Below are 144,179 nucleotides of genomic sequence, written 5' to 3' on the forward strand. Positions count from 1 at the left end.
GAATTAATGGTAGTAAACACCACATAAAATTTAAAAATGAAGAAAAGAAGGTGATTATTAATTCTAGGGAAAACAAAAAGGTATAAAAATGCTGTGAATGATAGTTATAAGAGAATAATAGTGTCATTGATGAATACTAATCTATAAAAATCATGTTGAGAAAATGTGAGAGTTAAATTATCTTTCATAGTAGGAAGCTGGTAGATAATATCTAAAGCTGAAAATCAAGTAATAAAACTAGAAGCATATTATTGAGAAATATGAAATTAAATATAAGAAGAAAACTAAAAGATGAGAGAGACTGCTTCTTGAGATGGGATTGAAATGGGGTAGAAAGAGGCAGAATAAGAGACCACTGTTATTCACTGAAAGCCTCATAGAGCTATTTGACTATTTAAACTATGTACATAAGTAATTTTGATTAAAAGTAAAATTAAATATAAAAATTAGAAATTTTTAAAGAAAGAAGAGCTTAATTAGAACTGATTCAAAAATGTATATGATAAGACAAAATATCGAGAATAGCCAGGACACGATATAAATACTTTTTATAAAGTTTCATAATTAAGGTCATGTACTACTGGCATAAAGATAGACAAAGCAATGAAACAAAGTAGAATAAATAAAAAAGTCCATACACTTGCAATCATCTGATTTACATCAGAAGTGCTACTATAATTTAGGGGGCAAAGGATTGGAATTTTTAATAAATATTTCTGAATTAACTGAATATCTTTCTGCAGAAAGGGGATGAATAGAATATACAAAAGTTAATTACATATGGATTATAAGAGCTAAAAATAAAAAAAAAATAAAGCTTTTCAGAAGAGAACAGAATAACAGATTTATGAACTTAGGGCTATATTAAAGCAGTGCAAGAAAAACACGAATTATAAAACAAAAGATTGATAGATTAAATTTTATCACAATTAAGAACTTCTAATAATCAAAAGATACCAAGAAAGAATTAAAAGGCAAGTCATAAACTGAGAGAAGATGTTTATAACACAAGTATCTGACAAAGGGATCAAATTTAGAATATATAAGTAACTACAAATCAATGGTATAATGGTAGACAAACCAACTACATGGACAAAAGACTTGATAAGAACTTTATAAATGTGGATATCCAAACAGGCAATAATGATTTGGGGGAAAATGCTCATTTTCACTATTCATTAGGCAAATATAAATTTAAACCAAATGAATACCACTCTACACTCATCAGAACGTCTAACATTTAAAAGACAGGTAATAGCAAAAGTTGGTGAAGAAGGGGGGCAACTGGAATCTTCATATGTCACCAGTAAAAATTTAAATTGTATAACCACTTTGGAAAATTGTTTCCGTATCTTTGACACAGTAATTCCACTCCTAGGTGTACATACACTCAAGAGGAATGGATGCATACATCCACCAGGAGATGTGTACAAGAATATTCATAGCAAATTCATTCATTAAAGAAAAACACTGGAAACAATCCAAATCTTCATCAAAGATAGAAGGAATAGGGTATTTTCCTACAATGGGATACTAAGTAGCAATTAAAAAGAACAAACCACTATTATATGCAACAATGTGGATGAAGCTCACAGACATAATGCCTGGTGAAGGAAGCTAGACACAAATAACTACATATTGAATGATTCCATTTATGCGAGGTGTGCAAGCAAAATAAATTTTTAGTAATACAAATCAGAGTAATTAGTCCGAGGACAGAGATATTGACTAGAAGGAAGCAAAAGGAAGCCTTCTGAGATACTGGAAGTATTCTGTATTTTGATTTGGTTTGGAGATCCTTAGGTATGCTCATAAATGAAAATTCAACAAACTACACACCTAAGATTAATTGGATACATGTGTGTGTGTGTGTGTGTGTGTGTGTGTGTTATAGCTCAATAGAAAAAAATACATATCTTTGCTCAGAGAACATCTTTTTAAGCTCCTTCACCTCATTCAGTGTCTCCCTGTCACCATTATCCCTGGTTTCCAGTAACTTCAGTATACCCTATTTACTCCCAATTATTCAGCCCATGAGTTTTCCGGTATCACAACACTCAATACCTTCTTCCCCCAACAACTCAGAAGTTAGAGTTTAAACATTTCAAGCTTAGTGGTCTCATAAATATATATATAGTGTTCTAGACATCCTGGCCTATCAACTGCCCTAAGTCAAATGCCTACTTTTGGGGAAAGTGCATAGATTTTTAAGATTCCATGCTGTCATATTACCCCACATTCTAAGCCTGATGAAATCGTTTTCCCCCCACTCAATGCCCCCCCACCCCATCACCAAGAAGGAGAAGGAGAAGGGGGAGGAGGAGAAGGAAGAGAAGGAGGAGGAGGAGGAGGAGGAGGAGGAGGAGGAGGAGGAGGAGGAGGAGGAGAAGGGGAAGGGAAAGGGGAAAGAGAGGAACATGGAGGGGGGGTGATGGCTCCGTAAATTTTTTAACTTTTTTTCCTGGAGGCATAAATTTCATTTTCTGCATCTTTTTGTAATTCTCATATTTATCTGCCTTTTTCCTTCCTTCACACTACTTACCTCTTCTTTTCTCTCTACCTATATCTGTTATACTTTAATAAGATATGAAGAATGTAGTAGTTCTAGAATAACTTTTTTATTTTATTTTATTTTATTTTTTTAATATATGAAATGTATTGTCAAATTGGTTTTCATACAACATCCAGTGCTCATCCCAAAAGGTGCCCTCCTCAATACCCATCACCCACCCTCTCCTCCCTCCCACCCCCCCATCAACCCTCAGTTTGTTCTCAGTTTTTAAGAGTCTCTTATGCTTTGGCTCTCTCCCACTCTAACCTCTTTTTTTTTTTTCCTTCCCTCCCCCATGGGTTTCTGTTAAGTTTCTCAGGATCCACATAAGAATGAAAACATAGGGTATCTGTCTTTCTCTGTATGGCTTATTTCAGATATCACCTCACGCCAGTCAGAGTGGCCCAAATGAACAAATCAGGAGACTATAGATGCTGGAGAGGATGTGGAGAAACGGGAACCCTCTTGCACTGTTGGTGGGAATGCAAACTGGTGCAGCCACTCTGGAAAACAGTGTGGAGGTTCCTCAAAAAATTAAAAATAGATCTACCCTATGACCCAGCAGTAGCACTGCTAGGAATTTACCCAAGGAATACAGGAGTACTGATGCATAGGGGCACTTGTACCCCAATGTTTATAGCAGCACTCTCAACAATAGCCAAATTGTGGAAAGAGCCTAAATGTCCATCAACTGATGAATGGATAAAGAAATTGTGGTTTATATACACAATGGAGTACTACGTGGCAATGAGAAAGAATGAAATATGGCCCTTTGTAGCAACGTGGATAGAACTGGAGAGTGTGATGCTAAGAGAATAACTTTTTTAAATAAACAGGCTTTTTAGAGCAGTTTTAGGTTTAGAGAAAAATTGATCAGAAAGTACTAGAGAGTCCCATACACCCCCTTTCCAAGTCACCCACCCTTCCACCCCGTGTGCCCAATATTACTATCTTGCATTGGTGTAGTACAATTGATGAAGCAATATTGATACAATATTATTAACTAAAGCCCATAGTTTACATTAGGCTTCACCCTGGCGTACAGTTTTATGGGTTTTGACATATGCATAATGTCATGTATCCTTCATTACGATATCACAAAGAATAGTTTCCCTACCCTAAAAATGCCCTGTGTGCCACCTGTTCACCTCTTTCCTCCTCCACTGTCCCCCACCTCGAACTTCTGGCAGCCTCTGATATTTTTACTCTCTCTATAGTTTTGCCTTTTTCAGGATGCCATATAATTGGAATTATATAGTATATAGCCTTTCAAACTGGCTTCTTTCACTTGCAATATGCACTAAGTTCCTTCCGTGTATTTTCACGGCTTGAGAGCACTTAAAAAAATGATTGTTGACAAATATTGTTTGGATATTCTACAATTTGTTTACCCATTCACCTACTCCATGATAACTTGGTTGCTTCCAATTTAGGCACTTATGAATAAGGCTTCTATAAACATTTGTGTGCATGTTTTTATGGGGATGTAAGTTTTCAATTCATTTGGGTAAATACCTGGGAGTGCATATCATATGGTAAGATTATGTTCAACTTTGTCACAGATAATTTTTTAACATTCTAAAAATAGAGAAACGAGGCACTTCTTCCGAATAGAACATTGGAAATAAGTCTTTCTTCCATCACTACTTCAGTCCTACTTGGTAATAGGTCTCATGATCGTTTTCACATTTCAGCCTCTAAATCTCTTCTCTTGAAGGAACTTCCTAACTCATCTGTAAAACAAGTCAAAATCAAGTAGACCTGGGTGGCGAGGAAGAGAACCAACATGCTATGGAACAAATTCCATGGATAAGATTCCTCTTTTTCTTCAGTTAATGAGCTTTGTAATGAGATAGGTCAAGCTAAACTCCAAGATCTTCTACTACTGATTAGCTCCTCATTACAGTTACTTAACCTCCCATAGCCTCATTTTTCCCATCCATAAAATGGTGATTAAAGGCATAATGGCACTAGAGAAAGATTTGATGAAATGGCATATTCAAAGCACATAGAACAGAGCCAGGTATATGAGGGACACTCAACAAAAGTTTATTTCCCTCCTTCGATTAGACTACTTGAGGGGCGTCTTGGTGGCTCAGTTGGTTAAGCGTCTGGCTTAACCTGAGACTTCGGCTCAGGTCATGATCTTGTGGTCTGTGGGTTCGAGTGCCGTGTCGGGCTCTGTGCTGACAGCTCAGAGCCTGGAGCCTGATTCTGTGTCTCTATCTCTCTCTGTTCCTCCCCTGCTCATGGTCTTTCTCTCTCTCTCAAAAATAAATAAACATTAAAAACAAAACTCCTTGAATACCACACTATACTTTCCTTCCCTACCTCACTGGGGCAATAACAATAGGACTTCCTCTCAGGAGACCAGGAAATCTCCACTGATAAGAATTCCCAGTGAATTCTTAAAAAGTCTTGAAAAGATTTCTAAAAATGAGCGACATTCTGTTCGAGTCATTAGTCATAGGATGGTAATAGACCTTGGCATCTCTCTTGATAGCTTTATTCCTTAATGTTCTTTAATGTATTACTCTCCCTGGAGTATTTGCATTTTAAATTAGGATTTCAGAAGATAATATGAAGAAATTAGTGCCCAGCTGAATTCTAATCAATCTTGTGGTCGACTCCGCTTAACCTGCCCCAGGAAATACCAGTCTTTTTGTAACACAGCCTAACTGTCCACAGAATTCAACTCAGACTCTTCAAACAACAATGGAATGTGGGATCATTGTTCCTACAAAGATTACAAAGTTAAAATGAAAGGAACACAGGGTTGAGATTGCTCGGAGCCTTATGAAAATGAGACTGATATTTTCTATGGATGTGAGTGTAAAAATCACTTTTTTTGGAAATGTATCTATCTTTAGATGTGTTAGTCCTACCCACCACAGGGAGTATCCAATCAAAGTTAAGTTACTTCACAGAGATCAAAAGTGCTTAAGTTTGTTGATCACATCTGGGATATGTCAGACTTCTTAGTGCTAGTTCTGTGCTTTTAGTATCATAACAAATGATATAGCCCTTTTTTCTTCCTAGATGATTGCCAGGGGATTGACAAGAAACTATGTAAATGCACCAATATTATGGCTTTCTGCCAGTCATAGATCCCAATATTCTTTCCCCACGATAATTTACCCTTCCAATTCTCAGGGTTATATTTACATCATGGAACCAATATTTCCCTTTCTCAAAAGAGGGCAGGACTCATGTCCAATTTGCCTGTGTACTTGGTAGTGTGAACCCCTGGTGTACATGATGTTGACTATCTATAGGCAAATGCCTTAGCCTTATGGTAAAATAGGAAATTAAAGATGCAAATTCTCTCTTTACAATGTGATTTGATTACCAACCTGGTAGTTAATAATTTGCATTTTGCAATTTACAGGAACTGTGTGGTAAAAATAATCATAGCAGACCCTGACATTCTTAATATATATGTCCTGAGACACTTACAAATTCCCCAAATCACAGATACCATTTATAGTGTAGAATTTTTCCTGTAAAATTCAGTCAAGTATCACTAAAAACTTTTAATTGATCCCTTAAGACCTTTATAATTCTATAAATAGAAGACTAGACTCATTTATAAAGCTAACTGTATGAATTCTGTCTGGAAAATTTATTGAAATAGTTTGTGAATTGCCTTTCCTTATTTCCTCATGGAGCACATGGTAAAAATATTCATAGCATGGATCCAAGCCACTGCCAATGTAGCTTCCCCATAATTTATCCCAAATATCTATTTCTCATACGGTGTAAGTATCATCTATTTCTTAGGTTTTTTTTAACTTTCTCTTCACTTCTATGTCAACACTGTTCACTAGTTGGTTTTGTTTTCTGTTTTCTTTTTCCCCGTTTGTTCCTTTGTTTAGCAGGGGCAATTCCATAGAATACAGAGACTTTCTTGCTTCACTGAAGGTGTGTGCACAGGAAGATGAGCCAAGAACCATAAAGGCAAGCTGAGATGAGGATGTCTGGCATTGGATAGGCTCCACCAGAAGAAAGTGACTCACTCTTGTCAACTAGTCTCCTCTCAGTGTGCAGGATTCAAATGTGTACCTCCGCAAAGCCGGAACGATTACATTATGTGGACCAGTGGAGTACTTAGCAATAGTCAAAGCTGCACATGTTAATTCTCTGAATGCCAAAGGTCTTATAATGATTTGTTTAAATTCTAATATAATTTGTGAGTATACAGCTGTTTTTTTTTGGGGGGGGGGGTGGGAGACTAAATTAGTGAGTTCTATTGTGAGTAAGGAACTAGGTTACTTGCTTTAAGCTCAAGAGACATGACATCATTTAATTCTCCCCGAAACTTTATGAGGTAGGTATACTATTCCTGTTTTTACAAGAAACTAGAGCTCTGAGAGAATTTAAACTTGCCCAATATTCTACAAGTAATAATTGGCTGGGAAATAATTCAAAACTGGGTCTGTCTGACCCAACGGTGTTATTTTTACTGGAACCTTGCTGTTCAAAACACCCACACCATTAGTGTCACTCGGGAGGTTGCTGAAAATGCAGAACTCTGAGAAATATGAACCAGTTTACAGATAAATACAGATTGAGGTCTGCCAAATCTCATAGGTGCTTAGGAAAGAGTGGAAAACTAAGAGGCTGAGGCACCCAGGGACTGAAAAGGTTAACAGAGTAGAATTCACTACTTAATTCAGTAATCTACTCTTTGAATCTGTTTCTTTTCTCCAGGAACTTTGTACCCATCCTTAGGTGTTTTGTTTCAGGGGCAAATTAATGCTCAGAGACTGGGTTTGTCCTCACCGGCAATTTATTTAACACAGGTTCACTGAGGGAGTTCCATGAGCCAATAGCATACAGGATAATATGCCTTAATAAGCCAATAAGGAAATAACATGCTCCAAGCCAATGATGGATTAATCACAATATTGTTTCAGGCAAGGGAAGATGAAAGGAATAAAGACCAAGTTTAGTTGAGGTGTACCCTTCACAGGAGAGCTGATGTCCAGCTGCCAGCACTAAAGTCCCCTGTTTCTAAAGTACGTGCTATGGAATGTGGGCCACGGGGGTTGGTGTTGTGCAGCAAGAAGATCTCTGAGGGCCACTCCATGGTTGTCACCATTGCAACGAAGAGTTGTCTTTACTGGCAGGAGTTAATGAACACCTCTCAGATCGTTCTCACAAACCCTCAGTATTTATAGTCCAAATGTCCCCTTGCCGTAGTTGCTTCTTCATGGTTTTACCGATAAGCCCCCTGGAGCACCCCCCAGCTGCTGAGCCACCGACTGATTGCTTATCACCAACAACAGATGGGATGATGACACTCTGGCACAATGGACTTCACTCTTACAGCAAAACAACTTTACTCTTAATTCTTCATTTTTGTCATTAACAAGTAGATTTGCAATTATATCAAACCAATATACAACCTTGGGTTACTTTCAGTTCCCTCTTCCAAACATACTCCTCTACTAGTCTTTTCTGGTAGTGACCTAGCCCCAGTTGCTCAGGCCAGTCCTAAGGGTAATCTTTATTCTCTTTTCGTTGTCCTGCATACAATCCATCACAACTTCTTTTGGATTCCCTTTCAAAATATATACTAAAAGTCAACCATACTTCACTGTCACTACACCCTCCAAAATACCCTATCTCTTTCCTGGGTAAGTATTAGTCTCATAATTCACTATTCTGTCTTATTCTACTCTTCACCTCCTATAAGTCATTCACTACACAGAAGTCAAAGTGACATTTTTAAATTACTTCTAATAATTCCTCATCGAATGCAGAATACAATTTAAATTCCATGACCCAGCCACTCTTTCTACCAGCGTCTTTCTCATTAACCATGCTTGCATTAACACTGGCCTTCCTTCTTTTTCTGGAACATGTCAAACTGATTCTCACCTCAAGGTCTTCATGGTCCCCATCTGGAATGCTACTCCTTTGATTCTTTCTGTGTCTTTTCTCACATTCACACATCAGCTCAAATATCAGCTGGGTGGAGGAGCCTTATCTGGCCATCTTAATTAGAGCACCCCCTCCTAATACTGAAATTTATCCCATTACACATAGCACAGTTGTAGGTTGGGGTCCCCAGGAACCAGAGACTGGGGAGTGGTTTTGCTTGTAGGAAGCTTATTAGAGGTTCTTTTGACCAACATCCAAAGTAGGGAAGGAAAATAAGAGGCTTGGACAAAGGGAAAAGTTGGGCTACAAGTCCAGTGTCAGCAAAGGTCTCAACCAACCCCACAGGGAGCTCTGGGAGCTCTGAAGCTTCAATAGCCCTTTAGAGATAGATCAAGTTTCAGCAAGAGGGGACACATTTTTCTATCCCCACATCAACCAGTTACTGGCTGCCAGGAGCACCAAGGAGACACATGGCTCTCCTCAGTTGAGACAGTTTCCAGAGAAAGCTGAAAAAGTGTAATATTTCAAAGAGCTTAGGAAGTATTTTTGTTTTTGTTTTTCTTGTACTAAATGAGGATCTGGGTAGCACCTCACAGAATTCACTAGAGTCTCCCTCTAAATCCACTGTTTCATATACAATCTGGAAATAGCTTTGTTAGGATGCTGGTGTATCTCTTATTCAGGTAAAACTTATAGAGGTTTAGTGGGATGAAATACAGCCCTAGCTACAGCAGCCTATCTTAGGTTCACACATGAAACTCGTTGTCTTATTTACTATCCATTACTATATAAAATATGTTACTATATTTTCCCCAGTATCACCTAGCACCTCCACCATGTCTTACCTGGTGGCATGACAAGTCCTTTATCCCTGAGGGGTATGAGCTCCCAGTAACTATGTTTTTCTCTGACTGTGGCTTCTGAAATTACCTAATACTGTCAAAATTGGGCAAAGGACTACCAAGAGGTCCCTAAATAAATCACCTGGGTGCCAATATATTCTTTCCTACCTCCTCTGTATAACAGTCATCCAATCTCCTGATACCAGAGGAGATCACCCCCTTCCCTGAATGTTGGTCCTTTGGCACAAGGAACCCCAAATGCCCAGCAACCAGCTATAGCATATACTTTAATACTACTCATCCTGTGTATTGTGATAAAGGCATTCCCTCTTTAAAAATCAGAACTACTAAAGCTATAGAACCCGGAGATGCAAGGAGACAGAGGAAGACAAATTCCCCAAGCAGGTGACGGGACATGATGGTAAGCAGGTCACTCCTGCTTCCAACCCTTAATTCCTGGACCCATGTATTCTACTGACTAGGAATGCAGCACCATATGAAATTCATTTCAAAGTACACACTACCCCCCACCTCATCATAAAGTATAATCTCAAAGCTGTTGCCTCCGCTGTGCCTTGAATGCACCATTCCACTGCTCTGCCAAGCCAGTAGCCTCTGGTGGTTCAGGATGTGATAGGACCAGTGGATCTTATAGTCACGTACCCACACCTGCATCCCCTTTTCTTTCAAGTGTGTCTCTAATTCTGCTGCAGTGTATAAAGTATCCCATACCGATGAATTAAATATTCTGGAGGCCTTCAAATAGTAGTGGTAGCTGAAGCTCCATGGGAAGGAGAGGCAAACCCAAACCCAGAATATATTTCCATCCCCGTCAAAAATGACACGCTGTCCCTTCCAGGCCAGAAGAGGTCTAATGTGGTGAACTTGCTACCAAGTGGCTGGCTGGTATCTTGAAGGGTTGGTGCTTTACTGGGGACTCATCATTGGTTTTTCCTGCTGGCTGGTTAGACCTCCACTAGGCCAATGCATAGCATTCATTTCTGCTACCGGTGAGTCTTTATTCCTAGCTAGACAGTAGCTGATGCAGACCCCAAATTTTAATTTAGTGTCTATTTCCCTGGTCCCATGATGGTATGAACTATTGCAGGTCAGGGCTCTCAAGAAGCAGACTGAGGCAGAGATTAGTGAGCAGGGAGTTTATTAGGAAGTGCTGTTGGGTTCTTGCCTATGGAAGGGAAGGAAATAGGATAGGGCAGAGGAAGAAGTTGGGACATGATGCATTAACAAAAGACGCAGCTGACCCTACAGAAAGCTGGTGTCGATCTTTAGAGTTGCTCTGAGGTAACATGAGGGTGTCCAACCATCATACCTCTATGTTGATGAGTTATTGGATATGGACTACCCCAGAAAAGGAACATAACCTTGAGTAAGGTAACTCTCTTTAGGTAAGGTAATTCTCAAAGGGGGCTGAGAAATGAGGGCTGTCTGCTGTCAGCAGTCCCAATGGGACTGTCAAAGAACATTAGACCTAAAGGGTATCTGGAAAGTTCACCATAGAATTCGCTATAAGCATGTGTCATCATCTGAAATTATTGCTTTTTAAAAATAGTCTGTCATTTATTAAACATCTCCCTCAATTAAAACTAAATACCATGAAGACAGATACCTTACCTATCTGGCATGTAGTAGGTAGGTTCTCAACAAATAGTTGCTGGATTTTGAATGAATGAGTTTAAGACTTGAGTATAACACCTGTCAAAATAACCAAAGATAATCTATACAGTGTTATTTGAGGGAGAAATTTTGCTGTTAGACTGGGAGTTCTTTTCTGTGTTTTTTTTTTGTTTGTTTGTTTTTTCTTTTTCTTTTCTTTTTTTCTTTCTTTTCTTGTAACTCAAAGACAGAATATAAAGGTCTAGAGAAGTCACAACCAGACACTTCAAGGTCTTTCTTTCTTTGTATGTCATCTGGAGAATAACAGATATTTGGGGAAAGAAAGAAAGAAAGAGAAAGAAAGAAAGAGAAGAAGGGAGGGAAGGAAGGAAAGAAGGAAGGAAGGATGGACTTCCATTGATATATACTCCATTTACTCCAATCTCAAATTATAATTTAAAGAAAACAAAAGGACAGATTATATTCTTTAAACTTATTTATAATGCGCATTTACCAAATAGATGAAAAACTAGATGCTAACTTACTGCCCAAGCCAAGTAGAACTAAGGTTAGATGTTACATATAGTTACCTAAAGAAAAACACATATGAATATTCTTAATATTTTATGTGTAGAACTATCTACATATCTATGTATACTGACATTAATAGATATATAAGGATATATCAGAGGTCAACTGATTTCCAGATAGTGAAGTTTTTAAGATCCTATTGAAAATAATACTCTTCAGAGCCATAATTTTTTACTCAATTGGTAGGACTAGTCTATCCTTTTCAAATGGATTGAGATGTGTGGAAAATACAAGGAAGCAAAATCTGTGTAAACGGCAAATGCCAAAATCAAACTGAAAACTCAAGGCATGCCAAACTCTAAAAGCGCATCATACGTGTGTGCAAGCAAGCTAAATTGGTCAGCTAGGCTCTATGAAATACCTCTCAGCTCAGTTGTAAGGTCCAGGATAGGATTTTCTCATCTACCCTGTCCTTCCTTCTTTGGTTTCTGCATGAACCTACATATAAATACATTCTTTATCTGGACGGGTGTGTGTTCCTTCTGGCGTGGGTCTAGTTACTGGTTTTGGAGAGGAAGTGAGTATTGAAATTGGCTATGGAAATCTTGGTTTACATTGCCTTTGAGCCGCAGTCCTGTTTGCTTAGGGAGAGGAGCTGGCTGCACAGAGGAGGCACCTTCCTCTGTTGCTGAATTTCAATGAACAGAATCAATCAACAAAGTCAGGACACTATAAGCCCCGACAGGCTCTGGGCCTCCTCTGGGATGAGGCCAGGCTGGGGATTTAAACCTGACACAGAACTTGTTACATTTAATATTAAAGAAACATGAAGCAATGGCACGTCCCCAGGGGGCTCTTTCTCCTTGACACTGAGAAGTGGAAGTCTTAGCCAGGGGGCGTTCTCTTTCCTGCCTTGTTGTCTAAGGCTACTCAGAAATAAAACACATCTTTTGAAGAGAGGTATGGAAACAATGTATAATCGTTGCTAGCAACACATTTTACCAACATAATTAACAAACTAATGCCACAGGTCATAAATGGGGCGGGTGTGAATTTAGAATTTCATTTTGTCCGTAGCTTTCCCTTCCTTAAAACTTGAAAGCCAGTACATTCAGCTGCCAGAATAAATCATCTCCACATTTTGGAGGCTTAACTTCATGGCAGTCACCAGGCAAGTGAGATTCAAGAGTTTGCCACAGATACTGGTGTGCCTGCTTTCCTACTTGTGCATTGCTGGGGTCATGTTTAGCAGTGCTAACTCCTTTAGTGTTGTTCTTCCCAGGGTGTCTCTGATTTCTCTTGATTTATTTCACTGAAAAAAAAAATCATGTTTTTAATCTGTCTGCTTCTCTGAGCCAACTGAGAAAACAAGGAGCTCAGAATGGGCCCCATTTCTTGTGAATTATTGAAACACACTGTCAGCAACTCTAAATCCTGCTGACGGATAATAGCCTCAGAAGCAGAGGAGACAGCCCAGTCTGTGGAGCCTGGTGGAAAAAAAGAAAAAAAAAAAATCATGTCTTGAATGGAAAACTGAAGAAACTCCTATGTTGATTTAGAAGGTGGATTTGGGGGAGATATTCATAACCCAAATCAAAATTAACCAAGAAATCCTTTTTTAAATGGTTGGGTAAAGTTTCATACTATTTCTGTTTTTTCTTGTTCTTTCCTTAACATCTTACCTGGTTGGGATCAGAGTCAATTAAAGTGATTTAAATAATGCTTCAGAGGAAAATCTTGTGGGCCCTCAATGCAGATACCTCTTACACCTTCTAGAAAAAGGTGAAAAAAATAGTGTATAAAAAAATAAGCTTGTTATTTGAACAACCAGATGGAACTAAAATAAAGGATACTGAGTGTTTTCATGGAGTTCATGTAAGTCTCATGCTCCCTGTCCTCAGTTCCAATTCATCATCTATACATCCAACAAGCATTTGCTGGGGCCTCTCAGGAACTTCCTCTCTGTTCTTTTTGAAGCAATTACTCTTTGGAAGGTACTTAGAACTTTCTGGTCAGCAAAAGGATAAGAGAAAAATGTGTTTAATATGATGCTAATATTTTTCTGTTGTATTAACTTAGGAGTTTATTTTCATCCATCCTACATTGTTAAATACCAGGGAGTAGCTAAATATTAATCAAGTATTTTGCTTCAAGAAACTTCATGAGCTCCACAGACTGATTCAGAATGGACTCGTGGCCCAAAGGGAAGCAGACTGTCAGGTATCAGGTCCAGTGCTGCTAGGCCTTGGGTGGGAGAGGCCCTTCCCCTCTCTGAGCCTCAGTGACCTGCATTTGTATGACCCTAAGAGTGAATGCTTCCTTAAGGCTGACACCCTAGGCAGCTCACTCACCCCACCCCCCTAGACCCTAGACGAGGCCCTGCTTCAGTGATACTACTTGGATGAGCTTTGTGACTCCAGAGACATCCTGGGTAGAAAGAGCTTGTCTTTATTCTATCTCCTCACAATGAAAGACTGGGAGAATCTAAACAGCTCACCTTGATTCCAAGATTCATCACATCCCCAAAGCCCAACCCTAGAAGATGCTTTCCAAGGGAGCTGCCCCAAGTTGAGGGTAAGGAAACGCTACCAACAGTGGTCATGAGAAGAGCTTCTGAATGCTGATCTCATGACATTCCTCTCAAGATTGATTTCTCTTTTGGCTCCTTCTTGTGCTTTGGCCCTGGGCTTTGCTAAGTGTGACTTTTGGTCTGCTTCCTTTTGGGCTTCTGCCTCCTAGCTTCTACCTTGTCTCCGTGGCAGATCTTCTGGTTCTGACCATCAGCCATGTCCTTGATCTGGTTTGTTGCATGTCCTTAAGGTCTCCTGTTCTCTTTTCCCCACAGACCTAGGCTGCGGTACTAAGGCCATTTCAAAATTCATGGCTTGGTTCTGACAGCATGTCCTGGAAAGGAGAAAAGGGACCAGAAAGCCTGGTCTTCTACTATTCTTTCCCTACCCTGGAAAACAGACTAAAAACTGTATTTTGACTTTCTGGACTACATAGGTGCATTATAAAGATTAATATCCGTGAAGCCTGTGTGGGTTAATGTGAAAAGCAGCCATGTAGAAGATTGCCAAGCTATTGCCTTGGCAACATCTCCACATTAGGAAGAAACCTTTAACGCAAGCTGTAATTATAAATGAAGGAGACTGTTTTTGTTTTTATCAACTATACCAAACTCTGTATTTCCAGGTGCCTCTTGTCTCCTTCAAATTAGCCATTGTGCAAAACTGTCAACTTATTTCACCGATTTAAGCAATTAATCCCTGCTCAAAAAAATTGTTTGGAATGACCTTTTTGTATTTCCTTTAGGACTCGTGGCACATTTTTTCCCAAATATCCTTAATGGTAAAAAGCCTTTGTTCTATTAGGGTGGCCCTGAAAATGCCAAATGGGCGTGGAAAGTTAGCCATTAATCTAGGAAATATTAGAATAAGAGAGAGAAAGAGAGAGAGAGATGGAGAGAGAAAATAGATTAATTCCACCATAACTATATATAGAGAGAGACCTGATTCTAAAGTAATAAGGTGGATGTGTGCGTATGCACGCATGGACATGGGAGGTGGGGGGCGAGAGCACACAGGAAAGGGAGAAACAGAGAATATCTTAGGTATTCCAGTTTGTTGGTAGAGTAGTGACTTTATGTTTCACTGAACAAAGAAATCAAATCTAATAGACCATGCATGCTACAACTTTCACCCTGTCAGGAAAATTCCTCAGCTTCAGTTTTGATTGGAAGTACGCATGCACATACCCACACCCACACTATATATATATATATATATATATATATATATATATATATATATATTTTTTTTTTTTTTTTTTTTTTTTTTTTAAACAGGCAATGCCATCACCGAGAAGGCAGAAGCTCCCATGGGACATACCATGGGAACAACTTTCCTCCACCCAGGATTCATACAGCCTTGTCATCATCTCCCATCTCTGCTGCTGCAGAACACCAGGCAACAGGACTGGATGTGCAAAATTGTGAATGCTTTCAGTTGGATTTTTGAAGAAAATGTTACTTTGCAAACTGTCAATCTGCCTCTAAAATGCAAGCTCTTCCCCTCCCCAACCACTGCTCTCCCCTTTTTCTGCTGCTACTAGTCTCTATTCCCATTATCCCTTGCCTCAGGCCTCTCTCTGCCTTTTCAAAGATGAGCAATTATTTTCAGCTTCAAGAAGGATGCTGCCCCTTAGGGTCTTTCCAAATGTAATAAATCTGGGAAAGGAGGATGATTTACAGATCAACAGCTACCTGGCAGACACTGTGCGATATTTTGCTGTCAACACCAAGGGACTGGTAAGAATAGTTTTGCTAGCCACAGAAAATCTGTAAGAAAAAAAGAGGAATCAGAGCCTTCCCCTCCCCTCTTAAAATATTTGCTTATTTCTTTCTTTCCCATTGGCAGTTAATTCCGTTTTTAAAGGCCTACAAAAGAGACAGAAACATACTTGCTTTGTGAACTCTGGTACTTCCTAACTCATTCTGTATGTGATTCCTGATCAACATTAACAGACTGAATTCCTGGGTTTACGATATTTCCTGGATCCCCAGGTTGAGTGTGTATGTGTGTGTGGGGGGGAGGTGATGTGGTTCCACCTGTCAGAATCTACTGAGGACCACCTGAGGTTAAGTCAGTACATGGGAGCTCAGCCTATGTTGTTGCTCCTAAGTCTCAGGGTAGTACTCACCTCTCACCCTGTAATCGACATACCTACCTTCTCACTTTGCCAGTACTGATAGTCTGCCACATTTCAGGAAATGCTTTCTTATGCCAGAGCATCCTGAGGTCCCATGCTCATAGCATCTTTTTTTTTCTATTTTAATCCCTCTGATAGATTATTGCAATATTTAGAGTGGATTAGTTGGGTCTGTTTTGCCCCGTTGCCTAGATTCAATTCAACTTAATAAGCATTTATGGAATCCTTTCTAAGGACAGGTATAAATGCTGAAGAAGATAAATAAAAAGTTAAGACATAATTCAAAATCAGGGGCCCCTGGGTGGCTCAGTCCATTAAGCCTCTGACTCTTGATCTCCGCTCAGGTCATGATCTTATGGGTTGTGAGTTCAAACCCTGCATCAGGCTCTGTGTTAACAGTGTGGAGCCTGCTTGGGATTCTCTCTGTCTCCCTCTCTCTCTGCACGACTCACTCCAGCATGCATGCTCTCCCTCCCCCCCCCCAAAATAAATAAATAAGCGTTAAAAAAAGTTAAGATACAATTCACAACTGGGTAGATGATTCAAGCACAAAAAGGAATGTAACACAAGGAAGAGTAAGACAAATGTCTTAGGATACATATATGACATCACTCCTTTACTATTATGCTGTTAGATGTTGGCCATCAGGAACAGGGTGATAATGAGGAAAATAATGAACAACAGAAAGCAGGAAAGGAGGCTCTAGAAAACACTTCTCCAAAAAATAAGTTCAAATCTCAATTCTAAAAGGGGCCTGTGTTCCTCTGGCAAAACTGAATCCCTCTGAATAGTGAGCGCTATGGTAGTCAATCAGAGTATTCAGTGTAGAGAAGCCATTATTTATTTTTTAACACTTTTTAATTTTAATTTTATTTTTTAAATGTTTGTTTATTTTTGAGAGAGAGAGAGTGTGTGTGAACACTTGTGAATGGGGGAGGGGCAGAGAAAGAGGAGACAGAGATCCAAAGCAGTTTCTGTGCTGACAGCAGGCAGCCAGATGTGGGGCTTGAACTCATGAACTGTGAGATCATGGCCTGATCCGAAGTCAGAGCCACCCAGTGTTCCAAGACTTTTTAAAGAGCAGTTTTAGGTTTACAACAAAACTGAGAGGAAGGTACAGAGATTTCCCATATGTCTCCTGCACTCACACATATATAACCTCCTCCATTATCACTCACCAGAGTAGCACATTTTTTTTCACCAGGGACGAACCTACACTGACCCATCATAATCCCCCAAAGTCCATAGTTTACCTTATGGTTCACTCTTGGTGTTGTACATTTGATAGATTTGGACAAATGTATAATGACATGTATCCATCACTATAATATCACACATAGTATTTTTATTGCCCGAAAAGCTGTGCTCTATTCATTCCCTAATGCTGGCAACTGATCTTTTTTGTTTGTTTGTTTGTTTTTGTTTAGCTTATTTATTTTGAGAGAGAGAGCACAAACAAGGGATGGGCAGAGAGAGAGGGACAGAGAGAATCCCAAGCAGACTCCATACTGTCAGCACAGAGCCCCATCTGGGGCTTGAACTCATGAACCATGAGATCATGACCTGAGCTGAAACCAAGAGCTGCAAACACATGTTTTACAAATGTACATGGAACATTTACCAGATGTATTAGTTTCCTAGGGTTACCATAATAAAATACCATTTTATTTATACAAACTAGGTAACTTAAAAATGACAGAAATTTATTCTCTCACAGATAGTGAAAGATAGGCACCCTAATCCAGTATGACCTTTTTAGATCTGCAAAGACCCTCTTTACAAATAAGGTTGCATTCACAGGTACCAGGGTTAGGACCTGAACTATCTTTTGGGGGGACACAAGTCAACCCATAACACCAGATTAGACCACACTATGGACAATAAAAAAGTCTTAATAAATTTAAAAAGAATGAAATAATGTAATATATGTACTCTAACTTCAATGGAATTAAATTAAAAATCAACAACAAAAATGTATTCAGAAAATCTCCAAGTGTTTGGCAGCTAAACAACACACTTTTAAATAACCCATAGGCCAAAGAAGAAATCATAATTGAAATCAGAAATTAAGCTGAGTGAAAATGAAAACAAGATATTTAAAAATCTGTTGGATCCAGCTGAAGAGTGCTTAAGGAGTATCATATATTTGTATTAAGTGCTTATAGTATAGTATATTAGTCAAGTAGAAAGACTCAAAATTCATGACTAAAGTCTGTACCTCAAGAAAGTAGAAACAGTATATTAAGACCAAAATAGGGATAAAAAAGGATTTAAAATGGATACAAACAGAAATTAATGAAATAGAAAGCAGAAAAGCAATAGAGAAAAATCAATGAGACAACAACCAAAAAACCATGACTTCTTTAAACAAAATTTAATACAATTAATAAATTCTAGCTGGACTGATCAGGTAAAGAAAATACATAAATTACCAATATCAAGAGTGAAAGATCCTTGCTAAAGATCGTATAGTCATTAAAAGAAAAATTGGGAACAAGTTTATGCCTATAAATTCTACAACTTGGATGAAACCAAAAAATTCCTTGAAATACACAAATAACCAAAGCTCACCTAAGAATAGCTAGCCTAGATTACCCTTATATATTTTAAAGAAATTGAATTCATAGTTAAAATTCCAAACACATACAGCATTTTAAGAGTTACCTTTTATAACTGATTTATATATTTTAATTTTTTCCCCCAGTTGCTTTTAACAATCTATTTTTGGTGTTCTGTAGTCTCACTATAATGTTGTCTCCTATGTTTTTTGGCATGGGACTCATTATGTTTCCTAAATTTGAGGATTTATAGCCTTCCTGAATTCTGGAAAATTCTCAGCCATCCTGCAGGAAGTGGAACCTCCACCATTCACTCCTTACTTAAGTAGAGTTAGGCTATTTTTGGCCTATTAACTGCAGACCATATTAAGGCATAGGGCTCTTAACTTGCTCAAATTCCAGTTCTCCTAGGTATTCAATTATTGCGACTCTTTTAAATTTAGACAGACTCTCTCATAAACCACCAATGCTTTGTCTCTAATTAGTGGATTATTGAAAACCCGCAATCCTGAAGTAGACACATTCAGGGAACCTGCTGAGTCCCCGCCTCTTCTTTGTGACTGGCCTTTCACCTTCAACCCCTGCTGTTATATTTGTACTGCATTACCTCTTCTCCATTAATTAAGCAAATTGAAACAAAGATGGGCACCTCACCCAAAATGAGTTCCTTTCTTAGAATTTAGAATGAGTCATTTAATGGAAGGCAAAGAAAAAGAAACCAAAACAAATGAAGCAGAGGCTTTTTGAAGGAAGGGCACTATAGCAAGGACCAGAAACTCCAACTAGTAGCATCTCTAGAACTGACACTCTTCCTAAAAGGATTACATTCCAATAGATTTGAATCCTAAAATCAAACAAACAAAAAAACCCACCCAATTTACTTAGATAGGTGGGGTGGAGATATTCTGACTAAATCAGAAAGTCAGTATTCTCACAGCAATCCATTTTCCAGTCATAGGCCCTCAATCTTTGAGCCTGACCATGGGAAAGAAATAAAATAAATATATTTCTCACACGATGTTAACAATTTGAGTATTATTAGTGGCTGGTATATTTTTGTCAATTCTACTCTTTATTGATGTATTGTAGAAAGTGGAAATGGTTCCATGGGAGATTACTATCTTGACATCCTCTTTCCATAACACCAATATTCACTTTTATCAAATAAAACTGTTAATAATGCTGATTATCTGGACTCTGACTTTTCCACTGCCATAAATAAACTCTTTCAAAATAAATTTATTTTTAACAAAAAATATCTAGCTGCATAGGTTTCAAGAACACAAACCACACACACTTTTATCTCTTTTAAGTCACTCACTAATTATTAGTTATTTCCAATTAGTTTTACTATCTATACTTTTCATTATATATATGTGTGTATATATATATACATATATACATATATATGTATATATGTGTGTATATATATATACATATATACATATATATGTATATATATGTGTGTGTGTGTATATATATATATATATATATTTTTTTTTTTTTTAAGAGAGTGCAAGCAGGGGAGAGAGGCAAAGAGAGAGGGAGAGAAAGAATCTTAGGCAGGTTCCACACCAGTGGAGCTGACATGGGGCTCAATCTTCCAATCATGAGATCATGACCTGAGCTGAAATCAAGATTCAGATGCTTAACCAACTAGGCCACTCAGGGACCCCATCATTATATTTTTATAATAAGATTTGATCCCTTCTCTGGCAGAAATGCCCCTGGAAAAGTATCAAATAAAAACTAGTACTTGTAGTTGTAAAAGTGTGATTAGCATGGTCATAAGATATTAGAGAATTTCATTCAGAGAATTCACTGGAAGGATAATAATTATACATGCTCCTTTTGCCTCCTTTAGATACTAAATGGTCAAGTGCCCTATAGCACTACTGAGACCCATTCCTGGCTCCCAGGTTGATTTGCTCAGTGATCACAATAATGATTTCATTTCCTGTTCTTCAGTCTCAATAAGTAGAAATAATAATTTCACTTCCTATATGGGCAAGAGTTTTAATAAGAATGTGTTGGTGAGGCAATTTGAGGTCTCAAATAATTAAGAAGCAATTGCTAGGAGTCCTAGAAGAAAAAGGAAGGGTATTCTTACTATGAGACATTGAGGAATCTCTGCTTCCACTTCTCTTCAGTGTTGTTGAAATATCAGAAAGGGATGCCCAAACACTGCTGTCAATTTCTAATTATTTCTCGAATGCAGGAGCAGTTAGGCAAAGATGTGCACACTGATGTTGGAATTAGGGAAAATGAACTAGTTTATATGTGCAAACACAACTCATACTAAATTCATATAATCTAACTGCGGATGAGCACTACATGCTAGGACCACAGTAGGGAGGAGGGAGAAGGCAAAGAAAACACCTTGGTATGGGTGCTTAGAGCCCCAAAGAATTCTCTCAGCTAAAGAAAATTACAGTGAGTGCATGCTGGTATTATTCCTGCACACACCTGATTCCATCACCCCTTATACTGAAGTCCAACATTCTCATAAATGGTTATACATAAAAGAAAACTAAGTAATTGCTTTGCTTTCTTAGGAAGAAAAAACATAAAAAGTTGAATTCATCACATTTTAAGAGAGTAATAATATCAAATCATACTCAATACACAAAATATGTTCTAAATTATCTTTATAAATTACCATTTAGTCCCAAATATGGTCCAGTAAGGGGGAAAGGGGAAAAAGGGAGTGAGGAAGAGGCAAAAAGGGAGAGAGAGAGAGAGAGAGAGACGAGAAGGAAAAGGAGAAAGGCAGATAGAAAATGAAGGAGGTAAAGAGTAACAAAAAGACAGATATACCAATAAAAATAAAAGAGAAACAAGTGAAATGAGTATGGATAACAAACTTAATTTTGGGGGGTAAACACTGAAGTAATTATAAAATACCTCTTCCTTCCATTCCTTTTACCCACTTATTTACTGAATTTGTGATGACCTTTTAATTTAAATGTTGACGATAGGGAACATATAAACATTTGAATTTTTTAATGTTTTAATTTTTAAGTTATAAAGGATAATAAAAACATAGTTACCTAGAAATTTTCAAATTTTAACAAGGTCTTTTTTGACAAAATATACTAACTTTGCTTCTTGCATTATTTTGAAAGGCATCATGACACAACAGTTCAGAGCTGAAACATAGAAGGAGATGGGGGAAAACTTAGTATATTTTTTTTTAACTTTCAAAGTGCCTATATCTTTTTGACCAGAAAATGGACCCTGAGTTTATATTCAAAGTCATATCAATTGTAGTCTCTCTGAAACAAAGAAAGGAAAAAAGATTACTACTTCCCAATGCCTGTGATTTAAAATACCGTGAAATTCTTCTTCTTCCTTTTTTTCCTTCCTTCCTTCCTTCCTTCCTTCCTTCCTTCCTTTTCCTTCCACTTTCTTTCTTTTCTTTCTTTCTTTCTTTCTTTCTTTCTTTCTTTCTTTCTTTCTTTCAAGGGTTAAATTATCAATCTTTTTTTTTTGCCAAATCAGTCTGTTAGAATGTTAAATCAAACGAGTAGACAAGGGGTAAAAGTTGCTGGATATTTAGCCATTCATTTCCTATGTTACTCATAGCAGTGATTAGAGCAATACTATTTCTAAAGAAAGTTTGAAGTCATCAAATAAAATCTATATCAAAGGTTCCATCATACATTAAGATCATGCCTAGTAACTACTCAAAATGGTTCAACTATCTAAATTTTCGTTTCTTAACATGTCAGATTTTCCTGATTTTGTGTTTGTATTAACAAACTATGATATTCTTATTTTGTTACTGTATAAAAATTCTACTATAATGTAGTGGTACTGAGATTTAGGTACAGATTCTCAGCTCTGCAGAACAGGACACTCAGAGGAGTCTTCCCTTGTAGAGAATGGGGCTCCCCAGGTCAAGTTTGGAAGAGGCACTGATAAATATTCTATCTCCTGCACTAATATTTCTCACTTATTTAAATTATGAACTCCCTTTACATTGAAATTTTTAAAATAATCCATATTATTTTTTTAATAAAAGCATACAACTAGATATAAATTCTTTTCTTTTTTTAAATTTTTTTTCAACGTTTATTTATTTTTGGGACAGAGAGAGACAGAGCATGAACGGGGGAGGGGCAGAGAGAGAGGGAGACACAGAATCTGAAACAGGCTCCAGGCTCTGAGCCATCAGCCCAGAGCCCGACGCGGGGCTCGAACTCACGGACCGCGAGATCGTGACCTGGCTGAAGTCGGACGCTTAACCGACTGCGCCACCCAGGCGCCCCTAGATATAAATTCTTTATACTTTAAACACTTATACAAATATGAAACCTAAAGAAGTGTATTCTTATATACTATACATATTAAAACAAAATCAGGAAAAATCAAGTTAGCAACATTAATTTAAGTTAATGTATGGTGTTTCTTTCCTGAAAGTAGAATTCTGACGTAGAAAAATCTCAACTCAGATCCAATTTTAAAATATACTCTCTCTAGATCGGTGGGTTACCAGGAGTTTGGAGGTAGAGGAGATGGGGAGATACCAATCAAAGAGTATAAGCCTTCCGGTATTAGATGAGTAAGTCTGGGTATCTAAGTCCAGCACTGTGCCTATAGTTAATAATACTGCATTATGCACTTGAAATTTGCTAAAGAATAGATCTTAAGCATTCTTATCACACTCAAATAAAAAATAGTAACCATGTGAGGTGATGGATATGTGGTAATCACTTCACATAGTATACGAATGTCAAATCATCACTTCGTATACTATAAATATATGCAATGTTGTCAATTATATCCCAATAAACTGAAAAATTTTTTTAAAGTAAAATATACTCTCTCCCACCATGAAAAAGATCAGAGTGTACAGGATAAAGCCTAACTTCTTGGCATAGCATTCAAGACCCTCCACATAGACCCCTTTCCAATCTCATTTCTTTCTGTGTCCCCCCACTCACTGTTCACACACTTCCAACTGGATGATTTCCCATGATCTGCCACCCAGAACCCTGTCCTTGCACCTACCTGTGACTTTGCCCATGCTGTCTTCTCAGCCTCTACCCTCAGTTGCCCACTACCATTCTAATTTTGCTCTCAGATTCAGCTCCAATGCACCTACTTCATAAAGCCATCTTCCAGCTCCCTGGACGTAACAACTACACCTTCCCCTGAGTTTCCAGAGTGCATTGTTCATACTGTTTCCTATTGCCTGGTATCCTGTTAGCTGTTTATAAATCTGTCTTCTATACTATATTGTTAACCTTATAAAAAATAACAGCTTTATTGAGATTAGTTCACAGATCATATAATTCACCCATTTGAAGTGTGCAATTGAAGGATTCTTAGTATAGTCACAGAGTTGTGCAACCATTACCACAAACAATTTTAGAACATTTTCATTACTGCAAAAAGAAACCCTATACCATTAGCAGTCACTCTGCACTCTGCACTCCCTTACCCTCAGCAAACCTTAATTTTCCTTCTTGTCTCTATAGATTTACCTATTCTGCACGTTTCATATAAATGGAACCATCTGATATATGATCTTTTACATACTTGTAAGTCTTTTAAAGGCAGAGACAAAGTCTTATTCTTGGAAGAAAGAGTTAATGAGCAGAATATGTGATATAATAGAAAGAGAATGAGTGTGGAGTTAGACAGACTGGAGTTAAAATCTCAGTTCAGCCATTTACTTGTGTAACTTTGGACAAGTCACTTCATCTCTCTGGGTCTCAGTTTACACATCTGCAAAAGGAGGACAACTCCTCTCTTGAAAGATAGTTGTGAGGATTAGAAAGAGGATATGCAAAGTTCCCTGGAAAGAATTCGCTCAATAAATGGAAGCTGTTATCTGTAATTATCTCTGCATATCTACAGTAACTGGCATAGTAAACAGTAACGCAAATTAATGTGTTAATTAATGGATGAGTGATGAAAAATTCTGATGTCTTTCCTTCAGAGTGTCAATGAACATTCAACAGCTTAGGGGAAGGACATAGAGTTCCCAGGGCCAAATCTGTCCTGGAAGATCTAAACTAGCCTCCTGTTATTTCTCAGTCATTGTTTTGCCTCGCAGACTGGTCAATGAAGAGAGACAACAGAGCCAATAAACAAATCTAGGATCTGAAATCAGACAGGAAGAAGTTGGGTTCTGGCCCTGATACTGGCGTTCTGAAGGCGCTTTGAAAAACAGCTTATCCATTTCAACCTCTAGTTTTCATTTGTTATACACTTCTTCATTAAATAATCATTTCTGCTTTCCCTATTACAGGACAAAAGAAATGTGCGTCACACCTGATTACTTAACTCCTCCTAAAGGTAGACCAGGGGTACCATCTGAATCATGAGTAGAAAAAAGTACAGAAAGGGAAAGGCACAGAACAGGTATCAATCCAAAGGAAAGATAAGTCCCGTTACCATAAAATCTAGACATATCCAAATAAATTAAATTGAATTAAATCTAGAGATATCCAAACAAAATAGGAACCTACATAACAGCAATAAGGCTCCCTCACAAGAAAGAAAGACACTAACATATCTATCCAATTCTCAAAATAAAAGAAAGATATTTTTATCAAAAAGTTATAATAATTTTAGTTGAACCAGAGTTATATAGAGGATAATGACTGAATCAATGGACTGAAAGAAATTGAATAGTGTGCCTTAAAACAAAAAGGATATGCAAGTTATTCAATCTTTACGAGAGAGAAAAATGGTAGGTTTTTTTTTTAAGACAGGATCTAATTTCTAAAAGATGCTAGGGTGAGTTACATGATTTTTCTGTAGGACGTAATTTTTAAAACCATAATCCTGAAAGTCATGGGGATAATTAAGGACATAATCACTTCATTGGGCAAATGACTATTGAAGCAATGTAGTTTTACCAAAAAAAGACCAAAAAAAAAAAAAAGTAGAAATGCCCTTGGAAACTTTTGCCATTTAAAAATTTTTTAAATATATATAAAGAGCCAGAAAAATTACCTTCAGCTAGATGCAACTATGTGAAATTCAGATAGAGATATCCAATTTTTGTCATGGAAATGCTTGAATTGATAAATTCCAGCCCTTACAAGCAGGCTGAGGAAAATTTGAAGTGTTGCCATGAGGTAATATCTATTACTGACATAAAGACAGGCTAAAGCATTCTCATTTCAAATTGCTCTCTTTAATTTACCCTTTCTCAATAATTTATCCCATGCTGAGAGAATGTTTAACTTCTGATCCAAATAAAGAGGGCCAACAAGCCTTTTTATCCACTTATTTTTTAAGAATAAGACAAAAAGAAAGATAACGAAAAGAAAATACATTGATTCTTAATAGGTCTAGTTCTTTATACCAGCGGCCTGCTCACGTATGTTCATAAACAAGTCATTATAAAACCTCAGGCCATCACCTCACCTCCTTTTTGTGTAATCAAATATTCTCTTAGGAGATAGAGGCAACCTGAACCCTCGTTTCTATATCAAATGTACACAGACAGGAATAGCTCCTAAAACTCTCTAAGGATATTTTCCCACTGTAAATAAGAAATTCTTTTGAGTATCTAGAGCTGAAGTTAAGAGTGATGTATATTTTTTTTTCTCACTATTTTCCAGATTCTATTAGAGGTCTACTGAAGTGTTTTCTAACAGATTTAATAGTGGGAACTCCCTGAAGAACAGGTTCAACTCAGCTCTAAAGCTCATTCATCAAGAAGGGGAAACAATGTCTGCAGCTTTCACTGGACTTCTGTTTGTGTAAGAAACTCTCAATACTGAGACGGACTTTCAGAACGAAGCATCCATGGAAGGGATCCCTCTGGTGCTGACAAGCTTGGGAATTGGGAAAGAAGAGGGTAAATTGAAGCAATAAAATGTTGGCATTTATTATTACATTAACTATAACTGAAGTGAACCAACATCCAGACCCCAAAGAACCAACATGAAACTCACTGCAAGAAACAAACACAACACAAACATCCTCCAGTATAAAATGATGGCACAGAAAAATTGTTCTGATTCAAGCTTCCTTATCCTTTCTAACATTCGTAATTATCCTGGTTCTTGCCTAAGCATTAAATGTGCTAGTTTCTGACAGGTCACATAAAAATTAAGACTTAGTGGCTGGGTTTGTGTTTGTGCCCTTAACATTCCCCAAAAGTTTTCAAGAGCCAAAAGTCTACTATCCAAGCTAGTAGTTGCTAGACTCAAGCCCTGGATTCTTTCAGTGACTTGTTACTTTACCCAAGTGAAGAGCTGGTTTCCATCTCTCTTTTTTTTTTAAGTTTCTTTTTTGTTTGACTTTTGAGAGAGAGAGAGAGAGAGAGAGAGAGAGCGCACATGAGTAGAGGAGGGTCGAAGAGAGAAGGAGAGAGAGAATCCCAAGCAGGCTCTCTACTGTCAGCACAGAGCCCAACAAGGAGCTGGAACCCACAAACCGGGAGATCATAACCTGAGTTGAAACCAAGAATCGGATGCTTAACTGACTGAGCCACACCGGTGTCCTAGTTTCTCTCTCTCTCTCTCTCTCTCTCTCTCTCTCTCTCTCTCTTTTAACATGGTAACAAAACATGGTACCTATAATTTGCCTTAACAGGGTTATGGTGAATGTTCTGCAAACAATTAGCTCATGGATATTCTTCTGCACAAATATGAAGAGCCATTTCATACTAAAACAGTTATTACATACTAGTATTGATATTGAACATTATAGCAATAGCTTATGGTGGCTAACAGAGCTGAAAGTCATAATTATACATACCCTCTAGCCCTCAGGATACTTTATTGATGCCCATAATCCTTTTTACTTCTCAGGAATAGAAGCCCCAGTAGTCCATTTAGTTTTTCCCTTTATCATCACAATAGTTTATATTTACAAAAACTCCATCCACTAAAAGCCTATGGCCTGTGACTCAGATATTTTTAAAACTGACCAAAGTATCCTCAAGCATCTCAGATCTCTATTATCTCAGAAAGGTTAGTTTGATGGGGAATCTAAGACAAATAGTAGAAATGGCAGATTTACAAAGCAGGGGAAAGCATATGTAATCCACTCTACCCTTTATCATGGGATTCAATTCACTGAGATGTTGGCTTTTTGCTGTCTTAAGGAGACAAAGATTCCGGCATCACATGAGGTATTACACGAATCACTTTTGTGCTCATTTTCTGAGGAAGGTTGTATGGAATGACAGGTAGAGTTTAGGGTTTTAACCCTCTGCCCTAAAAAAAGGTGGGATTTCAGTTTTTCGGGTTTTTTAAAAAAAGTATATTTATTTTGAGAGAAAGAGCATGAGCAGGGAAGGGGAAGAGATGGAGAGAGAGAGAATCAGCACAGAGCCTGACAAGGATCTCGATATCATGAACTGTGAGATCATGACCTGAGCCAAAATCAAGAGTCAGACACTTAACTGACTGAGCCACTCAGGCACCTTGGGATTTCAGTTTTGATTGTTATATGATATTGGACATTTATCATTTAATCCTTCTTAGACTCAGTTTCTTATGTATAAAATGAAAATAATAACACTAACCCTAGAGAGTTGTAAATGCTTTTGCTGCATTCATCACATTAATTTTTTTAATGTTTATTTATTTTGAGAGAGAGAAAGAGATAACGGTCATGAGCAGAGGGGGGGCGGTGGGGGGAGGGGAGAGAATTCCAAGTAGGTTCCATGCCCAGTGTGGATCCCAACTCAGGCTCAATCTCATGCTTGTGAGATCGTGACCTGAGACCGGAGACGAAATCAAAAGTCAGACAGTTAACCAACTGAGCCACCCAGACGCCCTCATCACACTAAATTCTGATTTGCTTATAAATCTGTCTCTGAGCTTCTTGAGGGCAGAGACTGTCTCACCCATCTCTGTATCTTGAACGCCTAACACACACCAACAAATAAAAGTCACTCATTATACTGTACCGAGTCAGCTATTTGCACTGCTTTTGCTAACAACATACTGAGTATTGTTTTTGTAAACAAGAAAATACCAGTTTTAAATTCGGATGGTAGATTAGATCACTGCTTAAGAAATATTCACCCTCATCCCTCTCCTTAAGGAGAAGAGTATATTTTCTCATCCCTTAAACTTAGGCTTGACCATTTGTTTTGCTTTGGCTAACAAGATGTTAGTGGACGTGACATAAACAGAAGTTTGAACTGTGCTTGCACAATTGGTCTTGCTCTCTTAACTCCCGCCTTTTACCATAAGACAAGCATGTCTTGAGTAGCCGCTAGTCCAAAGAAGATGAGAGACACTTGCTATCAAGCCTTGGAGTCTGGGTATGTTTTTTTAAACAAGTCCCCAGGTGATACTGACACCAATGTAGATTATGCCTACCGATAGATTACAGATTAGATAAGTAGAAAGAAATTTTTGAAAGAAACTTACCAGCCTCAAGTATTCATCATGGCACCTGCATCAATCAGTTATTTAAAGAGAAGGTAATGGAGATAAGTAGTGAATTTGGTAAGTCAATTAAGTAGCAGTTAAGAAATCTCCTACTTTCCACCTCGTATAGTTCTGTATAACCGTTGCTGTAAATTTTAATTGAGGTTATGACTGTAAAGTAGTTAGCACGGTGCCTGGTATACTAAAGCACTCAATAAATGTTATCATCATTATTATATTTTAGTTTTCTTTGTGTTAATTCTAAAACTCACCCAACACAGCCACTAATCACCTCTGCATCTTCGTATTAAGTAATTTAATCACTCGGTCACTGAGTTTATTCATCTGTAAAATAAAGTGGTTGGAATAGATGATCTTTATTGTCTTTCTCTAAATCTAAAAGTCTCTAATTTTACACTGACAGGAATCCATCACATCGGTCTTAAGGTTTTATATTCACTGAGAGTGCTCCCTTTCTGATCACAACTGTGATGTCCGAAAATCTTGTTTCTTATTTATCTCTTCGAAATTCCTCATCCTGTAGAATTTGTTTTTTTAAGTACATTGGACTTTAGGTCAGTTTCTACCCCTATTTATGCCTGGGAACTAAGAACTGAAGTACTATAAAGAGAAAAATCCAAACAGGAAAGGTTGTATTTTCTGTTGGTAGGGTCATACTTTTCCCATTTGGGTTTTCTCTGAGGCTTTCCTCAAGAAAACTAAAGCTCCGTTAGCAGACATGCTACAAAAAGGAAGCTGCTATTACTTTAATGATATGGGTCTAATTGCAAGGATGTGATAGTTTATTTACCATACACTGAAGAGTGTACATTTCAAGTTGTTCTAGGATTCGAAACCACCAACAATTCATTCAGATACCATTAATTTCAATGAAGGGTCACTGTCTAAAATTCTGTATATCAACATTCTTACTATCAGTATAACTTCACTTATATTATGCATAGTAACTTAATGATGAGAGAGCAAAATGGAGCAGAAATGAAATACACACTTGCCAAAATGGTTAATTTATCATTGCCCGTTTGCCTTCTTTTGCAATGCCTTAACTCTTTGGCTGAAAGTTAGGCTTTTACTGGAGGAAATGTGGTCTGCACGCACACTGAATCTCACCGCAACTTGCCTATACGATAACCCCTCTCTCTTGCATCATCAGCTTTCTTTCTGCTGTATCTTTGTTCTCTGCACACAAAAGTGATGTTCTTTCTCCCATTTTAGAAAAAATCAAAGCTTCTCTTAGTCACAGCCCTCTCTAGGTACTGCCTATCTTCTGCTTCCTTTCGTAGCAATGTAGTGCAAAGGTAGTGTGCACATTCACTCTCCCTTTCTTCTCCTCTCATTCTCTCTAGAACTTACTCCTATCAGGGTCTCACTATTTCAACAAAACTGTTGTGTCCTTGATCACCAATTAACTTCTAATTGTCAAATTCTAAAGTTGATTTCTGGTCTAAGTTGATTGTCCTCCTTTTTGAAGTACGTTCTCAATTTGACTTCCAAGAACACTACACTCTCCTGCCTATCCTTCTACCTCAGTGGCTGTTCCTTCTTGACCTTCTTTCCTGAGTCCTCTTCAATTCCCTACGTCTCATGCTGGAATGCCTCAGGGTTGAGCCCTCAGACATCTCCTCACTAAGTACATTTCTTCCTTACATGATCTCACTTGTCCGATGACTTTCAATACCATCTGTGCAGATGATTCCAAAATGTCTCTAGTCTAGGCCTTCCCTGATCATTCTTTCTAAAACAGCACTCCCTCCTGTCATTTTTTTCTATTTTTTTTATCACTTTAAAAATCTACTCTCTCAGCAACTTTCAAATATACATTATAGTGTTACTAATGATAGTCACCATTATTACATTAAATCCTCAGGACTTCTTTACTTTATAACAGGAAGTTTAAACCTTTTGACTTTCTTCACTCATTTGCCCACCCCACCCCCACCTCTGGCAACCACCAATCTATTCTCTGTATCTATGAGCTTGATTTTTTTTTGGGGGGGGGGAGTTTATTTATATATATATATATATATATATATATATATATACATATATATATATATATATATATATTTTAGATTCCACATATAAGTGAGATCATATGGTATTCGTCTTTCTGTATCTGACTTATTTCACTTAGCATAATGCTTTTGAAGTCCATCCATGTCATTGTAAATGGTAGGATTTCCTTCTTTTTATGGCTGAGTAATATTCCATTGTGTATGTGGATCTTCTTTATCCAGTCATACATTGATAGACACTTAGGTTGTTTCTGCATCTTGGCTATCATAAATAATGCTGCAATGAATATAGGGGTACATTTATCTTTTCAAATCAGTGGTTTTGTTGTCTTCAGATAAATATCCAGAGGTAGAATTTGTGGATCATATGGTGGCTCTTATTTAACTACTCAAAACCTCTTATTATAGTAATAGCTGGGACTGATGGGAAAGAGTAGCTGTAATGGGCAACCACTGCCCTGATTAGCATTGGATGCCCATCCCGATGGCCATGAATGTGCCAAAGGTGCTGCCACCCTGCATCATGGTTTTCCTGATCTCACCATCAACTCCTGGCCCCACACTTTAATCCTTTTCCTGAGGAAAAGGTGCCAGAAAGTGCCTCAGCCACCACGCCCACTGCACAGCCCATCACAAAAGCCCATCTTCATGGGGTCGAAGCAGTTCATCTGCGGCTGTCTATAGGGCCCCGTGACCACCAGCATCTCATTCATGTCTTCAGTTACCCAGTTTTGGTTGCTCTATTTTTAATTTTTTACGGACTCTCCATACCGTTTTCCACAGTGGCTGCACCAATTCCCACCAAGTGTGCACAAGGCTCTCTTTCTTCACATTCTTGCCAGTACTTGTTATCTCTTGTCTTTTTGATAATAGCCATGCAAACAGGTATGAGGTGATGTCTCATTGTGGTTTTGATTTGCATTTCCTTCACGTTAGTGATTTTGATTAGTGATGTCACCTTCTATTCCTTTTCCCTGCTTTATGTTCCTTCACAGCACTTACTTTTTAGCAATAATTTTATATTATATATCTCTTCGTTTGTTTGTTTTTCATGTTTCTTCTGGGATGTCAACTCCATGAGGGCAGGGATTTGGTCTTGTTCCCTGTTGTATCTCTAGCACATGCAACATCATGCAGTATTCGTATATATTAGGTACTCAATAAATACTAGTCAAGTGAATAATTAATGACAAAATATTTTCTTTCAAATTGTTCAACACCAATTTCATTTGTGTAATAGTGACAGGTAAGCAATAGTTTAAGCTCTCAAAGAGTGGGATTACAGCAGGCTGCCTGTGTTATACTCAGCATATCAGGAAGGAGGATGAGCTGAGGGGCACAAGGAAGGGGGCCCGATACAGTGGTAACAATTCTAATTTGTATCCAAACTGGGGAATGGTAAATTCAGTCCAGTCCAAATCAGGTGTTGGTTTTGGAGTGGGGAAACAATGGGATGGGAGGGCCCGAACGCAGAGACGCAACTTTATAATATCAGGTGAAGACTGTCAACTTAGGTTTCTTTTTTTCTTTTCCTTTTTTTAACTTATTTTCTTTCTTTTTTTTTTTTTTTTATTTACATCCAAATTGATTAGCATATAGTGCAACAATGATTTCAGGAGTAGATTCCTTAGTGCCCTTTACCCATTTAGCCCATCCCCCCTGCCACAACCCCTCCAGTAACCCTCAGTTTGTTCTCCATACTTACGAGTCTCTTCTGTTTTGTCCCCCTCCCAGTTTTTATATTATTATTATTTTTTAATATGAAATCTATTGTAAAATTGGTTAGGTTTCTATCAGCAAACAAGGTCTAGGGAAACTATCAGATGTTCTGAAGCAAAAGAAAATGTGCAAAACTCACAAGAGACCTCCACCTTAAGGCCTGTTTCCTTAATTTCAGGGTAGGATCATGGCTGCCTACAGATGGCTTAACGTTCAGTCCAGTATCAGATGTGGGATGAAGCAGGTATTGTGTAAAATGCAAAATAAATACAACAAAATCTCTACTTTCAAAGTGCCTGTAGACTTACAGATGATGATAAGACACAGCTAATAAAAATAAGAGCATTATGTAACATGTAACCTGCTCCAGAGTCATGGAATCGTAGCAAATTATGTCTTTAAAGAGGCTATTTCTGGATTGTGTTTAAATATAGAACTAGTCTCTTGAGTACAAGAAAAAAGAATAATTTACCAGTCACAAATCTCTTCATCGGTAAAATGTAAGCTTTAAACAGAACTCTTCTGTATGTTTCCTCCCAGTTCTAAATTGCTATCATTCTTAATTCATACACATGTAACCCTATATACATATACATACATACATAATAAAAATCTCATTAATTTGGACTTTGCTAAAATGAAATTTGTGATTAACCATCAAAGTGAGCCTAGATGAATTTTAATTTTGCTCTAACAGAGACATTAGTAGCTTATTCAACAAAGAGTATAAACAAATTATAAAAGGAATGCTCACAAAGTTTAAAGAACAAACTGTTTCCAAAGCATTCAGAACTCCTATTTGTGAACAAATAGCTAAAGTGGACATTAGCCATTTGGACGAGTGTTTTGATATACTTCATACAGATCTCTGGGCTAGGGCCCGCTGGACAGAAGGGGGTTGGCATACCAGTTCCCTGACCCTCACCTCCACTCAGAGCATAGGAGTCAGCTTGACTTGACTGAAGGAGATGCCAGAGGAAATTGTACCCAGAAGAACCATGGCCTAACTGCTTATCCCTTGAGCCTCCTACTGTATTTCTTGTTCTGATAGTAAAAAGTGCTATGCAAAGCATACGCCAGAAAAGATGCATTCTTTTCCTTATGAACAGGTTATTATATAAAACCAATTCATTTGAAAAGATTTATCAAATGCCTACCATGCAGGAGGCACTGATACATATCTTTGTCACATTACGGATGTTTCACTTCCACATTTATTTGTCCATAGCTCTTGAAAATATGTTGGAAGAAGATCTCATTATTACACAGTTAGTTCTAATGGGAATTTCAGTTACATTGCCTCAAAAGGCTGCATGTGGACCTCACAGGCAAATGGGAATGTTACCAAACATAGAAACTAAGGTGATTGATTAGGGAATATAAAATTTAGCAAACTTTTATGATGTAGGTCAGAAAAGTGGAAATTCACAATGAGATGAAAATTTTAAAAAGACAGCAAGGGAATGGAAAAAGAGATCATGGAAACTGCATTGCTAGAAATCTTCATTATACCTTAGAAAAATAATCACAAAGTGAACACTAAAGAGGAGGTAGGTGTGGGAAAGCAGGAATAGGAGTCGAACAACCTATCAGCCACTCTCTGTGGCTGAATCAAAAGACTAATCAAGATAGGCAGGCCATGGTCCTCAGTCTCCATTGAACACACTGAGGCCATGTCCAACTTAGTGTTTTTCCTAATGCTGCTTTCCTCACCCATTGTCTGCTTTTTCAGATACTTTTTCAGATTCCTTATTAGAGCACTGCTGCAATTCCAGCTTCACCTTAGCCCTGATTCCTCCTTCCAAAAATGACAGCCACTTTCTGGATGCCCCACAATATCAAAATTTAGCACTAAATGGTTCTTTAATAGATGTTGAGTTCTTCCAGATTAGACTACAGATTTCTTATTGGTAGGACTCAGGCCTTATTAATCTTTTTAAAACTTATGCTTTTGAACTTACTTATGAGCAAAGTCTTACAAGACATAAAAATTAAATCACATTAATTATACATTTAATGAATTGCCTCTATTGAAAAGAATAATATGAAAGTGAAACTACTGTGGAAAACTTGGGATGTGTGGTCCACATACCCAGTGCACTTGACTCCTTATAAGACATAAAAGAAGCACTAAAATATTTTTGACAGACATGTTAATTGATGAATGTTTATAAGGGAGTTTTTCTTTACTGAGATCTTTCATTCTAACCTATATGTTCATAATGTATGAAGTTGATTAGTGAAAATAATCAGACAATATGTCCTAAAGTAAACTCAAGACATTCACCACCATCCTCTAAAGACTGTCTGGCCTCCTGCATCCTCTATCATATTTGATGACATCACCATTCACCCAGTGACCTAAGCCAGGAACCTGGTGGCCACCTAGCATTTTGTCCTTACTCTCATATTTTATTCCTCATCTGAATGTTCTGTAACCAATTCCAATTTGTGGGGAGAAATTTTCCCACACATCACCAAGCAATTCTCCGACACCAGATGGTGTCCTACAATTCAACTCAGTGAAGACAGTACCTGGAGATAGCATCCAATTCCACAGCCTAAAGGCTCAGTCTCACAGGATTGTCTTCATCCCCCACACCCATTCTTACCCTCACCCTCTCCACTTTATTTGCCAATCCCAAATCCAGGTTGTCACAATCAGCTATAGATTGGAGGGTCCCAAGACTCCCTCCTCAAGTTTGAAAATTTGCTAGAATGGCTCAGAAAACTCAGAGAAACATTTTACTCAGTGGATTACTGGTTTATTATAAAAGGATATGACTCAAGAACAGCCAGATGGAAGAGATGCATAGGGCAAGGTATGGGGAAAGGGCAGGGAGCTTCCATACTATCTCTGAGTGATCCACTGCTTCCAAATCCCTGTGTGTTCACCAACCTGGAAGCTCTCAGAAACCCATCATTTGGGGTTCATTACATAGACACAATGGATTAAACCACTGGTCACTGACCGTTGGTGATTGATTCAACCTCTAGTCCTGGCTCTTTCTCCCTTTCCTTCAGGGAACTTTCGGTCTCAAACCTTTCAGTATTACCTCAGTTCTCCTGGCAACCAGACCCCATCCTTTGGTTACAAAGGAGTTTTCCAAAAGTCATCTCATTAACGTAAAAAAAGACACCTTTATGGTTCTCTGCTGTTAGGAAATTCCTTGAGTTTTAGCAGTTCTCTGCCAGGAAAGGGGACAAAGACCAAATACATATTTCTTACTAGAAATCACAATATCATATTGTCAAATTCTGTTGATGCTCTCAGATCCATCCCTGACTCTCTTTCAGCACAGTTTTTACCTTGGTTCAGGCCTTAATACCCCCCACCAGGTTCTATGGTCATTTCCTAACTGCTGGCCTTGTATCTGGTCTCACCTCTTTCCAATCCATGCCACATACACCTAGGGATGATCTTTCTAAAATACAAATCTGTTTGTGTCACCCTCCTTCCTAAATATTGTAATGACTTTTAATGCCTAAAGGACAAAGTCCTAACTTCTTTGCATGTCATTCAAGGACCCTCATAATCTGTCCCTTTCTTTTTAATTTCAACGTTGGCCATTTACCTATACACATCATACCTTCTACCCATGCTAAAATTGTCAAACTTTGAAATACCATGCCATTTCATCTCACTATTCTAAAACCACCTTTGACTCTACCCATTTATATTATTTGAGTTACCTTCAAGCCTAACTCAAGGACCAATTTCTTTCTCGACCACCACTGCAAGACTGATACTATGGTCTGGTAATTGCCTTCAATCTATTTTCATATACCCATTTTACCAACTAGATCTTCTTTATTCTCAAAAGGGTAGAGAGGGACATCGCAAATTCTGGTATGGAAACAGAGTACATGGTTTGGCATTTCATATATTACCATCACCATAATTACCATTCAAATATTTGTTGGATACTGGTGAGTCAAGGATGAGTTTAAAAGAGAAGAAATTTTAGGGAAGGGAACAGCAGGAACAAAGGCTCAGAAGTAGCAGTGAACTTGCAGTAGGCTGAGACTAGCCCAAGGTATTTTTTTTTTTCCTGACATTTCCTGACATTGCTAAATTGAAGGTTTTTATAAAGAAGCTAAAGGTGAGGGAAGGAACAGTGACTCAATCAGCAAAACATGAAACAGAAAAATAACTCAAAGACTTGTACCTGGGAGGCTGGCAGACTGGCAGCACCTTAACAGAAAAGAAGTCTGGATTACACATTCAGACTAGTTCTCACCATCTCAGTTTGGAAAAAAAAAAAAAAATGTCTAAGAAGGAAAACTGAATGGTTACCTATAAACTGCCTAATAAATGTCCTTGCCATTTTGAGGACTTATGCCACCTGGTGGCAGTTTACCCATTTTTAGATTCAATTTTTTAAAGTGGTGTAAACTAACCAAATTTGTACCTACAAACCTTAGCACAGTGCCAGGAACAGAGCCGCTACTTAAACAATTTTTGTTGAATGGGTGAATTAGTTAAGTGTATAAATCAATGATTAAACAAGGCAAAGCTCTGTGGTGAAAAGAGCTCTGGACTGAAGGTCAAGAGAGTAAATGTGTGGTTCCACATCACTACTTGTGGGCTGACCCTAAGAAAGTCACTAGATCTCTGGGTCTCAACACTGGTATATGTAGAATCTCTAAGTAGATGATTTCTAATCTCCCGTCCAGCACTAACATTATTGACTTTATATTGGGACTTCAGTTGGCTCATCTGGAAAAAAAATTAGGTAGTCAAAGTTAATGATATGTAAAAATCTCTTAACATTATATTATTTGATTTTTTGAATAAATGTGTATGGAAAAAGGGAAGGGTCCATTGTCAGGCAAGAGCCACAGAAGTAAGAAGATAATAAGAGTACTGGAGTTAGAAAAATAGGTTAGGGGAATTTAAAAAGGGCATGTGTATGTTTTGAGGAGTGACATATGAATCCATAAAATGCTGAGAGATGGGAAGAGCATAAAGAATCACTTATTTTGCAAATGTGTGTTTGTGGACATATTGGGAGGAGAGCCAATGTGGTTGTCAGTAAGTGGCAGGAAGTATTCACATTATTAAAATGTCTGTAGTCACTTCTAGTTAGGGGCTTGAATTCTGACAATACTCTTTCTTATTATTTGATACAATGGCTATTTTCCACATAAAAATGTTTGACATCTTAAATTCAGTTAGATGGGGGGGGTGGGGGTGGGTAACGACAAGAAACAGTATGCATTCTTGAGTACATATTGCCACCCAGTGGATGCATGTGCATGATACACAAAACATTTGCAAAGGGAAAGACAAAGGAAGATGACAGTAAGAGGTTAATTATGACCATGTTAGTGTTAAAGCTATGTTTATGCTCAGTGAAGGTCAGATATCATAAGTGACCCAAACCTGCATTACCACTCATTTAGAATGCCAGACTAGACCTTAATATACATTTTCGAAGTATTCTGATAAACATTATCAGAGGCTTTCAGCAATGAGAGAAAAATATTGAGCGTTCTTACCTCTGTTTTAGATACTAAAGTCTCATTAATGCCAATGAAACTTAATGTCCATGGATTTCCAATAAAACAAGTCAGGCGTATTTAACTTACAATAAGGCAGAAAGGGTTCTCAAGGCAGAGACTAGACATTTAAACCTTGACTCCCAGGGTGCTAACAGTTTTGATCAATTACATTTTTGGCATAATAATCTTGAGTTTCCCTTCATCTGAAAGCAAATAAAGATTTATTAGAGTAGGGATATATAGAGACAATGGATGGAAGCTGGGTCATTTATGTATTGACGTCATGTTTATGGAGAGATTTCCTAGTGGTTCAACCTGAAGGGGCACAACAAATATACTTCTCATGGAATAACTCCATAAGATTCTTCTGGTATTCTGTAGATAGGTGTAAACCTATGTACTATGTTTTCTAAAAAGAATACTAAAATTCACGCAATTGGAAGGACATTGAAAGTCCAAGGAAAACTAGTTTGGGGTTTTATATCTTGCTATGTTTATGCAGTATCCTCATGAAGAGATTTATCCATCCACTTTTGAGCAACTCTAGATAGGGAGTCAAGTAACTAGGGTGCTTGTTCTTTGCTGGGTCTGGGATTTATTCATCTAATCCTACTTATAAGCTAGTAAGTTAGCCTATCACTGTTTCATGAATGTTGACAGAAGGCATGAGATGCCTGAGTCAGGCACAAATGACTTCATTATTCACAATTAGCAAGTAGGATGAAATTACATTTGAGTGAGTTTCCCTCACTGCCAACTCCCATAGGCACACTGGAGAGGGACCCAGGTGCATTCTTTGTACATCTATTTGTGTCCTATGTTAAAAATCCATAACTTGGGGAATCCACCACTTTTATAATAAGTGGTAAGTAAGTGTGCCTTTTGCCAATGGGATCAAACAATGCCTGTCTGGTCCAAGTTGGGAAGAGAAGAAATTTTAAATTTAGATCAGATTGGACTCAATATTCTCAAATTTACTACAAGTTGGAAACAAGCAAGTCTAATGATGGGTAAAACAAAACAAAACAAAACAAAAAACATGGCTGAAATCCCTAAAATAGATCTCTATTGCAAAAGTTCTTTCTTTATAGTGACTTTAATATATCATTATTTAAATAAGTTCAGCTAAACATTGAAGATATAAAAGCACCCAGTGAGCAGTGGTCCTCAACATTGGCTACACATTAAAATCATCAAGAAAGCTTTCAAGTCCACTGATGTTACTGTGTAACACTCGTACCCGCCATTCTAACTGAATTGATTTGGGGTGATTTTTTTTTTTTTTTTTTTAAATATTTTTTTTCAACGTTTATTTATTTTTGGGACAGAGAGAGACAGAGCATGAACGGGGGAGGGGCAGAGAGAGAGGGAGACACAGAATCGGAAACAGGCTCCAGGCTCCGAGCCATCAGCCCAGAGCCCGACGCGGGGCTCGAACTCACGGACCGCGAGATCGTGACCTGGCTGAAGTCGGACGCTTAACCGACTGCGCCACCCAGGCGCCCAGATTTGGGGTGATTTTTAAAGCTTAACAGGTAAGTCTATTAATGCAGCCAATGTTGAGAACTATTGCTCTAGAAATAGAGTCTACCAAAACAAAACAAAATACTTTTACTACTTTACTTTCAAATATCAACAGAACTATTGACAAGCTATTGAATTTTCATGGAAGAGACCTACCTATTTGATCTTCACTCTCTGGATCCCTGTCATAGTGATTTGATTAAATGAATGTATTCCTTTCATTAATGGGATGTAAGTAAGTTCATTCCATGGGGTCAGGGACCAAGGCTCTTGTGTAATATAAGATAAATGCTGGAATATATTATTACAGGAGTGGAAAGAAATCAACAGTTTTGAAAACACATATTGATCTCTAACATACATCATTCCCATAGAAGACATGTTTTTTAAAGCAATAATTTAAAGTTTATATTGTTACATGAATTGGAAACTGGAAATTCTAATGTTTTAAAGAAACATGGATGAACACTTTAAAACAGATCTCCATCTTAGATATTCTTTCCTTAAAATGACATTAATGTATTGTTATAATTTATATTTAAATAAATTCAACTAAATATTGAAGATAGAAAACTACTTGGCAGAAAATGACAATACACATACACAACAATGCCCCAAATGGTTTATTATCTTTATCCTTTCAGACTTTGTGCTGATCAATAAAGGATTCCTCCCCTTTTCCCTCCCTTTTTTCTTTCTATAGATATAGGTGATTACAATGTGTTAATCTTCACTAGATATTTAAAAAATGAAGATGAGTAAGACCTGGTCTTTACTCTGATAGAGCTGACATATACCAGTAGACAAGTAAACAGACCAACATTTAAAAATCAATACACTGAGGACTATAAAAAAAAATGATACACAAGATAGTACTCAAGAAAATGACCAACAAAAATGTTCTGGAAAAGATGACCCCTGGTCTGAGTCTTAAAGAATGGCTATGAGTTGGAGGAGTCAACATGGCAGAGAAGTAGGGGGCCCAAAGTTCCTTCATCTCTCAAACACAGCAGTATTGAGGCCAGAAGACGGGCTACAGAGTGACAGAAATATCTCCAGGGGCCCACGGGGACATCTTGGTGGGCCATAGTCATGTGATCGTGAATTGGGAGAGATAAAATGGGCCGCGTAGGCAAGGAGGGGAGGGATCCCCCTCTGTGGAGAGACAAAAGAAAGAGAAAGAGAGGCTGTGGAAGTGTAGGATTATATTTGGACAAGAGAAAAACCTCTCTGGACCACATACCGGGGAATGGAAAAAATGGAGAAAGAACCAATTTCTAACTTGCAAACAGCCTTAGGAGTGACGAACCAGGGTTGTGGGACTTCCTCTGGACTGGGGCCAGCCGCCCTGTGTGTGTGCCTGAGGAGGAGGGGATCGAACCCTGGCTTGGTAGCGAGCTCAGAGGCGCAGTCAGAGAGAGCAGTCCCCTCCCTTGAGTGCTGTGGGAAGAAGGCATACAGCCTCTCCAAGGACAAAAGACCCTGCAGGTGCCGGCCAGCCTGAGGCTCTTTGTCCCCTGGCTGGGTGGAGTGGCACTACCCTGGAACAGGGGCAGGTGAAGAGGAATTTAAGACATCAGGGTTTGAATCCCAGACAAGCACATGGGAGGCACGAATGACTGTAGAGCAAGAGAAGCCAGCCCACTCACGACCACCCAGCGCTGTGACAAACGCCTGAACACAGTGATTTGGGGCACCCAGTCCAGGGAAAAGAGACTGGGTGTGCCATTTTTCTCTCCATCACCAACAAGGTGGGGCTTCAGGGAATAGGACAGAGGGCCACAGTGGAGGCGGGACCCACCTACACCAAACCACGCCCCTCCGTGCCTGGTAACTGCTATCTGTCAACCAAGATTGACACTGACTGAACCAGAGGGCCCCTTCTCCAAACCAGCACAGCCACTAGTTCCAAGGCAGCATCAGATATCCTCCCAGCGTTTTTGCATTTTCTGGTTTGATTCTTGGTCAATTCTGTGTGTGTGTGTGTGTGTGTGTGTGTGTGTGTGTGTGTACGTGTATATGTATATGTATACACATACACACATATATATAATTTTTTTCTTTCTTCCTCTTATTTATTCTCTTCTCTATTCTGGTTGGTGGTTTGTTTAATGGGACATTTTAAATCTATTCTTTTTACACCTCTTCTGTATCTCTTTCTTCTTTATTTTCCTCTTTCTCTCTGGATTAAGCCATATAGTATAGTTTCTCTGATTCTCTAACTGGTCATTTTTTTTTCTTTTCTTTTTCTCCACTCCTGTCATTTCTCTCTTTGTATGGAATAAGGCTTCTTCTACCACCACCCCCCATTTTGAATTTTTTCCAGGGTTACTTCAATGAACAAATCAAAGCACAAGTGGAAGAAGGTCCAAACCACCACTATGAGTAGGGAGATCAAGCAACTAGAGTCAAAATAACAGAGAGCACACAACACACTCCAAAAACACCTCCTGAAGGGCCAGGCCCTGGACAGTGTATGACACCTTTTTAATATGGTAGTTCTCACAGTTGCAGGACACATAACAAGCTATTAAAACACGTAAAGGACAGAAAACCAAACAAAATGATGAAATGGAAGAATTCTCCTCAAAAGAAATTCCAGGAAATGACAGAGAATTGCTCAAAACCAATATAAACAATATATCTCATTAAGAATTTGGAATAATAGTCTTAAGATTAATAGCTGGGCTTAAAAAAAGCATAGAAGATACCAGAAAATCTATTGCTGCAAAGATCAAGGAAATAAGAAATAGTCACGACAAATTAAGAAATGCTATAAATGAGGTACAAAATAAACTAGTTGCAGTGACAGCAAGGACGGAGAAAGCAGAGGGGAGAATAAGTGAAAAAGAAGATAAAATTATGGAAAATGATAAAGCTGAGAAAAAGAGAGATAAGAAAATACTAGACCATAAGGGGAGAATTAGAGAACTAGGTGATTCAATGAAACATAATATCTGTATCACAGAAGTTCCAGAAGAAGAGAGAGAGAAAGAGGCAGAAGGTTTACTTGAAAATTATAGCTGAGAACTTCCTTAATCCGGGGAAGGAAGCAGACATTTATATCCAGGAGGCACAGAGAACTCCCTTAAAATCAATAAGAATAGATCTTAACCACAGCATATCATAGCAAAACTAGCAAAATATAAAGATAAAGGGAATTCTGAAAGCATCTAGGGACAAATGGGCCTTAACCTACAAGGGTAGACACATAAGGGTAGTAGCAGACCTGTCCACTGAAACTTGGCAGGCCAGAAGGGTGTGGCAGGAAATATTTAATGTGTTAAGAACAATATGCAGCCAAGAATCCTTTATCCTTCAAGGTTGTCATTCATAATAGAAGGAGAGATAAAGGCTTTCCCAGATAAAGGAGTGCATGACCACCAAACCAGCCCTGCAAATGATCCTAAGGGGGACTCTGTGAGTGGAATGCTGCAAAGACGACAAAGGACAAGACATCACCACTAGCATGAAACCTACAGATAACACAATGACACTAAATCCATATCTTTCAAAAATCACTCTGAATGTAAATGGACTAAATACTCCAATGAAAAGACAAAAGGTATCAGAACGGATAAAAAAACAAGACCCATCTTTTTGCTGTCTACAAGAGACCCATTTTAGACCTGAGGACACCTTCAGATTAAAAGTGAGGGGATGGAGAACCATCTATCATGGTACTGGAAGTCAAAAGAAAACTGGAGTAGCCATACTTATATCAGAAAAACTAGATTTTAAACTAAAGACTGTAAAAGATGAAGAAGGGAATTATATCATAATTACAAGGTCTATCCATCAAGAAGAGCTGACAATTGTAAATGTTTATGCCCCCTAATTGACAGCACCCAAGTATATAAATCAATTAATCACAAACATAAGCAATCTTATTGATAAGAAAACAGTAATTGCAGGTGACTTTAATACTCCACTTACAACAATGGAGAAATCGTCTAGGCAGAAAATCAATAATGGCCCTGAATGATACACTGGAACAGATGGACTTGACAGATATATTCAGAACTTTTCATCCAAAAGCAACAGAATACACATTCTTCTTGAGTGCACATAGGACATTCTCCAAGATAGATCACATACTGGGTCACAAAACAGCCCTCAATAAATACAAAAGAATTGAGATCATACCATGCATATTTTCAGATCACAAGGTTATGAAACTTGAAATGAACCACAAGAAAAATTTGGAAAGCCTCAAAATGCATGGAGGTTAAAGAACATCCAACTAAAGAATGAATGGATCAACCAGGCAATTAAAGAAGAAATTAAAAAATATATGGAAGAAAATGAAAATGAAAATACAATAGTCCAAACCCTTTGGGATGTAGCAAAGGCAGTCCTAAGAGGAAAATACATTGCAATCCAGGCCGATCTCAAAAAACAAGAAAAATCCCAAATACAAAACCTAACCTCACACCTAAAGGAACTAGAAGCAGAGCTGCAAAGAAAACCAAAACTCAGCAGAATAGAAATAATAAAGACTAGAGTAGAAATGAACAATATAGAATCCAAAAAAAAAAAAAAACGAGTAGAACAGATCCATAAATCTGTTGGTTTTTGAGTTGGTTTTTGAAAGAATACGCAAAATTGATAACCCACTAGCCAGACTTCTCAAGAAAAGAGAGAGAATCCAAATAGATAAAATCACGAATGAAAGAGGAGAGATCACAACACCACAGAAATAAAAACAATTAAGAGAATACTATGAAAAATTATATGTCAAAAACTGGACAACCTGGAAGAAATGGACAAATTCCTAGACACCCACACACTACCAAAACTCAAACAGAAAGAAACAGAAAATTTGAACAGATCCATAACCAGTGAAGAATTTGAATTGGTTATCAAAAATCTCCCAACAAATAAGAGTCCTGGGCCAGATGGCTTCCCAGGGGAATTCTATCAGACATTTAAAGCAGAGTTAATAGCTGTTCCAAAAAATAGAAACGGAAGGAAAGCTTCTGTGAGACCCTACAAAAAAGGAGAATTATAGGCCATATCCCTGATGAACATGGATGCAAAAATTCTCAACAAGATACTAGCAAATTGAATTCAACAGTATATCAAAAGAATTATTCACCATGATCAAGTGGGATTCATTCCTGGGCTGCAGGGCTGGTTCAATATTCACAAATCATTCAGTGTGATCTATCACATTAACAGAAGAAAAGATAAGAAACATGATCCTATCAATAGATGCAGAAAAAGCTTTTGATAAAATACAACATCCTTTCTTAATAAACACCCTCAAGAAAGTCGGGATAGGAGGAACATACTTAAACATCATAGAAGTCATATATGAAAAGCCCACAGCTAGTATTATCCTCAATGGGAAAGACTGAAAGCTTTTCCCCTGAGACCAGGAACATGACGAGGGTCTCCTTCTCACCACTGTTGTTTAACATAGTGTTGGAAGTCCTAGCATCAGCAATCAGACAACAAAATGAAATAAAAGGCATCCAAACTGGCAAAGGAATCAAACTTTCACTTTTTGCATGATACTCTACATGGAAAACCCAAAAGACTCCACCAAAAGACTCCTAGAAGTGATACATGAATTCAGCAAAGTCGCAGGATACAAAATCAATGTACAGAAATCAGTTGCATTTGTATACACCAATAATGAAACAACAGAAAGAAATAAAGAAACTGATCTCATTTACAATTTCACCAAGAACCATAAAATACATAGGAATAAACCTAACCAAAGATGTAAAAGGTCTGTATGCTGAAAACTATAGAAAGCTTATGAAGGACCGAAGAAGACACAAAGAAATGGGAAAACATTCCATGCTCTTGGATTGGAAGAATGAACATTGTTAAAATGTCAGTACTACCCAAAGCAATCTACCCATTCAGAGTGCACAGAGCTAGAATAAACACCCTAAAATTTGTATGGAACCACAAAAGACCCCAAATAGCCAAAGTAATGTTGAAAAAGAAAACCAAAGCGGGAGGCATCACAATCCCAGACCTCAGCCTCTACTACAAAGCTGTAATCATCAAGACAGTATATGGTATTGGCACAAAAACAGACACATAGACTAATGGAATAGAATGTAGAACACAGAATTGGACCCACACATGTATGGCCGACTAATCTTTGACAAAGCAGGGAAGAGGATCCAATGGAAAAAAGACAGTCTCTTTAGCAAATAGTGCTGACAGAACTGGACAGCAACATGCAGAAGAATGAAACTGGACAACTTTCTTACACCATACACAAAAATAGACTCAAACTGGATGAAAGACCTAAATGTGAGGCAGGAAACCATCAAAACCCTCGAGGAGAAAACAGGCAACAATCTCTTTGACCTCAGCCACAGCAACTTCTTAATCGACACATCTCTGAAGGCAAGGGAAATAAAAGCAAAAATGAACTATTGGGACCTCATCAAGATAAAAGCTTCTGCACAGCAAAGGAAACAATCAACAAGACGAAAAGGCAACCAACGGAATGGGAAAAGATGTTTGCAGATGACATACCAGATAAAGGGCTAGTATGCAAAATCTATAAAGAACTCATCAAACTCCACACCCAAAAAGCAAATAATCCAGTGAAGAAATGGGCAGAAGACATGAATAGACACTTTTCCAAAGAAGACACCCAGATGGCCAACAAGCACATGAAAAGATGCTTAATGTCACGCATTATCAGGGAAATGCAAATCAAAGCCACACTGAGATACCACCTCACACCTGCCAGAGTGGCTAAAATTAACAAATCAGGAAACAACAGATGTTGGCAAGGATGTGGAGACATGGGAACCCTCTTGCACTGTTGGTGGAAATGCAAACTGGTGCAGCCACTCTGGAAAACAGTGTGGAGGTTCCTCAAAAAGTTAAAAATAGACCTACCCCACCACCCAGCAATAGCACTACCAGGAATTTATCCAAAGGATACAGGAGTGCTGATACATAGGGGCACAGGTACCCCAATGTTTATAGCAGGGCTATCAATAACAGCCAAATTATGGAAAGAGCCCAAATGTTCAGCAACTGATGAATGGATAAAGATGTGGTTTATATATACAATAGAATACTATTTTGCAATGAGAAAGAATGAAATCTTGCCATTTGCAAACAATGTGAATGGAAGTAGAGGGTATTATGCTAAATGAAATAAGTCAGCCAGAGAAAGACAGATGTCATATGTTTTCACTCATATGTGGAATTTGAGAAACTTAACCAAAGACCATGGGGGAAGGGAAGGGGAAAAAATAGTTTCAAACGGAGAGGGAGGCAAACCATAAGAGACTCTTAAATACAGAGAACAAAGTGAGGGTTGATGGCAGAGGCTGGGGGAGAAGGGAAAATGAGTGGTGAGCATTGAGGAGGGCACTTGTTGGGATGAGCACTGGATGTCGTATGTAAGTGATGAATCATGGGAATCTACTCCCAAAGCCAAGAGCACACCGTATACGATACTGCTTAGGTATGGCAAAATTTTGTTATATTTTGTAGAAGGTAGACCTTTGAACATTAACATAGCCCCTCACCCTGCCTAATGGAACAAAAACTACTATTCTTCTATATATGACCTGGCATATTGCTGAGTATACACTACATTGACAACTGAATTTTGGTCAAATGTCTCTATGGAATTGGGGGGGGGGGACACTCCAGTGCTGTATCCATTCACTTAGATGTTTATATTATGTATGTCCTCGGTGCTGCTTGTTTTCTCAGGAGAAAACCTAAGTAAAAGTAACCTTGAACCTAATTTGAGTTCTAGTCAGTCTTTGAATACAAACCAACTTCTGTGGTCTGACTGAGTTTAATGGTATATTCCAGGAAATGAAAAAAAGCACAGAATGGATGGAATATGTAATAGAGAGTGGGGAGTGGAAGAAATAGAAAAGGTAACAAAGGGGTGAGATCAAAATAGCTCCTATAAAAGTTAGTGAGTAGGGCTTCAACTTGGAGATAGCAGAAACATCATATAGTACAGAGGGATGTCATATGACCAGATTTGCATTTTAGAACAATAATAGCAGTAAAAGAAGAGATTCAATGAAGGCGGACTAGTTAGAAGGCTGGTCAAATGATGCACCTGAGAGATGATGATCTGAATGTCTGGCAGTTAAGATAGAGAGACATGGGAACAGATGATAGATTTATAAAGGCAAAAGCGTAGGGGAAGAAGAGGTGAAGGAAAGGGAGACATTCAGAAACACTCTTAAGATTTTTTGGATGAGCAACTTCATGAAAAATGGTTTCATTCTCTGAAATAGAACATCAGAGGGGAAAAATTGTGGAGGGGAAATGGTGAGTTAAGTTTGGAGGATATTGTTTTGAGGGGCCCATAGGATATGTCCAATAAGCAACACTATACCCAAGTCTGAATATGTACTTGAAAGTATAAAACTTAAAGAATTAGGTTACCTTATGTAAAGGAAACATCAATTATAAACACGAGGATGATGGGGTGGGATAAGAAAATAAACTCTAAAACATGTGCTTAAGGAAAGTAAAGGAATAGGGAAGTACTGATAATATGTAAATTGAAGCAATGTATAATGCAAAACTAGGAATTAAGAAAATGGAGGACAGGGGCACCTGGGTGGTTCAGTTGGTTGAGGGTCCAGCTCTTGATTTTGGGTTGGGTCATGATCTCGCGGTTTGTGAGATCAAGCCCCACATCTGGCTCTGTGCTGATGGAATGCAACCTGCTTGGAATTCTCTTTCCCTCTCTCTTGCTCTCAAAATAAAGAAATAAACATTTTTTTTTTTTAAAAAAGAGAAAAGAAAATGGAGGATATTAAAAACTCAAAACTCAATTGTGATGAACACATCTATTTTCCACAAATGTTTCTCATTAAATGAGAGTACTCTCTTTTTGTTGTTGTTAGAAAGGAATGTGACATTTTGAGCTAAAGAGTCTGCTGGAAGCTTTAATATTTAATAAAATACAGTAACTGGACACCCCAGCCTTCTGAGAATTAAATAAAACAAAAAGCCTGCTCCAGATTTAGAAGGGGCATAGTTTACCACAGGCACTTGGCACAAGGACACAGGAAATACGATGTAAGCATTTATTTCTCTAGAAAGAAAATCTATTTAAGGAGAGTATGAAAAGTTTGTCTCTACACAATTGATACGTGATCATCATGAGTCCAAACTAAATGTGTTAATCTGGAAAAAGTAGTAGTGACAGATTCTATTTCCTTCACTAAGCAAATAGCTAGCATAGAATAACTCATTACTTGTAGCAGCCGCCCCATCTCTGATATCACAAGTTTAAAAACATTATCTACAATGGAAACACATGTGATCTAGACCACAGTTCACATAAACACATACAGTAAGCATATAAACTATGATTCCCATTCTTTACTGCACAAGTTACAAAAACTTTATAAAAAGAAATCCATAATTCCACTGCATCCAATATGTTGTGTGTGAATTTACATTATTTAGGGCAAACAGGCTATATATAATACATACACATTTCTTGCTTGCCATTTAGCACAAACACTCAGATCCACACACACAAACACATAGATAACTGAGCAGTGCTTTCTTGAAAGTGCTGGACTTCCATAGATTGGTGGCATCTAAGAGTTCACATAACAAATAGGATGTTGGGACACTGGGGTTGCTTAGTTGGTTGAGCGTCCGGCTCGTGATATGGCTCAGGTCATGATCCCAGGGTTGTGGGATCAAGCCCCATGTCAGACTGAGTGTGAACCCTGCTTAAGATTCTCTCTCTCTTTCTCTCCCTCTGCCTCTCTCCCCCGTTCTTGCTCTCTATTAAAAAAAAAAAACAGTAGGATGGATATATTGTAAGTATAACTTTAATACAACCAAGTAAAAACAATTATTAAATCTACTTTGAAATATAAAATGATATAATTCACATGTAATTGACATCTTATCCTCCAGCTTTTGAATCCATGGGTGTTATGTTTTTGTCATGTGTCATAGAATAAGCTTCTCTGAATTTCTCCCCCAAAATTCTACTTACAGAAAAGGAATTACTGGAGATTCTGTAGAAGTGAGATAGATCCAGGTGGGTGAGGGTTCCTAAATGCTTTTATATACTTGAACTACAAGATGGTGCATATATAAAGTAAGAGCAATACATTCATTAACTTTAAAAGCACCTCTTTTGGGGCGCCTGGGTGGCGCAGTCGGTTAAGTGTCTGACTTCAGCCAGGTCACGATCTCGCGGTCCGTGAGTTCGAGCCCCACGTCGGGCTCTGGGCTGATGGCTCAGAGCCTGGAGCCTGTTTCCGATTCTGTGTCTCCCTCTCTCTCTGCCCCTCCCCCGTTCATGCTCTGTCTCTCTCTGTCCCAAAAATAAATAAACGTTGAAAAATAAATAAAAATAAAAGCACCTCTTTTTTTTTTTCTTTTTCTTTCCTGGTACAAATAAATACAGAGAGTAACATTGGTTCAACTTTATACCAAGGAAAAGAGCAAAGCTACTTGTAGAAATACTGCCTCCTAGTGGAAAGATCACTTTTTCATTTGTTTTATAAAGCACTGGAGTACAGCACATTTATTTGGTCACTATACTACTATTCACAATTTAAAACTACAGTTAGACAAAGTTTAGTTTGATACTTAGTACCTCCAAAAGAATGTCATGAACTCTTATCTGATTTACAAACGTGATTCCTCTTCTTAATAAAATGACAACCAGTATTTCATATGTGCAGTTAGTAGCAGAGCTTAGATTGAAAACTAAACTTATTAAAAATAAAAATCATCATTGTGGTTTTACCCTCAAAGTACCAGAAACCTATATATAAATGCTTGAGAGTGACAAAGATCTTATAGAAACAGTAAGACACAATTATTTAACAACCTAGTCATTCTGTCTCTGAGTTAATCAAAACTTTTTCACTCAGTAAAACAGCAAGGAGACTTTTCATTAAATACTTTGGAACAGATAATCCAAAATCATAGTCAAATATAATTTTATTTTGTTTTAGAATATTTTGGTACATAAAGTGAAATATGGTCACCTAATCCTCTTGTAAATTTATAAACTTCAAACAAAATAATGCAGAGTGAAGAACTGGAAAATGATCAACCTTTCTTAATGTGTGAAATTATTCTTAATCTTCATTGTTATCATTAAACAAAAGTATTTTTCCTGAGTTTGAAATTGTTGTCCTATGTTTAATGCCTTCCCTGAACTGGAAGAGACGAGGTATTTAAATTTTACACTGTCTTACGAGTTGCATAGAAGAATTCAACTGAACAAGGTATCAGGTTGTGACGACTTAACAACACATACCACAGTATTGCAATTGCTGGTTTATTGACTGCCACCTTTCAGTAGATATTAAACCTCCTAAAGGCTACAAGTGTATTTTTTTTAACCTATCCTAGTACCTCAACAAAATTTTGACTGAATGTATGAATGGATATTAACAAAACGTTGAAAATAAAAATTTAACTTAGATAGCTTTGATTAACTGTAAAATCTAAAATGAGATTTGAAGTCCTAAGATGTGGGTTCAAGTCCTGCTTTATCACAAAGTATATGATTTTAAACCTCAATGAGACTTAAGTTTCCTCATCTGAATAAAAAGAATAACAACTGGCCTATGTATTTCAGAATAGCAGTCAAGATAAAATGAGGTAACGTATATAAAAGCCCTTTGTAAATACCCAACAAATGTAATTTTCCATTATTCTACTACCTGTTCATATAAGACACATATGAATAAAATAAAAAAGTTGAAGATGCAATGAACTACTCACTTTAAAAATACACGCCATATATACCATTTTGCCCCACGTACACATAGCTTGACTCCTCTCTTCAGCCTACAAATATATTTAAAACTCCTGATCAAAAGAAAAAAAATACCCCTTCCTTTGAGATACACAGCCCCCAGTGCTTTCTCTTCTCTAGTAAATACTATCAAAGAAGAGTGGACACCTACGCATCCTCTTCCGCAGTGTCCTGAAATCCGACTCTGCCACCATTGCCTATAGAACAGCTTCAATATGGTTAATCCACTGGTTTCTTCTCAGTTCTCATTTTATTCCATCTCTGAAAATTTCTTGTACGCTGTGTCTCTGAAAATTCTGAGCTCCTCTCACATCCACACTGGCTTCTTTCTTCAAAATGGGAATACTCTGGTTTTCTTCCCTTATTTCTAATTATTAATCTTTTTTTTTTTTAAATGGTTCTGCTTCTTGGTTCTTCAAACCCAGGTGTTGTATGAGGTTTCACCCTCAAACCTCCTTTTCACTCATCCTGTAATTCTGCCTAGATGATTCAGTCTACTCCAACGGCCTCAGGCCTCATTTCTGCATAGCCAACTTCTAAAGCTCTATCTTTCTCCCAGCTCCCACCAATGTGACAGGGCTGTATTTCTAGTCATTGACCAAATATTTCCATCTGGATACACTTTAGTATGCATGTCAAACTCATTATCCTTCTCCCTTTTCCCAAACTTCTTTCTTCCTCTTGTTGCCACTCTTGGTAGTCAACCAAGCAGAAATCTTGGAGTCATCAATGACTTCCCCACTCTTCCTCACCTGGCCTCTTCATTATCTATTAAGAGGAACTACTGATTCTATATCTGAAACGTCTCGCCATCTATTCTCCTCCATCTTAATTTCCATGGTCTTCATTTAGGCTTCATTATTTCTTTTTTAAAGTATTTTGCCTCTTAACTAATTCTCTCTGGCCTGGTCTCTTGCAATTTAAATCCATCCTGTTACAGATGTCGAGAAAATAAAAACACTCCCCTACTTTTTATGCCTACTCTTTAACTGAAAAATCAACTCTAAACTCTCTGACATGGCATGTGAGACCTTAACTAATCTCTTTCCAACCTGTTTTTCCAGTAACTCCTGCCTACACACTTCTCTCTCTAGAACATGTTACACACTCAATTTCATGCCCTAGTTCATGGTGTTCCCTCTACCTGTTATGGTTGTTCTTCATTTGTCAAAAGCCTGTACATCTTTCGGGCCCATGTGATAGTATCATTTTCTATATAGCACTTTCCCTATCCTGCCTTCCAGAGAGAATTAATCCTCTCTTCTTCAGTACTCTTCCACAGCTATCAAAATTAAAGTATTATAAGTGTTTATCTCCTCCATTGCATTAGACTCAAGGGGAAAAATTATTACTTATTTTGACTCACCTATGCTTCACCAATGCCTGACAAAGAGGGTACCCAATAAATACTGAAATGAACAGACCTATTCCTGATTCATGCAACACAGAAAATAGACCACACTTTACGAATAATCCTCATCTAGATTTTGTTAGAATCAAATAAAAATCATTTGGTTTTGGATAATAGTGAAAATATACCTAAAGATGAATTATCCATTATAATCCTTTTGGTTTTAAGTAAATCAAACAGCTAAATCTGTCTCTTGTCGTTGGTTTAGGAGGAGGCAGGAAACAGTTGTGTAAAAATCCAGTCAATACCTGTAAAAATACATTGAAATCAAGTAAGAGACCCTTACTAATGCTATTATAATATCAAGGTAAAAATCACTAAGTATGCTAAAGTCTTTTGTATATTAAAGAGTTAAAGACATTGTGAAGATTAAAAATAATATTAATTCAGTTAAACAAGGAAAATTAGATATGTGCTAAAGGGTCAGCACTAAATCGCTGCCATGAAATATTTTTTTATAACTCTGAGAAAATTATCTGAAATAAATACTAACTTAATGAAATTATACTCTGTCTCGCTCTGTGACTATAGATCAGGTATCAGCAAATTATAGCCTGTGGGCTAAACCTGCCTGGCGCCTCACCTGTTTTTTTTCATAAAGATAGTTTTATTGAAATACAGTCGTACTCTTTTGTTTCTGTGTCTTTCCTGTCTGCTTTTGCTGTACAATGGCAAAGCTGAGTAGAGACAGAGACTGCACACACTACAAAGTCTATTTATTATTTATCCTTTAAAGAAAACTAGCAAATTCCTGCTATAATCAGTTGGAAATCTAGTTGAAAACCAAGCCAGTTTGTGTATGTGAGGATTTTTTATTATTCTAGAATTTAGAATCTTTATGCAAAGATTTCTTCTCAAAAATCAAAAGAATAAAAAAAAGAAAGGTACGAGGATGTTATGATATGAAGTACAAAGAAGATAAATGGTATTCATACCGGATTTTTTAAAAAGAATAAATGATTTAATTTTATACTTATATGCTAGACTGATTATTCTTTATTAACTAGGAAAAGGAGTGGCTATTCTTTATATATAGCATGTCACTAAAAATTAACTTTTCTACCTCTATTGCTTCAATAAAAAGTAGAAACTTAATTCTTCCTACAAGAATAAAGGGGTAAAGTTAAATATGATTAATTATTTTTAAAAATGAGGGGAGGGAAAGGTGGAAAGAGGAAGAAGGAGAGAAGGGAAAGATAAGAGAGAACCCACTGTACCTCATTCTCTAATTGATATGAAGCCAATCTGTGTACCAAAATTAAGGCCATCTCGGACATGGGAAAAAAACTTGTCAGGATGGCAGGATGTACAGATGTTGAGATCTTGGTTCAGGTCCTGAATATTCTGTGGTAGAATTCCTCCCCGTTCTAGAAGAATCCTTGGGATAAAGATTTTTTAAAAGATAGCAAGAGTTTATTTTACCAATAGACAAAGCAGTAATGTATGTGTGTGTGTGTGTGTGTGTGTGTGTGTGTGTGTGTGTGTGTGTGTGTGTATGTGTGTGTGTGTATTGGATATTGGTATAAAAGAATTCTGGGAAAGATCTGCTTAAAACCATGCAAGTTGATTTTCAGATACAAAACATGAACAGGTCCAGGAAATGGTAGATTTTATCACCATTAATCACTTAAATTCATATATAAACTGTAAAACCTTCCATATTGTTCTGCAGACATGACCTGGGAATTTTATAATCAAAATCAAGTACTTATTCAGAAGAAACTTCTAAAGTTACCAGGGTATTGGCAGACAAGATTCATTTGATTCAGAACATGCTTTTTAGTCATTTGGCCCTCCCTTCTCCTGTCCTCCTCTTAACCAGATTTTTCACAGAGAAGTTGTTTCTCCATAAACACTTTATGATATGAAATATGACTATAAATTAGTGACACTAATTCCACAAGTCACATTTAAGAATCAATTTCAATCCTTTCTACTTATGTGCTAAATGAAGCAGAATCTCGGCAAGGTTTTGTTGGCTGGAACAGAAACACAATTCAAATCAGACAATTTTCCTTTATAGGAATGATAATGGCTATTAACAGCAACACTTTGTAACTCAAAATTGTAAGGGGCCATAAAAACCTTGAAAGTGACTATGTGCTTATATTACCTAACATTTTTTCTAAGAAATATATTCCTCTAGTTATAGAATAAAATAATTTTAAAATATCAGCTTTCTGATAGTTTATTGTATTTAGGACATTTTAGCTGAGGAATGTCTATTAAGTACATGGCAACTTTTCTACATGAAGTCTAAGTAGGTCTCTCAAAACTACATGGTAAATATATCCTCCTTCACTTTTAAATCAGTAAGAGGTACCAGACAGGAAAATTTCATTATTCAAACTTAAATGACAATGTATTTCATAATTAAAATAAGTTTTTATATATATGTGTATGTCAGCTACTTAAATACCTGCCACCTGAATTTTTCTTGGAGTTACTAATTGTTGTCTAAAGTACTTTTCATCTTAGAAACAGGGGCAGCTGGGTGGTTCAGTCAGTTGAGCATCCGACTTGGGCTCAGGTCATGATCTCATGGTTCATGAGTTTGAGCCCCACACTGGGCTCACTACTCTCAGCACAGAACCCAATGTCCTCCTCTCTCTGGCCTTCCCCCGTTTGTGCATTCTCTCTCTCTCTCTCTCTCTCTCTCTCTCAAAAATAAATAAATATTTAAAAATAAAATAAAATAAAATACACTGAGGCACTCATGCCATAGAGACTGTACATTAAAAAAAAAAAGAGAGAGAGAAAGAAACAATAAGCAATAACCAAACTTGCAGTTCTGTAATGAAGTCAAACCTACCTAGTGGCTTTACGAATGTCAACACAGGGATTTGGTGAATCAAATAACCGTACACATTCAGGATCAAGATTATGAAATCCCTTTGCTGATTCCCTTGGCAGAGTAAAACAGCAAGGTCCTACTGAAGGTCCCAGTACAACAATAATGTCTTCCAAACTACAGCCATATTCTGTGATCAGAGCATGCACTGTAGCCATAGCAACACCTAACAAAGTACCTCTCCAACCTGGTAAATAGGAAGAAAAAAAGGTAAGGGAAGTTAAAATGTAACATTGCACCTTAATTTATATCTTACTTAAAAATGAACAGTTTGTGTATTTTTCAAAGTCCAGAAACAGCAAATAAACCACAAAATTAATTAAGCTAAATAATCAATTAACTAAAATACTGGTTTTTAAATAAGGTATGTTATGCAAAGCACCTGACATAGAAAACATATTTAATGAGAGGTCCCTTCCACTTTCTTTAAAAATATTCTACAGCTTCAGTTTCCACTGGGATTATATATAACTTGTTAGTATTCTCTCTCCTTCACTTTTTTCAAATTTTTTTAAATTGTGGGAAAAAATATGTAAAATAAAATTTACCATTTTAACTCTTTTTAAGTGTATACTTCAGTAGTGTTAAATACGTTCATCTTGCAAAACTGAAACCCTATACCCATTAAATAACAACTCCCCCTCGCCACTTTCCCCTCGCCCTGGTACCCACCATCCTACTTTCTGTTTCTATGAATTTGCCGACTATAGATAAGCCATGTAAGTGGAATCTTAAAAGTGTCTCTTTGTGACTGACTTATTACACTTAGCATAATGCCCTCAAACCCCTCATTCGGGTGTCAGGATTTCCTTCCTTTTTAATGCTAAATAATATTCCATTGTCTGTATATATCACATTGTGTTTATTCATCCGTCTGTGGACTCTTGGATTGCTTCCACCTCTTTGCCATTGTGAATCATTCTGCCATGAGTATGAGTGTGCAAGTGTCTTGTCAAGATCCTGCTTTCAATTCTTTTGGATATACCCAGAAGTACTGGATACCAGGACTTCTACCTAGAAGCAGAATTGCTGGATCATATGGTAATTCTATTTAAAAGTTTCGGAGGAACCATCACATTATTTTCTATAGCAGCTGCACCATTTTACATTCCCACTATTCCCACCAATAGTACATCAGGGTTCCGGTTTCTCCACATCCTTACCAAAATTTGTTATTTTCGTTTGTTTTTAATATTAGCTATCCTAATGAGTGTGAGGTGGTATCTCATCGTAGTTTTGATTTGCATTTCCCTAATTATTAGTGACATTAAGCATATTTCACATGCTTGTTGGCCATTTGCTTATCATATTTGGAGAAATGTCTAGTCAAGTCCTTTGCCTATTTTTCTGGGTTGTTTTTTTGTTGTTGAATTATAGGAGTTCTTTATACATTCTGGACATTAATCCCTTTTCGGATATGTGAATTGCAAATATTTTCTCCCATTCTATGGGTTGCCTTTTAACTGTGTTGATGCTCAGTTTGTAATTCTGATGAAATCCAATTTATCTATTTATACTTTTGTTCCTTGTGCTTTCGGTATCACATCTATAAAACCACTGCCTCATCCAAGTTCATAAGGATTTACACTGTTTTCTTTGATGAATTTTATAGATTTAGGTCTTACATGTAGGTCTTTAACCCAATTTGAGTTAATTTTTATATATGATGTGAGATAAGGGTCTAATATCATTCTTTTCTATGTGAATATCCAGTTTTCTCAGCACTATTTGTTGAAGAGACTATCCTTTCCCCACTGTATAGTCTAGGCACCTTGTTAAAAATCTTTTGACCATATGCAAGGGTTTATTTCTGGGACCTCTGTTCTGTTCCATTGGTCGATATGTCTGTCTTATGCCAGGACCTTACTGTTTTGATTACTGTGGCTTTATAATAAGTTTTGAAATCAGAGAGTGTCAGACCTCTAACTTTGTTCAAGAGTGTTTCATTTTGGGGCGCCTGGGTGGCGCAGTCGGTTAAGCGTCCGACTTCAGCCAGGTCACGATCTCGCGGTCCGAGAGTTCGAGCCCCGCGTCAGGCTCTGGGCTGATGGCTCGGAGCCTGGAGCCTGTTTCCGATTCTGTGTCTCCCTCTCTCTCTGCCCCTCCCCCGTTCATGCTCTGTCTCTCTCTGTCCCAAAAATAAATAAACGTTGAAAAAAAAAAATAAAAAAAAAAAAAAAAAAAAGAGTGTTTCATTTTGACAGCTTTAATCTTTGATATTTAAAAATAATGTTTCAAAACCTAAGAAGTAACAAATAAGATTTTTTTATATCCGGGAACTAAGACTCAAACGTTAAATAACATTTTGATAATAGCAAATCAAAATTTAACTTCTAGTCATCCAATCCCATAACTCTAGCTAGATCAAAAGAAAAATATGCCATTTTCTTATTTATCTTTTGTCTAAAAAGCAAAGTAGTCCTAGATTTACAAGCAGAAGGAAATCTGAAAGATCATCCCTTATTTCACATAGAGTAGTAACCAAAAGATAATTTAAATAGCATTTTAAAATACCTTCAGAAAACAAAATTCCATAACCTTAACACAGCATCTAAAAATCCTTTGTACTTATCTTTAGATAATAAAGACACTAGACTATAACGAATTAAACTAAACGACTTTTTCCAAACATATCTTGCTTTTTCTTACCTCCATACCTTTTACACATGCTGTTGTACCTTCCCCTTCATGAATACCTTTCTGCAACATGCTTAACCTTCCTATTCCCCATTGCCTTCAAGGGTTCTCAACCAGAGGCAGTACCACTCCCTTTGGAATGTTCTGAAAAGCATGAAGGCTTTCTTTTTGTTGCTGCTTTTCTTACAACAACTGGGGGGTGGGGGTGCTACTGGCATTAAGAATTTTGGAAGCCAAGCAAACTGCAATATAAGATTATCTTGCCCAAAATGTTAACATTTTGGCACCCCTGCTGAGAAACATTGGTACCTAATCAGGTCCTGCAAATTCCTCAGAAATCAGCCTGGTTACTGCTTCCTTTGGGAATTCTACTCTGATTCATATAATTTGACTTAGGTACTGCCCTCACCTGCTCCTATAATAAGAGTATGCTGGTTCTACCCCTTTATACTTCATACCATGTAATTAACTGTCTTGTAATGCGCACCATAAAGAAATTATAATTTTGCCTATACTACAAAATTGGTAAAACCTTAAATGCTTCATTAAGGATACTTACCAGAGTGAGCAACCCCACAGGCTTTTTTGACAGGATCAGCAAAAACTATTGGTATACAGTCAGCACCAAGAGCTGCTATTGTGACTCCCCTCTGATTTGTGGTGATTCCATCGTAAGATTCAGGCTCCTTCCTTCCCATAATCCAGACGTCATTGGCATGATCAGTCTAATACCAAAGATGGGTGATAAAAATATTTTGAAAGTAGGATTTCTCATACCATAAGCTTTTCTGAAAATACTCTTTTTGTACAAAATTAAACAATCAGTTTAATATTACCAGCAAGCATTAAGTATATCACTTCTGTATGTGGTAAAATACCAAATTTACTTATCACTTAACTTTTGGTATTATAATCTCTGCATATTTTAGTCAAAGGAAAACACACTTTAACACTTAAAAATTTAATACAGTACATCACAAACATCTCCTACTAGAGATGAGTAAATCTCTACTTGCAGCACTTTCCAAAGAGTATTATTTAAGGAAAGAAGTTAATTACCAAATCAATGATATTTTTACTTTTCCTGATTCAAATAAACCTAGCATTCTGTAAGGAACAAGGCATCCATTGTGACCCTAGTTCCTCCTAATGTTGATTTAGAAAATAATAGCCTTTTTCTCCCATCATTCTGGAATCTTCCTTCTGAATCAAAAAGGGCAGTGATACCATACCCTGAGAATTAAAAGTACTTTTAGACATGAGTAGCTTCAGGTGAAATCTATCACAGAATTGATATTTAAGCTATAGAGTACAGATCTAAGAAAAACAACCATAAGCATTATCCTAACATTTTCAGTAAAACACCAGACGCAAAAGTTAAACAGCTTGATTAAAGTCCATGAAGTCATTAGCAGAGTCAAGAATATACTTTGCATCTTCTAAAACATGAAACAAAACTTTACCTTTATTTGGTAAAATTTCTCCACATCAAATCCTGCAGCATTCCCCAACCTACGCAGATTTTCTTGGACAACAACCTTGGGATCCCTCCGTTTGGAACTACTGAAGAGATTGAATGAGCTAAGAGTTGGTATGTAAGATATTCCACCTGTCCTTGTAGTAAATCCATGCAAGAAAATATCTATCGAATAGAAGTAGTGAAGATTAAAAATATGCTATACAAAGACTATAGAGCATTACCAACCCAGTCTCACAGTAAGACTTTCCCTGATCACCTCAAGCTGCATGTTTTTCTGGCTTCCAATTTCTACAGCACTGTGTACCTCCATGTATTCTTGTTATACACGATTTGTGTTTGCTCTACCTTCCCCATGGGACTATTGCTTTTCAAAGGGTATCTTCTGTCCCATTTGTCTTTGGTATTCCTCATAGCATACAGCTCACAGTAAGTATCATTTAACCAAGAGTAAGACGGACTCTTAAATTTCATTCTTCTGTCTAAATGCCAATGAGTTAAGGTTCCAGAATTTCTAAATAGAAGATGCTTAGGGTCATAAATCTCATTTTAAAGGAAGGCTGGGGGATTTGTCTTAAAGCTGAATTTGCACAAAGCAAATTTATTTATTTAGGGTGGCTCTGAAGGGACTGTCCCTTGACACTGCTGACACTACAAGGCCATCCCTGATACTCCCATGTTGCAGCTGATGCCAACGAGCTTATAAACCCTACAGTCTACAAAAGAGAGGTGGGGGAAAAAGGTGACTAGCCTCTAAAGAAAGACTTTTTTCATGTATACAGTAAGAACAACACAGTGTTTAATATACCTGAGATTAATGGAGATGTGATAATGGTTAATTCTCCTTTCAGAGCTGGCAGACTTCTCAAATATGTTTTTATTTCATTCTGGATTGCTTCTTGTTCTTGATCTGTGATCATGTTTATTTCAGTGGACTGTTTCACAAGACCTCCCCTCAAAGTCACCTGTAAATCTTCAAACTCAAAATTGTAAACGTTGGTGAAGAGTTGATCAATAAAAGCTTTCAGCAATGTCTTCCGGTGCTTGGGTACAATTACCTTAATGCTGCTCAAGTTTTTTTCATCAATTTTTTGTTTAATGGTATACAAAGAGGCAGCCATACTAGGCTTGCTAACAGTCTCAAACTCTCTCAAGAGAGCTGATAATCCATTGCTTGCTTCCAATTCAAAGTTATGTTCCCCATCCCTTTCACAGCTGATGCTATTACAACACATTATGCAAAGAAACTTGGCCTTGGCAGCATGATGGTATCGGACAGCATTCAGTGTCTTCAGTAATACCTGGTGACTGTTTTTCTGAGAGTTAAATTTCAAACCAAAGAAATCAATCAACACTGCTTCTGCCATCCTTCAATAGGGTACGCAGCCCTTCAAACACTTCTGTGCCTCCTAAGAAATCACCTATAAAGAAAAATTAGCCTAAGAATGCAAAATTATATCAACCTTCTTATAGTTACAACAGAAATTTGTGCCTACATCAAAAAAAAAAAAAAAAAAAAAAGGTTCACGGATCTAAAAATGTAGTAAAATAGTAAATCTAGACTTCTCCCATTAAAGCCAGTCCACTATCTGTCCTACGTGAACCATGAGAGGAGAACCATCTTTCAATTTGTTTTGTGAAAGTATTTGTACATCTTTTCAGCAGGACTACAGTTCCTCTGCGTGTGTGTTTGCACACAGCAAGTTTTAAGTAGGGAATTACTTGTTGACTTAGACGAAGTCTTGTTTTTTAATTACAGGGTGTCAGTTTATGTTATGTACATCATTAATCTTGATGTGACTGGCATATTAGGTCACACCTCTTCATATGACACATTGGGGCCTTAAGTTCAACAGATTAAATGGAGCTGCACTAAAATTCACGCTTTTAAGGGGATAAAAGCTGAGACGATCCAGGATTTACATAGCACTCCAAGTAGGGCAATGGGCACAAAGACTACCACGATTTGGATCAGACGCGCTGCCTACCCTCTTGCTTACTCAGGGCCCAGGCCCCGCCCAGAGTGGATCTTCACCTCTCCAGCCCCAGCACTCCCACCCCAGGGCCTCCGCTTTCTCTTCAGGGGCCGCTCCCAACCTCCACTCCATACCGTACTGGGCTCCCGCTGAAGTTCACCTCGCCAGTTTTGAAAAACATTGAGAGAAGCTAGGAGGGTGACGGCCTCCTTCCCCTCTGCCTTGGGAAATGCCGCAAAAAGTGTCTGTCCCGGCCCGGTCCCACGCTCGGTCTCCACCTGCCCGAGCTCCACCACCGCCTCTTCCCCGCCCCTTTGGCACTTCCTGACATACGGACGTGCACCGTAGGCAGTTTTCCCCGTGCCGCTTGCCCACGCTCCGCTTAGACCTATACTCCCAGTCTGCTGCGAGCTCGGAAGCGCCCGGCAGCCACCGCCACCACCCCAGCCCCGAGCCAGGACGGAACCCGGAAGCCGCGAGCTGGGCACCTGGAATCCTAAGTCCCGCCCCGCGGCCCCGCCCACTGCGGCGCCCGCCCCACCTCACCCACCTCACGGCCTACTAGCCGCGGGGTGGCGTGCCGGCTTTGCGTGGACTCGACGGCCGGGGGGTCCCGCTGTTGCAGAGGCCCGGGCCGGCCAGGCCGACGAGCGGCACGGGGGCACGAGCGAGTTCGAGGGAGAGGGCTAGGCACCGAGCAGCCACGGCGGGCCGAGCCCCGGCGCGGGGAAAGTCCGGGAAGAGCCGAGAGCCGGCCCCCGCGGCCACCTCAGTACTAGTTCCGGGTCAGCGCGGCCCGTCGAGGCCGTCCTCCGCCGCCCTGTCTAGGCAAGAGAAACAGGAACCGGGGCCCTTTGGCCGGAGCCAGGCGGGTCAGCGGGCGGGGGGCAGGGCGGCGGGCCGTGAGGGGGAGCGGGCGGGCAGCCAGACTGGAGGGCCCGTGCGAGGAGCTGGCCGGCGAGAGGCCGGACCCGTGAGGGGAGCGGGGCGGCTGGTCGATTTGAAGGCCCGTGAGGGGAGCGGGGCGGCGGGGAGGAGGAGGGTCCGCGAAGGGGCGGGCTGGCGGGCTGGCCCCTGTGCGGGGTAAGGCGGGAGAACGTCGTGGGGAACCAATCGCAGACGCCGTTCTGTGAATGGATTCCGTCTCAGGGAGTGGGCTTCCCCAAATCGGCACCCCGCTCCGGCCCAAGCAGTCCCGAACCAGCTGTGTGAGCCAGAGTTTTGGTTTCATCCCTAGAGCCCAACCCTGAGACCCTCCTATGGTTCAAGTAATAGGCCTTCTCGGGGCGGGGATTTGGTTTGTTATTCTTGGTTTTTTTTGTTTGTTTGTTTGTTTGTTTGTTTTTGTTTTTGTTTAATTTTGAGAGACAATGTGCCAGCAGGGGAGGGGCAGAAGGGGGGCGCGGAACAGGGTCCAAGGCTGGCTCTGGTCTAACAGCGGAGGGCATGATCTGGGCTGGAACTCACCAACCCGGAGAGCAAGACCTGAGCCAAGGTCAGATGCTTATCCCACGGAGCCACCCAGGCGGCCGCTTGCTGTTATTTTTTACAGTGTGTTGTTTGTTCCCGGAAACAACTTGGTTGAACCTTCCTTTGCCTTTTTGCTGATTCCGCCTTACTTGCTGACGGGACCAAAACTCCATACAGCCCCTTGTACTGACTTTTTTGTATGCCCGTTTAAAAATATGAGCCCCTAGAACATTAGAAGGCAGTGACTCTTAGAAGTGTAATAAATTAGCATCCCTTATCTAACCTCGGAGAGGGTAACACTCATTTAAAAATATTGAACAGCTGCTACATGGAAGGCAGACGCTATGGTAAAGGGAGAATCAATCCGACCTTCACGGAGTAGGAGAAAGGGTGCTTCCTGTGGAACTAGTTATGATGGAAGGAGAGGTCCCTTTTGTCTTCATTGTTGCTTAGATGATAAATGCTGAAGAAATTTAACCTGAAAGAGAGCCTTACATATCTGGGAGTTTAGAAGAGCATTTGGAAGTGGGCAAGTGCCTCCATTCTATTTAACTAGGTGATGGGATCACCAACCCAGAACAGGAACTTGCTGTTTAGTATCCCTGGCAGGTGTTCTGTCCAAATTTTTATTTTCATGATTTTTGTTGGACATTTGTTAAAAACCCTGAGTGGTAGATGGTACACTTGATCAGAAGGTGCACTCTGCTCTCTGAGTTTTATGTTAAGTATTACCTTAAGTAAAATAGAAATCTTTGAGTTATAAAGCTGGTTTAAAACGTTTATCCCTGTTTTTATAGACAATGGTGGGAATTCATTTTCTTTTCCTGAAACAGTAGTGGCAGTCAAAAGTTTAAAAATATTTCAGGGGCGTGTGGGTGGCTCAGTCGGTTAAACAGCCGACTTGGGCTCAGGTCATGATCTCCCCCTTGGAAGGTTGGAGAGTCGAGAGCCTGCATCAGGCTCTGTGCTGACAACTCAGAGCCTGGAGCCTGCTTCAGATTCTGTGTCTCCCTCTCTCTCTCCGCCCTTCCTCTGCTCGTGCTCTGTTTCTCTCTCAAAAATAAATAAACGTTAAAAAAAATTTTTTTAATGTTTCAAAATAGGGAAGCTACCAGGAAAGAGATAGTTTGTCATCTTGTTGTATTTACATACTATTTCCTTTCACCAGTTGTTCCTAGACTACTATCTAGCCTCATCTCTTAACTCTCTCTTCCCTCATCCCGGTTTACCCCACTCAGGTGGTTCTTAATCCTGGCTGCACCTCAGAACTACAAGTAGAACCTGCAAAAAAAAAAATAAATCTAGGGACTCCACTCCATATACATTTAAATCAGAATCTCTGGGAGTCAAGTCTGGGCTTGTTTTTCCCTGCTATTTGTTTTCTTTTAATCTGTACAGATGATTCAGATGCATAATTAGGTTTGAAAAAACAAATGCCTTATTCCCAAGCCATTTAAACTAAAGGCTGTTCCTTGGATGAACTACAAGATTTTTATCCTTTACATTTGCTATTCCTTTTACTTAGAACACCCTTCTCTTTTTACGCTTATTTATTTGCTGCTTATTTAAGATCTTTAAAGCCAATCATAACTTTCCTTGAATCCCCATCCCCTCACCAGGCAGAATTAATTGCTTCTTGCTTAGCATTTTGTTCACACAGAAGAAGCCCTCTCATTGATGTACTCTGGACCCATAACCTACTAATAAATTAAAAAAGTCAATTAAACATTGAATGTATTATTCATATTTTTAAAATATTTTTAATATTTGTTTATTTTTGAGTGAGACAGAGAGTGGGCAGGGGAGGGGCAGAAAGAGAGAGAGAGAGGGAGACAGAGAATCCAAAACTGGCTCCAAGCTCCGAGGTGTTAGCACAGAGCCTGACTCAGGGCTTGAACCCATGAACCATGAGATCATGACCTAAGCCGAAGTCAGATACTCAACCTACTGAGCCACCTAGGTGCCCTGAAGTGTAAACTTTATAAGAATGAACTTGATAGTATATGACTTTTCTCTAAATAAAGCTTTTTTTAAAAGTTTATTTATTTTGAGAGAGAGAGACAAAGAGCACATGCAAGTGGGGGAGGGGCAGAGAAAGAGACAGACAATCCCAAGCAGGCTCCAAGCTGAGTTCAATGTGGGGCTCTAACTCACCAATCCTGAGATCCCCACCTGAGCTACATGATCTGAGATGAAGTTGGATACTTAACCCACTGAACCACCCAGGCACCCCAAAGCTATTTTTTGTTTGTTTGTTCGTTTGTTTTTTGTTTTTGTTTTATGTGTTTTGGTCAGTTTAACCCGAGAGTCGTGATAGAAATATAACATAAATATCTTAAACATTTTGTTTTAGCCTAAAACAACTATATGCTCATTTGCCAATCTACTGAGAAAGCCATGGCGTTTTCTTTGCACAAGTTCTGCTGATTACAGTTTTGTGTTGCATTTCTTGCATAAACTACACCTCTAAACCATCAGCAAAGATTTCCTAAGATTTTATTCCTTTAAGAGGAAAATAATTTAAAGGCACTTGCAGAGCTGTCTGAGTGCAGATTTCTCCTTTATAATCTTTTATTGTGATCTCACACATTCAAACAACTCACAGTTTGGGGGTCTTTCCAGAATATTAAACATTAGATTTTAAAGAAACAATGAAATTTATTTCCACACTATTTCATCACTTTACATATTACTAAATTATGAAAGCACAATAACAAGTACAACTGGCATAAACAGGTTTGGGAACAAACACAGGTAACTCAGTGTCAGATTGTACTGATAGGAGCAGAAGTAGACAGATTGACGGGAGAGTAGTTTCCTAACCAGTCAGCATGATGTGGGAATTAGCAGGTTATGATTTATAAAGGAAATAGAATGAGTTAATTGGTTAGAGTTTTTAGTGTAAGTAGACTAAGAGAGCAACTACTATACCTCTACATTTTAATTATTTTACTGTGTGTCTATTGCCTTCATAGAGACGTAGAGCATTCTGAGGGCAGAGATAGTGCCTGGCTATTAAAGGAAACTTTGGGGGAATCCCTAAAAGTTCTTCTATCACCATATAAATCTTTAATCTTATGAAAACAAATGAAATTCTGAAAAACGAACAGTTGTTTTTAAGACATTTACATTAATTCATGGGTCCCTCAAGAAAAGTAAATGTAATATTGCACATTTCCTTGTTAAAAGCTTATATTAATTTCCTAAGGCTGCCATAACAAATTACCACAAACTGGATAGCTAAAAGCAAAAAAAATGTATTCTCTCGTAGTTATGGAAGCAGAAGTCCCAAATCTAGGTGTTCTCATGACCATGTTTCTTTCAAAGTGTCTCATTTTCGTTGCCTCTTCAGCTTCTGGTAGCTCCAGGTGTTTCGTTCCTTGGCTTGGGGCTCTATGTCTTGAACCTCCTGTGGTCTTCTTAATGTGCATCTGAATCTCAAATCTCCCTCTACCTTTCTGCTGTAAGAACACTTGTGTGGAAATAATGGCCAACCATATGAGAAAAGGCAAAGATTATTTACTCAGAGTTTGCTATGGCAAGGAAGTCAGCCACCATCACTTGTGGGTTGGCAAAGTAGGAAAGCTTTATAGTGGAAAAAAAGGAAATCTTCAAGTATACCCTGATTAGAGGCAATTGGCATGGGGAAGCTGTAAGTGGGCTAACTAGAAGCAAGGCATCCTATGCGATTGGTTAAGTGTGCATATTTGGCTTTCTCTGATTGATCCCAAGATAGAAGTGGTGACAAAAATTAGGGAAGCTGTCAGTTATTCAGCAAACCAGCAAACACTGGTCATTTGGGGCCAGTTGTTACAGAAGTTTTTGTTTGGCTTCTAGAATTGTTATTAGAGATAGTGGTCTGGCTTCCTACAAGCCTGGCTTATAGACAGCAGGATGGTTTCCTGGTCTGGTTACTGTAGGAAACAGGTTGGTTTCCTGAGTTGGTTGCTGCCAATTGTAGGTCAGAATTCTGTATTTATATATGGTCTGCCCACTGTTTGCATAGCCCATCTCTCACCTGTCATTGGATTTAGGGCTAATCCTAAATCCAGGATGATCTCATTTCAAGATCCTTAACTACAACTGCAAACACCATTTTTCCAAATTAGCACATTCACAGATTCTGGAGTTTGGAACATGGACATATAGGTGTGGGGGCACCATTCAACCTACAAGCTCCTCTTGGTTTAGAAATCATGCTTACTTGTACACAGAGTAAAAAAAAAAAAAAACAAAAAAAAACAAAAAACAACAAAAAACCTTGCTTCTTACTGTACTGAATGAAACACGTAGGTAGGTTGTGACTGGATTTCATCATACACCTATCATTTCTATTTGAAACAGTTGCCTAGCTATCCCTTAAAGCTTGGATTCAAGCCGCGGATCAATCTTTGTATGTTTACACTTTAAAACAAGACATCTTGGTAGTCCATTACTAGCGGAACATTCAGAGAAATCTCACCTTTTGTAGAAAGCTAGAAGCAGGGTGGTTAATGTATTAATGTTGCCTGTATTGTCTTTGATAGGAAGTTAAGGAACACTGCCAATCCTGTTTTTTTTCTTTCTGTTTTCAGCATCCTGAAACCTTAATCACATTGCCTAGTCAAAGAAGAGAGTAATGACTACTCTTAGCAGATCCCAACACACTAGTATATAATAGGTATGAATACATTTTTAATGATCCAATTAATTAGTTCCTTTGGATGATGTTATAACTTCTCTTAAAAACATGTGATTGAAAAGACTTACACTCTTTTTTACCTGAAAAGTGTGTATTCTTACTTATTTGTGCAGTGGGTGACATTTTCCCCACTATTATCTTTATTTGTTAGAATTGAACCACCCAGATCTGAGTTCATCATGTTTATGACAAATAAAGACCATAACTTAAAATTTGCTCGATTCCAGGGAACTCTTTGACCTCATCTTTCCCCAGGTTAATTTTCTTTAGCTTTCCCAGCTAAATATCAGCTTTAGATATTAAACTCCCCCACCCACTTAGAAAGCAAAAATAGTTTCACACAAAAATTATGTTTCTGGTAATATTTTCTGTTTTCTGAAAAGTCGCTATTTTAAAAGGGTAGGATGAAATTATAAGCTACTTTAACTGCCTAGCTGTCACATGACAGCTTTCCCATTCAGAATGAAAACTGGTGCTTATGTGACATGGTTGTACATACACAATTACCTCCTTGTAGTGCCTCTAAGCCAAAAGCTCTCAAAAGCCCAGAGGAGTTTGACAGTCTTGCTTTATTTTGCTCATTAACTTGGAGGAGGTACCAGATGATGAGTTTCCAAAAGCTGGAACCATGGCCTTTTAAAAATATCCCAAGGGTCAAATAGAGGGGCTTGCCTCTTCAATGCAAAAGAGATAATGCACAAATTATGCTTATCACAGTGCTTTCATACATGTTAAGTGCCTAATAAATGTGAATTTGAATCCTAATTGTTTCAAATTCCATCCTTCCTACTTGTTGGATGTGTGACCTTTGGCTAATTTCTTAATTTCTCCAAGTCTTAGTTTACTCATCTATAAAATATAGGTAAAAATAATATCTAGCTTATAGGATTGTTCTGAGGGAAAATACAGATAATTCATGTAAAAGCACTTAGAACAATGTCAGTTACTTGTAAGTACTCAATGTTGATTATAGTTAATATAGAAAAATGATAGTTTAGTGTAGTATTTTTATTAACTTATTTTCTGTAAAGCTAATTTTTTAGTTGAAAGTATATTTTCTAAATGATTGTGTTTTATATGTAGTTTGAACATTTACTATCAAATACTGTAGTTTTTTTTTTAAATCAGAGTCACTTAATTTGTCTTTATATTCCTCAAAATACCTTATATATTATATGTACCCACATATGTGGTTTGAACGAAAGAGTAATTGAGGGGCACTTGGGTGGCTCAGTCGGTTGAGCCTCTGACTTCGGCTCAGGTCATGATCTCACGGTTCGTAAGTTCGAACCCCGCGTCGGGCTCCGTGCTGACAGCTCAGAGCCTGGAGCCTGCTTCGGATTCTGTGTTACTCTCTCTCTCTCTCTGCCCCTCCCCTGCTCACACTCTGTCTTCTCTGTCTCTCAAAAATAAATAAATGTTAAAAAAAATAAGAAAGTAATTGATACTGTCTAGTCTCTAAACTCGTTTTCATTGATTTAAATGATTGTAATGAATTATCAGTAGATGGCAGTAGTTTGTTTTCTTTTTTATCTTTTGTCCATTCTGCAATAGAGATCCAGAAAAAACTACAACTTTCCCAATTTTAAAGCATATATCCTTTCACAAATAGTTGGTTTAAATAAATGTCACCCAAGAGTTTTTCAATTTATGTTGCTTTAGAAATAGAGATCAAGAAGTACCAGTTATGTTATTTTTTATTATTATAAATCTAATGTTTTCCATTTTTTAAGATTTCTCCAACAAATTTTCAGGGAATACAAAAATGAGCAAGACACTGTATGTGTCTTCCTGGAGATTATAGTCTAGTGGGGAAATATATATAAAATGATGGAAATAATAAGAATAAAAATTGTAGGGGCGCCTGGGTGGCTCAGTTGGTTAAGCATCTGACTTCGGCTCAGGTCATGATCTCACAGTCCGTGAGTTCCAGTCCTGCGTCGGTCTCTGTGCTGACAGCTCGGAGCCTGGAGCCTGCTTCAGATTCTGTGTCTCCCTCTCTCTGACCCTCCCCTGTTCATGCTGTCTCTCTCTCTCTGTCTCAAAAATAAATAAACATTAAAAAAAATTTTTTTTAATAAAAAAAGAATAAAAATTGTTAAGTAGCAGGAATTTGCTAAATGTTGTCATGCATTATTGAGTCCTCACAATAATTCTAATGAAACAGGTATTACTATTGTTTCTGTTTTATAGATAAAGAATCTGAGGCCCAGGTTGGGCCTAATAAACTAGTAAGTGGTACAATCTGAATTCAAAGCTGGCTATGTCTTACTTTATAACCTAAACTGTCATCACAGTATAACAGATATAGAAAAAATTGCACCAGAAAGAGGGAGGGATTATATCTACCCAAAAAGATCAAAAAAGACTTCTTAAAGAAGATGCCATCTGTGATGAAGTTGAAAGATTGGTTGTGATGTTGACATGGCGGGAACAGTATTTTAGGAGATTCTATCAGTAGAACAGGGTAAATTGGAATGAAGATAGACTACAAACAGACACCTAGAAAGTGCCAGGCACTGTTTCAGGTCTCTACCTTTGTGGACCTTATATTAGTAAAGTGAGATAGGAAGAAACAAATGTATATAAAATGTCAGTAGTGACAAATGCTATTAAGAAAAATGAGGCAGGGTCAGAAAATGGAGAATGAAGAAGGGGAGGTCATGTTTTAAAGAAACTTATCAGGGAAGGCTTCTCTACTAAGATAGTATTTGGAAGTGCTAAGTAGTGAGTGAATCCTAATATAATTTAAAGAGGGAACCAACAGGTTTTGCTAAAAGAATTGCATGCAGCATGTAAAAGAGAAGTCAAGATTCTGGCTTGTCCTTCGGGTAGATAATTGAGACAGAAGTCCTGGGCCACATATTTGGAGAGTATCTTAAGGGATTTCCCAAAGGGCCTATGAAACATCCACAATGAACTCTTATTTATGATTATCTTGAAGAAGTCTTGTTGAATTGCTGAGTGTTCTCTACTTTTTTATTTTATTTATTTATTTATTTATTTATTTATTTATTTATTTATTTATTGGAGAGGGAGCTGCCATTTATTTAGCTTTGCTCCCTCCTGTTCTATACTTTTTTAGAGAACTCCTTACTAATGTCTCCAGGGTTTTGGGCCTAAACAGGAAAAACTTCATTTATTGAGATGGAGGAGACTGTGAAGGAGCAGGTTTAGTGGTGGTGGTAGAGTGAACAGAGAAATACATAGTTCAGTTTGGACTATATTAAACTGAAATGCCTATAAAAATCCAAGTGAAGATATCAGGTAGGCAATTTTGGTATGAGTCTGGAGGTCAAGAAGGATGTTCAGATTAGAGATATGAATAGGATAAAACCTGTAAGTGGGTTTTAAGGCTATGCAACTAGGTGATATCAGTTGAAGAGTGAGTATGGAGAAGATGCCTGAGGACTTAGCATTGGGACACTGACATAGATGGGAAAGCTGAAGAGGAACTAGCAAAGGAAACCCTAGACAAAGTCCATAATAATTACTCACTATATATGTCAGGTACTATGCTAAGCATGCTACCTATATTACGTTAATTATTATGACAGCACTGTGAGGCTTTATAGATGAGGACCCTGATGGTCAAAGAAGTTAAGAAATTGTCTCAAGGTCATAACAGCTAAAAAGCAGGAGAACCAAGATTCAAATACAGTTCAGTTTTCCTCCAAAGCTTTTTCACTTAACCATTGTGTTTTAATTTTAGGAACTAATGATGAAATATCCTTGCCATCCCTTTGAGGTTTTTGACAACTAATTTGCTTTCAGGATCACCAGGATATATGACAGGAAAAAAAAACAACAAGGAAAAGTGAGAAATTATCAATATTGGTTATTTTATAGGCACAAAAAAAGGTGAATCAAAAAGGGGGAAGAGACACAGAAGAATGTCAGGCAACAAAGAAATGAAGAGTCAAGGAGTTCCTGAAGAAGGTAATGAAGCAATCTTAAGAAATAAATAAAAGATAGGCAACAACAAAAAAGTAGTATGATAGGATAATTGTGTTAAAATTTATAGCCAAATAGAACAGAAGGAAACTGTTAAATTTCTTGAAGAAGGAACTTATATGTTGTTTAGAAAAGGCATAACAACCTGGAAATACAGGCCTATAATGAAAATTCATCAACTATAATCGCTATATAGTTGTTACGGTAGCACTGTATGTATATGTATAAATGGTCTGGATAAAATAGATAGGACAATCAAAATATTTCTACCATTCCGTACAGGAACAGGTATAACATTACAGTAGGTGATTCTGAATTGTGTATTATTATGGCATTTGATTTTGGTTTTGTTTATGGTTAGAAAGGGAATATTATCAACCCTAAATCTACTTTATTGATGAGAAACATCACATTTTTCATAACCTTGAGTAAAGAAACACTAATTTTCTTTGAGTGTTTACACTTAAATTTGTATTACGTACTTTATTCTTTTGTCTAGCTCTGGCTAACCGAGGCACATCTTCATTAACTGCTGCTGTAGAGCAAGTTGCAAAGCAACAACAATCACAAACATCAGAGATAGAAAAAAATAAAAAAGTTCTGTTCCATTTACAGGTAACCTATTTCATATAGTTTTTAAATGAGCCTTTACTGTCTTCAAAACTATATTAAATTATTAATAGAGAAGTTATTGAGGATACTTAATTTGGGGAGGCAATTTCTAAACTTCTATTTTTCATGTTTACTCCTTCTTAATCTTTTATCCCTAAATGAAGTGTATACAAGTATTCCAGTGTCATGGAACATTTTGCACACCCAATATACAAGGATTCAGCAATGTCATTGAAACTGTAGTATGTACATATAAAACCCATCTGTCACATAGAATTATTTTAAATTCACTGCTATTTGATAGTTTTTTCTAAAATGTTAAATTGAAGAAAAGTTAAGTTTTTAAGCTAGTGGATTTTTAAAATTTTTTTGTTTTTGTTTATTTTTGAGAGAGAGAGAGAGAGAGAGAGCAAGCAACCAGGGGAGAGGCAGAGAAAGAGGGAGACACAGAATCTGAAGCAGGCTCCAGGCTCTGAGCTGTCAGCACAGAGCCTGACATGGGGCTCGAACTCACAAGCCGTGAGATCATGACCTGAGCCAAAGTCAGATGCTTAATCGACTGAGCCAACCAGGAGCCCCTAAGCTAGTATTTTTAAAGCCATGGCTTGTGAGTTATAGTTGTCAGTGAACATTTCAAGTTGATAAGAAACATTTTTGTGTTCCTTATATTTCATAATATATTCATAATTCCATTGCAAGGAATCTGGAAGCCATACTTGTTTTTTGTTTTGTTGTTATTGTTGTTGTTGTTTGGCATGCAGTACATTTAGATGAACTATACTCTGTTAATATAGCTAAAGAAGCAAAAATGGAAACCGTATCTTTACTATCTGCTTTGTAAAGGTTATTATTAAATATATATGGAAATGAAAAGAATAGGCTCTAGAGCCCAGCTGCCTAGTTTGAAAGACAAAGTTTGCTACCTTTAGCTCCATGGTTTAATTTCTTTGTGCTTCCATTTTCCTATTTGTAAAATGGAGATAATCATATGACCTACTTAGAAGTTTCATGAGGATTAAATGAATTAATATTTGTAAATACGTGTAAAGTATCCTGCTGGGGCCCTGGTGGACAGTATAGAGCTGGATTTTGATATTGGCTTTAGGTATTAGTTCATCATTCATATGATGATGATAATTTTACTCTCACGGTAATATGGATCTCCTACAAATATCTGCATTGCATTAGTCACTTTTAGAAAAGAATATATTTTTTGCAATAGAATATAATACAAAAATAATAATGTCTTAGCAGTTTATAAAGAAATTATCCGTAAAACTTCTCAATCTTCAATAAGTTGCACAGATGTTATTTCACTTATATTCAGGGCTTACTTTCTATTAAGCATTTTGCCAAGCATTGTCCTCACTCTTAAGTTGCTCATCATCTACTTATGAGGGAGACAAATAAATACATAATTATATGCAGGGTAGTAATGTCAACAGTAGAGGCAGATTTAACACTGAAAAAGGAGTGATCACAAAGTGATTTTTCAGTTGAATTTAAAAGAAGACAGCTGAAGGGACGTCTGGGTGGCTATGTCACTTGAGCATCTGACTCTTTGATTTTTGGCTCAGGTCATGATCCCAGGGTTGTGGTATCGAGCCCCTTGTCAGTGCTGAGCATGAAACCTGTTTGGGATTCTCTCCCTCTTTCCCTCTGCCCCTCTCCCCTGTTTGCGCGCGCTCTCTCTCTCTCTCTCAAATAAAATTAAAACAGTTTTTAAGTCTTAAAAAAAAAGAAGATAGTTGGAATTCACTTGGATAATGGGGTATCTGGGACAGGTTTAAGGGTTAGGTGCTAAGGAGGATGGTACTCCAGACATCCAGACAAGATCCTAAGAAAATCCACAGGTGCATGTAGCATTGATACACTGATACATTCATAGACCTACAGTTGACCCTTGAATAACAGAGTGTTAGGGGCACCCACCCCTAACATATATAACTTTTGACTCCTCAAAAACTTAACTATTAATAGCCTATTGTTGACGAGAAGACTTAACCAATAACATAATCTATTAACACATGTTTTGTAAGTTATACGTATTAGTTACTGTGTTCTTACAATAAAGTAAGCTAGAGAAAAAATGTCATTAAGAAAATCACAAGAAAGAGAAAATACGTTTCCAGTACTGTACTGTGTGTGTGTGTATGTGTGTGTGTGTGTAAATCTTCCTATAGTGGACAGTACTGTGTGTGTATCTTCCTATAAGTGGACCCATTCAGTGCAAATCTGTGTGGTTCAAGGGTCAACTGTACATGTAGTTTGGTGGCAGTATAGCATAGGGTGTGTTTTGAGACATGGTGGGAGATATATACTGTGATCAGAAACCTGGATGTATTCTAAAGGTGATGGGAAGGTTTTGATGGGTTTGCAAATGATTACCTTTATATTTTAGAAAGAGAATTATAGATGCATAAAAAACACTTTTCATAACCCAACATCCATTCATGATAAAAACTCTCAGAAAATTAGGAGTAGAACTTCCTTAATCTAAAAAGGGTATATATATCCATTTATGAATCTTACAGCCGACTTCATACCTAATGGCAAAAGACTGTTTCTCCCTTAAGATCAGGAACAAGGCAAGGATGTATGCTCTTACCACTTCTTTTCTTTCTGTCATACTGCTGGTTCAAGCAAGTGCAATCATGAAAGGAAAATAAATAAAAGGCATCCATATCAGAAAGGAGGAAGTAAACCACTTTTATTCACAGGTAGCATGATTATCTTTAGAAAATCCTAAGGAATCTTTAAAAAAAAAACAGATTAGGACTAATAAGTGAGTTTATGAAGGTTGCAGGGTACAAGATTAGTATATAAATATCAATTGTATTTCTGTATATGAAAGAAACAACCAGAAATTAAAATTTAAATAGCAATATCATTTACAGTAGCATTATCATTTACTTATAGGTAAATGTGACAAAAGGTTTGTGTTATGGACTGAATGTTTGTGTCCCCCTCACCCAAATTCATATGTTGTAGCCCTAACCCCCAATGTGATTGTATCTGGAGATGGGGGGTTTAGGAGGTAATTAGGCCTAGATGAAGTCATCCTCATGACATGAGTAGTGCCATTATAAGAAGAAACACCAGAGAGCTTGCTCTCTCTCTTTTTCTGCTGTGAGGATACAGTGAGAGGGTGGCTGTCTGCAAGCCAAGAAGAGAGCTCTCACCAGAACCCAACCATGCTGACACACTTTCAGCCTTTAGAACCATGAGAAATAAATGTCTGTTATTTAAGCTACTGAGTCTATGGTATTTTGCTATGGCAGCCCAAGCTGACTAAGACAATTTGTCTTAAGACTGGTATGCTGAAAACACTGATGAGAGAAAATAAAGACCTAAATAAATAGAGAGATATACCATTTTCAAGAGTCAGAAGAGTCAGTATTGTTAACATGTAAGTTCTTTCAATTTTATCTATAATTTAAAAGCAATTCTAATCAAAATCCCAGCAGGCTTTTTTTTTTTTTTTTTTTTTTTTGGAGAAATTGCTGATTCTAAAACTCATATGAAAATGGAAAGGACCTAGAATAGCCAAAACAATTTTGAAAAAGAAAAACAATGTAGAAGTTTATATATTACCTGACTTAAAGATTTATTATAGAGCAATCAGGACAGTATGATAAGGAATAAAGATAGACCTACAGATCCATTGAACAGAACAGAGTATGCAGTAATAGCCCCACACATATCGATTGATTTCAAAGGTGCTATTATGGATTGAATGTTTGTGTTTCCTCTAGTGTGATGAAATTTTGAGGTAAGGCCTTTGGAAAGTAAGATTTGGGTGACTTTATGAGGGTGGTGCCACTATAATAGAGTTACTGTCCTTATAAGAAGAGGAGGAAAAGGGGCGCCTGGGTGGCTCAGTCGGTTAAGCGTCTGACCTCAGATCATGATCTCCCAGTTCATGAGTTTGAACCCGTGTCAGGCTCTATACTGACAGCTCAGAGTCTGGAGCCTGCTTCAGATTCTGTGTGTGTTTCTCTCTCTCTCTGTTCCTCCCCTACCAGAACTTTCTCTCTCTCTCAAAAATAAATAAGCCTTAAAAAAACGAGGTTAAAAAAAAAAGAAGAGGAAGAGAAACCAGAACTCTGTTTTCCACATGAGGACACAGGAAGAAGGCAACCATCGGCAAACTAGAAACAAGGTCATCACCAGGAACTGAATCTGCTGGCACCTTGATTTCTCAGAATTGTAGAAATAAATGCTTGTTATTTAAGCCACCTAATCTATGGTATTTTTTTATAACAGCCAAGCTGGCTAAGGCAGGTGCAAAGACCATCCTTTAGAGAAAGAATAATCTTTCAACAATGGTAGAGGACAGCCACATGCAAAAAAAGTGAACCTCAATTTTCACCTCATACCACATGGAAAAATTAACTCAAAATGGATTAGCAGCCTAAGTGTAAGAATTAAAGCTATAAAATGTCTAGAAAAAAACATAGGAGAAAAGTTTAGTGATACTGAGTTTGGTAAAGATGTCTTAAATAGGACACAAAAATTTAAAAATTGGACTTCATCGGAAATATTTTTTAATTTCTACTCAAGAGACACTTTTAAAAATGAATATATGGTAGGGCGCCTGGGTGGCGCAGTCGGTTAAGCGTCCGACTTCAACCAGGTCACGATCTCGTGGTCCGTGAGTTCGAGCCCCGCATCAGGCTCTGGGCTGATGGCTCAGAGCCTGGAGCCTGTTTCCGATTCTGTGTTTCCCTCTCTCTCTGCCCCTCCCCCGTTCATGCTCTGTCTCTCTCTGTCCCAAAAATAAATAAACGTTCAAAAAAAAAAAAAAAAAAAATGAATATATGGTATATTTGTTGGGGCCCTATGGACATTTGGATTGTCATAGACTGAGAAAATTATTTGAAAACACATATGACTATGTGTTTATATTTACAGTATATAAACAAATCCTACAACTCAGGAAGGCAAACAACCCAATTAAAACCTGGACAAAATATTTGAATAGTCATTTTATTAAAGAAGATATTACAAAAGACAAGCAAATGAAAAGATAATATCAATATCATTCATCATTAAGGAAATGCAAATTATAATCATCATGAGATACTACTCTATACCACTGGAATGACTAAATTTAAAAAGACTGACCATACCAAGTATTGTAAAGAAGATGCAAGATATGGAAGAATTGGAACTCTCAGATCCTATTATTCGGAATGTAAATACAACTACTTAGGAAACAGTTCACAGTTTCTTAAAAGGTTAAAATATATTTACTGTATAACTCAGCCATTCAGCTTCTAGATATTTGTGTACCCAAGAGAAATGAAAGTGTATACTGACTGGAAAACTGCATACAATGAAAATACCCATCAGAACAAAGTGTGGTATACCCATACAATGGAATGCTACTCATCAATAAAAAGGAAGAACTAATGATATATATAACAATACAGTGGTATCTAAAAGTAATTATGCTGAAAGAAGTAAGACTTAAAAAGTATATATTGTGATAATTTATTTATAAAAAATTCTTGAAAATGCAAACTTATCTTTAGTAAGAGACAGAAAATAAATGGTTGTCTGAGAATGGAGAGATGGGGAGGAAGGATGGATTGCAAAGCAGCAGGAGGAAGCTCGTTGGTAATGGATATGTTTATTATCTTAATTGTGGTGGTCTCAAGAGCATAAAAATAAATCAAAACTCATCAAATTGTAAAGTTTAAATATGTGCAGTTTATGTAAATTCTACCTCAATAAATCTATAAACAAAAGATTTTGTTTATAGAGGGGAAGAAGAAGGGACAGAAGAAGAAAGAGGAGAAGTAAAAGGAGGAGGAGGCATTGGGCATGAAGAAGGGGAGGAGAGGGAGGAGAACAAAAAATATAGTTCTAGTGAAAGGGTAGAAATGGATTGAAGGAGGAATTGACTAAAGCCAGGGAGAAACATTAATAACCTATTATATTAGTCCAGGAGAGAAAAGAAATGATTACCAAATCAGTGGAAATACCTTTCCCCATATTGATCAATAGTGTTAATAGCCTCATCTAGTTGGCAGTGCATGTGTCCCTGTGCATCATTCATTCAATCATTTAATATTTATTGAGCACCTTCTTTGTACTAGGTACAATTTTAAGAACTGAGAACATAATAGTAAAGAAAATAGACAAGGTTACTGCACCCAGGGGGCTTACTTTCTAGTCAGGGGAGGCAGGCAATAAAGAAATAAAACAAAAAAGGTAATTCCATTAATTGATGTGTTTCAAAGGAAATACAATAATGTATAGAGAGTAATGCAAGGAGAAGGATGGATGGTTAATCTATATTTTAATTCAGAGAAGACTATTTGAAGAGTAATAATAAAACTGAATTGTGGAAGACAAAGACCCCAATAGGTAATAACTAAAGGTAGACAAATCTAAGGTTGAGATCACAATTACTCTCCAATAGAAAGTCATTAGGCACATTTAATAAACAGAAAGGAAGGTGGAGGAGGGGAGAGTAGAATGTGAGAGGGATGGCACAGTAAATAGTGGCTAGAGGATATATAGCTTTGTAAGCTACATTAAGGAATTTGAATTTTATTATTAATGCAATAGGAAACCACTGGAAGGTTCTGAGCTGGGAAGTAACATGATATGATTTATGTTTTTGAAAGATTTTTCTGCCTGATATATGGAGCTCAGATGTGGGGGTGGGGGGAATGGAAATAGGGAGACCAGGCAGGAGTCCGGCCACAATAAAGAAATTGGTCAGAAGTGAACGTGGGATTTTATTTTGGAGGCCCAACCATCAAGTTTTGCTGAATTAGGCTGTGGGGAGTTAGGTAAAGGGAAGAATCAAGAATGAATTGTAGGTCTTGAGTATCTAGGTATAAGGTGGTGCAATTTATTGAAATCGGGAAGACTAGGGGAGGAACATATTGGGTGTGTCGATTATTTTCTGAACATGTATAGTTGAGATGTCTATTGGGTATCCAAACAAAAAAATCAAGTGGGTATTTGAAATATCAGAACTGGAGATAAAAATAGAGGTTCCTCAACATATTGTATTTTTCTCTTTCTTGTCTCTGCCAGGAAAACGATAACTTGGTCTGACTTTTTAATGCATTGCCCCTTCCCAAAATTAAAAATTTATTTAAAGAGAATGGCCATACTAGACCAAAAAAAAAAAAAAAAAAAAAAGGATGGATGATGGTCTGCAGAGTTGTTTTGGAGGGAGGATCTATAACATTTGATTAACAGATATAGATAATAAGGAGAAGGAAATAATTAGGGATGGCTCCCAAAGTAGTACCATTCGTTAATTAGTTTGGTAATCCAGGAGCATGGTAATTCACATATTTGGTCCCAATTCTTCATCCTTGTCTGTATTCATACCCTTCCCCATGTATCATTACCATGGGTGGGCATACTGTTACCCTTTGACTGTAAGTTGCATCATATGACTAGCTGGGATGTTAATAGATGTTATGAATAGAAGCTTGAAAAAGCTCTTCCATAATTCCATAAAAAGGATGCTTCCATTCTTTTGCATCTGCTATCATCATGGGAAGGATATGCCTGGTCTGGCCCACTAGAGGGTAAGATATATATGAAGCAAAGCCAAGACATCATGGCCAGCCCAGTCAGCCAAGCCAAACCATCTTACAGCCAGTCAATTCTCAGACATTTGAGCAAATCTAACCAATGTCAGCATCTAGCCAATTCCAGCTGTGAGCAATAAATATGTATTGTTGTATGTCACTGAGGTTTTGTGATCCTGACAACAGATAAGTAATGCAAGGAAGAACACGATTGGAAGGGGAGAAAGATTAGTCTGATTTGGGGACGTGGTGAATTTGAAATGGCCAGTGATACCTGGGTATAGGACTTAACAGCCAGTTATGTTCTGTGAATCATTGGCATATATGTAGCTCTAGATGTAACTATGGGTAAGATTACCCAAGGAATATACATAGAATGAGAGGAGGAGATGATGATGGTTGCACCCTGAGGAAGACCTATATTTGAAGGAATGACTGAGATTGAGAAGGAATGTTCAGGTATCTGAGGAGAACCAGAGAAGAATGGTGGTGTGAAAACAATGTTTTAAAAAGGAGGTGCTGCTGTTGGTGGGAATGCAAACTGGTGCAACCTCTCTGGAAAACTGTAAAGGTTCCTCAAAAAGTTAAAAATAGAACTACCCTATGAGCCAGCAATAACACTACTAGGAATTTACCCAAGGGATACAGGAGTGCTGATGCATAGGGGCACACGTATCCCAATGTTTATAGCAGCATTTTCAACAATAACAAAATTATGGAAAGAGCTTAAATGTCCATCAAGTGACAAATGGATAAAGAAGATGTGGCTTATATACACAATGGAATACTACTTGGCAATGAGAAAGAATGAAATCTTGCCATTTGCAGCAACATAGATGGAACTGGAGGGTATTAGGCTAAGTGAAATAAGTCAGTCAGAGAAAGACAGATACCATGTGTTTTCATTCATATGTGGATCTTGAGAAACTTAACAGAAGATCATGGGGGAAGGGAAGGGGAAAAAAAATTACAGAGAGGGAGGGAGGCAAACCATAAGAGACTCTTGGATAATGAGAACAAACTGAGGGTTGATGGGGGGTGGGGAAGAGGGGAAAGTGGGTGATGGGCATGGAGGAGGGCACTTGTTAGGATGAGTACTGGGTGTTGTACGGAAACCAATATGACAATAAATTATATTAAAAATAATAATTAAAAAAATAAAAAAGGAGGTGCTGGTGGTGCACCTGGGTGGCTCAGTCGGTTGAGCATTCGACTCCAACTCAGGTCATGATCTAGGAGTTCCTGAGTTCAAGCCCTACATCAGGCTCGCTGCTGTCAGCTTAGAGCCTGCTTTGGATCCTCTGTCCTCTCTCTCTGCTCCTCCCCCACTTATGCTCTCTTAAAAATAAATAAAACATTAAAAAAAAAGGAGGTGCTGGTGAGAAGTGCCAACTGCCCCAGAGAGGTAAGGCAGACATCTTTATACTTATTTATAAATGAATAAAGTGAGGTTTAGATTTAGATAGGGCAATTAAGTTTGCTATATATGATCATACCAACTAGTAAATGGAAGTAAGGGCCCTAGAATATAGATCTTTTGATTTTTAACCTAGGGCTTTATAATTTTAATCATATTATCTTTCTTCAGTACATACTTTTGATTCCATAAATATATTATTTAAATGATTGTAAAGTACGTTTTAATATGAAATGTTAACACAAATGATAAATTTTAATATTTTGATTTAGATGAACATTAAAAAGTAAGAAATATATAATTCTGGGCTCACTTCAAGATTATAAGATAATTTGTTACTTATTGAATGGTTCTTTTTGTATAACAGTTTTTCAATATCTGATAAATATGTATTTTTATGTTGTGATTTCACAACATGAATTATGGATCAAAACAATAGTATCCTCTTTTTTGAGTATCATAAATTAATAACAATAATATTGAAATATTTTACAGGATGAACTCCATGAGCTTGAAAAACAAATAGCATCTGTCTCTGCAGAAACTAAAGAAACAGAAAGGCAAATTTATCAGCAAGATGCTGCCATCGAGAATACCAAACTACAGTGTGGGAACCTGGAAACTCAAATCAAATCCTTACATACAGAAAATGTAAAACTTAAATTTGACATAGAAGGAGCTCAAGAAGACTTTGAGGAACACATGATAAGATATAATGAATATTATGCAAAAATAAAAGAGCATAAAGATAGTTTGTGGGAGGCTGGAAGCAAAAGGGCATTCATGACTACACTCCATGAAAAACGAGATCTTGTTAGAAAACTAAAAACAATGAAAGAGGAACTTATGCAAAATCTCAAAAATCCAGAAGGAAACCACATAAAACAAGCACAGGTTTGAAATATCACTTACCAAAGGTTTTTCTATTACTCCTTTTTTCAAGCACACTTATTAAGTGATAAATTTATCATTAACTTAATAAAACACCCATAGCTGCTTTAACTAGATTTAGAAACTATTTTCACAACTTCTAAAAACTTAAATACATGAGTTATATAACAACTATGCCAAATGAACAAATGCATAAAGGAATTGTTCTCAAATCCCCTGTGGATTAATAAAAAAATTCAAACAGAATTGCAGTGAACAATTAATCCATTTTTTTGCAGAAACTGGTGACTCACAAAAACGTTGAAGCCCTAGCTTAAGCTAATGGATCCAACCAATTCAAATCAATTTAGTATGTGTAATGCTGTTATACAAACAGCATCAATTAATAATTGCACCTTAAGCATTTTCTATTTTTTAGAGTATTGTTTGAAGATGGGGAGATATAAATTTAAAATATCTATCATTTCTTGCTAGAGAATTTAAAAGTATCCTTTATACTGTTGCTGGGCAATTGCCACTATGACTACCACTTTTTTTTTTATGTCTTATCTACATTTAGTTTTAATTTTATGTCTTTAAATCAAAGATTTATTTCTTTAAATAACAGTTCTTTATTCTTTGTACCTATAGAAGTAATGTTCTAATCCTGTTTACCAAAATTAAATACGATGTCTAGTTTTTTTAAATTATAGAAACATTGAAAATGTTGGACTTCTATTGATCATTCATTGTTTGACTTGTATATTTTAAATTTTATAAATATGCAGGAAGACATTATAAAGCTGAAGGCTAAAATTATAGCTGTAAAAGAATCTATCATTGAAAAAACTTTCTTTCTTGAGGAAGAAGAAAAGACACATGAAAAATTAAGAAAAGAAATAGAGGTAAGTCTTAATTATCTGGATTTCAATGTTTTATGGTATCATTTCTTAATATATACTATATTTATAATTTCCATAGTTTATTTTCAATTCCTAAAACAGCTAGAGAACAAAAAAGAACTATAAAAAGCAATAAAGTTCAAATCATTACCAGAAATAACTCTCTCATTCAGATACTTAAATATGTGAAATGTATTCAAAAAAGCAAACACTCATTCCTATTAAAATATGGCCTGGGCGGGTGCCTGTGTGGCTCAGTTGGTGAAGCATCCCACTCTTGACTTTGGCTCAGGTCATGATCTCACATCTGGGTTTCACTGAAGGCACAGAGCCTGGGTTCTCTCCCCCTCTCTCTGCCCCTCCCCCACTTGTGTGTGTGCATGCGCATGCTGTAAATCAATCAATCAATCAATCAATACTTAAAAAAAATTTAAAATGTGGCTGGGAATTATTCCAGGTCTCATTCCATCAACAACTTGGTACTCAATTAATAGCTAGAAAGTAGAGGCTATCGAGTTACTAGATAGACATCAGAAACTCCTTAAAATAGAGTAAAAGGCAATGGAAGTCATTAGTATACTAATCCTTTCTGACTTCACACTTTCAATTATTAAGAATCAAATAAAAAAACTGATATGCAAAATTGAAAATGAAATTAAATTGGTGGTACCACTAGTAGACTTCTATGACCATTATTGTTTAAATAAATGGAGAACAAAAATAGAAAAGAATATGTTGTTGAGGAAATAAAAAATTATTTATTATTTGAAATTATTATGTGAAATTATTATTTGAAATAATATGTGAAATATTATGTGAAATAAATAATTTTCACCCTTAAGACATTAATTTGAAAACTAAAAAGATATGTTTGCTTATGGCTAACACAATAAAAAAGCATCTGAGGAATTTGAAGATAAAAATCCTCACCTTTACAAAACATTTTTCTAAGAAATACCATTACTTTATCATATATTTAGTAGTAACCTAAATAAATGATTACTTTTTTACCTTCTGGATCAAGATTTATTATAAAACTAGAAACAGTGAGACATTATCAGCGGCATCAAAATAGAAGTACAATGATTAATGAAATAGAAAAAAGACTCCGGATATAATCCATCATAAATGGTACAAACAAAATAAGTTAGCCATATGGGAAAATAAAGCAAATTTGGAAATAAAATTATATTTCTATCTTATAACACATACAACTACTTCCAGGAAGATTCAAGACAATATATGAGACAAACTTAACCATTGTGTCAGAGAACTATTTCTTTTAAAAGACACACACACACACACACACACACACACACACAACTGCATGATTAAATATTGCTTTTGACAATATCATAAATTTCTGGATTATTAAAATGTACCATTACAATAAAGAAGATAAGACTCATAGAGAGAAGGTATTTGTAATTTATACAAGTGACTAAGAGATAAAAGATGTCAAACAAGCCAGTAGAACACTGGGTAAAATATGAAAAGTCTTATTTTTTGAAACATGAATATCCAAAAACACTGGTAAAATTGACAAACCTAATTAATAATAATGGATTGATAATTAAAACCACAATGGGGTCCCATATTTAGTCCCTTAGATTATCAATATTACAGTTGGGAAGATATGCAGCACCTGAATTTTATTATTTTTAAATATAATTTATTCTCAAATTGGCTTACATACAACACCCAATGCTCATCCCAACAAGTGCCTTCCTCGATGCCCATCACCCATTTTCCCCTCTCCCCCACCCTCCCATCCACCCTCACTTTGTTCTCTGTATTTAAGAGTCTCTTATGGTTTGTCTCCCTCCTTCTCTGCTTGTAACTAATTTTCCCCCTCCCTTCCTTCATGGATGTCTCTTAAGTTTCTCAAGATCCACAGATGAGTGAAAACATGATATCTGTCCTTCTCTGACTGACTTATTTCACTCAGCATAATACCTTCTAGTTCCATCCACATTGCTGCAAATGGTGAGAATTCATTCTTTCTCATTGCCAAGTAGTATTCTATTGTGTGTGTGTGTGTGTGTGTGTACATTTTAATATAATTTATCATCAAATTGATTTCCATACAACACCCAGTGCTCATCCCAGCATGTACCCTCCTCCATGCCCATCACCTACTTTCCCCTCTCCCCCACCCCCCATCAACCCTCAGTTTGTTCTCAGTCTTTAAGAGTCTCTTATGGTTTGCCTCACTCCCTCTCTGTAACTTTTTCTCTTTCCCCTTCCCTTCCCCCATGATCTTCTGTTAATTTCTCAAGATCCACATATGAGTGGAAACATATGATATCTGTCTTTCTCTGACTGACTTATTTCACTTAGCATAATACCCTCCAGTTCCATCTATGTTGCTGCAAACGGCCAGATTTCATTCTTTCTCATTGCCAAGTAGTATTCCATTGTATATATAAACCATCTTCTTTATCCATTTGCCACTTGATGGACATTTAGGCTCTTTCCATGATTTTGTTATTGTTGAAAATGCTGCTATAAACATTGGGGTACATATGCCCCTATGCATCAGCACTCCTGTGTCCCTTGGATAAATTCCTAATAGTGCTATTGCTGGGTGGTAGGGTAGGTCTATTTTTAACTTTTTGAGGAACCTCCACACTGTTTTCCAGAGTGGCTGCACCAGTTTGCATTTCCACCAACAGTGCAAGAGGGTTCCCATGTCTCCACATCCTTGCCAACATCTGTTGTTTCCTGATTTGTTAATTTTAGCCACTCTGGCAGGTGTGAGGTGGTATCTCAGTGTGGCTTTGATTTGCATTTCCCTGATAATGCGTGACATTAAGCATCTTTTCATGTGCTTGTTGGCCATCTGGGTGTCTTCTTTGGAAAAGTGTCTATTCATGTCTTCTGCCCATTTCTTCACTGGATTATTTGCTTTTTGAGTGTGGAGTTTGATAAGTTCTTTATAGATTTTGCATACTAGCCCTTTATCTGGTATGTCATCTGCAAACATCTTTTCCCATTCCGTTGGTTGCCTTTTCGTCTTGTTGATTGTTTCCTTTGCTGTGCAGAAGCGTTTATCTTGATGAGGTCCCAATAGTTCATTTTTGCTTTTATTTCCCTTGCCTTCAGAGATGTGTCGATTAAGAAGTTGCTGTGGCTGAGGTCAAAGAGATTGTTGCCTGTTTTCTCCTCGAGGGTTTTGATGGTTTCCTGCCTCACATTTAGGTCTTTCATCCAGTTTGAGTCTATTTTTGTGTATGGTGTAAGAAAGTTGTCCAGTTTCATTCTTCTGCATGTTGCTGTCCAGTTCTGTCAGCACTATTTGCTAAAGAGACTGTCTTTTTTCCATTGGATCCTCTTCCCTGCTTTGTCAAAGATTAGTCGGCCATACATATGTGGGTCCAATTCTGTGTTCTATATTCTATTCCATTGGTCTATGTGTCTGTTTTTGTGCCAATACCATATACTGTCTTGATGATTACAGCTTTGTAGTAGAGGCTGAAGTCTGGGATTGTGATGCCTCCCGCTTTGGTTTTCTTTTTCAACATTACTTTGGCTATTTGGGGTCTTTTGTGGTTCCATACAAATTTTAAGGTGTTTATTCTAGCTCTGTGCACTCTGAATGGGTAGATTGCTTTGGGTAGTACTGACATTTTAACAATGTTCATTCTTCCAATCCAAGAGCATGGAATGTTTTCCCATTTCTTTGTGTCTTCTTCGGTCCTTCATAAGCTTTCTATAGTTTTCAGCATACAGACCTTTTACATCTTTGGTTAGGTTTATTCCTATGTATTTTATGGTTCTTGGTGAAATTGTAAATGAGATCAGTTTCTTTATTTCTTTCTGTTGTTTCATTATTGGTGTATACAAATGCAACTGATTTCTGTACATTGATTTTGTATCCTGCGACTTTGCTGAATTCATGTATCACTTCTAGGAGTCTTTTGGTGGAGTCTTTTGGGTTTTCCATGTAGAGTATCATGTCGTTTGCGAAAAGTGAAGGTTTGACTTCTTCTTTACCAGTTTTCATGCTTTTTATTTCATTTTGTTGTGTGATTGCTGATGCTAGGACTTCCAACACTATGTTAAACGACAGTGGTTAGAGTGGACATCCCTGTCGTGTTCCTGATCTCAGGGGAAAAGCTTTCAGTCTTTCCCATTGAGGATAATACTAGCTGTGGGCTTTTCATATATGACTTTTATGATGTTTAAGTATGTTCCTTCTATCCCAACTTTCTTGAGGGTTTTTATTAAGAAACGATGTTGTATTTTATCAAAGGCTTTTTCTGCATCTGTTGATAGGATCATGTTTCTTATCTTTTCTTCTGTTAATGTGATGGATCACACTGATTGACTTGTGAATATTGAACCAGCCCTGAAGCCCAGGAATGAATCCCACTTGATCATGGTGAATAATTCTTTTTATATGCTGTTGAATTCGATTTGCTAGTATCTTGTTGAGAATTTTTGCATCCATGTTCATCGGGGATATTGGCTCGTAGTTCTCCTTTTTTGTGGGGTCTCTGTGTGGTTTAGGAATCAAAGTAATGCTGGCTTCATAGAATGAGTCTGGAAGTTTTCCTTCCATTTCTCCTTTTTGGGACAGCTTGAGAATGGTAGGTATTAACTCCACTTTAACTGTCTGGTAGAATTCCCCAGGCAAGCCATCAGGTCCAGGACTCTTATTTGTTGGGAGATTTTTGATAACTGATTCAATTTCTTCACTAGTTATGGGTTTGTTAAAATTTTCTATTTCTTCTGGTTTGAGTTTTGGTAGTGTGTGGGTGTTAGGAATTTGTCCATTTCTTCCAGGTTGTCCAGTTTTTGGCATGTAATTTTTCCTACTATTCTTTTATAATTGCTTGTATTTCTGAGGGATTGGTTGTGATAAATCCATCTTAATTCATGATTTTATCTATTTGGATCCTCTCCCTCTCTCTTTTTGAGAAGCCTGGCTAGAGGTTTGTCAGTTTTGTTTATTTTTGCAAAATGTCAACTCTTGGTTTCATTGATCTATTCTACTGTTGTTGTTTTTTTTTAATTCTATATTGTTTAGTTATGTTCTGATCTTTATTATTTCTCTTCTTATGCTGGTTTGGGGTTTCTTTGTTATTCTGCTTCTGGTTCCTTTAGGTGTGCTGTTAGATTTTGTATTTGAAATTTTTCTTGTTTCTTGAGATAGGCCTGGATTACAATGTATTTTTCTCCTAGGACTGCCTTGCTGCATCTTAAAGAGTTTGGATTATTGTGTTTTCATTTTCATTTGTTTCTATATATTTCTTGATTTCTTCTTTAATTGACTGGTTGACCCATTCCTTAATACGATGTTCTTTTACCTCTATGCATTTGGAGGTTTTCCAAAGTTTTTCCTGTGGTTGTTTTCAAGTTTCATAGCATTATGATCTGAAAGTGTGCATGATATGATCTCAGTTCTTCTGTATTTATTGTGGGCTGTTTTGTAACCCAGTATGTGATCTATCTTGGAGAATGTTCCATGTGAACTTGAGAAAAATGTATATTCTGCTGCTTTAGGATGAAAAGTTCTAAATATATCTGTCAAGTCCATCTGGTCCAGTTATGATTCAGGGCCCTTGTTTCTTTATCTATTTTCTGTCTAGATGATCTGTCCATTGTTGTAAGTGGAGTATTAAAGTCCCTTGCAATTACTACATTCTTACCAATAAGATTGTTTATGTTTGTGATTGTTTTATATATTTGGGTGCTCCCAAATTCAGTGAATAGACACTCATAATTGTTAGCTTTTCCTGATGGATAGACCCTGTAATTATTATGTAATGCCTTTCTTCATCTCTTGTTACAGTCTTTAGTTTAAAGTCTAGTTTGTCTGATGTAAGTATGGCTACTCCATCTTTCTTTTGACTTCCAGTAGCATGATAGATGGTTCTTCGTCCCCTCACTTTCAATCTGAAGGTGTCCTCAGGTCTAAAATGGGTCTCTTGTAGACAGCAAAAAGATGGGTCTTGTTTTTTTATCCATTCTGATACCCTATGTCTTTTTATTGGAGCATTTAGTCCATTACATTCAGTGTTATTACTGAAAGATATGGGTTTAGAGTCATTGTGTTGTCTGTAAGTTTTATGCTTGTAGTGATGTGTCTGGTCCTTTGTGGTTCTTGCAATCTTTCACTCACAGCGTCTCCCTTAGGATCTCTTGTAGGGCTGATTTAGTGGTGATGAATTCCTTTAGTTTTTGTTTGTTTGGGAAAACCGTTATCTCTCCTTCTATTCTGAATGACAGACTTGCTGGATACAGGATTCTTGGCTGAATCTTTTTCCTGTTCATCACATTGAAAATTTCCTGCCACTCCTTTCTGGCCTGCCAACTTTCAGTAGATAGGTCTGCTACTAACCTTAAGTGTCTACCCTTGTATGTTAAGGCCCGTTTATCCCTAGCTGCTTTCAGGATTCTCTCTTTATCTTTGTATTTTGCCAGTTTCACTATGATATGTTGTGCAGAAGATCAATTCAAGTTACATCTGAAGGGAGTTCTCTGTGGAGTACCTACATTTCAATATACTGTTGGTATGAGTGTAAATTGGTAAAAAGTATTTTGGAAAGGATTTTGAAATTACCTAGTAATTTTTAACTCTAATATTCTTTCTTGAGGTAAATTGTTGTAAGAGTAGGTACACAAATGAAAAGGTTTAGTTTGACTAATTTTGACTAAGATATATATTTACACCTGTTATTACCATCACCTAGATCAGGATAGAACACTTACCCATCATGCTTACGAAGTTCTTCTGTGCTCCTTCCCCCAGGCTACCACTATTCCGGTTTTTAAAAACAACTTCATTGAGATATAACTCGCATACCATATAATTAATCCATTGAGAGTGCATAATTCAATGGTTTTTAGTATATTTATCAATAATTTCTAACCATTGCCACATTTAATTTTAGAAATTTTCATCACCTCAAAAAGAAACATCATACCCTGTAGCTGTGACCTCTTCTTTTGTCTATTTTGTTTACCTAAATTTTTGCTCTACCATATTCTTCTTTCCTACCTGATGCTCTACAATTCCTTCTTTTATCATTTCCTGTCTCTTTAGAAAAATAAATTCATTCTTTTAGAATAGGTCTGCTGGTGACAAAGTGTTTTAGTTTTTTTTCATCTGAGAGTGTCTTGGTTTCCCCTTCACTCCTGACGGATATTTTTGATGCATATAGAATTCTGGGTTGAATATGTTTTCACTCTTATGTGGGTCCTGAGAAACTTAACAGAAGACCAGGGGGGAGTGGAAGAGGGGGAAAAGTTACAGAGAGGGAAGGAGGCAAACCATAAGAGACTCTTAAATACTGAGAACAAACTGAGAGTTGATGGGGGGGTGGGGGAGAGGAGAAAGTGGGTGATGGGCATTGAGGAGGGCATCTGTTGGGATGAGTACTGGGTGTTGTATGGAAACAAATATGACAATAGATTATATTTAATATAAAAAAATAAAATAAAATAAAATAAAATAAAATAAAATAAAATAAAATAAAATAATTCTGGATTGAAAGTTCTTTCCTCATTTGAAAAATGCTGTGCCACTTCTTTCTGACCTCCATGATTTCTGATGAAAAATCCTGTCATCCAAATTGTTTTTCTCCCTATAGATGAGGTGTTCTTTTTTTAAATTGAAATTTGATTAACATACAGACTTCATAACATCATAACATAACTTAACAACATCATTTTGGGTATGCAATATATCAGTTTTATACATTACTCAGTGCTCATCACAATAAATGCATCCTTAATCCCCTTTACCTACTTTACCCATCTCCCCATCCAATATCCCTTCGGCAACCACCAATTTGTTCTCTGTATACAAACAATACGGAATTTAGCAATATATTTTATATAACATTCTTCTCAAAATAGGGTAGCAGCCATTTGATTTTCAAAAACTGTCTCAAATAGCACATGACTCCTTCACTTTTCTATGTGTGTGCTACATTCCTTACAAAACCCCTTCTAAAGATATATATGTCCTCTTGAACTTGCATTCTAGTTGGAGACATAGACATAAACAATATATGTAAGTAAAATATATGGCATGTTAGCTAAGGATAGGATTAAGGACAAAAAAATGGAGCAGAGAAGGGAATATGTAATATATGTGGTGTAAGGAGAGAGAAGGCGAAATATTGTATCTTCTAGCCATCAAAAGCTGCACTGAGAAGGTCTCTTTCAGCAAAAATCCTAAAAGAAGTGAAGGAGCTAGGCATGCAGATCTGAGTGAGAGCTTTCCAGGAAAAAGGAAATGCAAGTGCAAAGGTCTTAAGATGAGACCATTCCTGGGCTCAGAGATTAGAAGAGCAGTGTGGCTAGAATGGAGGGAAGGAAGAAAACAGTAGTGGATGAGGTCAGATTTGGCTTATACAGGGCCTTGTTTTCTTTTTGCCACTGTGTTTTGTGACCACCACCTGTCCTTCATTATTGCTTATTTCTTCCTAGCCACAAACAGTAACTAAATGAGAGTAGTGGCCCATCCACTTCCTAGAAGCAAAAAGTTACTTTCTGTACAGAACCATTTACATCCTTGGCTGCCTACAGATAATCAAATTTGAACATTAAGACACATCTCAAAGTCTGAATGTTATCAGTAGAGGCTGAACAAATGGCTGACTTTCAAGAAGGCTCACAATGTGAACTTTGCCTTTACAAAGTCACTTCTTGTCTCTCTCCCTCTCTCTCTCTTTTTTTCCCTTCGTTCATTTGTTGTATGCATGGGGGGGGGTTGTTTATTTGTTAATTTCAAGTTTTTATTTAAATTCTAGTTAGTTACCAGAGGGAAACGGGTGGGGGGGGGATGGGTGAAATAGGTGATGGGGATTAAGGAGTGCACCTGTCATGATGAGCACTCCATGATGTATGGAATTGTTCAGTAACTATATTGTACACCTGAAACTAATATAACATTGTACGTTAACTAGCTGGAATTAAAATAATACAAAATAAGACAAATGAAATATTGGCATGTGAAAAAGAAAAAAATAAAGTCACTTCTTGGCCAAACTGCCTTTTAGCCTTGTGAGCTTAGAAACTTAATCTTGTTAGTATCCCAGAGTTGCTTAGACATAGAGAGATGCTAGTAAGTTCACAAGAAACTGATGTATGTAACTCAAATATCAGCTTATTAATTTAGAATAATAAAACTCTCAAGGAAACCAGATAACTTATGTCAGCCATTGGTGCTTCTCCCTGTAAGGGAACTACATTGGAAGCCAGGGGTTGGTTAGTGAGCATGGAAATCAAGTCAGTCATCTGAGTTTGAATGTTCTTGGCCTCTGGCTCTGGGTGCTCAAGGAGCCAATCCCCATAACACAATTATACTTGTCAGATAAACAGTTCCTACCAGCGCATGACTCCTTAACTTTCCTATGTGTGTGCTACATTCTTCACAAAACCAGATCTTCTAATGATATATTCTTTCTTTAGGTGTATTAATACCTTTTGTGACATCTAGCTATGATTGGTGATCTGGAGTCCCAATAAGGGTACCTTGCACATCTCTACTCTGATCCATTGTGTATTAGTTTCGTAGCTTACTACTGAAGAAAATTTTAGAAGCATGCTACTATGCAACTGACCAAATTTACTGATTAAACAAAAATTTATTTTAGTTATTTTATTGCTATGAATATATTCTATGAACAGCAGTATGTGCACATTCAGCGACTATTCTCTCCTTATGAATATATTCTATTTAATATACCAGTGGATATAATATATAAATATGTATAGTGGGTATGTATATTTTTATATAGAAATATAGATATAAATATATATCCTCTTAAGTATATTCAATGTATAAAAAATCTTTTTTGAATATAGTTTCACATCTAATATGATGTTTCAGTTTATATTAATTTACTTCTAATCCTTTTCAAGTAAACATATTAGCAGGGTTAGTTCACCAGTTTTAATGAATTATCTGAACTTAAAGAATTAACAAAAATGAAAACTTAGAATGACATAAAGTTTATAGAACTTTATGTGAAGTGTCAGTTGACAAGTTTTCATTTTGTCTTTATGGTAGTAATTTGATGTCTCTGTCCCCATTCCCCTGATGCTGTGGCAGAGCTGTATTTTGATATAATTTATTTTTTTGTAATCATGTATGTCTTATTTTATGCATTAAAAGCGTTATTCTGAGGAGTCCATAGTCTTCACCATATTGTCAAAAGGACCCATGGCATAATAATGGTAAAGAAGGTCTGAGCTAAGGCAGGAACTTGGAAACAAAACGAGTGACCTTTGGTGGGGGAAAAGCAGAGGGGAGATTCAGGATGTGTACTCTTGTTTTAACAGGTACAACATAAGAGATATAATGCAATTCTTAAGCGTTTGCATTGTCAAGTGAACAAGCTTCAGTCAAATAGAAGACAATGGCAATCGAACATTCAACAACTGGAAAAAACTGCAGCTGAACTGAGAAAACGCATTGGAATGAAATACTAACGTGGCTAAAGGGCAATGTAGAACATAGACTATGCCAACAAAACAGAAAATTTTTTGGATTCTTAACAACCAGCATCTACTACCAGAGGTCTGTCTTAATAACAGATGTATTTTCTCTCTCTCTCTTTTTTTTTTTTTGAATTAGTTACCTGCTTACCTTCCAAGCCTACAATTGACAACAGTAGAGAGACAATAGGAATGCTTATGTAAGAATAGTGCAAGATTCTATATAAACATTTTGAGTGTATAAGATAAATTGTACTCATGATTCTTATTTTATAAATGTGTTGTTTGCACTATCATATGAGGTAAAAATTTAGAAGGAAACACTTGAAGTTATAATGATTTATTTTAAATGATTGTTTCAAACATTTTATTAAAACTTGCTTTTTTACCGCTGCCTTCACAGTAGTCCATAAATATTGACATTTATAATAATGTTGTTGTATGTTCAGTGCTTCAGGTACTTTACTCAGTTTTTTTATTCTGAAGGTAGCAATCATTTTTTTCTTTGTTATTAGATAACATAATTTTAGAGTGTTGCAATGCATAAAATTTTTTGTTTACTTTTCTGTCTGTAAATTTGTTAGTAATATTCTGTGATGAAATTGATGTTATAGCATCGTGCAAGGCAAATATGAGCTCTTAAATAAGAATATTAACCAGTATACACTACCATGTATTTTTTCTCACTGGAAGTCATATACTATGTCCATGGCAACATTTCAAAATTTAACTTGATACTAAGATAAAAATGCTCCTTCTTATGGCTCCATTGAATCAAATTTTTAGGACCAAAAAAAATATTGAGGATAATGGTTTTTAAATATTTACTTTTAGGACTTAATGCTTTCAAAGCAACAACATCAAAAAGGTATCTCAAGTCCATTTCCTCCTCACCTTTCTTTGTGCCTACGACTAAGTAAGAGGATAGCTGATATAAAACCTGACATAAATAATCTTGTTATGTCTAACATTAATAATCCTATTATGAATTAGCATGGCTCAATATGGCTAACATGTCAAATATCTTTGCTGTTAACACAATCAGCCTTGGTGCATGACTCAGAAATGCAGTTAGACTAAAAATGGTTAAACCTGCAGATTGTAGAGAGTATCCACTATGCTCAGCGGAAGACAAGGCTGACACAAAGGCTGATGATATAAAAATATTTCAGTGTATTTTGCATATTTAAAAGGTTATTTTTATAATTATACTTTATAATTTTATTTACAGTTTATAATAGAAAAATTCTAGCTTTCTAAACTTTTTAAGCTTATAATAGGTTTCAAAATATTTGTACGTGATAGCTAAACACCTTGAGTTATGTTTGTGAAAATTATTTTTAAATTAAGATAGAAAAATAGGTTTAATCTGCTTAAGATAGTGTGTTCTATTTGAGAAAGTTGTTTTTAATGTAGTTTTCTGAAATACCCATGATAACAATACATGTACCTATTTTAAATTTTGTGACAGATGAAAGAATTATTTGAAAGAGAAATTCTTTTCTTTCCTTTCTCTTTCTAATCTTGAAAATCATTTCAGATGATGGAGGCTTTCAGATTAACCAAGAAGAACTAAAACTTGAGGTATCCTCAAGCCTGATCATATAGTTAGTGGATATGGTATCTCAACATAATCATAAACTCTGCAGTTAGAAAATGAAGTAATTTTTTAAATTTCTCTATAGCTGAATCTAGATTAGAATATGAGCTCTTCTGCTTAATGGCCTTTGTCACATACACTTTTGCCTTACAACTCAGTCTATTTTGAGTAATCATTCAGTGAGATTCTCCTTCTTCTCATTTTCTTCTTGGAGGTAGTCTAAATTCCTGGAGCAGGGGATGGGCAGTACACTTACATTGTTTGTCATCAGGGGAAGGGTCCTGGTCCAAGCAGCATTCTCACTGGCCTCTGCAGAGCTGTAACCCATCTTCTTGGTCTTGAGGAGTTTGCCTATGCCACAACTGCAGTTGTTGTCTCTAATTAATGTGGTCAGCCTCCTCACCCAATCACAAGGTCTCTTCTGCTCATGTTTACTTCTCTTTTTCTGTATGTAGGACAAATTTTACCTCTTTGGGGCCTGTTACTCTACTCACGAATTCTTCCTGACTCTTTGATTCCTGGTATAAAATGAGTCTTTCAAGTCTCTCAGTGCTTTGGAGCTCAGCAAATTTTTCTCTCAAAATGCCCCGTGTTCTGCAAAGGAAAGCTATGATTTTAACACTATTGTGTCTACTGTGGACTCTTTCAAAAGCCTAATGTGAAGCTCAAAGCTGATAAATGACTTCTAAATTCTGAGTAGTTGTGTCCTGACTCTAGCCTGCTAAGTTCTATTATCTAAATGATCAGGAAAAGGTAAGTAGTGCAAGGAAGAAGTGGGAGGAAAAAAACCTACAGTTATATATCAAAATATTACTTACTACATGTGCAATGTATAGGCAAATTATAGTTGATCAATGTGAATAAATTGATATCTACTTTTAAGTCATATATTAACAGTGGTGATTTCCATTGTCAAAGCAGCTATCATAGGCACTGTCATGTACAGTATAAATGATCTATGTGTTATCTGTTAGGCCATGTTATTCTAGTCAATTGATTAATCATGTTATTTTCTAAAAGACTAGGGGCGCCTGGGTGGCGCAGTCAGTTAAGCGTCCGACTTCAGCCAGGTCACGATCTCGCGGCCTGTGAGTTCGAGCCCCGCGTCAGGCTCTGGGCTGATGGCTCAGAGCCTGGAGCCTGTTTCCGATTCTGTGTCTCCCTCTCTCTCTGCCCCTCCCCCGTTCATGCTCTGTCTCTCTCTGTCCCAAAAATAAATAAACGTTGAAAAAAAAAATTTAAAAAAAAAAAATAAAAGACTAAAGATATGAAATAGCAACAATAGTAACATAATTGAGCAACTATGCAATGCCCTATTTGGCAATTTGCATACATTAATTCATTTACTCTTCAGAATAATGAGAATAATGGCTTAAAGTATATATTATTGTCCTTGATTTACAGATGGGGAAACTGAGGCTTAGGGACTTGCTTAAGATCTTATCACACAGCTCATCAGGGGCAGAGTTGAAATTCATTGTCCTATTTTTTTTAGCTACATAAAATATCCTGCAAGAAATGATCCCAAAGAAAGCCTCAATTTTACAATTTTATTATTAAATAAATATTTTGTTTGTATATTTAATCAATTTTTAAAATAAATTACAAGGCATAAGACAAATTTAACTTAAAGGAGAAATCTTATGGTTAAAAAAAGGGGGGAATTCCACATATAGGTCACCACACCGTCCTAACAAGTGAAAAGTTAATAGGCTGAAAAATCAATACCTCTTCTTGGATCCCTAAGAGGTGAGGACACAAGGGAAACCACTGTCTCTGAAGTTGGAGACACAGGTAGGCAAATACAACAAGGCACTGCTGGCCAGAGCAGAGACTCACAAACCGCCATAGGAAACAGTGTCAGGACAGGAAAACCTGACTGTAATTGATAAATTTCTGGAGTCCTGGCGTACTCTAAGAGTTAAAAACCCCAGGGGAACCCAGGCAGAGGTAGGTCCCCACAATACTGTGAGATTTATCTCCAGATAAGAATTACAACTGACTTCTCCTCAGGAACCATACAGGCAAGAAGAGAGTGGTGTGAAATATTTAAAGTGTTGACAGAATAAAATCCACCAACCTAGAATTCTGTACCCTATGAAATTATCCTTCAGAAGTGAAGGAGAAATAAAGACTCTCAGACAAATTGAGGGAATTTAATGCAGTAGACCTACCTCACAGGAAATGTTAAAGAAGTTCTTTAGAGAAATAAAAAATAATATAAGAAACTTGAATCTGTATAAAGTAAGGAAGAGTATCAAAGAAGGAATAAGTGAAGGTAAAAGGAAACATTTTATTTTTCTCATTCTTTTTTTCTTTTAATTTTAGTTAGGTAACATACAGTGCAATATTGGTTTCAGGAGTAGAATTCAGTGATTTGTCATTTGCATACATCATCCAGTGCTCATCACAAAAAAGTGCCCTCCTTAATACCCATCACCCAAGTAGCCCATTCCCCACCCACCTAATTCCACAAACTCTCAGTTTGTTCTCTATCATTGAGAGTCTCTTGTGGTTTGTTTCCCTCTCTCCTTTCTCCCTGCTTCCCATATGTTCACCTATTTTGTTTCTTAAATTCCACATATGAGTGAAATCATATGGTATTTGTCTTTCTCTGTTTGACTTATCTTGCTTAGCATAATACCTTCTAGCTCCATCCATGTCATTGCAAATGGCAAGATTTCATTCTTTTTGATGGTTGAGTAATATTCCATTGTATATGTATACCACATCTTCTTTATCCATTTATCAGTCAGTGGATACTTGTGCTCTCTCCACAGTTTGGCTATTGTTGATAATGCTGCTATAAACATTGGGGTGCATATACACCTTTACATCTGTACTTTTGTATCCTTTGGGTAAATACCTAGTAGTGCAATTGCTGGATTGTAGGGTAGTTCTATTTTTAGTTTTTTAAGGAGCCTCCATACAGTTTTCCAGAGTGGCTGCACCAGTTTGCTTTCCCCTGAACAAGTGAAAAAGTGGTCCCCTTCTCAGGGTCCTCACCAACCCCTGCAGTTTCCTGAGTTGTTAATTTTAGCCATTCTGACTGGTGTGAGGTGGTATCTCATTATGGTTTTGGTTTGTATTTCCTTGACAATGAGTGATGTTGGGCATCTTTTCATGTTTCTGTTAACCATCTTGATGTCTGCTTTGGAAAAGTGTCTATTCATGTCTTTTGCTCATTTCTTCACTGGATTATTTGTTTTTTTGGGTATTGAGTTTGATAAATTCTTTATAGATTTTGGATGCCAAGACTTTATCAGATATGTTGTTTGCAAATAACTTCTCCCATTCTGTAGGCTGCCTTTTCATTTTGTTGATTGTTTCCTTCACTGTGCAGAAGGTTTTTTATCTGGATGAAGTCCCAGTAGTTCATGTTTGCTTTTGTTTCCCTTACCCCTGGTGTATTTTTCTTATTCTTTTTTTTTTTTTTTTTTTAATTTTTTAACTTTTGTTTATTTTTGGGACAGAGACAGAGCATGAGTGGGGGAGGGTCAGAGAGAACGGGAGACACAGAATCTGAAACAGGCTCCAGGCTCTGAGCTGTCAGCACAGAGCATGACGTGGGGTTGAACTCACGGACCGCAAGATCATGACCTGAGCTGAAGTCGGACGCTTAACCGACTGAGCCACTCAGGTGCCCCATATTTTTCTATTCTTAATTGATATAACAGATAACGATTTGCTCGAAATAATAATGTTAGCAACAATGTATTCAAATATACACACTTATATATATACAAATATGTTATGAATGCTTCTATATGTGAAATGAGTGACGGCAATGATAGAAGGCATGGGAGGAAAGAATTAAGATTATTTTGTTATTAAAAGATATTCATACTACCAGTGAAATGGTATAGTGTTACTTGAAAGTGGACTTGGTTTGGTTGTAAATATATATTACAAATTCAAGGGCAAGCACTAAGAAAAGTTAAAAAATAAGTGTAACTGATATTCTCCAAGAAGAGAAAATGGAATCATATAAAATGCTTGACTAAAACCACAAAAGGCAGGAAAAAAAGTGAGAGACAAAAAAAGTGAGAGACAAAAAGTGAGAGACAAAAAGTGAGAGAACAAAACACAAGGGCAAAAATCGAAAACATTAACAAATATGCTAGATATGAATCCAGCTATATCAGTTATCACTATGAATGTCAATGATGTAAATGCACCAATTAAAGACAGAGATTATCAGAGTGGATCAAAAAACACAAGTCATATGTTGTCTATATGAAGCCACTTTAAATATAAAGACACATACAGATGAAAAGTAAGTGGATAGAGAAAAATATACCATGCTGACATTAATCAAAAGAAAACAGGAGTAGCTATATACTTTCATAACGGAGCAGACTTCAAAGTAAGGAAAGTTATTAGAGATTAAGAAGGACATTACATAGTAAGAAAGGGGTCAATTCTTTAAGAAGACATAATAATTCTTAATGTGGATGCATCTAACAGCAGAGCATCAAACTATGTGGGGCAAAAACTGATAGAACTGCCAAGGAAAAATAGATAACTCCACTATCATGGTTGCAGACTTCAACATAACTCTATCAGAAATGGACAGATTCACCAAAAGAAATTCAGTAAGGACATCGTTAATTCAACAACACCATCAATCAACTGGATACAACTCACACCAATACACTACTTCATCCAACAACAGCAGAATACAGATTTTTCTCAAGCTTACATAGAACATTCACCAAAATAGACAATATTCTGGGCCATAAAACATACCTTAACAAATTTAAAAGAGTAGAAATCATAAAATATTTGCTCTCAGACCATAATGGAATTAAACTAGAAATCAATAACAAAAAATAACTGGAATAACCCCCAAATAGGTAGAGATTAAACTACATACTTCCAAATAAATAGATCAAAGAAGAAATCTCAAGAAATTATAAAATATTTTGAACTAAATGAAAATGAAAACACAATTTATCCAAATTTGTGGAACACAGTAAAAGCAGTGCTTAGATAGAAATTTATGGCATTGAATGCATATATTAGAAAAGAAAAAAAAATCTAAAATTAATCATCTAAACTTCCACATTAAGAAGCTAGAAAAAAAAACCAGTAAATTACATTCAAAGTAAGTAGACGAAAAGAAATAAGAATTAGAGCAGAAATCAATGAAATAAAATGCAGGATATCAGTAGAGAAAAATCAATGAAACCAAAATCTGGTTCTTTGAAGAAATCAGTAAAATTACTGACCCTCTAGCTACATTAACTAAGACAAAAAGGACAAGTCACAAATTTCTAATATCAGAAATGAAAGAGGAGACATCACTATAGATCTCATGGAAATTAAAAGGATAATAAAGGAATACTATGAATAGCTCTATGCCCATAAATTTGATACCCTAAATGAAATGGACTAATTCCTTGAATGATATAATCTGCCAAAACTGACACAAGAAAAAACAGATGATCTGAATAGGCCTATATTTATTTAAGGAATTGAATCAATAATTCATCACATTCCAAAACAGAAAGCCCCAAACCCAGAGGGTTCAGTGGTAAATTCTGCCAAACGTTTAAAAATTACACCCATTCTCTATAATCTCTTTCAGAGGATAGAAGCAAAGGGAATACTTCTTAACTCATTCTATGAGGCCAGCATTAACCTAATACCAAAACCAGACAAAAAAATTACAAGAAAATAAAACTATAAACCAATATCTCTCGTGAACATAAATTTAAAAATCCTCAACAAAATATGAGCAAATCAAATCCAAAAAAGTATAAAAGAAATTGTATGCCATGATCAAGTGGGAATTGTCATGGGTACACAATTATGGCTCAACATCCAAAAATCAATTAACATAATCCATCACATCAACAGACTTAAAAAAGTAAAATCATGTGATTATACCAATAGATACATAAAAATCATTTAACAAATCCAAATCCCATTTATAATAAAAACACTCAGTAAAGTAACAACACAGGAGAACTTTCTCAACTTAATAAAAAAATTCTACAGCCAACATCATACTTAATGGTAAGAAACTCAAGCTTTCCCATTAAGATTAGAACAAGGCAAGGATACTTTCTCTCACCATTCCTTTTCAACATCACACCGTAAGTCCTTGCTGATGCAATAAGGTGAGAAAAAGAAATAATATGTATACAGATTAGGGAAGATATAAAACTGTTTATAGATGACATGATAATCTAGGTATAAAACTGAAAATAATTGAAAAAAGAACAAGCTGCTGGAACCAATAATCAATTATAGCAAAGTCTCAGGGTAATATAAAAAAGTCAATGCTTTTATATAACGATAGTGAACAAGTAGAATATGAAATTTAAAACAATACCATTTACTTAGCACCCCTAAAAATGAAATACTTAGGTACAAATCTAATAAAATATGTGCAAGATCTATATGAGAAAAACTAAAAAACTCAGATGAAGGTGTTCAAAGAAGAACTACATAAATGGAGAGATATTCCATGTTCACTGGTAGAAAGACTCATTATAGCCAACATGTCAGTTCTTCCCAAGGTGATCTACAGATTCAATTCAATCCCAATCAAAATCCCAGTAAGTTATTTTATGGATAGTGACAAACTGATTGTAAAGTTTATAAAGGGAGGCAAAAGACTAAAGACTAGCCAGCACAGTATTGAAGAGGAAAAACAAAGTTGGAGCACTGACCTTATTTGACATCAAGACATACTATCAAGTTGTAGTAATCAAGATGGTGTTGTACTGGTGAAATAATAGGTAAATGTAACAGACAGCTACATAAAGAGACCCACATAAATGTATTAACTGATCTTTGGCAAAGGAGCAAAGGTAATACAGTGGAGCAAAGATAGTCCCATTCAACAAATGGTGCTAAAACAATTGGCTATCCACATGCAAAACAATGAACCTAGACACAGACCTTACACCCTTCACAAAAATTAACTCAAGGAGTGTCTGGGTGGCTCAATTGGTTAAGCAACTGACTCTTGATTTAGTCTCAGGTCATGCTCTCATGGTCTGTGAGGTCAAGCCCCGCATTGGGCTCTCTGCTGACAGCACAGAGCCTGCTTGGGATATATTCTCTCTCTCTCTCGGTCTCTCTCTCTCTCTCTTTCCCTGCCCCTCCCCCACTCAATCTGCTCTCTCTCTCTTTCTCTCAAAATAAATAAATAAGCTTAAAAACAAACAAACAAACAACAACAAAATTAAAGTGGATCATAGACCTAAACATAAAATGCTAAACTGTAAACTCCTAGAAGGTAACATAGGAGAAAATCTAGATGATGTTGGGTTTGGTGTTGCCATTTTAGATACAACACCAAAGGCAACCCATGAAATAAATAGTTGATAAGCTAAACTTCATTAAAATTAAAAGTTTCTATTGTGTAAAAGACACTGTCACAAGAGAATGATAAGACAGGCCACAGACTGGGAGAAAATACTGCAAAAGCTCTATTTGATAAAAGACTGTTATTTAAAATGAAGAACTCTTAAAATTCAATAACAAGAACACAAACAACTAGATTTTGAAAGTGGACCAAAGACCTTATCAGAAGCCTCACCAGAGAAGACAGATGGCAAATAGCATATGAAAAGGTGTTCCACTTTATATGTCACCAGGGAAGTGTGAATTAAACAATGAGATACACTACACACTTATTAGGATGGCCAACGTCAGGAACCCTGACAACACCAAAATGCTAATGAGGATGTGGAGCAACAGGAACTCTCATTCATTTCTGGTGGGAATGCAAAATATACAGCCATTTTGAAAGACAGTTTGGTGGTTTCTCATAAAACTGAACATATTCTTACCATACGATCCAGCAATTGTGCTGCTTGGTATTTATCCAAAGGAGTTAAAGACTGATGTCTACGCCAAAACACAGATGTTTATGGCAGCTTTATCCATAATTGTCAAAGTTTGGAAGCAAGCAAAATGTCCTTCAGTAGGTGATTAGCTACATAAACTGTGGTATATCCAGACAATGGAACATTATTTAGTCCTAAAAAGAAATGAGTTATTAAGCTATGAAAAGACTTGGAGGAACCTGAATGAATATTACTAAGTGAAAGAAGCCAATCTGACAAGGCAGTAATACCGCATGATTCCAACCATATGACATTCTGAAAAGGTAAAACGATGGAGATAATAAAAAGATCAGTGGCTGCTAGGGTTGGGGGCAGGGTAGGGGAGAGATGCATAGGCAGAGAACAGAGGAATTTTAGGGCAGTAGAAATACTCTGTATGATATTATAATGATGGATATATATCATTATACTATTTATCCAAATCCGTACATAGTATAACACCAAGAGTGAACCCTAAGGTAAACAATGGACTTTAAGTGATTATGATGTGAAAGTACCATTCTGGTGAGTGAAGTTGATAATGAGGAAAGCTTTGCATGTGTAGGGACAAGGAGTATATGGGAAATCTTGTACTTTCCTCTCAATTTTGTAGTAAACCTAAAACTGCTCTTAAAAATAGTCTTTTTAAAAAGCACTCAAATGTAGTTAACACTACATCAAGGTCAGTATCAGTAAACATTTTGCTAAGTGAAGTGAAATCCTGTTTATAAATATTACTTTGGAACATTTTAAAATTCATATAGGTGACTGCAATGAAAACTCTATGTTCCTGTATCACCTAACATTGAATGTGGAATCCATTGCTCATATAAAAATCATTCAGGCCTATATTAATGATATGGAGATTTGAGACCATTTTTTGGCAGAGGAATCAGTAGATTGAGAAGAGCTTATAGTTTTGAAACTATTTGATTTGTTAGCTGCTTATATTTTCAATATTACACATATTTTTCATTGAGCTAAGGGTAACTAAAGCTAATGATCAGAATCTAAAAATTATATGCCTTTCAAAAATAATCTATGTTATATTTGTTTATTTGAATTTATAATGTATTTCTAAGGAAAGGGTTTTTTTTCCTTTTCTGATAAATTTGGCAGTGTGAGTAATGGGTTTTCGATATCACATTATTTATCATATAATATTCTCCTGAATGTTGCTGAACTATGACCAAAACCAGGAAAAATAAATTGAAACAGATACTAATAGCAGGATAGCTTTATTCAATACATAGCTAAGAATGGGATGCTCCAAATTGCTTTTTCTTTTCTGTAATTTTCAGTTTAAACGATGGCTTTGAGATCTAAAACTTTAGAAAAATAAAAATAGTATGTGATTTGGTAATGGCAGAGCTGTTTACATAATCTAGTGAAGAGAGACATGAAGTAATGAAATTTAAATCTCTTAATTAATGAGATGATGTATTCAAAAGGAAAATCAGAGTTCATGCAATAAATAGTTTTAAAAGGCTTATTACCCAAAAGTTCCCTGGCATAACAGTCATGTCCAAATTGGAATAAAACACATAAATATCAGATGTGTTCCAGTATTTCTCAGTCCACACAGCACAAGGTAATTTAGAGACAGTGATAATACACTAACAATCTAAGATATAGTTTCTGTCCAAAATGTTTAACTCAAGACATATGATCCCCCTCATCTACTATTATTTGTTACTCCCCCTGACATTATTTGACATAGTATTTAGACAAATGTAATCACTTTGCTTGTATTGAAGAAGCTTCATCAAGGTGTTCTCAAGACTATGTATGTCTCCTTGAGTCCACAGTGCTGCTTTCTTTGTGTACCTGGCATAACTAACTAACTAACTAACTAGCTAGCAAGCCTGCAGTCTGCATGAGTTGTTTTGTCTTCAGTGACTAATGTTAACTAACTCATGCACAGTGATCCAACCAGATGTCAGCACATCCAATTGGCTGAAAATATCACAGTTTTCTCTTCATCTGCCTGTTCCACAGAGACTGTATAGAGCCATCCTTAACTGTCTGTCATTCTTTAGAGTGAGACCTCTTTGGAGACACTTCCATCCCTTAGATGTAACATTAACTTTGCTGGGCTGTTAGATAATGTTGATATTATTTTAACTTGTGGTTCATACAGATTTGTATTAAGCACTCACCTTGCAGAAAGGTCCAGTCTTTTTCGAATCTTCCAGTAATTTGGGTTGTTCATCTTCTAAGCCTTTCAGTCTCAATCTGTCAATGTAATTTACCCCTGCACAGTTTTTTAATAACTAGTGTAACTCTCTCATTTTTCTAACATTCCTTTCTGTTGAAAATGCCATGGCCTCATTCAGAGCTCACCTGTTTTCGGTCTCTGCAGAGCCTCATTTTTGCAGAGTCTCATTTTTGTTGTAACTCCAAAGTTTAATCCATGGCTTCAAGTTAGATCCTGAACATTGAAAACAATCTCTTCATTTATAACTGGCTTACGTAAGAGAATCTCTTTTTTCTACTTTGAGATGCTTCACAGAGATCAGCTTTCTCAGCAACACTGTGCAGTGGACATGGTCCGGACTCTGCCCAGATCCTCTCAGATCTTTTTTTTTTATCCCTTATGAACATCCTTCTCCCAACTAAGGCATGTTTTTGCCTCCAATAGCTCTCACCTAAGACTTCCTGTGGGAGGTTTGCTTCCCTCAAAAAAGACTTTGCCTGAGATTGCCGCCTTGCTTGGCTTTCTCCTTTCTAGTCTGGCTTCCCTTACCAATTTCACCTGGGAGGGCTTCAGTAATAAATCACTTGCTCAGAGTCTGCTTCTGGGAATCCCAAAGTAAGTCCCCTTGCAAAAATAATCACACACTGAAATCTATTTTTAAGAGATGACAATTATTCTACTCCTGCTGCTCATCCCAGATCAATCCCTCTCCCAGCAGTAGCAGCAGCAGCAGCAGAGAAAAAAAAAAAAAGAAAGAAACTTACACCTTTGAAATTTAATCACTGTCCCATTTAGTATAATTTTGATATCATTTATTTGCTTTAAATTTAAAAAGCCAAAGGCACAAACTTTATTCCATATATTTAGTGTGAATATAAAAGTACACTATTAGCCTTCAAATATAGTAAATAAATCACTATGTTGCATTTATCTTTTTTGATGTTAGTGTTCTTAGGAACTACTATGTTGCTGCATACGATAATTTATTAAATAAATCTTGATTCTGAGATCCCAATTTCAAAGTGTAGGATATTTTTCCAACTGTGTTAAAGTCACATGACTTTATATAGCTGTATTAGAAGACTCATGCAAGCAGACCAAAAGGGTAATATTTACGGAAAACATCTATGTTACTCTCATTGACAAGACAGAGACAGGAATAAATCATGTGTGCACATCCACAGACCCTACTTCTTTATATAGTCATTCTGGTTCTCTCAAGCCATTCTTTCCCATCTTTTCCATTTTTTTAAATTAGTAATTCTCCTTTCTAATAATTCATTATGCTACCTATAGCTCAAGAACACTGGAGTAATAGTCTGTTGCAGACTAGGAGTAATTAACTCAGAAAACTACCAAGACATATGGATCTATAAGACAGAACATTGTAAATATGAAAGTCACAGCATCTGCCAGCATGGTTTTTTAAAATTTGTACCTTTGAGAGTATTTACTGCTAATAATATCTTATATCTTTGTGATATTTTTACCATAGCAACATTCAAAATATAAAATTAATAATCCTCAAAAACAATTATTGCTGTTGTGAAAATTATTTTATCCTAAGCTAAAGTAAATATAATCCTTTTTGCTCTGAACTTCAAAATGCATTCAAAGTTAATGTTTCTGGTCCTCAAAACTTCTAGCTGATATATGAATAATTTAAAACTGCAAATGCAAGTGAGGCCCAGCAATAGGATCAAAACTTGAATACAGACTTTCATTTTTGTTTTTTTGTTTTTGTTTTGTTTTAAAGTTTTATTTTTTTTATTTTTTTTATTTTTGAGACAGAGAGAGACAGAGCATGAACGGGGAAGGGGCAGAGAGAGAGGGAGACACAGAATCTGAAGCAGGCTCCAGGCTCTGAGCCATCAGCCCAGAGCCCGACGCGGGGCTCAAACTCACAGACTGCAAGATCGTGACCTGAGCTGAAGTCGGACGCTTAACCAACTGAGCCACCCAGGCGCCCCACAGACTTTCATTTTTGTAACATCGTCTAAAAAAGAAGCTAACTAGTACAGGTTATAGCTCAAAACACTGAACTAATTGCAAAGAAACAATTTTCAAGTTATACCTTCTCTGTGTTAGGTAACTGTCAAAATAAACATGGCATGATTCTTTTCATCCAGGAGATCAATTTAGTTGGCAAGAGAGACATATATATAACAGATTCAAATACAATGTACAGCACCCTGCAATAGAAACAATTAACCCAACTTTGTGGAAACACAAAATGAGGAGCACTTAATTCCAAATGGAGGCAGGGAGGCTTAAAAGAAGACATGATGTTTGAGGTGAACTGCAAAGCATTGTAAGTTCTTGTGATTGTTTCCACTCATCAGACCCTGCAAGTTTTTTATTCCTGTTTGCATCTCCACAACCTAGCAGATACTTGGAGTGTATAAATAGTACTCTGATGTATGTTGAATGAGTTAGTGAATAAGATAATCAACCCATATTCTTATTGATATCTCCCAACATTCCTATCTTCCGTCTCTCTTAGCTCTAGTACTATTGTTAATGCTATTACTTGAGTTCTTTTCTATGAGTAAAAACTGAGCATGTAATGCTTCTCCTAAAAAGAAAGAAAAAAGAAAAACTTTACGTGGACACAAAATCCATTTCATCACTAAATAGTAAACACTTGCAAATCTGTCCCAACCCGCTTGTTCACCCTCATTTTTTCCTGTTCAATCTAACAACCCTATACTCCAGTCAGAGCAAAATTTTAACTCTTCTGTAAGCATGTATTTTCACATATTATTCTCTTTGCCTTGAAGTTCTCACCTACATTCAGGAATTAACTCTAACTCAGTCTTCAGCCTCAATTTCTCTGTAATGCCACGGCTTAGAAATACTAAGAAACCTATATTATGATTTCTGAATCAACACAAATATTTGCTTACAACTTAGAGAACTTATGTACAAATCCTTGTTTAAAATAGGTTAAGGAATGCCTGGTTGGCTCTGTCAGTTGAGCATTTGACTCTTGATTTTGGTTCCAGTCATGATCCCAGGGTCATGGGACTGAGACCTGTGTGGGGCTCTGCGCTGAGTGTGGAGCCTGCTTAAGATCCTCTCTCTCTCTCTCCAGAGCTCTGCCTCTCTCCCCTGCTGGTGCTCTCTCGCTCTCTAAAAAAAATAAATAAATAAAATAATTTTAGACTTCTAAATATTGGGCTTTATTATGAACAGTCTGGCATGGAATTGTTTGGATAATACCAAATAACAGATAATTTCATTTATCATCTATAAAAGAACATGAGAATTAGTTGTTCCATGACTATTCCAAAATCTACTTTTATGATTTTAAATCAAAATGTGAATATTTATGAACACAAACTTTTTTGAATCACTGGGTTCTACTCCTGAAGCCAAGACTACGTTGTATGTTAACTAACTTGAATTTAAATTAAAAAAAAAAGACAAACTGTTTTAAAAAATGCCTTTCTAGAAAATGAAATTATGTTTTTAGTTTAGCCCTAATGAAAGTAAACATGCTTAACAAGCCACAAGAAATATGCTTTTTGTCTTCTTCAATTATAAATACTTTGATTGAACCATGCTTTATAAGAGTTTTATATATTGAAAAATTAGATAAAATGTTCTATCCTTTAAAAAAGAAAGCTGGTAATAAGCTTTATGAAAATACAACTCAACAAATGAGACTGTATGGGAATAGAAAGAAAATCTGTATTAAAAATGAAAACCAGAATATTTCTCTTAATATTGTACATTAATCATAAATTTAATGCATATTTAGGGTAATTTGGGAAAATTTCACTTTGTTTTTATTGTTTCTCTATGGGTTATGCATAATTATGAAGTGTAACTATAATTTTAATGTAATTTTCCCAATGACACACTTTATATCTTTCCTAATTACATTTGTAGCAAAATCATTTTCAGGAAACCAGCTTTCTGTGTCTATTCTATTACTCTTTACACCACTGAAAATAGCCTCTCTTTTAATCACTTTCAAATATTCTTTACTTTTTCCCCTTAAATTACAATATTCCATTAGCTGATGGCACAGGGGTTTTGAGTACTTTTCAGAGTTTTGGCATCAGAGGTATCCTTAGCCATGCTTATTAGGCCTTAGAGAGTGCTAATTTTCTCATACAAAGGGAGTTTTGAGCTTTCATTAGGATGTTTCCCAGATGCTTTAATTTTCAGATACAGTTTAGTACAATTATGGCTGCTTTAACCAAGGTTATTTGAAAAATAATCTACACAGAGAAATGGAAAAGCACCAAGTAGCTGATAAGCAACCATAGTAACGTGGTTTAATATCCCATGTACCAAAGAGAAAATGTGTATTCTGTGATATTAACTATTGTAATTGCTAATACATCATGATTTAGGCAAATAAGTTCGATATTCTCCTAAGTCCTTGAAATCGTAAGCATTCTTTGAATCTGAATTAAAATGTAGCACTAATTTAAAATGATGGGCACTGGAGAGGAGGGAATAAAAAAGTGAAAGGCCAAATATACCTAATTAAATAATGGAAAAAAGAGCTTATTAATATGCATATTACCAAGAGTCTGAATTCATTGACTGAGTTAAGACAAAATGTAGATTATAAAATATTATGAATGATATGTTCTAATTCCATTTTTTAAAAAGTGATAGTTTTGTCTCAAAAAGCTAGGAATATTTAGCCCATATCCAGCCCAAAGACTGTTTCTCTGGGCTAAATATTCCCAGTTCTTTTGTAACAACTTATATAAGTTCAAGTCCCTTCAACATCCTAGTCACATCTCTGGTTATATTCTGCCTGGATATTGTCCTGTGAGAGGTACAGACCAGGATTTGATAATTAAGATATAGTCTCATCAGCTGCTTGTAGAAACATATTTCATCCTATATGAGGCTAGTTTTCTAATAATGCAAACTAAGTTTACAAGGGCAACTTAGGCTGTCATTGTTCCTAGGGTTTTTTTCAGTAGGTGGAGGTAGGATATATCAGTATTTTGGATAAAAAAAAAAATTGAATTTATACTGTATTTTAAATTCAAAGATTACATGTAGTTTTTACTCAATTTTACCTTCAATTTCATAGGTGTATGTTTTTTCCCTCTAATGCTGAAAATCTTAGTTGCTGAATCACATTATTATGAATATTTATTTTCAAAATATCATGATGTTATTTTTAATAATATAATTACAAGTTAATTTTTTCTGTAGAATCTAATTTATTTTTTATAGCTACATAGCTTTCCATTCTAATGGATGTCCATAGCTTATTCTTTTTTCTTAGTGTTTATATTTGAGAGAGATTGACAGAGAGACAGAGCGCGAGTTGGGGAGTGGGAGAGAGAGGGAGACACAGAATCCGAAGCAGCTATCAGCATAAAGCCCGATGCAGGGCTTGAACTCATGGACAGTGAGATCATGACATAAGCCACAGTCGGACTCTTAACCAACTGAGCCACTCAGGTGCCCCTCAATTCTATTTTTTTTACCCTCCCCTGACCCCTATAGCTTATTCAACTCTTAATGAACATTTGAGTTTTTTTTCTAATCTTTTGCTACAATAAATAGTACTGTAATGAATGCCTCCTGTGAAAATGTCATTTTCTATTTTAGCCAGTGTGTCTTTGGAATAGATTTCTAGAAGTGGAATTGCTAAGTTGAATTTTGTATATACTTTATATATATTTAATAAATATATATATTTATATATACTTTGTATATATAAATATACATAAAGTGTATAATGTGCACACACAATTTTGCTTGATGTTATAAAATTTTTCTCCATTGTGTTGAACCATTTTGTATCCCTGTCAACAGCAATGTATGAGACTGCTTGCTTCTCCAAAGTCTTGCCATCAGAGTACATTGTCAAGCTTTTGGATTTTTGCCCACATGATAGGAGAGTGAACTTTTATATAAATTCATTTTAATTCACATTTCTCTAATAATTGAATTTGAGCATCTTTCATATGTTCAAAGGCCATAAACGTTTCTTTTTCTGTGAATTCTTTTTAAAATGTTTACCCCTTTAAAAAATTAGAGTTGATGGCTCTTCTCAATTCTTTGAGACCTCTTGTATAAGCAATAATAATCCTGTGTTGTTGTTGTTTACTGTGGTAAAATATATATAACATAAAATTTACCATTTTAACTATTTTTATGTGTACAGTTCAGTAGCTTTAAGTACATTCACATTGTTGTGCTGTTAACCAGCAACTTCACTCCCATCCATATCCAGGACTTATTCCTCTTCAACTGAAAGTCTGTACTGATTAAACAGTAGCTTTCCATTCTTCCTCCCTCCTGTTTCTGGAAACTACCTTTCTATTTTACATCTCCATGAATATGACTTCCCTAGGTACCTCGTGTAAGTGAAACTGTGTAACATTTGTCCTTTTGTGTCAGGCTTATTTCACTTAGCCTAGTGTCATATTGTAGTATGCGCCAGGATTTCCTTCCTTTTTAAGCTGAATAATATTCCATTGTATGTATGTACCACATTTTGTTTATCCATTTACCCCTCCATAGACAGTTGAGGCTTTCCTACTTTTTTGCTGTTATGAGTAATGCTGCTCTGAACGTTCGTGTTTGAGTCCCTGCTTTTAATTCTTTTTGAGTATTTACCTAGCAGTGGAACTGCTAGATGATATGGTAATTCTATGTTTATTTGAAAAACCACCCTGCCTTTTCCACAGAAGCTGCACCATTTTATATTCCCACCAGGAATGCACAAGGTTTTCAATTTCTCAACATCTTTTCAACCGCTTATCTTATTTTATAATAGCCACCCTTATGAATATAAAGTGGTATTTCACTTGGTTTTTATCTTCATTTCCCTAATTAGTGATATAGAGCATCTTTTCATGTGCTTATTGGCCATTTGTATATCTTCTTTGGAGAAATGTCTGTTCAAGTCCTTTGTCCATTTTTTTTTATAAATATTTTTTTAGTGTTTATTCTTGAGAGAGCATGAGCAGGGGAGGGGCAGAGAGAGAGGGGGGCAGAGGATCTGAAGCAGGCTTTGTGCTGAGAGCAGTGAGCCCAATGTGGGGCTCAAACTCATAAACTGTGAGATCATGACCTGAGCCAAAATTGGACACTCAACTGACTGAACCACAATGGCGCCCCTGTCCATTTTTTTAATTGAGTTATTTTTGTTGGTGGTGGTAAATTGTAGGAGTTCTTTATATATTCTAGATTATTAATCCCATATCAGTTATATAATTCAAAAATATTTTCTCCCACTTCATGGGTTAACTTTTCACTCTGTCCTTTGATGTGCAGAAATATTCAATTTTGATGAAATCCAATTTATCTATTTTTTCATTTTGCTTGTGCTTTTGGTATCATGTCCATGAAATCCTTGCCAAATCCAAAGTCATGAAGCTTTTCCTCTGTGTTTTCCTAAGGGTTTTATTGTTTTGGTTCTTAGATTTAGGTCCTTGATCCATTTTGAGTTAATTTTTATATTTGATGTAAGGTAATAGTCCAACTTCATTCTTTTGCATGGGAAAATCCACTTTCCAGCCCTATTTGTTGAAAAGACCCTCCTCTCCCCATTGAATGGTCTTCACACACTTGTCAAAAATCATTGTCCATATATGTGAAGGTTTGTTTCTGGGCTCTGTATTCTACTTCATTAGTCTGTGTGTCTGTCTTGATACCAGAATAAAGTTTTGTTTGTCGTGCAAGTGGCAGATATTTATTGCAGTTTGTCATTTGTCTTTTTACTTTGTTTATAGTACTTATCTTTTCCACACAAAAGTTGTTTAATTTTATGTAGTTAAATTTATCACTGTTTTTATTTCCTTTGTATTTTGTCTCATAGGAAAATTTCCCTGCACTTTTTTATTTTAGTTAATTTAATTTTATTATTTTTGAATTTCATATGTATTTGATGTATTGATGTATTGATGTATTTATTTTTAATATCATTTAGTGTCAAGCTAGCTAACATACAGTGTATACAGTGTGCTCTTGGTTTCAGGGGTAGATTCCTGTGATTCATCGCTTACATACAACACCCACTGCTCATCCCAACATGTACCCCCCTCAATGGCCATCACCCATTGTCCCTTCTCCCCCCGCCCCACCCCCTGCCATCAACCCTCAGTTTACTCTCTGCATTCAAGAGTCTCTTATGGGTTTGTTTCCTTCTCTGTTTGAAACTGTTTTTTTCCCCTTCCCTTCCCCCATGGTCTTCTGTCAAGTTTCTCAAGTTCCACATATGAGTGAAAACATACGATATCTGTCTTTCTCTGACTTATTTCACTTAGCATAACACTCTCTAGTTCCATCCACGTTGCTGCAAATGACAAGATTTCGTTCTTTCTCATTGCCAAGTAGTAGTCCATTGTATATATAAACCACATCTTCTTTATCCATTCATCAGTTGATGGACATTTGGGCTCTTTCCATAATTTGGCTATTGTTGAAAGCTCTGCTATAAACATTAGGGTGCATGTGCCCCTATTAATCAGCGCTCCTGTATCCTTTGGATAAATTCCTGGTAGTGATATTGCTGGGTGGTAGGGTAGTTCTATTTTTAACTTTTTGAGGAACCTCCACACTGTTTTCCAGAGTGGCTGCACTGGTTTGCATTCCTACCAACAGAGCAAGAGGGTTCCCATTTCTTCACATCCTCGCCAGCATCTGTTGTTTCCTGAGTTGTTAATTTTACCCACTCTGACTGGTGTGAGGTGGTATCTCAATGTGGTCTTGATTTGTATTTCCCTGATGATGAGTGACGTTGAGCATCTTTTCATGTGTCTGCCTATACTTAACTTATAATGGAACATGCCCATGGTTTCATTTGTGCATGAATAACACTGTCAGGTTTTCAGAGAAAGAGTTGACCCCTTTTGGTAGAAACATGATAACACACCAAATTGATAAAAGACTATACAAAGACTGCTGGTCAAGTTAGAATGTAATCTTCTGCTTAATAGTAATGGAGATAACCATAATGATGAGGAGGATGATAATGATAATAACTATCGAATGAATGACTTCATATTCTGTACAAGGCACTGTAGGAAGTCTTTGTATACAGTTAAGTATAGGGAAAAAAGAAAAACTCAATTGTTAAGAGCTTTAACTTTGAAGTTATATAAGCCTGAGTTCAAATACATGTTTTACTAGATTAGTTCCAAACTATCACTTACAGGTGGTGTAACTTTGGGCAAATATCTTACATTCATTAAGTCTCAATTTTAATTGTGTAGGGTGGGAATAATAACAGGATTTACTTCATGGACTTGTAGAATTAAATTAGATAATGTATATAAAGTCTTTAGAGATTAAAATTAAGTATTTAATATATATTAACTACTGTTAATAAAATTAGTACTAATTATTTCATAAATTTCTCAGTTTATAAATAAGATTTATAAATTAAGATTACCAAAACAATGTGAAAGTAGATAAAGTCAACTAATAAGGTCAAAATTGGGATTTGAACCTAACCTTTGATCTGTTTTTACTCCAAAGTTCCTATCTCTCTATTACATCAATTGAAAGTCATTTTCACATGAATGTTGATTTTTAGAAAAGCCTACAATAGATGGATTTGGTTATGAAGAGAATTGGCTTCTGATTAGAAACAATGGCAATTACATAAGAAACTTAGTATATAAAAGCATAATGCCTGAATCCATGATCTTTGCCTCTTTTTCCACAAATTTTAGAGCTGAGAAGTCAGAGAAGATAAGGACTGAAAAGGTGTCACCAGAGTGAGTGATTAAGATCCTATGGTTGATTTCTGAGGCAGAAATCATGGTATGTAGGGTTTAGGAGTGAGTGTATTTGGCAACAGAAGGGCTGGCATGGTGGCTAAGATTAGACAAGCTTTCTGGGGCATAGCAGGAGTTGGGAGAAGCCCCAGCAGGGAGGCAGAAGATGGATGGTGTGGAACATTTATTGCCCGTGACTCATATTTCCATAAAGGGAAGAGAATGTCCAATCTACTCTCCAGGAATGGAAAATTATGGGAGGAACATTTTTAGCTTATCTCTCATCCCAGTAAATGAGTAACATATTTTTAATTAATTTGGAAGAAGGCTTAGCCCCTTTTCCCTGTAAGCTAGCCTGCAAACCAAGTGCAGACAGGGTACATTCTAGGCTGCTATGATAGGACACAATCCCATGTAATAAAGCTATTCGCCCAAACAGCTACAGACACATTTCCCAATCAGCTTTATCAATAATGAAGTTAATGTTTTGATGTGTGTTTGTCCAAACATGAAAGGAGGAAAAAAGAGTGTAACAGAGGTCAGCAACAGGCAGAAATTGAAGCTGATAGGTGGTTGGCTTTAGTAAGTTCTAGTAGTAGTGGTATAGGCAGAATCTAGTTCCAGGTTGGAGCACTTGACATGGAGATTTGAAACTGGGAATCTAAAGAGTGAGAGTTGCTTCCTTATGACTAGATTTAACCTAGAATCTAAGCACAAGCTCACTCCCATAGGACTGGAATTTGTGGCCTTAGGTGTGAGGACTGGAGAGATTCCACGCATCAAAACAAACAAACAAAAAAAATCAGATAAATGGAGATAACATGTTGATTGCATTTTTGAGAAACAAGACACTAAATGAGAAGCCAAACATAAAACAATAATTTATAAAGTAGCCAAAAGGGTTAGGAAGAGGATTTTCTAGGGTCTGGGAAATCTGACCATACTTGTTGAGCTCTTGAAAAGGGCAACACTGCAGATACAAGATGGTAAGAGAGAAGAGAGGAAGGGGGTAGCCTTGAGGAAAAAATGACATCTGAGAAAGAATGGGGGGAAAAAAAGGGAAAATAACTAAAGGAAAAGGAAACTTCTTTCTTTTTTATTGAAATTCTAGTTCATTAACATACAGTGTAATGTTAGTTTCAGGTGTACAATATAGTGAATCAACAATTCCATACAACAGCCGGTACTCATCACAAGTGCACTCTTTAATCCCTATCACCGATTTCTCCCATTTTCCTACCCACCTCCTTTTGGTAACCATCAGTTTGTTCTCTATAATTAAGAGTATTTTTCCTTGTTTGCCTCTCTCTCTTCTCATCCCTTTGCTTGTTTTGTTTCTTTAATTCCACATGAGTGAATGCCATTTGCAATGATGTAGATGGAGCTAGAGAGTACTTTGCTAAATGAAAAAAGTCAGATAAGGAAAATAAAATTTTATTTATTATTATTATTTTTTTTTAATTTTTTTTCAACGTTTATTTATTTTTGGGACAGAGAGAGACAGAGCATGAACGGGGGAGGGGCAGAGAGAGAGGGAGACACAGAATCAGAAACAGGCTCCAGGCTCTGAGCCATCAGCCCAGAGCCCGACGCGGGGCTCAAACTCACGGACCGCGAGATCGTGACCTGGCTGAAGTCGGACGCTTAACCGACTGCGCCACCCAGGCGCCCCAAAATTTTATTTTTTAAAGTTTACTTTTTTATTTTAAGAGAGAGAGAGGGAGAGAGAAAATCCCAAGCAGACTCATGCTGTCAGTGCAGAGCTCCACATGGGGCTCCATCTCACAAACCGTGAGATCATGACCTGAGCCGAAATCAAGAGTCAGACACTTAACGGACTGAGCCATACAGGTGCCCCAGGAAAATTAAATTTTAAATAGAGGAGGGAAATGGAAGGAGTTCTTGTTTAGATGGAGGAAGGATAAGAGCTGAGGGTGATGGTGTGGAGTTAGCACATTTGAGCAGATGAAATGGTGTATAAAGCTATGAAAGAGGGATTGGCATTAGTGGTCTAAGTGATACAGATTAGAGTAAATCCATGGTGAACCTACTAAATTCAGTTTTGCCATTTTTATTTTGGCATGTTCTGTTGTCCAGGATAAGGAAGCACAGCAAAAGATGGGATGGAAATTGGATTAAATAAATTCAGTACATCAAACACATTTTAACATTTCTTTCTTAATAATTATGGATTTTAAATAGCTATTCTCTTAATATGGTAGTATTGCGCTAAATATATGTTATAAAAGATAAGGCTGAACTCAAAACATACCTGGGAAGTAGTTTGTTTGGTTTGTTGGTTTATTTTCTTTTATTATTTTTTAAATGTTTATTTATTTTGAGAGAGAGAAAGAGAGCAAGCAGGGGAGGAGCAGAGAGAGAGGGAGAGAGAGAGAGAATCCCAAGCAGGCTCCATGCTGTCAGCACAGAGCCCAATGTGTGGGACTTGATCCCATGAACTGTGAGATCATGATCTGAGCTGAAATCAAGAGTCAGATGCTTAACCAGCTGAGCCACCCAGGCGCCCCTGTTGGTATATTTTAAAACTAAATTCAGTATCTCAGATTACAAGTGGAGTGCTAATATTTATTGAACACCTAAGAAATATTAGACATTTGCTTGGGCACCACACAAATATGTAACTTGATTTAATTAAATATTCCAAGGTTCTGGATCATTTATTTAAAAGTTCTGGATCACTTATTCAACAATTGTGCATCTACTAACTGCATACCTCTGCAACATAATATAATGGACAGTACATAGTTCTTTCTCTCCTTTATCTTACACCCAGTTGTGCCAGTAATAAATGAAACAGATTAATCACTTTAGCAACATTGAAAGGGTAAGTACAATGAAGTATCACTATGTTTCACAAATTTTCAGAGGAATGAAGAGCATGAGATGTTTTTGGAATGATGGACAGGATTTTGATGAAGTGGAGAGGAAAGGCTTGGATATTTCAGACCACAGCTGTTGCGTGCTAGAATGACCACAGTACATAGGTCTAACTACTTCGGGGAAGTAAAAGAGAAAGTTTGAATCAGATACACTGAGATTCAGAGGCTGGGTGGCAGGTGAGAGGGCTGCTTGGTGCAAAGAGAGAAGAGAAACATATCCCTGAGAGTCTGCACCATGGGTTCATCTGATAGTTGTAGCTCCTCTAGGTTGTTTTGGACATGAAATCTTGACTATGCCATGTTTTTTATATAGTGTTCTATGAATATTATTCCATCATAAGGATTTTCTTTTTTAAAAATGTTTATTTATTTTGAAAGAGAGAGCATGAGCTGGGGAGGAGCAAAGAGAGAGGGAGAGAGAGAATCCCTAGCAGGCTCCGTGCTATCAACACAGAGCCCAACATGGGGCTCAATCTCACGACCATGGCATCATGACCTGAGCCAAAATCAAGAGTTGGATGCTCAACTGACTGAGCCACCAAGGTACCCCATAAGGATTTTCAAAACATGAAGTCTGAAAGAGTCAGTGTTGTCTGTAATCATTAATGTAATTCCCTCTCCCCCAAGCAGTCCTCAGCTGACCTACCCATTAGTGCAAGTTAAACTGGAAACTACTACCTTTGGAGCAAGCCACAAGGCCTTCAAGTAACCTAGGATTTTTTTTCTTTTTTAAATATTAAACTATACTAAATAAATATGCAGCAATTTAAGTTTTTAAGTTTCTCTCCTAGAGCCAAAAACTGAGTTCAGATGTTTTTAGTGTTTATAGCTTTAAAAGTAGCTAAGGGGTTGATACCATTTTATCATGCCTCTTAAAAGTAAAAAAGAAATAGCCTGGTAAATTTTATTTTGACAAATGGTTGAATAAAACCTTCCAGAATATATCCTATAACCCCCAACCTACACAAGGTCAGATAGAACACCATGCTGACTGTGAGAGAAAGCCTTGGACAGTTGCACGAGTTGTAAGAGGTCTTAGGAGTCAATGTAGGCCAACTCACCTCCCCAAATCCTTGTATCTTCATACAAGCAAAGCAGCTAGATGGGTAGGCTGGCCCATGCTGTCACACCTTTCGGCCCACACTTCCCACTACACCTAACATTTCAACAGATTCACTCATTTAACAAAAATACTTATGAACAGTCACTCTGTGCAAGCTATTAGGATACAGTGTAAAAAAAAAAATACATGTGCTCTCTGCAGTCATGCAGCTTATAACCGAGCAGGGAAAGCAGATGTTAAGTAACTACAAGGTTAATTATTGAACTGTAAAGATGCTAAGTGCTCTCAAAAAGTAATACGTGGAGCTGCTAAGAGAATGACCTAGTCTGGAGGACTCAAGGAAGTCTTGAGTTGTCCAACTAAGGAATGCTACACATGTAGCAATTTATTGCCCCATAGAGATTCCAGAATGTAAAGAACAAGAAAAGTATCATCAACAATGTCTCATACACTCTCATGAGCACTTTATGAATCTTAACTGTATCTTCATAACCTCCCTGTGAAGCAGATGCTATTACTATCATCATTCTCATTTCATATGTGGGGAAACTGAGGCACATAGAGGCTAAGGAACTTGTGTATGGTCACAGAATGACATAATGGCTTAGCTAAGATTTGGATTCAGATGCTCTCAACCACCATGCTGTGATGCTTCTGTTCCATAGTCCATATAAAGCATAAGGGAAGAAGCAAGCACATCAAGGTATAAAATATGCTAGGATTAGCTTATGTACATTTGTCTTCTGCATCCAGTAGCTAAATTCAATCAAATCTAAGATCACTAAAATCCATCAGAAATCAAAATGGAGCTGGATAATATTTTGATATATGATTTACATTTTTTTCTCACCTATTTTTTCCTTTACCCTTTCCATATTTAAGCCAATAGCTGGCTCTGTGCTCTTATGCCTCAGGTATAGGAAGTTGTCCCTGTCCTTTCTGGCTTTTCTTTCTAAAAATAAAACAAAGCCCCTAGAAGAACTTCCAGTGCTTATAGAGGATGCATTAGGGAGAAAATGTTTGTAGGAGCAAACTTTTGAAAAGAGTAGAAGGAAGGAAAGTGCTTTCCCCAAGGAGGGAGGTCCTGGGGCAGGAGTCAGATGCAGTCTTCTGGAAATGTCCAGGGAGGCAGAAGAGCCTAGTGTGGAACAGCTTCAAGTCACAGGTATGACTGTCAAGGCAGGAGAGCATGGTAGCATCAGAAGGCCATCACACTGGAAAGGACGGAGCATGTGGAACATGACAGTGAGCATGAATTCAGTAGGATCCAATCAGGATCACTGTCTTCATCTGTGTTCTGCTGGGTGTCTCCTCCCTACCACCTGGCAACATCTCAGAGAGATCCTTTAGCATTTCTGGACAATTTCAACCATAGCTACAGTCTCCTAGGTAAGCAATAGGCCTAACTTTAATTTCCTGTTTTGACTAAAGCTTTTCTTCTGTCAGGTGAGGTCTGACTCCAGGCTTTAATTAGGTACTAGGAGTAGGACAGGCAGGCTGTGCCTACTGCTGTCTTCTAAACTTCAACTGCTGACACCACCTTCTCTTCTCCTCACCCCAAGGTGGAGCAGGAGGGCTGAGTAGAAAGAGCAAAGGCCTATTTACTCAGAGGTCGCTGTTCGTAGTTCTGTCAGATGTAGAGTCTCTCTCTTAGGTTATATTTGCAGATTATTTAAATACCCCTCATTCAAGGAACTCTAGTCTGGACCTTTTGCTAGTGGATACCTTCCAAAAGACCTCTTACCATCCCCTGCAGCTGTCGCCTTCTAGTGGTGCACACACAGCCTCTTTCTGCTGGGGTCCTTGAGCTGGCTCAAACCTGGCTCCCCTGTGGAGTTCACTTGCTGATGTGCAAAATCCCAGAACAGTGGCACATTTGGGGAAGGGGAAGTTTCCGAGAGAGGTGGAGGTTAAATTTCCTCACAAGCATGAATGATAGAAAGTCCAGAGTCAGAAATTAAGACGACTTATAGAAAATAAATCAATATTCATTGCATTTCTACGTTTACAGTTTGAGAATCACACCTGCTAAAATGGTAAGTCCCTTATATGAATGTTGCCTCTGGAATTGTGTAACACATGGCTCTAATCATCTATTAGTGTATGCCAAGAAGTTGTTGCCTATTACAATACATTTCCTTGGACTTTTTTGAAAGTTACATAGGAGAAGTCAATTGCCATTGTCCTAGGCAAAGTACGAGGCTGAAGGAACAATTTACTTTCTAACTAATTTTAACCACGGAAATTATGGTATACAATGAAGAGTACCTTCTGGTTTCTCATTCAAGATTAAAAAAAAAATTTTTTTTAAATTTATGTTTGATAAAGACAGAGAGACAGAGCGTGACTGGGGGAGGGGCCAAGAGAGGGAGACACAGAATCTGAAGCAGGCTCCAGGCTCTGAGCTATCAGCACAGGGCCTGATGCGGGGCTCGAACTCATGCACTGCAAGATCATGACCTGAGCTGAAGTTGGACGCTTAACCGACTGAGCCACACAGGCACCCCCTCACTCAAGATTTTAAAAACTGTCTTCTTTAAAAAAGATATTCATTCGCTAAATGTTTATTCTGCTCCTACTGGATACAAGGGCTACAGGATTCAAAGAAGACTATATGGTTTAACAAGTAGAAGAGGATATGACATGTCACAGATACTGAAACAGAAGGGAAAATATGATAAATGCCACCACAGAAGAGGCAGGGACAGAAATCTCAGTGGTTCACAACCAGAAACCATTTCAACTCAAAAAAAAAAAAAAAAAAATGTGTGCTCCTTATAACAAGAGTGAAAAACAGTCTTCTTTAGTAGAGCAATATAGAGGAAGAGATTTCTTTCCCTCCTCTCCCCACACTGGCCTCCCTCTTTCCTCTTTTGTCAGTAGTAGCTCAAAATCCTCAAGTCACTGCTAATCACTAATTGTCACAAAGTTGACTTCTGTTCACGATCCACTTTCTAGATTTTATCTTGTCCTTATTGTGGCATCAGGGGACCATCATGTTTTGATACTTTTCTGTTCCATTGATCTTCTCTTATAGTTTTCAAGATACCAAGAAAACCTTGTATTCTGTGCTGGGGAGGAGAAACTGTTAGCTGGGCATTTTTATCCAATATTAACAGTTCTAAAACAACAAAATTTCATACTTAAAAGTATATGATGCTGTTGTGTCACTAGATTCCTCTTTATCACTAAAGAGGTATTAAATGTTGCTGGGTCAACTCGGACATGCTTAGTTAACGGGAAAGAGAGAACAAAGTAAATAAACCTACGTAATGGGTCTGCAAATTAAAAGGAAGGCAGCATGGTTGGGAGTCTCTCAAGAATCACACGTCTATGTGTTCGGCCTCTCTTTCTGACTTGTCAAACCTTTTTGATTTTTCAATTACACATCCCTGAATCCTTAGGAAGGTAACAAAACCTAAACCTCTCAAATCTGTTAAAATTCTCAAAAAAAAAAAAAAAAAAAAAAAAAGAAAGAAAGAAAGAAAAAAAGAAAGAAACAAAAAGCAAGGAAGATGGAACAGAAACAGAAATGGCTGTTCTCAACTCCCAGCACATATGTTCTGGGAGGATGACATAGTTTTGCAATAATTTCAGATCAATAGTTCATTCTATTCTTCCCAGGCTCATCCCTCAATTGGTTACGAGTTCCTTCATAATCATACTCTAAGTTCCCTAGATGTCCATAAACGCTTCTTCAGTGAAATTGGCAGATAAAAACTCTCATTCTGTAAATGTGTTTAAAAACACGTTTGATAAACTAATTATGTATTTCAGATATGCTAATTTTTCCTGATGAAGTAAATGTTAGACATGCAGATTTTAAGCCATCACCATTTCCATTGATTACTGACAGAAATATTAGGGATCCAATAGTGTAGAATAAAATTAAATGAAACAACTTCAAATGGATGGAGGAGGGCATTTTGTCCAAATATGAATCATTTCATTTTAGTGAAACCTATTACACACATATATTTATTAGCCATTCACATATCCCCTGCACACTTATGTGCTAGGCAAAGCAGAGTGATGGGCTGAGAAATATCCCATGCTATTGTTCTCAATGGTAATTAACATCTAAAATCCTGGAAACAGTGCACTGAGTGGGCACTAACCCGGGTTAGATGTGATAGCTGGCAACATCACCCAGTGTGCAGTACGTTTGAGTGGGAGTCCTATTTCTAAATTCCATTCAAAGCAACCCTCTCCTCACAGCAAATTACATCTCTTGATTCCTTCATTTCTCTGGCATTACAAATTGGGAAACATGCTTGGGAAGAGAGTATTGGTGAGGATTCTCGAGATCTCGTTTTACCAGAGCTTTCCATGTCATGCCACTTTATAATTAATGCATTAACAAAGTAGTTCTTAAACCCATTTAGAGCATCCCTTGCCTTGAAACCTTTAAGATACCTGAGGATTCTAGTATCTCCCTAAGGTGATGAAAGTAGGGTAGAGATACTCTATATCACTGTCTGCTTACTTTTTGTAAATGTCTATACTTGCATTTATTAATTTTTAATAGTTAAACCCAAAGCCAAGAATTTTGACTTAAATTGGAAGAGAAAAGCAAAATAGGATCTTCTTAGCTGAGCACAAGAAAAATGGAATGTTCTCGATTCTGGCTACATATTAGAATTATCTGAGAGATTTTTTTTTTTTTTTTTTAATACTGAAACCTTGGTCCTATTCCAAACTGATTAAGTCAAACCTGTTTAGGAGGCTTGGAGATCAGCATTTTACAAAGTTATCCCAATGTTTCTGATGGGTAGCTAGAATTGTGACCACTGGAAAAGATAAACCAGCAATGATTGAGAAGCGGATGTGTCTTACAGCTGTGGAAGACTCTGGGAAATAGGACAAAAGTTCCACTTGGATAATAATGGAATTGCCTCAGGAGCTGTTCTGTATAAAGGGAGTAGTGTGGAGAACCGATGAGAGCTGGACCGAATGAAGTACACAGGTTTCTAAAACCACTAAGTAAGAAGGACTTGGTCTGGGATGGGGCTGAATCTGAATAAAAAGATAATAATGCCCAGAGACTCTCTTAATCTAAGACACACCCTACTCTGACTCTGTAATCACCAATCTGCAGAATAGTCAACAAACCCTACATTCAAAGAGACTTTGAATTCCTAAGGAGAGATAGGAGAGGAAAAGTTGCATCAAATGAACTATTTATTTAAAAATTTTTTGAATGTTTATTTACTTTTGAGAGAGACACAGAGAGAGAGAGATAGAGAGAGAGAGCAGGGGAGGGGCAGAGAGTCAGGGACATACAGAATCCCAAGCTGGCTCCAGGCTCTGAGCTGTCAGCACAGAGCCCGATGTGGGGCTCAAACGCACTGTCTGAGAGATCATGACCTGAGCTGAAGTCGACACTTAACCGACTGAGCCACCCCGGCACCCCTCAAATGAGCTATTTATTAAGTACATGGCCTTTGCGGGATATTGTGGAAGATATAAATAAATATAAGACATGGTCCCTGCCTCCAATGAGCATATTTTCAATGGGCTGGACAGATCAATTGTGATAATACTCATGTTACTAATCATCACAAATTTTCACTTTTAAATCATCCTTCTTTATACTCTTCTTCACCACAACTTAAGAGCTATTTAAAAACAGTCTGTAATTGGTTGTCATGTAGTGGCTCAGACCATAAGGACTCTGTTTTAGAGAAGAGGACACTATGGATACGACTCACCTAGGAGAAGGCTTCAAAGGGGCTTAGACCCGAGCTGAGTTTGATGGCTGAATTGGGTGTGGATAAGTGAAAAGAGGCGGCTCTTGGTCCTGGAGATGTCTTCCCTGGTGTCACTGTGGTGTGTGGGGGAAGTCAGAGACATGAATGGTTTGCTGATGCTCAGGAGGCCTCAATGCCTTCCTGGTGTGCACCAGCATTGCCAGGAGAGGTGATACCTCACATGAGCAAACTTCCACAAAGGGATAGGTAATCAAACCTCTGTCCACACTGCCACACCATTCACGGTGTGCTCTGTGATCCGTGCACGCCCATCACCATAAAAGCCTCCATGTCTTTTTACCAAGTCAAAGTCACTGACGTTTTAACTAAAGGAAGAGCATCAAGTCTGAAAACCTAGTTAGATACAAAATAAATGGTTTATTGTTATCATACCAAGCATATGACAAGATAATATTTATGTTTCTAGACTTCATGGCTACCCCGTGTGCATGTAAGTTCATTAAAAGCTAATGCTCTGGGAGAGGTTAGTTGCCATCAACAAGCTTTATCAAGAATGGGATAACTGAAAGGAATCAGAGTATGAGGACTAAGTGAAACAAGAGCGGCCCACAGGGGAGGCGGGGTGCCAAGAGGAAGAGGGTACACTCAAAAGCCAGTGGGGAGACAGCCGGCAAATGCTGTCGGCTCCATGGTTTTCCTGAGAACTATCTTTGTAGGATTGGTCCGGGAGTTTCCCTACAGCAGCAGGATCACTGTGGACAGTGGTGGGAGCTACTCTGTGAATCAGAACCACTGACAGGAGACCCAGGAATGTACAACTTTTAAAAGTACCACAGATGGTGCTAATGTGCAGGCACATCCTGTTCTAGAACAGTTCTCCCAAAAGAGGCCTGGAATGGATCACTGGAGGCTCACCCACCTGCAGTTTGATCTTAGGCACCACAGAAGTTACAGAGTAAAGAATTTCAGGGTTCTAGACAGTGGTCATCGAACTCCAATGTGCATAAGAAAAGCCTGTTAAGTGAAAAGTGGGTGCCAGACCAGAAGTTTAGGATTCAGCATGTCCTAGGACTAGGCTGAGAACATGTGTCTTTCATAAGCTCCTCAGTGGATCTTGATACAGGTGGACTGAGGACCACAATTTGAGAAATGCTGCTGGCATGTTGCCAGGGTGTGGCTCACAAGCCATCTTGTGTATGACCGAGGGCACGCTGGCTGGTAGAGAACTCAGATGACCCAGCACGCTGAGTCCTTCCGGGGAAGTGTTGGGGACGACACCTCCAACCCCTTCTTCTCCACCGTGTGTAGCATGAAATGAACGTTTGTATACACCACTGGCTCTCCTCACTAAGAAAAGTGTTCCCCTTTCCCTCATTTTCTTTGTAAAGAAGGTAATACGTTGGCCTCTCAGGTAGATCAGATTGAGGATGGACCAGAGAGTTGTCAGCCGAGCAGAGGAGAGGGTTATTTCACAGACCTGTGGAGGTTTTCCTCAATTCTTATTTGATTATGCTTCCATGTAAGGTAATTTAACTTTCGTTCCAGAAATTTTTTTTTTTTTTGAATGTCAAGGTAGATTACTGTGAAGGCAATTATTTCTATTGAATATTTTTTTAAATACCAATAGTAAAGTGACTTGGAACGTACCAGTAAGAAACAAACACAGCCATTTAAAAAAATCTTGCAATCTTCATGACAGGTAACAAAGGGCTTTTAAAATTTATGTCTTATTTATATTGTGTGCACGTATTCAATGTGCGTAATTAAGGATCCTCTGAAAAACCTGTAAAAAAGAGAAAATTAAATCCCAGTAGATGGCACTGTTTGCTACTTTTTACAAGTTAATTCAGTAAGGAAACATTCCCCTCACCCCCAAACCTATTTGTTTTTACAATAATATAAATCCAACCTCCATTTTTAAAAAGCATTACTTACAAGGAGCCCGATCATTATGTCCTTTTCCAGACTCACATTGAGTAACTCTGTCACAATTTATTAAACAGAACAGTACTTAAGGATTATTAATCATGTCTGAGAGTAGAAAGCATTTAACTTGCTCCTTTTCTTTCACTTGCTGCCAAGATAGCTGTATTTCTCCTCTCCACTAGTCCTCATATGCATTGCAGATACTCTGTCTTCAAAAACTATGTAGGTTAAAAATCAATTTCAGGCCAGAACGGCACCTGTGTTTCAATGAAATTATGTTTGTGTTAGGATTACACCTAGTTCTCTCACTTCATTTTTTTTCAAACAGTGTGACACATTATGAATACTTTCATACTTTATCGTATTTTTTGACACGAGAATGAACTAATGTGCAGTTAATGTAGGTAGGTCACTGGAATCAGACGGGGCACTGGTATGGTGCCCTAATCCTATGACCTCTAATCCTATGACCCTGGGTGCCCAGTTCAATGCATGATCCACAGTAGCTACTCAGACTGTCGTTTATGTTGTTCTATTAAACTTTATCTCCTAGAATCAGGGAGGCCTTATGCAAAACTTTTAGAACTTCAGAAACATAAATTCCCTTATCTCCATTAGCAATATACTTAGTCTCCACTCTCCCCCCACCACCCCCGTCAACCTAAGTGATGCTAATTTACTGTGTTTTCTGATCATCAGCATCAAACGTATATCTTAAAGCTTCTTGGGCTTTAGAGGCACATAGAGGCGATTCAGCAAGCACCATTTACTGTTGAAGGTTAAAGCAACTGTACCCTGTAATCTCCTACCCAGCTGCCAATACTAATTTAATACAGAAAGGTGAACACGTGGCTGAAACATTTAGCACAGTTATCTACTTTCCCCATCTTGGTTTAAGATTATGAAAATTATCTATTATCTACAAAAGCTAGTATTTCCAGTCAGTGATAGTTTCCCAACATCAGGGCACTAAATACATCCAAGTGCCAAGGTATTCTATGAATGAAAATTTTATATCTGTAAGCATTCAATTTGATTAAAATTCAGAAGCAGAGCAGAAAAAGATTAACAAAATGAACAGGAATATTCAGAAGAAAGAAAAATACCACCCAGAAAAGAGAAAAGGCAGAGAGGAGGGGAATCACCCTAACAACAACTTGAATTTTCTATATTTATCCATGTGTATTTGCTTCACTTGGTTGTCAATTTTAATTGGTCTGCAACATGCTGTGGTTCTAATGTATTCAGAATTTCAATTGTTGTTTCTGTCATCTATTATAGTATCCCCAAATGCAGTCTATTCCTAGTGAATAATAAGGGTTTCTCTCATTATAGAAATAAATAGCTTATTAAGTCTACTGGTAGTTTTTATACCTGATGCCAGAACTGTTTAAAAGTGCAGAGAATGGGAAACTATCTCTTCCACAAGTCATATTTATTTTACTAAGAGTAAGGATGATTTATCAAGGTCGGCCCAATGCTAATTAAGATTTTGCAAAGGTTAAGCCAGGTATATACCAAAATGTCAGAAGTTCACTACTGATACTCCTGTCTTTCCAATGCAATTTGTGTTTCGAATGCCAAGACTATTTTTAAAAAGGAAAAAGCATCCTGCTGTGTGTGTGTTTGCATGTGTGCAACTACACAGATACATATTAAACCCTGATGGTTCTAAAATTTAACAGCCCACAGGATATACTGACAAAGGTATAGACCTTGGAGGAACACAGATCTGGATTCCTGGATACATACTAATCATTCAACCTTTCCGGAACAGAACTTTGTCATCTATAAAAAACGAGAATAATCATGCATGCCCTACAGAAAGTGTATTTTATCACAATACCTGAAATGTAGGAGAGGCTCAATACTTGATTAGAAATTAGAACAAAGGTGAGCCCTGAAACAACTTCATATACGAGAATCTGGCTAGACAACAACTAAAAACGAGTTGTTAATTACTTTTAAACACAACTTTAAGAGAAATAACAATAGAATCACTTTTAAAAGCATGTATTAGTACATTTGAAGTTTAATAAAAATAATGCTGTGCAAAACACATTAAGCAGAGTGAAATATACTGTAGAATTAACAGAACACCAAAGGGAAAATCACGATTCTGTTGCTCCTAGGCCATTCATTTGTTCATTCCTATTAGAAAAATGAGTTCCTCATCTTTGAGTAATACCTAACAAGTATTTTTCTCTGTTTTACTTTGAATAGGACAGGTTAATAGATATCGAGGTTTGTTAATTTAGCTAGTGTCAATATGTATATATGTATATTCTTTTGCCCTGTTCAGAGACATTGCTTAATGTGTGCCTAATCAGTACATGGAAATTAAGGTCAAGCACAATAAACATAAAGAAGACTTCAGGGAGTTAGACCCACTTTCTCCTGTCATTTTCTCTGATGTCTCTCAGATCTCTCACTTGATAGGAAAAGTTGGGTACATACCTAAAATTTCAGGTTTTATTGAAGGGTTAATGAAATTGAACTAGCATATGTTGATACTGGATTCGCTAATGAATCCAGGGGTTGTATATTCTATAATACTCAAAATGTTATTAGAATATATTACTATAAATTATTCATTTTAAATAAGATTTTCTTCTAAAAGAAATAGTTTCATGTTTTGTGGATTTCTCTGGAAAATGAAGAACTGAACTGAGGACAGACATAAGGTTAGTTGTAATTCAACAATATGTGTGTTTTATAGAGGCTGTGTGGGTGAGAAAGGATTGTTGGTCTGTTGAGTTGGTTTTGATTCTAAGAAATAAGACTTAGTGAGTTCAACCACTGGCTTCCTTGATGAACCATTTTGAAAAGATAATTAGCCAAAATGCTACTAAAAGACTAAAATACATCTGCAAAATGACAGCATACATAGAAAGGATGTCGAGGATGATGATTTGGTCCCTAAACTAGTGCCCATATCAAATGTGTGCAGTCATTTGATTCTAGCACCACTAAGTAAAGACACTCTACAACTACTATATGAGCAATGCCTTCGGTTCAAATCTGGTCTAGCTAATTGGATTACTGACTGTTTCCTGCCACATCTAAGAAAAGTAGCCACTGTGTGCACAGCCATTCTCACACCCTTCCCTTCATTATTACTGTTCCCCAACTCATTTACTGCCCAATCCAGCTTGTGTGTTTCACACTTTTCCAAAGCACAATATAGCACACAAATGTCTTAGACCTTCCATTTGCCATTAGCATGAACAGAGAACATTCATAGCAGACTCTCAATTGTAAGTCGTGTGTGTCCTCGTATCAGTTTCTGATTTCTGGACAGCCCTGAAGATTTTAGCAGTCAACATATCACATACTTTCGTAATGAAATGAAAGGTTAGACGTATACTTTTTTAGGCCCTTCATTTATTGGATTTTTCAGGTTATAGCTGAGTCTATTAGAGAGGTAGTATGTAGGGGAGCTGCTGAACAGAGGTAGCAACCTGGTAGGAGAATGATAAGACGGAGAGTGGTACTGGAAGCTGGCATCACGAGGGTCACTAAATGAAACAGAAAAGTAGCAATACAGAATAGTTTTGTGGGTTGAACAGCGGTCTGGACCACAAGGACATCGGGCCTCAGTAATTAACTCTTGAGTCCTGCTGATAGAATAGTCATAATATTAATTAATTAATTAATTGATTGATTGATTAAACAACTATTTATGAAGCACTTGTTGTGGGCCAGGGTCAGAGTTAAGTGCTGAGACCCAAAGGGAAGAAAATAGATAAGCTTCTTGATGCTTCTTGACATGCTCACAGACCCGTCACGGTTACTGCTATGAGGTTCCTGTAGCATCAGTTGAGAAGACCACAGGGCAGAGACTGTGCAGGTCTGGATTCCCCTCCAGCTGTGCTGCTGACTTGCTGAGGGGTCTTGGATAAGGCATTTAACCTCTTAGTCTCACTTTCTGCCTTCATACAAGGAGGCTAACAGTAAAGCTGCCCTCTCTAGCTTCCTCACAATGTCGGTGTGATAGACAAACGAGATAATCGATATGAGAATGCTTTGAAAATTGTAGAGTACCCATTTTATTTTCACCTTTCTATGCACAGAAATAATAATTTCCACCTATTCACCTCACATGGATGCTGTCGCTTCTTGGCATTTATTGAACAACAACGCTCTCTCTCTGATTTACAAATAGAATTAGACAGAGTTCCTGCCCTGTGATTTTAAACTAGGCAGACGTGCATGATAAAAAGATGCGAAAACATTCAAGATAGACAATGTTGTGTGATGATCATTAATGTGTTTATAAAGGGCCAATGTGGTTTTTAGATGGAAAAATGCTATCAGCATTTTTCATAGTCCTTGGGATATTTGCTTACTGCAAAAATATAATCCCAATAATATAAACCAAGAGGAAAGGTACGGGAGGATTGAAAAGAAATAAAGTTGTTTTAAAAGAAGGGGAGGGGCACCTGGGAGGCTCAGTCGGTTAAGCGTCTGACTTCAGCTCAGGTCACGATCTCACGGTCTGTGAGTTCGAGCCCTGCGTCAGGCTCTGTGCTGACAGCTCAGAGCATGGAGACTCCTTCAGATTCTGTGTCTCCCTCTCTCTCTACCCCTCCCCCACTCATGCTCTGTCTCTGTCTCAAAAATAAATAAACATTAAAAAATTTTTTTAAAAGAAGGAGATAAATAATATGATGTACTGAACACCTTACTACATGCTTTGTACCAGGCTGAGTCTTAGATGAGTGAATCACTGGTGTGAGATGAACGAACAGCAGCTCACTTTGCAAATGCATTCTTTATTTTGCTCTAGAAACTATGCCAAGTAAATTAGTTCATGGTTGACTGTGTTACTATATTTAGCTTTGAAAATATTAATATTTTAAAATAGTAACAACTGTAGTAATACCCTCCAAATGTTTTAGCATTTATACGATGCCTTAGATTTTACAAAATTTTTATGTGAAAAATTCAATTTAATCTTCATAATAGCTTTGGGAGATGAGCATTACCATTTTCTCTAATTTAGAGATGAAAATACTGAGCAGGAGCTGGTAAAATAATTTACTCAAAGTAAGACAGTAAGTGGGAGACGCATGGCTTGAACCCAGGCTTTCTGACACAAGGATATATTTTCCATCTTCACTCCTCATAAATAAATCAACAGTCTACAACAAAGCACCATCATAACAGGCTAGGAAAAGAAAGACCTGGAAAATAAATTAAAAAGCAAATTCAAAGCATGGATTGAATTTGGAAGCATCATCCCTTGTACCCCTCATCTTATTCCACTTGTAGAATTTATTTTTAAAAAAAAATTTTGTTAACGTTTTATTTATTTTTGAGACAGAGAGAGAGCATGAACGGGGGAGGGGCAGAGAGAGAGGGAGACACAGAATTGGAAGCAGGCTCCAGGCTCTGAGCCATCAGCCCAGAGCCCGGGGCTCGAACTCACGGACCGCGAGATCGTGACCTGAGCCGAAGTTGGCCGCCCAACCGACTGAGCCACCCAGGCGCCCCATCCACTTGTAGAATTTATAAGTCAATTGCATTGGTTTCCAGAGTGATACAGTCATTAGAAGGATTCTGTGAAATGGTAGTTCTGGGCAAACACTGCCTTCTTAAGGAATGTCAATTAAACCGTGAAGGTTTAAATTTTTTTTTAACTTTATTTATTTTTGAGAGAAAGAGACAGAGCATGAGTGGGAGAGGGGCAGAGAGAGGGAGACGCAGAATGGGAAGCAGGCTCCAGGCTCTGAGCTGTCAGCAAAAAGCCCGACTCGGGGCTCGAACTCATGAGTGGCGAGTTCGTGACCTGAGCTGAAGTTGGACACTTAACCGACTGAGTCACCTAGGCGCCCAAACTGTGAAGGTGTGATTGTGATTATGGTTTTGCATACCTATAGTACATATTTCTTTCATATATTTAAGATGCTCAAAAAAAGAGCCTTGATGGGAGATTTACCAAAACATTTAAAGCATTTATTTTATTTGCATCCAGCTATAAGTAGTAATGTATAACATGGAATCTGAAAAGAGAGTAAAAATGGCTTTGAAAAATATAAGACAAACCCAAAGTCATAATTGACATTTCCACTGTAAGAATGAAACAAGGTTCTAGTTAACTGTATTAATGACAAAGCTTATACGAGTAAAATACATACACATTCACATAATTATGCATGGTTGTTAGCAAGACGTTAATGATTCCCTGGAAATTCTAACAGCCTTCTAGTCCAAGAACAGATTACTACATGGCAGTTAAAGTAAAAGACAACAACTACTACATTAACTCTTGGGTAGGGTCTTAGTTCAGGCTATTACAGAATAACACTGACTGGGTGACTAAAACAACCAACATTTATTTCTTGCAGTTCTGAAGGCTAGTCAGTCCAAGATCAGGGTGCTGGCTGATTCTGGGGTTGGTGAAGTTCGCCTCTCTTCCTAGCTTGCAGATGACCATCTCTTCCATATACCCTCATAAAGTGGAAAGCAAGCTTTTGTATTTCTTCTTGTAAGGACATTAATCCCTTTCTTGAAGGCTCCACCCTCATGACCTTATTAGATGTGTCCTCCCAAAAGTCCCACACCCTAATACCAATAACGTCATTTTAGGGGGTAGGATTTCAACATGTGAATTTGGGGGGGACACATTCCATCCATAGCAGGTAGACTGGCATATCATATTCCCTCTCTCCCCACCCTCCTACAATAAAAACAAGATCTTTAACACGAGATCTTTTACCACGTAAGAACAAAATCTTGTTTCTTCTCTCCCAGACTACTGTCTCCATTCTAGAAATCTAAAATGGAGATGATCTCACTAAAACAGCTGCTAAAGTCCAACTGCTATTTATTTTCATTTTTCCTTCTATAATTGTCATGGAATAAAACCATTAAAATGTATCACAATAACATCTTGGTCTGGCTTTTCCTATACTACAGTATCAGAGAATCATCTGAGTAAAAGAGTACTTGAGGGGTGCATGAGTGGTCAGTCGGTTAAATGACTGACTCTTGATTTCAGCTCAGGTCATGATCTTGCGGTTTGGGAGTTCAAGCCCCACATGGGGCTCTGTGCTGACAGTGTGAAGTCTTCTTGGGATTCTCTATCTCCCTCTCTCTCTGTCCCTCCCCGCTCACATACTCTCTCTATCTTTCAAGATAAATAAACATTAAAAACAAAGAGTACTTGATTGATCACTAATGTCTGGATTTAGTAAGTACTGTATATAAACACTTCTATTTAGACCTGTTTATAAAGAGCTTCATATGGACATATATAAAAGGACAATTCCACTGTCTTTCTTAACTCAATTTGGATAGAAACTTTATCAGGAAACTCTTCTTCATACTTTGATTATAAATCCCTTATATGCCACAGATTAAGAAATATAAATATACACATGTTCCATGTGAAAACTCTTGGAGTATCTTAAATATGAAAAAGAAATTCAGTTATTTCCAAAAACTTGTGATTTTTATGATAGGAAGCACTGAATGTTTCAAGCTGGATCACATAGGATGTAACCCTTAATGAAACCTTCATGGTCTGGGGCTTGGTCCACAGTTTTGAGTTTCAAAAAACGGAGTAGTGGTCTGGCCCTGAGGAACAGATTCGTACTAGCTGAAATCACAAGAAACTGATTCCTTTCAGGGTGAATATGTGGTATGATGTGAAGGGTGAGCAGAGTTGATCAGGAAGGAGGAAGGTCAGATGTATGCCTTTCTGCTTGGGTTGCTCTTTTACAGATGTCAGTGTATCTGAAAAACTGAATTCCAATAAATACTTTATGTATTCAGAATACAGTCTAGACATGGGAAGTAAAGCGAGACTATTTGTATTGAAAAATAGATGTTCCCAAGTCTGTGAAATGGAATTCTCTTTGGAGCGGAGGAGAAGCTATGATCAGTTGCACTGATAGAAACTAGAAGAGATAACTGACATTTTGAAGAAATGTAGAGAAAACAGACATGTGAACTCAAAAGTCCATTTGGTGGTGGAGGAAGGTATGCTGGTCAGGGTTCTGCAGAGAAGTAGAACCAATATCTATATTTAAAGAGATTTATTGTAAGCAATTGGCTCACATGATGATGGAGGCTGAGAAGTCCCACGATCCGCTGTGTGTAAGCTGGAGACCTAGGCAAGCCAGTGGTGTAGCTCTGGTTGGAGTTCAAAGTCCTGGGAATCAGGAGAACCAATGGTGTCAGAGGGAACAAATTCTCCCTTCTGCCTTTTAGTTCTATTTGGGTCCTCAACAGATGGGATGATGCCCACCCACTTTGGGGAGGACAATCTGCTTTCCTCTACTGATTCAAATGCTAATCTCATCCAGAAACACTCTCATAGACACATCCAGAAATAATGTTTAGCCAAATATCTGGGCACCCTATGGTCCTGTCAAGTTGACACGTAAAATTAACCATCACAGAAAGTAAACTCTATATGCCCTTAGTATCCCCCAGGGGCAGGTCAACATTAGGAAATGCTTAGTGTTGTTTCATTGATCATCACAAAATGTTTTAACAGTTAGGTATTAAACTATCCCTATTTTCAGATGAAGAAACTGAGGCCTAGAGAGGTTAAGAAACATACCCAAGTTTACTCAGAGAGTGACAGACCTGTGACTTAAATCTAGCTTAATCTGATCTTAAATTGCATATTTTTATTTTTCTATGCTAACTATAAAAAATATTCTAGTGATTCTGATTTGTGAAGTTTAGGTTAAAGGATATAAAACATACCATATTTTAGCAGAAAGTAAATTAAAATTATTGTTGCATTTATTTCAATTTTTCTTAGTTCCTCTGGCCAAATGTTTTTATTGTAATAATTCAAAGGCTGGTTTTTGAGAATAGAGTCAAACAAATTTGAAGTGCATAGCATCCATCCCTTGGAGCTTCAACCAAGCCGTGTATCACATACGAGGATCATTTCATGGCTACTCAACTCTCAAGGACTTGGTTCTGGAGCACTGGCCTCATCCTGTCTCCCAGTCTCAGATTTTCTGTTTCTGCCCTCACCTTACCTTTCAGATTTAATGGTGTGAACATGGCATCTTATGACATCTGGCACAGGAAAGAATCAAGGTAAGTAATCATGTGCAATAAGGGAATACCTTTCTAGTTGCTGAAACTCTCTCATTTGCTAAATTTGATGGCTCTCTCCTTTGATTAATGTCAGACACATGCTATCAATTCTTGGAAACTTTTTAATACATATTGTTATTCCCTGTATACAATTTCTAAGATTATAGCTTGTCTCATATGTTGCATTTTATTATCTCATTATTTTCTTTTATGAGTTGTACATACAATGTTGTAACTTATTTACTTAAAACTTTCATAATTCACAATGTAGGGCATATATTTCTCAGAGAACTATATGTAATTAATCTCACCTTGTTTTCTTTTTTTCTTTCCTTCTGTCAGTTCTTTAGCGCTCGTTTTAAGAGCGGTGGCAGAGGGCCTGGTCTCTTGGATTTGTAGGGGGACAGATTGGGTTGTGGTTGTTTTACTTTGGGAACCTGTAGCCTTCTGTACAACTAGCGAACCAGCAAAATTCTAAACAAACATTGTTATATGTTTCATTAATAATGATAGCTTCTGGGTAAAATAGTGAACATGCTCAATTGCGAAAGTTGGAGATTCTACTGGAATTATCGCTGGCATTTGCATTGCGAAGGACTGTTTATAGACTCCTAAAAGCAAAATAAAACAAACTTCCCAAATTTTGCCTGCAGCAATTGACATAAAACATGAACTCAAATAATTCACCACTACACAGACCTTCTGTTGAACCAGTAGATGGTCACTCCAATGCACACTCTGGTTACTTATTGAAATCAAGAATCTTTTTTGCTCCATCAGGGAATGCAGTACCAGATCCAAGGTCAGAGCTGGACCTCATCTTGGGGGTGGAGGCTAAGTAATGCAAAGCACCCACAGAATGGCCAGAGGCCAAGGAGCAGGGCTTGTGACTCCAGATCACGTCAGCTCAAGGTGAGACCAAGTTTTTAAAGGGTCATTAAAAAGGACTCATTGTTAGATGTGGTGAAAGTGGGGAAATAGGAAGGGAAGTTTTCTTTTTAAAAAAATTTTTTTAATGTTTATTTTTGAGACAGAGAGAGACAGAGTATGAGTAGGGAAGGGGCAGAGAGAGAGGGAGACACAGAATCTGAAGCAGGCTCCAGGCTCTGAGCTGTTAGCACAGAGCCCTACATGGGGCTCAAACCCAGGAATGGTGAGATCATGACCTGAGCTGAAGTCAGTCAGAAGCTCAATCGACCGAGCCACCCAGGCGCCCCAGGAAGGGAAGTTTTCAAAGATGATTGGCTAAAATCCTGTTTAAGCTGCGTGATGAACAAAGGGCCCATCTTGGAAGAAAAGTGTATGAAAGGAAAAAACAAAACAGAACAAAACTGTTGAACTTTTTTGTGAACCGTTTTTACTAAAATGCTAGTATGCATTTAAATGGCTGAACATTGACTTGAATCATTTTTTAAAGAATGAATCTATGCAAATAAAATGTCTAGAAAGATATATACCAGAACAGTAATGGTGATTGGTCCTTGAGAGGTGATGTAACAGCAATTTTTTCTTCCTTATACATTTTGCATTGCCTTTTTCCACCCCCCCCCCCCCAACGAACACAGACACCACTTTTACAGTTAAGGGGAGGGGGCAGAAAACAGTGAACTATTCTTGATTTAAAAAATTACTATCGGTATTCATTTTTAAAATAAATGTTCACATAGGCAAGTTAGCAGGGCAAACCATCACTGGGAAAGGAGAATCTGTGTGACTGAAAAAAACAGAGACTAATTAAAAACAAATGAACACAAAAGCTTGGGTTTTGCAATAGCAGTAGAATTTATAGAATTACAGCACCTCTAGAATTATGGAACCCACAATATCCTGCATGTGTCTGTTTCTGCCAACTTTTGGTTGTCTGTGGTTTTCCTAAAATATCCTTGGAAGGGACTCCCAGGAATCATCAAATCATTCAACATTATTTGAGTTATCTTCTAACAAAAACTTCCAAAATTTCCGCAGGAGCCTCCCATTCATGTACGTGCTCCAATTTTCTGCCACATACATTTTTTAAAAAATTATTATTTAGATCCAAGATTTCACAGAGTTACTTAGCTCCTACGATGTGAGGGATCCTTTCTCACATTATTTCATGTAATTGTCTTAACCAATGAGTCAGTCATTATTATCCGCATTACACAGGAGGGCCACCTGATGCTTCGAAAGTGAGTTGCCCCGGGTCTCACAGTAAGCTGTCGGCCAGAATAGGATTGAACTTAGATCTTATGACTTGGTGCCCAGTACTATTTTTATATGATGCTAAGATGCCGGAAAAGTAAAAAGATATGATTGATGTTCCTGCTTTCCCCACATGAAAGCCTCTGGGGTCCTTGGGGAGGCAGGCTGTGTAAAATGTTCAACACGTGGATGGTTGGGCTTTCCACAGTTCTAATTTTGTGACTGGCTTTCTGTCTGTGCCACTGTATAAGTGGGAGGGGAATTCATGGTAACACTCTAACCACTGGAAACTTCTTGTTTCCTTATGTTGGTGCTTTTGTACTCTTCATAATTCTGTCATGAATTAAGTGAAAGAGTTGCAGTTTTAAAAATTATATTAACCAAAAGTAATTCTGTGTCAGCAAGCCAAAAGAAACCGCGAAGACAAAAATTAAGAAGTTTTAAGGAGAGTCCTTAGTAAAATATTATGTTAATAGTATGTTATGTTAAATAATAAATATTATAATATTTATTTTATATTTATATTCTATTCATTTATAATTTAAAATAAATATTATGTAAAATTCTCCAAGAATAGACTGCTGGGTCTCAGTAGATCTAGGCTTTTCAAAATGCGTGGGTACCCCCCCCAATTCTTTGATCAATGGAAATATTAGCTCTAATATATCCTAATCAATTCCACTTTGCCCAGGGATCCTGTGATAGATAATCCATAGCTGCCATTGCCAACATAATCCATTTTTTCTTGCCAGCAATTTTATTCTTATGTCTAATCTAAAATTCAGAATACAGCAATAAACTAGCTTTTTACATTATACATCATGCAATAGTCTAAGTGATTATTACTAGGGGTATATGAATATAAAAACATGCATTTAGACATAGGTCGCTAATAACCAATTTTCAACGGAATGGTTTAACAATTGGTTTAAAAAGTTGTATTAGTTAATTCAAATTGAGGCTTGTTGTATCTGGTCAAGTGCTAAAGTATGCTTATGTTAGTTTTGTTCCTAAGAATAATGATAGCTAGATGATAGGCTCTTTAAAGGCAGAAATAGATTGCACTTTATACTTTTTGGTAAAAACCACAGCATAAGGAACAGAATTAATTATGAAGTAGGTACTCAAAAAATACTTGCTTGGTACCCTGATTTGTTTATGCATCTTTTTGGTGTTGACAATCAACTAAATTATCAGGTTAAAAATAGAAATGAGGGGCGCCTGGGTGGCGCAGTCGGTTTAAGCGTCCGACTTCAGCCAGGTCACGATCTCACGGTCCGTGAGTTCGAGCCCTGCGTCGGGCTCTGGGCTGATGGCTGAGAGCCTGGAGCCTGTTTCTGATTCTGTGTCTCCCTCTCTCTCTGCCCCTCCCCCGTTCATGCTCTGTCTCTCTCTGTCCCAAAAATAAATAAACGTTGAAAAAAAAATTAAAAAAAAAAATAGAAATGAGGATATTAGTAAATCTACCAATTCATCTCTCTATAGCTGTAAATCTCAATGTGCAAAGGACGTATGTTAGGGATTCCTTACCTCAGCTTCAGAGTGGATTCCCTTAACTCCTGAAATTTTACTCAAATATGTTTTACATCTTCAGGGGAGCCTGGGTGGCTCAGTCAGTTGAGCGTCCAATTTCGGCTCAGGTCATGATCTCATGGTTCATGGGTTCCTGAGTTTGAGCCCCATGAGAGCACAGAGCCACCTTAGGATTCTCTGTCTCCCTCTCTCTCTGCCCCTCCGCCACTCACTCTCTCAAAAATAATCATTAAAAAAATTTAAAAAAAAAATTGTTTTTACATCTTCATATGTTCACTTTCCTGAGGAGAGGATACATAGCTTTCTTCAGCTTCCAGGAAATCCATAACTCTATCAGAAACTATTAAAAATGGGTGTTATTTAATATATTCACCTGTACCATAAATGTCAGCACTGATGACGACAGAAACCTATCTACTTTTGCTTGGAAAAAAGTATAACTTTTTTTTCCTCTGGTTTTTGACCTTCTTAAAGATCTTTATTCAGAATTAAGCACCATAAGTAGTACCTGGAGGGGCGCCTGGGTGGCGCAGTCGGTTAAGCGTCCGACTTCAGCCAGGTCACGATCTCGCGGTCCGTGAGTTCGAGCCCCGCGTCAGGCTCTGGGCTGATGGCTCAGAGCCTGGAGCCTGTTTCCGATTCTGTGTCTCCCTCTCTCTGCCCCTCCCCCGTTCATGCTCTGTCTCTCTCTGTCCCAAACATAAATAAACGTTGAAAAAAAAAAAAGTTTAAAAAAAGTAGTACCTGGAATAAAGCAACGTATAAAAGCACGGATGCAAACAGGATAGCTCCTGTCTTCTCCTTGTTCCCGAGTGACACTCTGTACCAAAGTGGCACTCTGGGTCCAGGTGCAGGTCAAGGTTGTTTTTTTTTTTTTTTTTTTTAAATCATATAAAGTTCTAATGGACTAAGTGATCTGGGACCTGATTATGGGGGGAAATTACCTGCCTCCTTATGCATGCTCACAACCATTGAAAATCAACAGCAGCACTTCAACTAACGGTTCCTGCCACCTCACTTCAGAGAATGTGAGGCCATATGCTCCCAGCAGCAGAAGTTGACTTGAGAATCCATGATACATCTCACACCCCAAATTTATGAGTTCAGAGGTAGAAAGCGTTTTCTTTCTTTTTTTTTTAATTTAGACTGACAGAATAGATTAGTTAGTTGTGGTCAAATCAGGTTAAAGTGTTTCTCTATCTACTCCACCTTTCCCCAGTACTATGTTCTTAAGAAAGTTAATGTTTGACTAGTGTATTGCATTGTTGCAAATTGAAAAAAGCAGTTACTGTTAAGGAGCATGCCCTTTTTAGGAAGAAAAATAGGACCTTTATGATTATGCTATTGATTCAGTCCTACTTATGATAACATATAACAGTGAATCTCTCAGCAGCACATTTTATTATTCTGTAGTGTTTAAGTAGCGTGAGGGCCTATGGTTTATGGCATTTTGATCCTGGCTGTCCCTCCAAACTTTTATCTTTAAATGGGTCATAAACACTATATATCTTATGTTGTTATCTTTTCTGTTGTTTATCTTTTAAGTGAACATAAATTAAGATTGCTATAAGCCTACATTCTTATTTAAAAAAAATTTTAATGTTTATTTATTTTTGAGAGAGAGGGAGAGACAGAGCATGAGCTGGGGGGGTGGGGGGGAGGGCTGGGCAGAGAGAGGGAGACACAGAATCCGAAGCAGGCTCCAGGTTCTGAGCTGTCAGCACAGAGCCCGACACGGGGCTCAAACTCACAAACTCACAAACCGTGAGATCATGACCTGAGCCAAAGTCGCACACTCAGCCGACTAAGCCACCCAGGCGCTCCCATTACTATTTTTAAATGTTGGCTTCTTCTCAATGCATTTATTTTTACAAAGAGAAGACTGCCCCCTTTGGTGGTCATCAGAGAAGTTAAAACTTGGTTACATTCTGCATCCCAAGACAAGCACTTGGGAAGCCTAAAGGCATCTCTCTAAGGAAAACAACGCTTTAAAATTATTTTGCAAGACTTTGACTCATACCTATTTTAGGTTGGCTGTCAGGAACCCATTTGGGGTGTCAAGAGTTTTTCTGCTCCTCCTGTAAGTTCCAGAGCTTCCTTTCAAGTAGAAGTTTTAAACATACAGGCGTTCTACATAACAAACAAGCACCTGGCTTCTTAAGAAGATTGTAAACTGAGGGACAGAGAAGAAGTTATTTAAAAGAACCCCCACTAGAGAACACACTGGCAGCACCCAAATAAATCCATTTTAATTGTCACTTTATTTCAACTACATTTTAAAGCTGTGATATCATGAGTCTCCGGAGAGGGAAGCAGCTCATACAAGAGCCTGAGTTCAAAGAAACTGAAATTTAGCATGGAATGTAAAACTGAGGGCTTTTACTTCTAAGAGGATGGTTGTGGAAATACCAAGGGTGAAGGACGTGGGTTTGGTGCTACAGCAGAAATAGTCTGGGGTGACCTTGCATTGGTCAGTGTCCATGAAGTAATGCTCTTTATAAGAGAAAAGCTTGTACCCGACAAGCTAGTAGAAATGTGCATTTCCCTTAAAAGTTTTTATTTTTTTCCTGTCCTTCTGTTCTAGAAGGGACATTATAAATTGCTAATGAACAGTGACTTTCACATTTTAAGAGATTAGATTCCCCCAGGACTAAAATAAAGTGTGCTTTGGCCTTCTTACACACAGGATATCCCATTGGGTTCCCTGCAGAGTGCTCTCTTCTTGCAGCCTTTGGTAAGGCTGCACAATGGGTCACTATTGTCTGTAGTCTTTTTTTACATTGGGTCTCTGGCAGCCAGAGGGGAAAATAGTCACACACAGGGAAATGGTGCAAGTTAAAATCAAGTAAGCCTAGTGGGGTGGTAATGACTTTCCCATCATCCAAGTCTTTGCCTTCAGGATATGTGAAGCTAAAAAACAATGTCACTCATTCAACGTTTATAGAAAACACACAATGTACGAGGTACTGTGCGAAGTACTGGAGGGCATGCGAAAGTATGCAAAACACAATCCCTGCGTGGAGGAATCCCGCCAGGAAGGGTATTTTCAAGTATTACTCAGACCTTATGATCCTTCAAGAAATTCTTGGGTGAATAAAATTGCACTTCTAATTTAAAATAAGCAAGAACTGGAAAAGCAAGAAATGGAAAAGACGCTATGTCTTTTAGGAAGAAGGTATGTAAATGTGTCTAAAATTTTTATTTCTAAGGTATACACAACGTGGCTTGGATGAATGAAGGAGTATGGGAGTTAACAGGCCAAGAGCGGCGCCAGGCTGGCCACAAGGGCCCCTTCTTGGCCGAGCCTGACTTCAAAAAGGCGCTGCTCTGATCCTGCACAGTTAGCTGAATCCGAACAAAGAGGCGACCGGCACTTTTACCTGGGAAGTGGATTAACTTTGAGGAAAAGTGGCCTCCGAGGAGGAAAAGAGGCAGCATTCTACCTGGAATAAGAAGCGCCTTCCCTTCCCCCGGGACCGTGCAAGCTCACCTCCCTCCCGACTGACCTCACCCTTGCTCCCCGCCCCGCATCCCTACACTGGCGAGGCGGTGGGCCGCGCTCGGTGGGGTTCCACCGCCCACTCCACGCCCGCCGCGCCTGCACACGCCGACTCCCGCCGGTAGTCGGCCACGTGCGCCCGGGTCTCCGATCGGCCCACTAAGGGGCCGAGCGCCTCCAAGGTGGCAGTGGCAACCGTGGTGTCCCGATTTCTGTCCCTCCGCGCTTAGCCGAGAAGTCCAGACAGCGGCGGCGGTGGCGGGAGAGAGCGACTCGGCCCCTCCCTAGAGGGGGCCGCGCGACCGAGGGCTACGGGCACCGCCTCTGCTGCATCCGTGGCTGCGCGCTCCGCTCGGCTCAGACCCGCTCGGATCCGGAGCCCGCGCGCGGCGCTGCCTTCCCTTCCCCCTCTGCCGCCGCCCCGCGGGCAGCTCCCCCCGGCGAGACGCACGTTCGATCCTCCTTCGCCGGATTTACGGATTTCCGGGGGCAAAGAATTTTGCCTCAGTCCCTACCAGCATCTCTTGGCCTCTCCCCCCCTCTCCTCGCGACTCCCCCACCCCGTGGGCGCGCGCGCGCGCGCACACACACACACACACACACACACTCACACACACTCACACTCGCAGGCGCGCGTGCGCACGCCCGCGCGCCCCGAGCCGCGGAGTCTCCAGCAGATCCCACTCTCTCGGGCGCCGCTACTCACACAGGCTTCCAGTCGCCACGGGGCGTCCTCTGTCTGCGGCAGCAGCGGCGGAGGCAGCACAGGGAACCGCAGCTGCAGCCGGGCCGCGTCTTGCAGCTTCGTGTCCGGGACGGAGTCCGGGAGAAGCGGACGAGGAGGACGACAAGGCGAGGAGGAGCCGCGCCGCGCCCAGCGCCCGGCTCCCGGCTCCGCGCGGCGGGCTGCCCCCGCTCCCGGTATCGCGGATCCAGGTAAGCAAGCAGCTCCGGGGCCCGCAGCATCCCTGGGGTGTCCGGGCTCGGTGCCGGGATTCCCCGGTCCCGCCCCCGCCATGGCCCCGGGACGGAGGCTTGGAGGGGAGTGGGCTCCCGGGAGGGGGAGG

General features: G+C 37.6%; 3 protein-coding genes, 1 long non-coding RNA gene and 1 pseudogene across 21 annotated transcripts in view; 2 read left to right on the forward strand and 3 right to left on the reverse strand.

Moving 5' to 3' along the window:
* Positions 1-29,193: 29,193 nt before the first annotated feature.
* On the reverse strand, positions 29,194-62,692 carry LACC1 (laccase domain containing 1). Of its 6 annotated transcripts, none has more exons than XM_045477289.1 (8): positions 62,088-62,439; positions 60,786-61,398; positions 59,964-60,142; positions 59,060-59,225; positions 55,825-56,050; positions 54,230-54,390; positions 53,141-53,260; positions 29,194-29,392 (listed from the first exon to the last, which is right to left on the reverse strand). In XM_045477289.1, the coding sequence occupies exons 2-6, from the start codon at positions 61,342-61,344 to the stop codon at positions 54,231-54,233; spliced, it is 1,290 nt and encodes a 429-aa protein (XP_045333245.1). In that variant the 5' UTR covers positions 61,345-61,398; positions 62,088-62,439; the 3' UTR covers positions 29,194-29,392; positions 53,141-53,260; position 54,230. The 6 variants fall into 6 exon arrangements, with proteins under 6 accessions (XP_045333245.1, XP_045333226.1, XP_045333206.1 ...); XM_045477270.1 differs by lacking the exons at positions 29,194-29,392; positions 62,088-62,439 and adding exons at positions 48,871-49,955; positions 62,516-62,692 and having other exon boundaries at positions 50,190-53,260; XM_045477250.1 differs by lacking the exons at positions 29,194-29,392; positions 62,088-62,439 and adding exons at positions 48,871-49,955; positions 62,504-62,612 and having other exon boundaries at positions 50,190-53,260.
* On the reverse strand, positions 31,345-32,642 carry LOC123597867 (annotated as a pseudogene).
* Positions 62,671-117,388, forward strand: CCDC122 (coiled-coil domain containing 122). 4 transcript variants are annotated; one of them, XR_006712285.1, is made up of 8 exons: positions 62,671-62,781; positions 71,954-72,043; positions 72,558-72,673; positions 82,148-82,546; positions 83,311-83,427; positions 93,724-93,961; positions 115,189-115,233; positions 117,331-117,388. XR_006712285.1 is itself a non-coding variant. In XM_045477297.1 (6 exons), exons 2-6 carry the CDS (start codon positions 71,998-72,000, stop codon positions 93,871-93,873), a joined length of 828 nt encoding a protein of 275 aa, XP_045333253.1. In that variant the 5' UTR covers positions 62,671-62,781; positions 71,954-71,997; the 3' UTR covers positions 93,874-94,274. The 4 variants fall into 4 exon arrangements, 3 of the variants coding, with proteins under 3 accessions (XP_045333253.1, XP_045333271.1, XP_045333263.1); XM_045477297.1 differs by lacking the exons at positions 115,189-115,233; positions 117,331-117,388 and having other exon boundaries at positions 93,724-94,274; XM_045477315.1 differs by lacking the exons at positions 62,671-62,781; positions 115,189-115,233; positions 117,331-117,388 and adding an exon at positions 63,065-63,161 and having other exon boundaries at positions 93,724-94,274.
* Positions 117,389-140,063: 22,675 nt separating this feature from the next.
* On the reverse strand, positions 140,064-141,242 carry LOC123597928. The gene is made up of 2 exons (XR_006712309.1): positions 140,358-141,242; positions 140,064-140,121 (listed from the first exon to the last, which is right to left on the reverse strand). It is a non-coding gene; the product is annotated as an uncharacterized LOC123597928 (long non-coding RNA).
* A 2,678-nt stretch (positions 141,243-143,920) lies between these two features.
* The window catches only part of ENOX1 (ecto-NOX disulfide-thiol exchanger 1), a 557,584-nt gene continuing 557,325 nt past the window's right edge, over positions 143,921-144,179 (forward strand). For 9 of the 10 annotated variants that reach the window (XM_045477409.1, XM_045477389.1, XM_045477418.1 and 6 more), the window contains exon 1: positions 143,950-144,048. The gene's annotated coding sequence lies outside the window, so the exon portion shown is untranslated. Of the gene's footprint in view, positions 144,049-144,179 lie in introns of all 10 variants that reach the window. The other variant, XM_045477335.1, reaches the window with a different exon arrangement.

The sequence above is a fragment of the Leopardus geoffroyi genome, chromosome A1, assembly GCF_018350155.1.
Source record: "Leopardus geoffroyi isolate Oge1 chromosome A1, O.geoffroyi_Oge1_pat1.0, whole genome shotgun sequence".
Classification (NCBI taxonomy): domain Eukaryota; kingdom Metazoa; phylum Chordata; class Mammalia; order Carnivora; family Felidae; genus Leopardus; species Leopardus geoffroyi.

Bases quoted from the DNA above. Each gene is read 5' to 3' on its own strand.
- LACC1 (XM_045477289.1), bottom strand. From the start codon at position 61,344: ATGGCAGAAGCAGTGTTGATTGATTTCTTTGGTTTGAAATTTAACTCT. The intron at 60,143-60,785 runs GTATATTAAACA...TCTATTCGATAG, and splicing joins CACATCTCCATTAATCTCAG to ATATTTTCTTGCATGGATTT. The intron at 54,391-55,824 runs GTAGGTTTGACT...CTTTATCCCAAG, and splicing joins GACATTCGTAAAGCCACTAG to GATTCTTCTAGAACGGGGAG.
- CCDC122 (XM_045477297.1), top strand. From the start codon at position 71,998: ATGTCAGGCAACAAAGAAATGAAGAGTCAAGGAGTTCCTGAAGAAG. The intron at 72,044-72,557 runs GTAATGAAGCAA...TCTTTTGTCTAG, and splicing joins TCAAGGAGTTCCTGAAGAAG to CTCTGGCTAACCGAGGCACA. The intron at 83,428-93,723 runs GTAAGTCTTAAT...TTGTTTTAACAG, and splicing joins AATTAAGAAAAGAAATAGAG to GTACAACATAAGAGATATAA.